The sequence below is a fragment of the Pipistrellus hanaki genome (assembly GCF_964339955.1).
Source record: "Pipistrellus hanaki genome assembly, chromosome: 11".
Classification (NCBI taxonomy): domain Eukaryota; kingdom Metazoa; phylum Chordata; class Mammalia; order Chiroptera; family Vespertilionidae; genus Pipistrellus; species Pipistrellus hanaki.
In genome coordinates this window covers 44354296-44498474 of record NC_140513.1, presented here as the reverse complement: position 1 = coordinate 44498474, position 144179 = coordinate 44354296, and the positions used below count along the sequence as shown (strand labels likewise).

The window sequence follows — 144179 nt, the reverse complement described above, 5'->3', positions numbered from 1 at the left end:
AATAACTATTCAAGTTCCTGCTTTCAATTCTTTTTGGGTAAATACCCAGAAGTGGGATTGCTGGATTATATGGCAGTTCTATTTTTTAAATTTTTTAGGAACCTCCATACTGTTCTCCATAGAATTGGCAACATTTTATAATCTTACTGTTAGCTCACAAAGGTTCCAATTTCTCCATATCCTCATCAACACGTGTTATTTTCTGTTTTTTTGTTGTTGTTGTTTTGTGTGTGTGTGTGTGTGTGTGTGTGTGTTTTATACTAGCCATCTAGATGGATATAAGATCGTATCTTATTTTGGTTTTGATTGGCATAACTGGTTATTAGTGATGCTGAACATTTTTTCACATATTTTGTCATTTGTATACCTTTAAAAAGTCTTTATTGTTGAAAGTATTACATATATCCCCTTTTTGCCCCCTTTACGAACTCTTCTATTTCGCTCTTGCCCCTCACCCCAGGCCTTCACACCCTATTGTCTGTGTCCATGGTGTATATTATTTTTTAAGAAATACAATGTCACGCCGAAACCGGTTTGGCTCAATGGATAGAGCGTCGGCTTGGGGACTGAAAGGTCCCGGGTTTGATTCCGGTCAAGGGCATGTACCTTGGTTGCGGGCATATCCCCAGTAGGGGGTTTGCAAGAGGCAGCTGATCGATGACTCTCTCTCATCGATGTTTCCAACTCTCTATCTCTCTCCCTTCCTCTCTGTACAAAATCAATAAAATATATTTAAAGAAAAAGAAATAATGTATCTAAAAATATTTCTTAAAAAAAAAAAAAAAAAAGAAGAAAGAAATACAATGTCACATCAGCAGGTGTACACCAAAAGATAAAGTTCCAGGGCAAAACTTTGAGTTTAAGTTTTGAATTATGTAATTTTATATTGTCCATCAATTATGAACACAGTTAATTCTTAAGCTGAAAGAATTGCAAGAATCTTACACATATGATCTCTTGGTCAGAATGGACCTTAAATATTATATAGTCCAATTTCCAGACCCAACAGAAATATAAGTGAATTTCATAGCATGAATTTATATATATATTTCAACATAGAAGTAATTTATAAACCACTAAAGGATTACTATAAAAAGAACATATCAAATTGAATACTCAATAAACTTGATTATAACCTGAAAAGATATATGGAAAAGTGGCTGCATATTTAAAAAAGATTAGAGCGATAGCCAGCAATATATTTACAATAATCATCACTAAAAAGTATAATTATGAATGGTTTTTAAATTTTTTTATTCTTAGCATTCTTTTTTATATTTTTATTTACTCTTCCCCCCCCCCACACACACCTTTTTTTTTTTTTTTAATAGAGAGAGAGGAAGGGAGAGGGAGAGAGAGGAAGACATCAATGCAAGGGAAACATTAACTGGCTGCCTACTGGCGATTGAGCTTGCAACCTGGGCATGTGCCTGATGTGGAATCAAACCTGTGACTTGTTAGTGTATGGGATGATGCCCAACCAACTGAGCCACGTGGGCCAGGGCCATTCTTAGCATTTTCTAATTTTTTATTTTATAATCAGAAAACAATAAGTGCTATTTTTAAAAATTATGTTACTTGAGATTAGTTTTCCCAAAGTGTGGTCCACCCATCACCTACATCAGAATTACCTGGCTGTACATTTACAATGCAGATCCCTTAGCCACGCCCCTCCTTCCTTAATCAGAAGTTCTTGATGGTATGACCCCAAGAATAGCATTTTAAATAAATACTCTGATGATTTCTCATGCATATTCATAAGGCCCATAAAGAGTTGATTAAGATTAAATAAACTAAAGTATCCCCTCTTGGTACTGTCTTTATATTTAGGCTAGAATTTCTACTAAATCTTTTTTTTAAAATATATTTTATTGACATTTTACAGAGAGGAAGGGAGAGGGATAAAGAGCTAGAAACATCAATGAGAGAGAAACAATGACTAGCTGCCTCCTGCACACTCCCTACTGGGGATGTGCCTACAACCAATAAACATGCCCTTGACCGGAATCAAACCTGGGAACTTTTCAATCCACAGACCGACTGAGCCAAACCGGTTTTGGCTCTACTAAATCTTCCAATTCTCCTACCAACATGTAGTCAAAAAGTCCACTGGATTTCTAAGAAATGTGGACATGATTCCTCCTCCAGCAATTCTGAATTTTCCTGATTTCCTGATAAAAGAGCTATCTGAAGGACAGAACAGCCCTGCTATAGAGACTCGATGAGATCAAATGATTGAAAGGACCTTAGGTCATTCAATAGCAACATCATGATTGAGCCCATGCTGATGGGCTTCCTGCTCTGTGCTGATCACCTTCATGTGGCCCTAATAGCCCTCTGAACTACTCCTAACTGCTCCTTGTCTGTAAAGTGAAGACGGTAATAATACCCATCTTTTCAGATTTTTCTTTTTTCTTTTTTTAATGCTGGAAACCAAGAGCTTGGAGTAAATCCATGCCCTTAGCAGTATATTTTGATTAGCCATGAAGAACTTTCTGATGATTGGCGCTGATACACAAATCATCGTCGTAATTAGCATCTATTCAGCTTTTATTATGTGCTAGATACTACTGTAAGTACTTTGTTTAATATTTACCCTCTAAACAATTACATGAGGTAGTTATTATTATCCTTATTTTTACAAATGAAGAAAGGATGGCTTACAGAGGCTAAAGTTTACAGAGTTAGAAAGTGGTAGTCAAAAATTGAACCTAGAACCTCACACTTGAAAACTTAACTATACTGCCTCTTTTCACAAACTTCTCATCAACTAAATATACACAATACTTCTGGTTTCTTGACTAACTTTTCTTAATTCTTAACTTTATTCTTACTCAATCTTTCATGCAGAAAAATTAATGAATGAAATCAGGATTTCCACATTCACCTGGAGAATGACATTCTTTGTGTCTTAAGCAAAAGTGAAAATAGTAGCCTTAACTGGTTTGGCTCATGGGTAAGAGCATCTGCCTTTGGACTGAAGGGTCCCCGGTTCGATTCCAGTCAAGGGCACCTGGCAGAGTTGGGGACTGATCCCAAGTGGGGGCATGCAGGAGGCAGCCAATCAATGGTTCTCTCTCATCATTAATGTTTTTATCTCTCTCCCCCTTTCCCTTCCTCCCTGAAATAAATAAAAAATATTTTAAAAAATGAAAATAATGATTTATGGACAAGGTCATGTGAATTCTTGAAAATAAGCAGTGGAATCATATCATCCATGTATGATGTTGCAGGTTATAAATGAATCAAGGAACTAACCTCTAAACACATTGGATAGTATTTTAACATTACCTGTCATACAATATGTGAGTCACCAAATGAAGAATCCCTCCCTACCCAACTCACTCCCTAAAAATACTCAATGTGATGCACTGCAGGCTCTTACTTTCCTTCAAAGATCCCAGAAAAATTCGATTGTGTTCTTGCCTCGTGCTGCCTTGCCTGTTGCGTCCCATCAGGGGAAAAGCTTCTGTAAGACGCTGAGGAACGGAACACAGTATCCCAGCGTCTCCCCTCAGTCTATCCTTCCCCAGTCCCAAGCAAGCACGTTGTTTCCAGAGGCTGTCTTAGGGCTCCTCTGTAGTAAGGGCAAGAGCATTGACAAGGATGGCAAGAGGTCCTTCCATGTTTTTACCTTGACCAGTTTGGAGCGATCAGACGGGTATATAGCAGTGGGTGTGTGGATTTCAAAAGGAAGTTGGCCATTGCCTGTGTATACTTTGTGGTTAAGTCCGTGTTCTTCCACGGTCAAGCAGATAAAAATCAGTTTACTTATTTAAAAAGCAGTAAGGAGAGGGAAGGCAGAGGAGGGTGTGGGGGGTGATAAGAGATCAACCAAAGGACTTGTATATATGGCCAGGGAGGGGTCAGTGGGGGAAAAGGAGACGTGTAATACTTTAAAGAATACAAACATTTTAAAAAGGAGTAAAGGATTATTCAGCTCTGTAACCCAACAAAATCTAGGGTGGAAATACTGTTTGACTGAAATGTGGCAGGAAAACTGGGATGCTTCAAGACTCAAAATATCCTACTACTGCTCATACAGTTCCCTCTTGTGGCTAGAAGAAACATCTACTTGAGGTTTTATCATCTTATCTACAGATTTAAAAAAAAAAAAGAACAATTTCTAAGTTTGTTCATCATGAAAGCACTCATAACAATACCTTCAAGCAAGTTTTGAAACATATAGACCATATAATACATTTTTAAAATGTCTAGTTTCAGGCAAAACTTACTTAATGCGGGTACAAATTTGAGTACACGAAATTAAACAGTCAAGGAATTAAAATGTATGAATGCAATAGTTAACACTTTACGATGCCATTAACCTCAACAAGAAAGAGTTTTTCCCAAAGCCCATTTTAGTTCCTGAAAATAGATTTGACAACCCCTGGAAGTCCAGTTAATAAAAAGAGACCATAGAGTCACAAGTTGAGAAACCATCCTGTAAGTGTAATAAACTTGGCAAAAGAGCTCAATTCAGTTTCAGTTACACGGCACATACCTTATGTTCAGACTATATAGGTAAGTTATAAATTCTCCAAAATTAGACACTGTTCTTGTTGTCTTTCATTTACTCATTACTACTTCCTCAATGCTCTATGGAGAACATGTTGGCATTTTTATCTTGTTTCATTATTTCATTTACTAATGGTTGCATTTCCTGAGTTCTCATGTTTTAAAAATATTTTTTTTTATTGATTTCAGAGAAGAAGGGAGAAGGAGAGATAGAAACAGCAATGACGAGAATCATTAATCATCTGCCTCCTGTCTGCCCCCTACAGGGGATCAAGTCAACATGTGCCCTGACCAGGAATGGAACTGTGACCCCCTGGGTTCATAGGTTGATGCTCAACCACTGAGCCATCACGTCTTATTTCTTATTAAATGTTGGACAAACAAAGAATGGAGCAAAGAAAACTTCTGGTAGAAGCTCCACCCGAGCAGTCAAAGAAACACTCAGTGGGTCAAAATTCAATAATCCTCCAAAACCTTTCTCTGCTGTCTCACAAAGACACCTCACCTTCGAGAACAGGGGGCCCTCTGTGAGAGGCTGCGACCCACAGATGCAACCCTGGGCTCTCCCTTCCAGCAATGCAGCACCTCCTCCACCTGCTGCTTTCAAAGACCCACCTTTCTTTTAATCTTTGTCTTCATTTTAGTTCCCCAAGAAGCCGACCTTGAGAATACACCAACAAGTAGTTTATTTTGGTGGTGCCCTCAGGAAATGCCATCAGGGATGTAATAAAAGGAAGGGAAGACAGCCAAGAAAGGCAGTGTTTTCAAGCGTGTTGGCACGGTGGATAACAGGTGCTCAGTCCCTCTGGGGAATGCTGGGAATCAGTGTAGAACCCATGTCTCAGTTATTCTGCCTGAGGATCCAGGGAGCTGGAGATTTATACAGGGGTGGGAAAACGTAGGTTTGCAGTAGTGAGAACGTGAAACAGAGTTTATTTTTGTATTATTAAGTATAGTATCATTCACGTTCCAATGGTAAGCTACGTTTGTCCACCCCTGTACACCAACTCTAATCAATCATTCGTTAAGGGCTGCTCTGGGAGGCATTAAGTCTCCATATACCCAGCCTCCAAGCCCACAGTTGTACTTCTAGCCACTAGAGGGAGCCATTGCAAGGTGCTGCCGCTGCCGGCTGTTGGTAAAGCCCTGAGGAGACATGGGCAGGGCCCCAAAGGCACCTGCTGCACTGGTGTCTGAGATTTCAATCTGGAACACTGAGACCCATTATCAAAAGCAAGGGCTCACAGAACAGGGATGAAGAAAGTTTCTGGAGACAGACTGATTGGTTCCAATGTCTGGGTTCTTCTCCAAGCTTCAAGTTCCACATCAAAGGATTGCTGTGGGGACTGAGTAATGTAATTCATGTAAAAGTATCCAGTATTGTTTGCAACTGGCACAGAGTACACATTTCTTCAAATTCAAGTTATTATTAATATTACTACTAACACTTGATGACCTTACAGAGACCTAAAACCAAACAGAAACTTAAAATGTTCTGCTTGTCCTAGCCATTTTGCCTCAATGGATAGAGCGTCGGCCCAAAGACTGAAGGGCACCTTGGCTGCAGGCTCCATCCTGACCCTGGTCAGGGTGTGTGCAGGAGGCAACCAATCTATGTGTCTCCCTTTCTCTCTCTCTAGAATCAATGTTTCTCTGTTTCTCCCCCCCCCCCCCCCTTCTACTCTCTCTACAAAATAAATAATGGAAAAATGTCCTCAGGTGAGGATTAACTAAAAATAAAAAATGTTCTGCTTGACCAGCTGCCCAGGAGAGACTCAAAAGTGCCAGTCTTGCTGCCGGTATGGTGTTTACACTGGCACCAGTCAGCAGAACTGATGAAATCTCTGGGACTCTGTTCAACTAGTCTTGAAGGGATGGCCAGACCCCTGGATTCTCCTCAGAGGGGGAGGGAATTATCTCCAGCTGAGCGTGGCTCAGAAGAAGAACAGATGTATCTCCAACAAAAGCAGGTTCTAGGGCAAGCTCACCTCAGGGTCCAGCTTACCTTCTCCACCCTATTTTCCTACCCAGCTACTCAGACAGGGTTTCATTCTTACGTTTATGAGAAAAAGGAAAGGAGGAGAGAACTAGTACTTATCCCTCTCCACAGCAAGTTCTAACACAAAAATATAACTTCCCTTTCAATAAGCAAGTATTTTTGGAATTCCGTACTTCAGATGAAATTACATGGTTTACATGTTCAAAGCATTTTTTTTTTCTCTCCCCAACTGTGTTTCCTCCACGGTGTGAAGACCAGACTTTTGGAAAGACTCAAACTTTCATTACAGTTCAGCCGTACAGGATATAAAAGCTGGGTGGGTCCTGCTTAGGTTTTTCTTTGTTACTGAACATCTCTACGTAACTGATGGCAGGAACAGATTTGGGAAGTGGTGCAGAGGGCACGAAGAGCCTTTTGCAGCCACATAAGGACAGCAAACAAAAGGAAACTTAGAGAAAGTTGAGACTATTTTTAAAAAATCAGAGAATGTTATTTTTTTTCAGGTCTCTAAAATAATAAATATGTAGTTTATTTTTCTAAATAATTTTTTTTTTATTTTTCTAAATCACTTCCTGATAAAGATTATAATTCAAATTGCAAATTAAAAAAAAAAATGTTTAGCTACTAATACTTATAGACCCTTGATTTAAAACGGTGGCCTTCCTAAATTAAAATAAACACACACCCTCCAGCATTGGTTCTGATTAGAGAGGAAGAGCTGGACCTTAGTCCCCCTCGATTCATCATCCCCTTGTGCTGGGGTGGAGGACACAGCTCTCTCTTAATGGTGGCCTTAGCCAGGCCTGGTTTGATCCTAAGAGGACTTCCTAATGAACCCCCTGTTCCCTAGTCTCTGCCTCAGAGTCAGCTTCCCTGAAAACCCAATTTGTGGCAGGTACCCAAAGCCCAGCAACACATATCCAAACGCCTGAAACCCTCAAGTCTAAACCCAAAAGAGCAAAGGAAGTCAAAGCAGATTATTACTATCTCCATGTGAAACCGTCTCCATGTGAAACTGTCTTGTGTTCACTTAATTGGTAGTTTTAATAACCACTTTCATGAGGAAATTTACCTATCTTTTTAAAAAATATTTTTATTGATTTCAGAGGAAGGGAGAGGGATAGAGAGATGGAAACATCGATGAGAGAGAATCATCGATAGACTGTTTCCTGTATGCCCTCCACTGGGGATCGAGCTCACAACCTAGGCATATGCCCTGACCAGGCATGGAATTGTGACCTCCTGGTTCACAGGTGGACATTCAACCACTGAGCCACGTCGGCTGGGCCTATCTTTCTTTTAAGTCACTTCAACAGATTGAAAATGGAACTGCCTTATGACCCAGTGATTTGATTCCAGTTCTGGGAATATATCTGAAGAAACCCAAAAACACTAATTAGAAAGAATATATGCACCCTTACGTTCATTGCAGCATTATTTACAATAGCCAAGATTTGGAAGCAGCCCAAGTGCCCATCAGTAGATGAGTGGATAAAAAAAAAGTTGTGGGATATTTACACAATGGAATACTACTCAGTTGTAAAAGAGAAGGAAGTCTTACATTTAGGACAGCATAGATGGACCTGGAGATCATTATGCTAAGTGAAATAAGCTGGTCAGAGAAAGACAAGTACCATATAATTTCACTCATATATGTAATCTAATGAACAAAATAGAAACAGACTCAGATAGAGAACAGCTGTCTGAGGGGGCAGGAGTTGCAGGGCTGGGTGCAAAAAGGTGAAGGGATTACTCAAAAACAAAACAAAACACACAAAAATCTCACAGACACAGACAACAGTATGGTGATTACCAGAAGGAAAGAGGGTGGGGGAGGTGGAAGATGGTATAGGGGAATAAATGGTGATGGAAGAAAACTGGACTTGGGATGGTGAACACACAATACGACATACAGATGATATATTATAAAATTATACACCTGAAACCTACATAATTTTATTAAACAATGCCTCTCCAATAAATTCAATAAAAAGGAAAAGTATCATAAATAAATAAAAAAGAACAAAAAAGTGTCTCTGAATAATAACCATATCAGAGAATAACCCAATAAACACAATGTTTATAAAAATGTGGGTGATGGAGCATTTCATTGTAAACTATCTTAAAAAATAGAGTAAAAGTAAAGTAGCAAAAAAAAAAAAAAAAAAAAAAAAGTATTGAAATAAAAGAAGTGCCAATTCTTCTCACTTTGTAAAAATTACATTTCTGAAAAATTGGCCTGAGTCATATTTTAAAGTCAATATTGGAACTCGCCATTTAAACATTTTTATGACAAACTTTTTCAGGGGAAAAAATTGCAAATTTAAATCACTGCCTTTCAATTTGCTATTTTATAAAACTAATTTTTTTCATACACTGAATTGATTTAAACTAAAGTATTTGTTTTTCAAAATCTACCACAGCAAAACATCAAATACATAATTGCATTAAGTTCTAATTAATTATTCTTGGCCCAATGAGAGAGAATCATCGATAGACTGATACAGAGGGAGAAAAAGTCACTTCAGGTTACATGTTACTACCATATTCTGGAGGAAATTAGCCAAACTCTTTCCCAGGACTGGAACTTTGTTCTATTATTATTATTTCTCAAAATAAATCAATTAGCAAAGACTTATTCTCTCCTTTAAAGAATTTTAATACTAATACTTTGTTTTGGTAATGGATTTAAACGTCACCCTGAATGAGTAGCCAAAAAAGAGAAATGTAGTTTAGGAACTTACTTATTCTCTTCTGCCACAGTGGTTTCTCCCTCTAGCTTAGTGGGCATAGGGTAAGCATGGATAACTTCATACTAGATTTGGGTAGAGATTGAGAACTTGGTCTTCGCTCAAAGCAAACAGTTCTCATTTAAATAAAATGAACATTTGGATACAATGCCCAAATTTACATAAGATTATATTATAACTAGTAGCCCTGTGCACCAATCCGTGTGCCAGTAGCTCGCCAGTAGTTCCCTGCTGCTCTCCAGTAGCTCTCCACCTGCTGCTCTGCCCTCCTGTAGCTCTCCGCTGCCTGCCTGTAGATCGCTGCCCCACCCTCCTGATGATGTGTGATCTGGTTGTTATGCGGTCAGTCCTTAAGCTTCATGGTGGAACGACCATTTGCATCTTACATCTTTATTATAAAGGCTAATTCAGGAGGAAATCAGTCCAAAAATCACATCTGTTATCCTTTGTATAATAAAAGTACAAGTTGGTCTGTTATTGCAAAGCTTACTTATGAGATAACATCAAAGGCAATAGTCACTAGTATATACGTCAGGAATGTCCCTTGGAGAGGCGGAATAACATGTACCCGGATCCAAAATACCAACATGAACTCTCTGGAGAAGAGTGTCAGATGCATAAGTATTTTTCTTTAAAATGGATCCTAGGCTACAGATCACTTCGCTGCTCTAGGCCTCTTAGACTTCTCACGTGGAAAGCCAGGAGGCATTGTGCTCCCACTGCAGAAGGCGGAAGTGAAGGAATGGCATGTTTCCTTACACCGAGGAGGTCTGCGCAGGCCCACAGTTCCTCCACCTCCTTGCAGATCTTCTGCTTCAGCCTGTCCAGCTCTTGGGTCAGGTGTGCTTAAGTTTAACTCCATGAATGGCCCCAAAGTTTGGAAGTGCTGAGAGACTAATGCAGATTCCAGTCCATCCTTGAGGGTTCTAGCGTGTCCTTGCTTCCCTGACGTCACATCCTGACTGCCTGTCCTGGGGACTTGTACTCCAGCACTAGACAGAACAACACCAGCCTCACACAGACAGTGTGACCAGCCCCCATCGCTGCATACAGCCAAATCCCTCAATAAATCCCCATTGTGTTTGTTTATCATTGTAGTTCTGCTTCTCTAAACAAACCCAGACTGATATATTTGGGTTGGATTTTTAGGGTTTCAGTGTTTACTACTGCAAAAATGCCACTGTGAATGTCCATGTTTGTATTTTCTGGTGCACTTATGCAAGAATTCCTCTACAACTGTATACCTAAGAGTACAGATTGCTGCATTATAGGGTAGTCAAATGTTCAACTTTATAAGACAATGTCAAATTCATTCCAGAGTGGTTGTGCCAATTTACCTCACACCAGCATTTAACTTCTTAAAAGAGTCCTCCTTGATCCAAGTGTTTGCAATTACTTAGTATAATAATACTTCTTCATTATTTTACTAATATAGTTTCTTATTATAACTAAAGTTAATATAGTTTATATTATAAAGTTTATAATCTGAAGAGTATAATATAGTTTCTTATTATAATTAAAGTTAATATTAATATAATACTAATGAAAATGGAGAATCTATTTCTAGTCCTCATTTTTTCTCTTCTGTAAAATGGCTATTCATGCCTTTAACCATTTTTCTATTTCAATACTTTTACCTCTTTTCCCTGCTTTGTTCTCGGTTACTTCTTGTCTTACAGCACTTGTCAGGAAATCCGGCATAATGGTTAGTAGAAGTAAAAGGGGCCTTTCACTTGTTCCTGACATTTAAGGGTCTGCTTCTCTCTCTTTATTAAGTCACTAGGGGGATGGTTTGTAGCATCTTCTGAGATGATCATGTTTTCTCCTTTTTAATCTGTAATGTTGTCAATTATATTTATATTTTTTTTAGTGTTTAACTACTCTTCCGTTTCTGGATCAATCCAGCCTGTTTATAATCTATTATCTTTTAAAAGTAAACTCCTGGGATTTGTTTTATTAGCATTTCATTTAAATTTTATAGCTGTTTTTAAAATTGAGATTGGCCATAATGTTTCTTTATTGTACCGTCCTTGCTTTATTTTGATATAAAGGTTATATATAATGCATTGCATCATAGTCTCATTTTGTTCTCTGAGATAGTTTTAAAGATTGGAATGGTCTCTTTGTTAAAAGCCTATATGTCATCTGTAAAAATATCTGAGCTTAGTATTTTCTTTGTGGAAAGACTTTGATGGCATTTCTTTAGTAAGGGGACAATTCAGGTTCTCTATTTTTGAATAAGTTCTAGTAAGTTATACTTTTGCCCATTTCATTTAAGTTTTCAAATGATTGACCTAAATTAATACATTTAAAAATACTTTGCCTTGCCTTTGATTATATCCCTTTCACTTCTAATGTTGCTTATTTGTTCTTTCTCTCTTTTGCTCAATCTCTGCAGATATTTCTCTATTTATAAAACAGAACTTTTAATTTTATGCATCCTCTCTTTTGTATCTTTGCTTATTTTTTCATGAAATTCTGTATTTATCTTTATTATCTCCTTTTTATACTTTTTTTCTATTGTTCTTTTCTTAATTTCTTAAATTGAACACATAGCTCACTAATTTTCAACTTTTTTTCTTGTCTAAAATAAGCATTTAAATGAACAAGTTTCCCTTAAAGAATCATTTTTAACTATTCTATTGGTCTGAATCCCATCTCAGACCAATTAAGTGAGATAGTATTTTTTATTATCATTGAGTTTTTAGTACGTATAATTTTCACTAGCATTTCTTCTTTGACACATGAATTATAAAGCATGTGTAGGTTTCAATATTTTCAAATATATGGGGAATTTTACAAATTTATCTTTGCTATTTTTGCCACCCCTGACCCCATCACTTGTAGTTTGCTTTCCTAGAGTCAGTTGTAAACAGTTGTTTGTGTATCCTTTCAAAAACATTGAATGCATTTGCAAACATAAATTAGTGCATATTATTCTTTTGCTAAAAAAACACGAGAGCATTCTATGAAATTGTATTGGATCTTTTTTTTTTTTAATACCAGTATACTTAGAATTGTCCTTTATCAGCATCTATAAATATACTGTATTTTTTTTATTTGCTAGCATTCCATTTTATAGATATACCATCATTTATTAAACTAGTCCTCTGGTAACGAGACATTACAGTTATTTCCCATCTTTTGGTATTATGAACAATATTACTATTGTTCGTATTATTATTATTATGAACAGTATTTCAGTCATTTCCCATCTTTTGGTATTATGAACAATATTACTATTGTTCGTATTATTATTATTATGAACAATATTTCAGTTATTTCCCATCTTTTGATATTATGCAACAATATATCTTTCACAGGCATTATTGCCCATATGTGTGATTACGTGGGTAGGACAAGTTATTAGAACGGCTGGGTCAAACAGAATGCATTTTGACAAGGATTGCCAGACTGTCCTTAAAGCTATTACACCAAGTTACGCGCTCATCATACAGGGAGTGCTCATTTTCCTCACAGAAATGCCGGACATTCTGATTGTTGTCAATTTGATATTAAAAAGAACACCCTGTGATAATCGCATTAACTTTCGATTAAGAAAAAAGACCACGGGAGTTATTTTTAAGACTCTTCAGGGGTTCCACGGAAGAAGAAACTTCTGTGTGGGAGTGAGGGGCGGGGCGTTCTCGGAGGAGGCAGCTCTTAGGGGTGTCTGGAACAGAACTCGCAGCTGAGATGGAGGCAAAGAGCAAAGCATTGAGGGCATGAGCGGCGCAGACAGTGTAGCCTGAGCAACACACAGAGGGCGGGAAAATGTCTTACCTAGTTTGTCTCAAACGGAGGAAGCATATCGGAGTAAAGAAGGAAACACACCTACTTGACAGCAAGGAATCATGAAAGCAGGGACACTCAGCCCGGGCTGCGCATTACAACCATGGGAGTGGGGGGAGAAGACAATCAATCAATCAATCAATCAATCAATCAAATAAATCGATCGATGCCCGAGTCCCTTCTCAGACCCATAAAATGAGGATCTCCTGTAGGAGCATCCTAAAACTCCCCAGGGGGAGTATTGTGCAGGGAGGGTTGAGAATCACTGCATTAAGGACGCGTGGATGATTTGCAGTCTTGGATCACATGTTGTTTACCTCTAAGTTTAACTTAGCAGTTTGCAATATGGGGAACAATCATAACTACTTAGTTTAAAATTGAATTTAAGTAAATTTCCACTGTCACTTTGATGAAGAGAGCATGAAAGTCCCAGGATTCCCGGGGAATGAGACTGTGCTCTGGCCTCAGCGAGGCACCGCTTTGACACTAGGTGGAGCCATGGACGTGATTTGGTGAAAAGCTTCAAAGAAATATCGTAAGTAGAGTTTGGAAACGGGGAGAGACTGGGAAACCTATTATCTGCTTTAACTCCACACTCCAACCCCCATCTCCGTCTGTGTTTTATTTGTAAATTTCTTTTATTGTGTGTACAAAACAGACTACTTTTCAAATAAGTTATCTATGCTTATGTTATCATTTACAAAGATAAAAAGGGTATTACAGTCTCTTCAGTAGATAGTCCCTGTCTGCCCTCCAGATCCCCCTGTACTCTGAGAGGCTCATCTCAAAGGCTGCATTGGCAGTGCCCTCACACTTGGGCTTCTGGCAGGGTTCTCTCATGGAGAAGCACTGGCAAGAGACCCGAGGGCAGGAGGGGGAGGGGGGGCCAGGGTATTTATTTCCCCAGCTCCTACCCTGCTGGCTGTGGGCTTCTCCAGAGAAGGCCATGGCTTCTGTTCAGTGGCCCCTTCTAAACCTAGAGCTCTCTCTCCGAGTTCAGGTAACCATCTACCTTGTCCCGCAAGGCCTAGGCCTGGTAATTCTTCCCCACTGTAGCTGGCCCAAAGGCGGGCACATCACCGTTTTTTGTCGGGCACCTGAGCCCTGTCCACACCTTTGTACGCCATTCTTTCTTTAAACTCCTTTCCATTACACCTTTTGAGTGTGCCATGTATTTCCTGCTGGGATCCTAACTAGTGCAGGGCTCACTTCCTCCTTTCTCTGTTCCCCATCCACTCAGTTCTCCCGAAGCAACGAATTCCATAGGCTTCCTGTATGCATGCACATACGAGCATAAAGGAATATCTTTTATATTCCTATCACCATTATTTACTCAAGTTGTAGCACATTATATGCCCAGGGAAGCACTGTAGTTCTTAATGTTTGTAATAATATATTCTAGAAATCACTTCCAAGTAGTATATGGAGATTTACCTTACTCCTTTTCATGGCTTCATTATATTCCATTTTATGGAGGCATAATCATATTTTAGTCAATCTCCTATCAATAGACATTTAGGTTGTTTCCAGTCATTTGCTATTATAAAATATTGCTACAAGAAATAATCTTGTACATGAGTCATTTCTCTTTATTTTATATACTAGAGGCCCGGTGCATGAAATTCGTGTGTGCGTGGGGGGGGGGGGGGAAGAGAAGTGGTATCACTCAGCCCAGCCTGCACCCTCTCCAATCTGGGTCCCCTCGAGGGATGTCCAAATGCCCATTTAGGCCTGATCCAAGTAGAATTGGACAGTTGGACATCCCTCTCACAATCCAGGACTGCTGACTCTCAATCGCTCGCCTTCCTCATTGCCCCTAAATGCTTCTGCCTGCCAGCCTAATCACCCCCTAACCACTCCCCTGCCAGCCTGATTGATGCCTAACTGCTCCCCTGCCAGCCTGTTTACCCACAGCTGCCCTCCCTCTCAACTGCCCTCCCCTGCTAGCCTGATCACCCACAAATGCCCTCCCTTGCAGACCTGGTCCCTCCCAACTTCCCTCCCCTACTGGCCATCTTGTGTCCACATGGGGACAGCCATCTTGTATGTTGGAGTGATGATCAATCTGCATATTATTCTTTTATTAGATAGGATTAGATAGGATAGAAGCTTTGTGTACGGGTAGGGGCTGGCTGGTTTGCCCTGAAGGGTGTCCTAGATCAGGGTGGGCATTCCCTTGGGGCATAAGGACACCTGGGTGAGGGGCCTGTGGTGGTTTGCAGGCCCCTCAGGGGGCCACGCCCCAGGCAACCCAAGCAGAGGCCCTGGTATCTGGGATTTATTTATCTTCTATAATTGAAACTTTGAAGCCTTGAGCAGAGCCAAGCCTCCTGCTCACTCTGTGGGCAGAGCCATTTTTGTTGAGATTTATTTATCTTCTATAATTGAAACTTTGTAGCCTTAAGCAGAGGCCAAGGCAGGCCAGAACAGGCAAAAAGCTTGGCTTCCTCCATTGTTGGTGAAACTCAAGCCTCTGTTCTCTCTGTGGCCACAGCCATCTTGGTTGGGTTAATTTGCATAGTTGCTTCTGATTGGCTGGTGGGTGTGGCTCATGGCTGTAGTGGAGGTATGGTCAAGTTGTATATTACTCTTTTATTAGATACGATGAGGAAAATGAAACTGAAAAAGATTAAGTTGCCTGAGGTCAATTCCTTGCAGAGCACATATGTCACAGTGACTTGCAGAATGAATCTGATTTTGGTAAGAGTCTTCCCACAAAATTGACTGCTCTTCTTAAATGTCTACCCTTATGCTTTCATTCCCAGAGTAGTTACAAGCATGGATTCTAGAGCCACAGCTCCAGGGTATGTTTCTTGGTCTATTATTAATTGGCAGTGCGACCTTGGACAGGTCATTGAGCGTCTTGGTGTCTCCGTTTTCTCACCAGTAAAATGGTTTCTCCCTCAGTGTTTCTAAGACTATTAAGTGCTTGGAACAGTGCCTGGCATACAGAAAGATCCATATGAGCACTATAAGAGCCATAGTGGTGTTATCTTTCCTTTGGTTTGAGGCTATGCTCTCATATTAGCATTGAAGCACAGCAAGAGAGACCTAACTCTTTACTTCTCATCATTAATTTATCTTTTAAACTGAGATTATTTGAGATTATCAAATGTTTTTATAAGAGCAAATGTGGATAAAGAAATTAGAGAACTGTGGACCTAAAGTGGTCCTAAAATGGAAGGGAGATAACTTTGCCTGCTTCACAATTTCATTCCGGTTTTCCTGTTCACATGTACTATCAATAGATTTAGCCTCAGGTGCCTCAGTGATGTTACCTATAATCCACACGCAGGGGTCCTCAAACTTTTTAAAGTGGGGGCCAGATCACGGTCCCTCAGAGAGCTGGAGGGCCGGACTATATGAACTACTAATTCCTACTGTAACACCTCGGCTGCGCTCATTGCCCAAAAAACCTGGCGGGCCGGATCAGACTCCTCTGCAGGCCGCATGTGGCCCGCGGGCCATAGTTTGAAGACCCCTGATCCACAGTTATGGAAAACAAAAGGGTGAAAGAATAACTTGCCCATAACCACCAGCAAATTAAAATGGAAGGAAAAGAATGTAGACTTCTCTGCTTGCCCTTTCCTTCTCTCTTTTTTTCTTACTCTCCTGGCTTGCTCATCTTAAGCCTTTACCTCGGAGGTATAGAACTCCGAATCTAGCAATCACTAAGGTTGGAAGGGTGAAATGATCATGAAGCCATCAGCTTGGAGATGGTGTCTGGGCATCCTCCTGGAACAAATGGGAAAAAAGAAACCAAAAGCAACCTCAAGAAAGATCCCAGGAAGAAAGGAAAGTGAATGTCATTTGTACACAATCCTGCTTCACCCTCATCTCTCCTGCTTCTTCCCTTTTGCCCTGTCATTCATCCAACCATTCAATTATTTAATGTATATATTGAGCACCTACTGTCTGCCAGGCACTGATATCTGCACTTCCCTAGTAAGTACAGGGCTTTCTACAGATCTTTTTTTTCAAATCTCATGGAAGATCCCCAAAGATCCCTTCCCAAAGCCTTTAAAAGCCATCATGTTCCTGTGTTAGATTTCGCCCTCTCCAGCCCCAGGCAGCTCACCAGAACAGTGGGAACAGTTGTAGATGGGAGACTCTGTAGTTTCTGTTCTCTGCTCAACTTCCCCTATTTTTTTCCCAAGGGAAATCTTAAGGGGGATCCAGGTACAAGTGGGGCTTCAGCAAACTGTGAAAGATCATTACTGAACTTGACTGAGGGAGGTCCTGGCTCTGGTTCTGGTGAGCCACAGAGGTCAAAGATGGGATGTCTCCTACTTACTAAGTTCTCTTCAAAGGAAGATTGGGTTGAGGAGTGAGTTTGAGGCGCATGGAGGAACCTTCAGGGGAGAGGAAGCACAAGAGAAATAACACTCTTCCCACAAGCCGTTTCTGACAATTCAGCATAGCACCCTTTAAGGTTGCAATGGTATCATCACTCTATGATAGAAAATTATGTTACCACAAAACAGGGATGACAAAGGGAAGGTCCAGGGTGTGGATGGGTGGTGTCTGAGTTGGCTTTTAAATTAAATTCTACAAGAAGACTGCAGAGAGACCAATGTAGATGCTTACCATGAGTTGGTAGCCCTGCTTAAGTATTCTCCCTACCTCTTTCCCACTGGTAGGTGCTTTCTCTAAAAACGTGGGTGCAGGACTAGGGAAGGGGGATATTAGGAGAAGAAACATGCAAATATTGAGGTTCTACCCTAGTGCTGTCAGAGGCAACTTTCATCTATGAAAGGACAAAAAATAGCCCACACAGCAATAATTGGAAAGACCATAAATCTAATCTCTTTTATTTCCTTCAGAAAGTCTGTTGTAATTAAAGACTGTGGTAATTTAAGCAGGCCTGCAAGTTGTTTGAACAACAACAAAAAACAAAGAAAGAAAGAAACAACAACAACAACAACAACAACAAAAAGACAAAAAGAGAAAGAGGAAAGAAATCATTTGCAATGAATTGATAGGTAGAGAGTCAAATGGTTAGATTTATCTTAGAAGTAATGGAAAATAAGACTTTTTGTGTCAAAAAGGGAAGAACTAGTAGTATCAGTGCTTCTGAAAATGTAATCCGTGCATTTGACCCAATCCACAAACTGTTATGGTCTACAAGAACTTACTTGTCCAGGCCTTCATAAGAGGCCAAACTGTGGACCACAGAGATGCCTTTATATGTAAACACTAGAAGCTTGGTGCACAAAATTAGTGCGCGGGTGCGGTCCCTAGGTCTGGCCAGCGATCAAGGCCATTCAAGTTCCCTGTCTCCCTCCTTCCCCACCTCCTCCTTCCCTCGCCACCCACATGCTGCCAGCCTAGGAGCCGGGTGGTGGCCCTGACCCCTGCCATCACGGCCGGTTGCTGTCTGCAGGACGATAGGCGGGGCGATTGGGCCCCTGCTCACAACTGCTTTGGCCTGGTGTGGCCCACTCACCTGCTCCACCTGCTGCCAGCGCTGCGTCGCCAACACCTGCCACATTTTGCGCCACCTCCTGGTGGCCAGCCCATGTTATAGCGAGTGGTCAAACTCCCGGTTAAGGGGGCAATTTGCATATTAGGCTCTTATTATATAGGACAATTTTGTATGAGTGGGGGATATATTTTTTAAGTATAAACTGTTGGGCCAGATGTACAAAACAACTTGGGTTTGAAACCACAGATTTCTGTTAACCTCTAGACAATAGTTTGATTCCTCGGGACAGGTAGATATGGCCCCTTTACTCCTACCACTTGAGGAAGTTGGTTGATTTTGCCACGATCTGCCTGCAACTGCCTCTCACTACTTCCTTTTTTTGCGGCAGTTTTCTAGGTAGAGAGGAAGTGTCTACACCTGAGCCCACTGGAGCTCTGGTTTCAGTTACAATCGGAAGTCAGTGTCCACTAACAGGCAATAATTTACGATTTCTTATGTTTGGCTTAGACTAATCCTAAAATACATTTTTCTTTGAGATTTATGTAAAGTATTAGGAACCCAGGACTTTACCTACTTATTGGCTGTATTACTTTGGACATAGGACTCTCAGCTTCCATTTGTCCTAAGAAAACTGAGGAAAACTCTACCTATTCTACCAAGTTGTTATAAGGGGGTAAGTGAAATAATTTATGCAGAACAGCCCAGTGTAGCACAGCAAATTTCCATATGTGTCCATTTCTTCTTGGATAACTGGGTTAGAGCTTGGGAGAAAAATGGATGCTAGGTAAAGAAGGAAAAGACAGGGATCGAAGGAAATAATTTTGGATTGGCAATCTATAATCCATTTCAGTCAGCTGGTTCAGTATATTTTCATCCCATCATATGAAGTAACTTGCATTTTTTTGCATTATTCATGCTATGGAGAGGAAACTGCTCTAGCTTGCTCCCCGGTGCCCAGGGATTTGGTATCACGGGAGTGTGCCCAGTCACTCTGTGAGAACCATGCAAGCCCCCCACAAGGACAAATGTGTAACAGAGGTGTCAGCCTTCAAAGGTTCACACTCCTAATTAATATGCAAATAACTGAGCCGCATCCCCTCACATGCCTGTAAGAAAGCTAGCCTCGACCTCTCCTCCTCAAAGATTTCTGGAAATTCCTAAGAAATGCTTACTTCAGGTAACTACTTCACAACAGAGAACACACTCTCACATGTAACCCAGTTTTACTAAGGAGATGCAGGAACAACAAGAAGAAACAGCAATGCAGAAAAGAGGAATATAAAACTGGGCCCTCCAAAACGTCTACACTGACCTCATAGGAAGGATCTCCCCTCATCCCCAACTTGGATCACATTACCTACAGACAAGAGTCCATTGACCAGGACTGCAAGGAAACCCAGTCTCAGGGCTGCAATTCTACTCACAGTAAACACAACCATTTCATATAATCAGTGCCTTTTATGTACAGTGCCTTGTGTGAATGTAGCAGGTGCTCAATAAATATTTGTTCAGTGAATGGATAAATAATTGAATGGTCTCAACCTTTCCATTGCAGATTAGAATCTTGGTTTTACATGTTTAAAAAGACAATTAAGTCCCCCCCCCCCCAATTACAATGGAATAATAATCAACCACAAAAAAGATGAAATATTGCTATTCATGACAATAAGGATGGACTTTGAGAGTATTAAGTAAAGTAAGTTAGTTAGTAGAGAAAAGTTCAGCTGAGGATAAGATCTTGGGAGCCAAGTTGAAGATGAAAGATTCCTGTCTGGTGCTGATGTGAAACATGAGTGAGGCTGCACCTTAGAACTTAGATACTGCTAGAAGAGTCATTTTGTTCCATCCTCACCCCATCCCCCAAAGAAGCAAAGTGACTAGTTTGAAAAATCATAGAATCTTAGGATCAAAAGGAAACCTTAAAGGCTCACCTTCTAGAGTACCTTGAAAAATGGCAATTCTAAGCTACATGAATACAGGGGTGGGCAAAAGTAGAGTAACAGTTGTGAGTATGAGAAACACAGAGTTTATTCTTAACTAGAAGTCCAGTGCACGAAATTGGTGCACAGGTGTGTGTGGGGGGAGGGCAGTTATTCTTCAGCCCAGTCTGCTCCCTCTCACAATCTGGGACCCCTCTGGTAGGGTCTCTAGGCCTGGCTGGTGATCAGGGCCTATCTGGGCTTTCCTCCCCCTGGCTGTCCTGGGCCCTCTGCAGGGTGATTGCTGGCCAGCCCTGCACACCTGCCATAGTGTCACTGGCCGGTGGCCTGGGCCTCCCTCTGTGGGGAGATCAATCGCGGGGCCCCCAGATCAATCTCCCTGCAGAGGGAAGCCCTGTCCACCCACTGCAGCACTACCAGCTGGGTGGCCTGGGCCTCCCTCTTTGGGATGATTGTGGGGTGATGGCAGGGGCGCCCCCTCTCCCCCCAACCAATGGCGTCACACCCACCTTGACTGTCCTGGTACCAGAGTGTGTCATAGTGTGGTCGTCCGGAAGGTCATCTGGACAGTCATTCTGCTGTTCAGTCATTTGGTCAATTTGCATATTATGCTTATATTATTATAGATTATTACTTATTAATTATTGCATTATATATTTGTATTATTAATTTATTATTATTATTATTTCACACCCTTCCTTATGATTTATCTTTTAGGTAATGCTGGAAATTTAACCTACTTTTGCCCACCCTATATCCAGCAACCAGGAGATTAACCTTTGATAAATAGCTCTAGTTATTAGTGAGTTCTCTCCAGTTCTTGGACAAAACTCTACTTCAGTGTAAGTGTACACAGTGTACTTGGCTTTCATGTTTTGGCTTAATATTTCTGTGGGTGAAATACTCCCAGCTCCTTCAGGTATTCCTAGTCCATGGTGGTTTCCAACCCATCACCACCTTGGGTGCCTCTTCCAGATCTATTCCTATCTAACAATGTCCCAATTAGCAAGTGGGGCTCAGAATAGAACAAAATACTCCACATACAGGCTGTTCTAGACATAGTAGGCACAGTAAGACTATATGTTTCCAGTTCTGAACAGTATCTTACTATCACTGGTGCTAAAATTCTTCTTAGTTATTTAGCAATTAGATTTCAGTTTGATCTACATTTGTAATTGTGGCACATTTGTAGTTCATGAGTAGGATATCACTCATATTACTTTATATTAAGCTCTCTTTTCCCATTAGCTCCTAACAAACCAAGCTTCTTCCATCTAAAGTCTGTAAATCAAAAGCAATACTTTATTTTCTACCTTCTTGATCTTCACCTAGAGACTCAACCTGACATTTTAAATGAGAAAACTCTCATATATGTAACTAATATTCTCCCTGCTGTATTCATCTTCATATAGCATAAGCCAATCTACTATGTCTTCATCCCAGTCACCAGTAAGAGAGAGGAACACAGAAACAAGAGAAATTTTCAATAGTTGCTTGGTCAGCTCAGCCTCTTTTTCCAACCATATTAACTCATTCACATGTATGTAAATGCAACCCTTTGTGATGTGCTGTGCTAAAAATCAAGATAGGCCAGGACTGGCTTGGCTCAGTGGATAGAACGTCGACCTGCAGACTGAAAGGTCCCAGGTTCGATTCTGGTCAAGGGCATGTACCTTGGTTGCAGACACATCCCCAGTAGGGGGTGTGAAAGAGTCAGCTGATCGATGATTCTCTCTCATCGATGTTTCTAACTCTTTATCCCTCTCTCTTCCTCTCGGTAAAAAATCAATAAAATATATTTTAAAAAATCAAGATAGTCTGTGCCTATGACATCTGAGTTACCAAACTAGTAATGCTACTTAAAAAAAGATGTAAGGTGCCGTAACCAGTTTGGCTCAGTGGATAGAGCGTTGGCCTTTCAGTCCCAGGTTTGATTCTGGTCAAGGGCATGTATCTTTTTTGTTGCAGGCACATCCCCAGTAGGGGGTGTGCAGGAGGCAGCTAATCAATGTTTCTCTTTCATTGATGTTTCTAACTCTCTATCCCTCTCCCTTCCTCTCTGTAAAAAATCAATAAAATATATATATATTTAAAAAGTTGTAGGGTAAGTTAGTCAAGTAACTTCTCTAACCCATTTTCTTATCTATAAAATGCCAGTATTTGCCCTATTCTCTTTACCAGCTTTTAATTAGTATGGCTCAACTAGTATAAACCATTTGAAAATGCTTTGCAAATTTTAACTTGCCACAGAAATCTAAATGATGATGATGATGATGAATGATCTGTTACTAATGCTGAATGTGAATGACTCAGGCCTAACTTGCTTTTCTTAATGTTATTGCAATGTCTGTGAGCCCACCAGTTTCTGACTCAATACTGAGTCGGGTTTCTCCCTGTTGGACCTACTCCTCCAACACCTGCAATAGATTCATACTTAGATTGTGGTTCGCTTGCTTCCTTCTGTTGTCATTTTCAGTTTCGCACCCGGATACACATCAGGGCTTGTTGCATGATGCCCAATTCCCTTGTGACAATTCCAACCCTGGGCAGGATCTTCAACTCAGTGCCCAGTTTGTTAGAGGATTGACTGCATAACTGAATGAAAGATTAAGGAAGGCCACTTTCATTCTCATTTCTGTACCTTTTCTGTGTTTTTATTCTCTCAAAAAGACAGACAGACAAATACATACACAGAGCAACAGACAGGTAGATAGATGGCCTGTTAGACAGTTAGGTAGGTAGTTAGACTGACAGGTAGGTTGAATAAAATCCCATATGAAGTCTCCAAAGCATCTTTTAAATGTTCTTGCTATACCATTGTCCTTGTTCAAGGCTGATTTTCAGCAGATATTCACTGGCATGGTGGAATCATTGTTGGCGATAGAAGTGCCCCAAGCACCCAGGCCATCTCCTGAGACTTGTCCTTCCCCCAGGACTACCTGATATTTCCACAACCTAACAACCCAGGAATAACTCCAGGCTCAGCCACGAGCTTCTAAAACATTTGGATTAGTGTGCATTCGGATTGGCTACATCCACTGCCAGGCAGCTTGGTGATATATATATTTTTAAAAATATATATTTTATTGATTGTTTACAGAGAGGAAGGGAGAGGGATAGAGAGTTAGAAACATCGATGAGAGAGAATCATCTATCAGCTGCCTCCTGCACGCCCCCCACTGGGGATGTGCCCTCAACCAAGGTACATGCCCTTGACCGGAATCGAACCTGGGACTCCTCAGTCCACAGGCTGACGCTCTATCCACTGAGCCACACCGGCTTCGGCTTGGTGATATTTTTCAATATCAGCCCTACCCCCATTACTTATCTACTCTCTCCCCATCACTGAAAACCTCCCAGGTCCAGGACATTTCTCCTTCCCTCCCTGCTCTCTTGTGCTTCTCCCACCCGGGCAGAGCTTCCACCTACTCTGAATTCCATTGAGTCTTATGGTCTGTTTCTACTCATCAGATACTTAATTGTTCCTGGCCTTGTTTCTTGCACACAGCTTTTCCTTGGGTAATGTATTTCCCCAGCTCCCATGAACTCCTCAAGCTGGAGCAGCTCTAATACAGCCTGTGTATCCACTGCAACATCTCCTACAGTGCTAAATGGGGTTTTAAGTCCTGAGACAGATCTGATAGAGCCTGGGGACCGTTCCCCACCACAGCCCTGAAAGTGGGGAGATGCTGTCAGGATCGGGCAATGAATCCCCAGTCTCAACCATGAACACTCAGAACAGCAGAGCCTCTGTCCGCCGGGGCTGGAACTTGTTTTGCCTCTCTGGGACCATAGCCTGGAGCCTGCTAGGCTGACATTTTCCTAACAGCTTTCAAATGTCACATTCCGGCATCCAGCACTCCTTGTTCCTTACTTCTTTTCATTCTAGAACTTCAAAAACGTTTTTGTGCTTTAAAAAGAGCCCTCTCCCACCCTCCCTTTGAACCTTCTGCTTTCAGGAGGGTGGTGCTAGAGGACAACTCCCCAGGGTACTGCTTGCAAAGACTGAGTGGCTCATCCCATCACATGGTCACATGTGCGTCACATGCCCCGTGGCAGCCCAGTCATGCAGACACAGAGGCGAGCTTTGGTTAAGCAGGCAGGATGCTGGCAACCCCAGCGCTTTCTCAAACTTTCACTTAATAAACTCATCTTTTAGTTTCTCTTCAGATTCCCTTAAAAACACAGGTGAAACTTTGCACCTGACATAAGGGGAAAAACCTGGGCTGCACATATAAAAACTTTGGCAAAAAATACCACTATATTTGATATTTGGGTGACTTTTTAACAAAATATTTTTTAATTTATTTCAGAAAGGAAGGGAGAGGGAGAGATAGAAACATCAATGATGAGACAGAACCATGTTCCCTACTGGGGATTGAGCCTGAAACCCACCAGGAATCCAACTGTGACTTCCTGGTTCATAGGTCGATACTCAACTACTGAGTCATGCTGGCCAAGCAATGACTTTTGATTTTCAATAGACAGACAATACAGTTCTAAAGTTCAAAATATGAAAGAAGCTTTAGAACTTCAATAAGATAATTTAAGACATTAAGGTATAAATATTATTTTTCAGATTTAAAATGTGAAATGTATTGCCCTGGCTGGTGTGCTAAATGAATAGAGCACATGTGTCAAACACAAGGCCTGCGGGCCAAATCCGGCCGGCCAGGCCTTGCAATGTGGCCCGCACCGCGCTGTCATTACTGCACTCCGCTGTCAGTTTATGACATTGTCAGTTTATGACTGTTCAGTAAACCATTTGGCCCGCGATTTAGGCTGGATTTTAGATTTTGGCCCCTTCTCTGATTGAGTTCGACACCCCTAGTAGAGTAACAGCCCTCGCACTGAAGGTTGACAGGTTTGATTCCTGGTCAAGGGCACATACCTGGGCTGCAGGTGTTATCCAGGGCCCAGTCAGAACACGTGCGGGAGGCAACCAATCAATGTATCTCTCTCACATCAATGTTCCCCCCCCCCCCCGCCCCTCTCTCTCTCTTTCTCTCTCTGTTTCTTTCTTCTCACTTCCTCCATTCTCTCTAAAAAATCAATGGAAAAAATATCCTTGGGTAAGGAGATTAACAAACAAAAAATGTTAGATATGTTTTTAAAACCTTTCAAATACAGAAAACATATAAAGAAAATAAAAGTTCCTAATAATCTCATCACATCAACAGAGACAGTTACTGTTAGTACCATTCTAATTTTAGTTGAGAAAGCAAAGGAAAAGGGGGGGGGGGCAGTATGCGTTTTTAGATTTTCTTTACAAACACATAAAAAAAAAAAAAGGACTGTGGAAGTAATCCCTAAATCTTTAAAAAGAAATGACAGATATTCCTATTCCTAATAACATTTATATTGCCAGGAGAGTCATTGCTGGAGTACACATCACAATGCTTCATTGATCCATGAGCTTTACAGAGGTCTAGTTTTTATATCACAGAGGACAAATACAATATCTATGTGTATATTTTAGATATGGAAGGTTTGTGAATTTCGTGTCATCTTTGTGCAGGGGCCATGCTAATCTTCTCTGTATGGTTCCAATTTCCAAGTACTGCCAAAGCAAGCAATTAAAATAATATTTCACAAAAGTACTATGCATTACAAGAAAATCTTAGGAAATGGAAAAAAGGGGGAAATTACACACAGCCCCACCACTTTAATAAAGTCATTAACATTTCAGTACACTACTTTCCAGCCTTTTGTTTCATTCTCACTTTTTTCTTCTTATTTATTTGGACTCAACTCAACACTGCAATCAAAAGCAAGCAATTATTATAAGGCCACCTACATCATTGCCCCACTGTGATTCATTCTCTCTCTCTCTCTCTCTCTCTCTCTCTCTCTCTCTCTCTCTCTCTCTCTCTCCCCCTTCCTTCCCCTCTCCCTTTGCTTATTATTCTCATGAGTCCAGAGCTTTTATAGCATATTGGATACAGAGAAATGGCTTTGATTTTGTTAGCCGAGGTTTGAATTCTGGCTCTACTGTGTGGACTTAAGAAAATTATTATGCAACTTGGTCTCAATTTTCTCATCTGTATAATTTTCTCATGCCTACTCATTGGGTTCTGTGAGCATGAAAAGAGATAATGTGTGAAAATTGAGTGACAGAGTGGTAAACTCAGAGTAAGGGCTCAATATATAGAAACTATTTTTTTCCACTTAAAATTATATCATAGTACTATTTCATATTTCTATATAATCTTCCTGTCAATTTTATTGCTAGATAGTAGTATAATGCAAATATACAAATCACTAAGACTAATTAACTTTCCTTTTAACTTGACAGGTTATTTTCAGTTTTGGGCCTCTAAATAATACTGTAATTAATGTACTATTTTTCACATAATACACATATCACTTTAATCTACAGATTTCTTTTTGAAAATCCTTGGAAAAGTATGAACCTTGATGTGGTTCTTGATATACATCCAAGCATATTTTTTTTCTTTCATTTTTTAATTAAGGTATTATCCAAGCATATTTTTTGAGCTCATTTTTTAAACTTAGAAAGTAATCTAAGTGGACATCAAGTTTTGTAACTTGCTTTTTTCATTTATTGTTATGGCAAAGCTTTTTAAAAAATCATATTTACATTTGCAATGGACCTCTCCATGTCCTTAGCTTTTTCTGTATTTTTGGATTATTTCCTTAAGGTATATTTAAATAAGTATAATTACTTGAAAAATGGTATGACAAATCATATAGCTTCTTATCTATAGACAAATCACTCTCCAAAATAATTGTATGTGCTGACTTATATGACCACTGATAATTTATGAGTCTACCAATTTAAGAACATATTCTGGAACATGATGTGTTATAATTTCAAAAGCTTTTCCAATGGAATGATTGAAAAGACCTACTTAAGTTTTGTTTGATTTAAATTTTAAATTACCTGTAATGTCAGAAATTTTATTTTTTTAATTTTAAAGCAAGCAGAACTGAGACCCTGGGAAGCTGCTTGTTTTGATTCGCAGCCTGATTATATTTCTGCTCTATCTACAGCCCAAACTTTCAGCTGCTTCGTCTGTACTTCTCGCAGCTGCTGTTTTAACATGGAATTCTATTTTTACAGAACAAAGCAGGGACCATGCTACTCTTTACTTCTCTTAAAAGGAGCCTGCTGTTGAGAATACACAGTTTTAATTAACATATTATAGGAAGCAGCTGATGACCACCATAAGAACTCTTATAAGAGTTTCCTGTTGGAATCAGTAAGCTCTTATCTTACCAGGTAAAAATTCAGAAAAATGATTCTGTATATTCAGAGTAAGTCTGAAAAATCTGATTGCACTAACCAAACTCCTAAAAGATTTTTCTACAATAAAAAAAATTCCATTAATGTGCAGATCAGAATTTGCTTCAGAACATTCTATTTCCATAAAGTCTCTATGAGAAATGAAATTATAATCAGATTCTCAGTATCCACTGAATCAGTATGGGGTGTGGAGAGGGGATGGTGGCTGAAATGATTTCAATGGCTGATGTCATCCAGTATGTGAATTTGATGCATTCATCGCCACTGGAGGGACAGACTGACAGGCTTGGACAAGCTTGGGATTCAGTAACACAGTTTTCCATGTTGAGCTCTTCTCCCTAGACTTAATGCACATCGCCTCCAATTCAATCCTGTAATATTTGTTAAGCATCTTCTATGTGTCAATCTTCTATGTGTACTGGGTGCAGGGACTACATAAGTAAATAAAAATCAGCTCCTGCTCCTAGGCACCTCACAGGCTTTTGGAGAAAACAGAGCACAAATATAATTTTTAAATGCCATAAGACTGTTACAGATCTAGATTCTGATTTCTTATCACATGGCTGGCTTGCAGAATCTTAAGTCTAGCTCTGGTATGTGAAATGATCAATTTACTAAATTTCACTGGGTCTTATTTTGCTTATATGTAAAATGGAGATAATAATAGTTCCTGTTTTGTTAATTGTGAAATTTAAATGAAATAATACATGTAAAGCAATTAGAACAAAATCTAGTACATGGTATGAAAGTTAGCTATAATGGTAACCTCATGATGTCTACCAGGAATATTTCAAGCACAACGTAAGGAGGATGTCTAGTTTGAACCCTTCTCAGCACTTTAACACCATGACTATTTGCCATGATAGTCAGAAATACATCACCAAGAAAGATGGGATGATTAACTTCTGAAAATGTGACATTTTATCACAAATTTGGAAATGGCCATATATGATAGTGATAAATATGTTTTACAATATGTTCCTGACATCTTGTGCTCTACATTCCAGGAAAAGTCCGGATCCATTTGGGCACTTTCAACACATCAACGCAAAAGATATCACTTTGATTCTTATGCATCTGCCCCAACATCCAGGACACACCAGGTTACATTCATTTCTGGTTTCCCAGGCTAGTTTTGAACTCCTTGAAGATAAAGATCATGACATTACCCATCTTGAATTCCGGGCCTCTAACACAGAGCCTTATGGATAGTAAGAGCTCATCAATTATTGATTGATTGAATAAATGGCTTTGGTGTCTGCCTCTCCAGCATCCATTCTTACTTACTTTGGGGACCTATCAGGCATACTATCAATACTTTAAGTTCAAATATTTTGAATGGAGCTCCAGACTTAAAACACTACTTATATATTCTTTCTTTTTGTTTCAGTAATTGGTTTAGGAGAGGAAACATGACATAAGCTTGCCCAGAGTTCATGTCTGAACTTTTTTGGGGGAATGCTGGAAAAAATACTATTGTTTTTTGTTGTGTGTGTGTGTGTGTGTGTGTGCACGCGCACGCGTTGTGGGAAGGGTTTGATGGGTTTGAACATGGAAGGTTTTAGATCTACTGGCAGAGATTCTGCAATCATGAAGGCAGAACTTGTTTGAAAACAGTTAACATAATGGAAGCAGAGTGAAGAGATGGTACAAAGACCCTGGGTCTTGAAGACATTGTTAGATCCCTGTGCCCATCTGCATCTTTTATTGTTCAATTACATAAACTAATATTTATTTTTTCTTAAAAGCTACTTTGTATCAGATTTTCTTTCACTTGCAGTCAAATAACACAACAAATTCTTCTATAAGATGCATTTAAAAATACATTTATTTGTCCTATGCTCATGGCCAAAGTAGGTGCCCAACTGTTATTTTCTTATTCAGTTAATCAACAAATATATGTCAGGTCTTTGTAAGCTGGCTAGATGCCACAAAGTTTAAGAAAGTCCCTTGTGCTGCAATCTAATTGGAATTCTTAGTCTCTGTATTTTCCTCTTCCAAGGAATACATCACTGTTTACTCAGAGCAGTTTTGATTCAGGAATGAGTTGGTTGTGTCTTGTTCTCAGCTCAAGCCTTTCTTCCTTTACTTTGCTCTGTGGTGGTAGGGCTGGGATTGCAAACCTCATTTATCAGTCTCCCTTGTCACTGGTTTCCCATTAAGTTCAGGAGACAGGAAACCAACCCTAAGGGAACTGGAATGTGAGAGGGAATCCCATACTGTTTCCAGTTCCTGAATGTCTCACTCTTACAGCCGTGCTTGATACTAGGAGTGGTCCTAGTAAACAGACTGTCAAGAATAGGATTCTGGGATTGATTTGCATTGAACTCAGAACAGAACATTTTGCGAGTGGAAATTGGGCACTGGTAACCTGTGGCATGTAATAGCATCATGATTTCAGCTCAAATCTTCAGAGCATCCAAGTGTTCCTAAGGCTGCCCTAACAGTAACTCCTATTCCATCTAGTTATAGGATAGGCATGACTCAGATCTACTTCTCAAATTGGCTTAATCCCATATGTGAAAATTTAGGCAGTAATTTGGAAGGAATAGGATTCTGAAACCAGTAATGGGAACATTTATTTGGGCAGACTTGGATGAAGCTGAGAATCTTGAATCCCCCACATATCCCTGAAGTGGAAGAAGCTTCTCATTTCCCTTTTGAAGATGCTAGCCTTTCTTTGCTTAAAAACCTGTAATAATTATGTATAAGGCAGTTTCTTTGCATGGGGATCCCTAACCCTACTGTTGCTAACTCTCATAGCTTTCAGGCTTTTAAAAAATATATATTTTTTATTGATTTTTTTACAGAGAGGATGGGAGAAAGACAGTTAGAAACATCAGTGAGAGAGAAACATTGATCAGCTGCCTCATGCACAAACCCTATGGGAATGTGCCCACAACCAAGGTACATGCCCTTGACCGGAATGGAAACTAGGACCCTTCAGGCCGCAGGCCAATACTTTATCCACTGATTAGGGCATAGCTTTCAGTATTTTCTAGGGTCAGAATACAGCATATCTGGGGGGACAAAGGCATAATTTTGCTAAGGAGGAAAAGGCTTATATGCCAAAAGAATTGCAATATTTTCTTAAATTTATATTAGAGACCAAGAACTCAGAGGCAACTGTCTCCGAGACAGGGATGTTTGCAGGGGTCATTGTTCCTATGCTGAGGCCTCCCAATCTCAGAGCTGACTGCCAGCCATATCTGAGTTTCCATCAGTCTGGCTCACACTGTTCCATTCGCCCTGATGATTATATGAGACTCCAGCCCATCTAATTTGCAGCCCCACCCAAGCTGTTTGCAGTGGCTTTTCCAGATGACTGTCCTGTCCTGTCTCAGGCTTCAGACATTCCTAAAATCTCTCAAACAAGCAGCAGTTGGTGTCAGCATGTTCCATAGATATCAATAAGAGGCCCAAAACCTGGCACTAGCATCAGCCTGACTTGCTTCACAGGTTAGCCTCTCCTGGGCACTTCCAAGACCAACACAGGTAGTAGCCATCTGTAGATCACTCTGTAGCTCCCAATAGGTGGCTCCAGGCAGTGGCTGACTTTGAACCTCCCAGGAGGGTCCAGAGCCAGTGCACCCAGTGGAGAACTTCAGACCATACCAGATTACAACTCTGTACATCCACAAGTGACACTCAGTGATCACCAAATCACTCATTGAGCACCATAGCACCACTGAAACAAGTCCTGCTCCCTAGGGGTGTTTCCTGCACAACAGCTCTTCCACTGTGGTCCTCACAGCCAATTGGCCTGGAGGTCAATTCCTCCTAGTGACACCAACAGCAATCAAGGCTCAACTACAAGACTGTGCACACAGCCCACACAGGGGTGAACATAGAGTGCCCAGCTCATGTGACTGGGGAGGCTGAATCACTGGGACCTACAGGACACCTACTACACAAGGCCACTACCAATTCCAGGAAATATAGCAGCTCTACCTAATACAAAGAAATAAACACAGGGAAGCAGCCCAAATGCAGAGACAAAGAAACATGTCACAAATGAAAAAACAGAAGAAATATCCAGAAAAAGAACTACATGAAATGGAAGCAAGTAACTACTAGATACAGAGTTCAAAACAATGGTTATAAGGTTGCTCAAGGATCTTAATGAGAGATTCAAGGGACTTAGTGAGAATTTCAGAATAATATAGAGGGATTCAACAGCAGAGTAGAGGATTCAGAGAATCAATGATTTGGAATATGAGGAAGCAAAAAATACCCAATTGGAAGAGCAAAAAGGGAAAAAAGAATTAAAAAAAATATGAAGGTAATGTAAGGAGCCTCTAGGACAACCTCAAGCATACTAACATTGGGGTGCTAGAAGGAGAAGAGAGAAAGAGAGCAAAATATAAAAAAAACCTCTTTGAAGATTTTCATTATTGACAGAAAACCCCTCCTACCTAGTAAAAGAAATAGACTTACAAGTCCAGGAATCACAGAGTCTCAAACAAGAGGAATTCAAAGAGGCCCACACCAAGATACATTAAAATGAAAATGCCAATGGTTAAACACAATAGAAAATCTTAAAAGCAGCAAGAGAAAAGCAATTAGTTGCCTACAGCCCATATGACTGACAGCTGATTTCTCAATAGAAACTTTTTAAGCCAGAAGGGAGCGGCAGGAAATATTCAAAGTGATGAATAGCAAGGACCTACAATCAACATTACTCTATCCAGCAAAGCTATCATTTAGAGTCAAAGGACAGAAAAAGAGCTTCACAGGTAAGAAAAAATTAAAGGAGCTCATCACCACCAAACCATTATTACATGAAATGTTGAAGGGTTTTCTTTAAGAAGAGGAATAGGGAAAAGAAGGAGGAGGAGGAGGAGGAGGAGGAGGAGGAGGAGGAGGAGGAGGAGGAGAAATATGAACAATAAAATGGCAATAAATACATATCTTTCAACAATTAAATCTAAAAAATTAAAGTAAACAAACAAGAAATCTAATGAACAAACTAAATTGATGAATAAAATAGACCCAGATGCATGGAAACATGGAACAGACTGACTAATCTCAGAGGTGGGGGGGGGGGCAGGAAGAAATTAACTAAGAACTTATATGCATTACCTATAGACACTGAAAAAAGGTGATGAAGGCATGGAATGGGTCGGGAACTGGGTAGAGGGGGATAATGGGGAGGAGGGGGGCAATTCTAATATTCTCAACACTAAAAGTTTATGAATTTTTTATTAGAATAAACCTAGCTAATACATATGAGGATGGATCCTAAGGGTATTAGATCAAGGAGAACTGAACAGAACATTGGGTTGGGGCCAAATTTAGGTAGCCTAGATATAATACACTGTCCATATATTTTTTTTGATATAATGTTATTATAGTAATAGCCCCCAGGGAATCATACCACTTTGTATATTATGCCCTTATGTGACACCCTTTCACACCGTTTTTGGCATGGCTCTCTGACTTTCTTTGGCCAATGAGACATTAGCAGCAAATGTGATACTAACAGAAACTCGAAAAGCACTTGACTTTGGGGCTTGCTCTCATTGTGCTGTTTTTGGACCAGCTTTCATGTTGAAGAAGCATGAACTAATCTTCTGGAGACACATGGTCCAACTAAGAGCCAGCACCAACTCCAAGACTTGTGAGTCATCTAAGACCAGCATTCCAGCCAATCTGTCAACTGACTGCAAATGCATAAGTGAGCCCCGTTCACACCATGTAAAGCAAAAAATGACTTGTACCAGCTGAGCCCAGCCCAAATTGTTGACCTCCAAAATCATAAAGGCATAAATGATGAACATACGCCATACATTTTATTATACAGCAAGAGCTAGCTAAAATACGTGCAATTGCTTGAACAGCTGGAGATGGCACAATTAGCTTACTTGGTTGGCTGAAACCTGTGCTCAATAGTAAGCTGCATTCAATAGTGTTCAGTTGACAGAAAGATTTCTCTGACATAATGTACAAGAATTCTAAAGGCTTAGAGAGAGAGGAATAATGGAGTAGTTTATTATGTGTAACCTGTCCATCTTTCCTCACCCTACTGGGCCTAGAAAATGTCCAAGGAATATTCATTTCACTAAAGTGTTGAGAAATGCATTAGTGAGGTAGCCCCAGCATCCTTAAACACCTCCAGGTAGCCCAAGGATGATTGTGGGAAATGCTGCCTTTGAGATGGGCTTCCTAATTTCAGTGGGGATAATGAGATCCCAGAGTGGCAATCAGAATTTTTTACTCAAAGTAAAAAAAAAAAAAAAAAAAAAAAAAAAAAAAAAAATATATATATATATATATATATATATATATATATATACACACACACACACACACACACACACACACACACACATATATATATTGTGTATATATATATATGTATATATGTGTGTGTATATATATATATATATATATAAATATATATATTTGGTGGTGGTTGACCCTAAGAATTAAATATATGGCTGGACTAAGCAATAGAAATACAACTTGAGTTCTCAGACCTTCTTAGTTCACAGATCTGACACTCTGGGTTGGAGAGGAAGAAGGGGACCCCTTGAGAGAGGACACTGCAACAATGCCACAAATACTTACTGTGGATCTTCCTCCAAGCCATCCCCAAATCATTTACTAAGGTGTCTATGCACTGGGAGAAATGGAATTACCCCAGCTTTTCAGGGATTCCTAAACACCATTCTGAAATGATACTGGTTTCGGCGATACTAATCCTTTAGGAACCCCAAATGCCACTGTGGTCCACTGGACAAATAGGGGCTTATAGTAGTCCCGCTTATCTGTGGTTTCACTTCCCTGCAGTCAACAGTGATACAAAAACATTAAATGAAAAATTTCAGAAATAACTACTTCAAGTTTTAAATTGTTAAACCTTTTGAGCATAATGATGAAATCTCACACTGACTTGCTGCTTTTTCGTGACCGATGCGTCTGTAGGTTTGACCAGCATATCTGTGCTGTATATATTCACTGTCCATTTGCTACTTAGTAGCCAGCTCGGTTATCAGATTGGCTGTCGTAGTATCTCAGTGTTTGTGTTTAAGTAACCCTTATTTCACTTAATAATGGCCCCAAAGCATAAGAGTAGTGATGCTGGAAATTAGGATATGCCAAACAGAAGTTGTAAAATGCTTTCTTTAAGTGAAAAGGTGAGTTGAGAACAATAAGATACTTTGAAAGGGAGAGGCCACATTCACATAAATTTTATTCTAATTGTTCTATTTTATTATTAGTGTTGTTAATCTCTTATTGTGTTTATTTTATAAATTAAACTTTATCATAAGTATGTATGTATGTATGTATGAATGGATGGATGGATGGTTAGGGAAAATGTAGTACAGTATACGTATATCAGCACTGTCTGTGGCTTCAGGCATCCACTGGATGTCTTGGAACATAATGCCACAGTTAAGCGGGGAGAGGTGTACAGTGGCCAGGTGATAGAGTTTGGGCCTAATTCCGTCCTGTTGTCATGAATCTGTGATCCATGAAGCCATTAAAGATGATAATTAGGGAGACCAGTCAGCAACATAGTTGCTTATGGTACAAAGAATAGAAAATTACATGTTACAATTAACTATAACTAAAGGTATGTACATGTCTGGAAGAAGAGCAGATGCTGACAGTAAAAATGAAAATACTTTTGCTTGGATGATGAGATCATAGGTGTTTTTGGTTTGTTTCTCAATTCCTCAAACTCTCCCAAATGCTATTTTTGCTTCCCTTTTAAAAGGTACTTAAAAAAAAAAAAAGACTTAAAACTCATCTAGCTATTTTATTTTTAAAATGGCCATTTATATACTTTTTAGTCAATCCTATTAAAGCCATAAAGGTAAGAAGATCAAGTGTAGCCATTCTCCTCAATATTATAATGAATACTCGAGGCCTGAGGCATGAAATTCATGCAAGAGCAGGCCTTCCTTCCCCCAGCCGCCGGTATCAGCTTCCCTCTGGCACCTGGGACCCGGGCTTCCCTGGAAGCCCCCCGCTTGGTTCGCAAGGTCATCCGGAAGGACATCCAGTCCAGTTAGCATGTTACGCTTTTATCATTATAGATGCTGTAGTATAGAACATTTATCATACTCCCCTGAAGAAGCCTGAATTTTGGGTTACTGGAATTGGGGATCCCTCTCACTATTTGGTATTCTGGAGAATAGCCCCAATCTAGGTCCAAAGATGGCAGTATTTTGACCGAAACCATTATGCAACGGGGTTCCTAAGTTGAGCACCCCCAATCAAGGATTTAGCATGCTAACCACATATCTGGGGAAGGGTGGGGGTTCAGAATAGGTGGGCTTACTTCCCCACTGGGAGGCCTTATCTGCCGGCCCTGATCGCCATAGCATTAGGAGGTACTGCTCCTCCAGCAGGGACCCCAGACCAAACCCCTGGGAAACAGCTCTGGGACCCCTCCCTTCTGAAGAGGGCATCGAAGTGAGAGGCTTTCTAACCTCTAGGAGCCAACTCTCCTGATGAATATTAAACTAACTGACTTGGATGGGCCCTGGATGGGCACTTAGGCAAAATTAGAAGAAAGAAACAATTGAGTTTTATTCTTCAAAGGCATTCTTTGATTTTTAAAGACAGGGAATGGAGGAATTTAGGTATTATATGACTTGTCTGTTACTCATTTCACACACCTTCATTCTCATTAACTCCAAATTCTCCTTAGCCTGAGCACCAGTTCAATAGCTTGCTTTAGGCCCTAAGACCCTGTTATACTTGCTAATATTCACATTTGGATAGTTCCTGAGCCAACTAATGCTCTGAGCTTCATGGCCCCGGCATAGAGATAAAATTTAACACGATGAAACTATTGTTGGTGTGCCCAGTCATTCTCCCGCTTGACATACACATTAGGATCCACAGGATTTTTCTTTCTTTCTTTCTTTCTTTCTTTCTTTCTTTCTTTCTTTCTTTCTTTCTTTCTTTCTTTCTTTCTTTCTTTCTTTCTTTCTTTCTTTCTTTCTTTCTTTCTTCTCTCTCTCTCTCTCTCTCTCTCTCTCTCTCTCTCTCTCTCTCTCTCTCTCTCTCTCTCTCTCTATCTCTATCTCTCTCGGCTTTAAAAGACCCCAATTTACTATTGTTTAGAGATACACGTACAGTATTAAAAGTAAAAAGACAGATATACCAATAATAAGTACCCAACTAAGGACAATATTTATCTCTTTGGAAAAAGAAGGGAAAGATGTTTTGTTTCTAAAGCAAGGTGGTAAATAAAAAAGTGTTCATTATATTTTTTTGTATGACTGATATATTTCATAATTTAAAAACTTTTTGGTCATACAAAAAATTACATAGAAAAAATTAGAAGGAGTTGTTATGGGGCAGATTCTATTTCCCAGAAATGGTTACAATATCTTCCATCCCACATGCTCTTCTTACAATCTGGCTGACACCCCTCCCATCGAGAGGTGGGGGTCTGTGTTCCTCCCCCTGAAACTGAGTGTATTTTGGTCAAAAGAATATGGTACAGGTGACACTAGGTGACTTTCAAACTGGGCCATAAATAGTGATACAGCTTATGCTTTGTTCACTCGAAGAAGCCCAAAGTAGCACACAGAGGAAGACCATGTAAAGAATCTAGCCCTGAGACTTTCAGAGAAGAGATGCATAGCTAGTTCTCAACTTCCCTGGTCCTGATTCTTCCAGTTTTGTTTTTTGTTTGTTTTGTTTTAATGTCTTTATTAATTATGGTATCCCATAATTGTCTTCATTCCCCCATTCCCATCCCAAACCCGTCCCCATGTATGGCCCTACGCCCCTGTTGTCCGTGGCCACTGGTTAGGCTTATATGCATGCACACAAGTTCTTTGGCTGATCTCTCTCCCCTTCCCCCACCCTCCCTCCACAGGATTTCTATAGTGCCAACAATCAAAGACCTTGATTAGTGGGTATCACCACCATATCCCAGAATTAGAAACTGAGCCAGTGAAAAGGTAAATTAAAAGTCATATAGAGAGTCAGGAAATGAGCCTTCCTTTGGGGCTTTGACCATATGGCTACTCATCTGAAATCTTTTTAGGCACAGCATATTAGTATGTCAGAAATTTTAAATGTATATCATTGATTTCCAAGGTTAAAAACCCACAATAACCCAAAAGAATGTTTGGAAGGAAAGATGTAGTTAAAATAACAACAAAACTACCACTCAACATTATGTTATTAGAGGCCTGGTGAACAAAATTCGTGCATGTGGCCTGAGCCCTCTTTCACTCCGGGAGCCCTTGGGGGATGTTTGACTGCCATGGATGTGGGAGAGGCTCCCACCACCACCACTGTGCTCGCCAGCCGTGAGCTCAGCTCAGGGCTTCTGGCTGAGTGGCGCTCCCCCTGTGGAGTGCACTGACCACCGGGGGGTGGGGGTGGGGGTTGTGGTGTCAGCTCCTGCATTGGGCATCTGCCCCCTGTTGGTCAGTGCACATCATAGCAACCAGTCATTCTGCTGTTTGGTCGATTTGCATATTAGCCTTTTATTATATAGGATTACAGATCAAATAAATGCTTTGTGATTTAGACTTCACAAAAATACTCACTGGCTTTTCTCCATGATTTGTAGTTGGCCACCCTGTGTACTTAAATGCTTCCTGTGGATTAGAATGACTTAAATGCTTTCAAGATTCCAGTAAGTCATAAATGGCTGACTCTGTAGAAAGTCCTGTCTGTGAGCTGATAGTTTCAATAGGCTTTTCCTATAGATAAAAATTACTGGCAATCTGTCCATTTCTGTAACTAAAGATTTCCATCATCTCCGCTCTGGGAAGTTTTTGGAAACTTAGGGGGAAATAATTCCCTTTGATTTTACTCTGACAGCAAGAAGGAGCCTGAGAACATGAACTGGGGTCCAGGATCCAATGTGGTCATTTTCTAAAGTGCAGCAGTGCTTGCTCAGTCACAGGCTGTAGAGGTGAGAGCCAGATGGGGTGGGCTGCCTGCCGTCCTCTGAGCATACAGTGGCCAGGAGCTGCCTAGCCTGTTGTAGTCTCCTGATTAAAGTGCTGGTCATGTACGGGCATTTGAAAAGTACAAACAAGCTTTGTGGACCAAGGGATTCTTGTTCAGAGTCCAGAGGTTTCTTGAGGATGTCCCATCAAGTCACCCCAGCTCCGGAGATCACACGTTCAAATCTGAGGAGAAAAGTCCATAAACAGGAAAATCACTTTTCTGATTAGGAAAAATAGAAATTCTCAAGGAAAAAAAAAAAAAGATTGAAGTGAGAAAATACTTCAGGATAAAAAGCTCATCTATCTGGAGTCAGCATGGTTCAAAACCTCTCTTTTTAATCTTCTTACCACTGTCCTAAACTAGTCCAAGTCTTCAGTCTCTCTGTGCAGACCTATTGTAAGAGCCTTCTTCCCTCCGTTCTCTGGGCTGAAGACAGCTCAGTGCTACTGCAGTGTAGTTCATGGGGCTTCCCTAGTCAGAGTCTTTTGTAGTTCCCCACTGTGCCAGATAGTTCTGTTTGTTCCTAGAGACTCAGTCTCCATGCTGCTCTTTCCTACTCATGCCCTAGGAGGATGACACTGTAGACTATGTCACTGGCTTCCATCCCGTTCTTCCCCTCAGCATAGGAGAGAAAGGAGATTGCAGTGGGGAGAGTGAAGTTAGGGTATGAATTCCTCTTCAACCTCCCAGACAGGTTGCAGGTCGACTTCATCCCTCTGTCAAAGGCTATAGCACCTTGTGGGTGTCCACTGCTCTTGCTGTCCTCTCCAGGGTTCTGGTAACTACACCTTCCCTTTTCTCCTTCAGGCCCAGGGATGCTCAACTGTTCCCTGCTTTTGCTAATTCCAGAATGCTCAATATCCCTTGCTGATATCCCCTAACCCTAATCATGTCTTTGTAAATAGTAAAAACTTATAAAATTGCTCTATTACCCTTTCTAACCTTTCCTTCTGAGAACTGCTGAGGCATCATGCCCAGTTAAAATAACCTAATCTCCTTTGCCTGGAATTTATGACTCATAATGCCCCCAACAGTCTTTCCTCTTATCTCACTCCTGGCTCTTTTCAACTTGGATCACATGCTTTTTCCTACTGATGACCCAGGTCTCCTTGCTTCTTGGCTGTATCTCTTACGTCCCCTCTGTTTAGATAAGAAGCTCATTAAAACGACAAACAAACAAAAACATAGAAGATTAACCAAAGGACTTGTGTGCATGCATATGGGCCTAGACAGTGGCCATGGACAACAGGGGGGTGGGGGCATATGTAGGGAGGGGTTTGGGATGGGAATGGGGGGATGTGATACCATAATCAATAAAAAATAAAATTAAATTAAAAAAACCCAAAAACATAGAGATTGAGTCAGTTGCCAAGGGGCATACAAAAAGCTGATCCCTTTTATTTTAATTTTAACTTGGACCAATAATAACAGTTTGAGTACCTTATCTCCAATACTCTATTAATCTTGGATAACTAATGCTGTACTTATTTCACTCTTTCAATTCCTACACAGTGTATCTGATGCAAAATAGCAGAAACTTAATACTGTTGATAGTGAACGAATGAATGGCACTATACTGGGAATAACAAGACACTGTGTTTTTCTCTGATTATATCCTTAAAGAAAGTAATTGAACATCCCTTAGCCTTAACATGTCACTACCTCTAAAACGAGGAAGTCAGGTCTATAAACTCTCACAAACCACAGCTTGATGACTAGAATAAATCTTTTTTAAAGAAAGCAAAATATTTACCTTTGGTATCATTATCAGCTACTACAGTTTACTGGTTGACAGCGTGGTTACTTGTATAAGAGCAAGAAGCCATGGGCCCCATAGCACAAGCGAGTAAGATTAGCTCAAGAAAAATTTACACAAATGGAAAGGGCTGTGTGCCGTAGACAAGGGCTCAGGTGGCATGCATTCTAGCTCCAGTTCTACCACTCAGTTATAAGATGACCTTGTGCAAGTCACCTCATGTTTTACATCCTTGCAGTATATATTCACCCCTTCCAGGTTGGCCGGGCTAGTAATCTTTGAAAGGCAACTAAGACATTGGTAAGTATTATTGAAAGGGCATACACCAAGTGGCCAGATTATTATGATCTCTGAACGCATAATGATCTGGCCACTCAGTGTATATCCTACATAATATAAGGCTAATATGCAAATTGTCCCCTTGACCAGAAGTTCGACCAGCAGGCAGGCCAGCCAACTGCCCATGTCCTCTTCTCCTGGCCAGGTTGGCCAGACCCCACCCATGCACAAACTCATGCACCAGGTCTCAAAAAAAAAAAAAAATATATATATATATATATATATATATATATATATATATATATATATGCAAATTGTCATGCCAACACACAAGATGGCTGCCCCCATTTGGTCAAAGATGGCTGTCCCCATATGGACACAAGATAGCTGCCATAAGATGGCCGGCAGGGGAGGGCAGTTGTGGGTGATCAGGTCAGCAGAGGAGGGCAGTTGAGGGCGAGCAGGCCTGCAAAGGAGGAAAGTTAGGAGGAACCCAGACCTGCAGGGGAGGGCAGTTGGGGGTGACCAGGCTGCCAGGGGAGGGCAGTTAGGGGTGACCAGGACTGCAGGGGAAGGCAGTTAGGGGTAATCGGGCAGGCAGAGGAGCAGTTAGGCATTTATCAGGCTGGCAGGGGAGTGGATAGGGGGTGATCAGGCTGACAGGCAGAAGTGGTTAGGGGCAATCAGGTAGGCAGGCAGGCAGTTAAGCGGTTGGGAGACAGCAGTCCTGGATTGTGAGAGGGATCCCAGATTAGAGAGGGTGCAGGCTGGGCTGGGGGACACCCCTACCCCCTGTGCACACTGAGTGGCCAGATTATTATGTGTTCAGATATCATAATAATCTGGCCACTCAGTGTATAGTGTTTCCCTCCATAAAGTTGACAAGGACCCAATGAAGAGTTCTATGCAATGCACGTGACTACTGGGATATAGAGAGGTAAGAGGGGGGTAGTTAAAAGGACTTCAGAAAGTTAGTTCTTCATCTAGCAAACATCCCTGTGTAATTAAAAGTGATACTTTGGGACAGCTAAAAATGCATTAAAACACAGAGAAATTCAGGAAACAAAAGAAGAAAACAATACAAGGTTCCATAATATAAAGATAGTAATTATCGACCTTTTAATGTTTTCATTTTAAGTTTTCGGAAGAAAGTGTTATAATGGGTATAGTAAAACCACCTTTTTAAAATATAGCATTCATAATATATTTTCATATCTTATTTTTTCTTTTTATTATGTAGAAAACATTTTCCATATTATTAATTTCTCAGAAACAGTATTTTAAATGGTAACATATATTTACTTAGTAGAGGTTCCAGTTTTCCCCTGTTATATCAGTTAGGGTAGACTAGTTTATGGTGCAATAACAAACAACTCCAATATAATAAACAAAGGTATATTTTTGCTTATATTCCATGTCCATTGCAAGTCATCAGGGTGCTCTGTTATTTGTAGTTAACTACTCAGAGACCCAGGCTGATATAGTAATCACCAGCTCAAGTGTTGTTGGTTATCATATCAGATGGAAAAAGAAAATATGGCAAAGCACACTCTAGTTCTTATATCTTTTACACATAAGTGTGTGTTACTTCACTTATGCTTACATTTACTTGACCAAAGCAAGTCACATGACCATACCTAATTTATCAGTTAACTACAGAGAAGTGCAAACCCATAATGTATACAAAAATAAGACATCCAGGAAATGTGTGAAATAATACTAATGACCATCACATCCATGACAGAGAAAGGTGAGAATAAGCTGTTTCTTCAGTCAGACTATCTGAGTCTTTTTCTCTTATAATAACAAAGTGAAGGTCTTGAAGGCCTTTCTAGAAGTCTGGATTTCCACAAGAATAAAAACAGGCAACAGCTTTCTCAGCGTTGCCCAGAAAGTTATGGGCAGAGCCATGGAGTGGAAAACCAGAGCCTCTGAGCCCTGCTGGGCACTCCCACAATAATCACATTTCACTTCAGTCTCTGGTCACTGAAGCAAAACCTACAAGCTCTTCCCTGCTAAAGTAGAAAGGGAAAATATTTATCTGAATAAAGTCTTGGTAGAAGTAAGGGTGATAGACATGCTCGGGACAAGTCCCAAAACTCCATCTCCCAAGATTATGCTAGGTAAGGACATGAGAGCCCAGGATGGCTCTTGAACAGCTGGAACTCAACACTGTCCCAACATGGTAGTTTGGGGGTGAGGCAGAGCTGTAATGGCAGAGAATGGGTATGGGAGAGTGAGAGCCTTGAGCTAGCTAAGCCCCATCCTAGTGGGGCTCTCTCCTTAGATAGCTCAGGTAGGAGTAGGAGTAGCATTAGACCATTTAACACGGGAACAAGTACATTGACTATGGGAGAAAGTACAGCCCAGGGAGAACCTCGAGGTCAGGGTCAGCAAACTTTTTCTGTAAAGGGCTAGATTGTAAAAAATTTTAGAATGCATATCCCATAAAGTCCCTATTGGAATTCTTAAATTCTGCTGTCAAGGCAGTGGAAGGGGTGTAAATGCTGGGTGGAGAAAGGGAAATCTAGAAACAATGAGCATGGCTCTGTTTTAATAAGATTTTGTTTATAAAAACTATTGGCCCTGGTTATAGTTTGCTTAAACCCCTTTTAGTTGGTACATAAAATGAATAGAGTGGTTCTCATTTAATAGATGCCTAATGAAAGTACACTTTCTAAGGGAAGAGGAAGAGCCTCACCTGCTTTCTAGAAATTTATGTTAGTACTTTGGGAAATGCAGATGTTACTCCTGTAAGCTTTTACCCAACATAAATGCTGTAATTAATACACTTATTTTCTTTTAATAAATATATGGCATACAGGACATTAATGTTTACAACCTGGTCCTGAGAACCCAGTTTTCCTAAATCCAATACTTGTCTTCTCAGGATAAGAACAAAAACAATTTAAAAGTAAATGACAGCTCTGGCCAATGTGGCTCAGTTAGTTGGAGTGGCATCTTGTACACCAAAAGGTAGCGTATTTGACTCCTGGTCAGGGCAAATACCCAGGTTGTGGATTTGATCTCTGGTTGGGGTAAATGCAGGAGGCAACTGATTAATATTTCTCTCTCACACTGATGTTTCTCTCTTTCTCCCTCTCTCAACATCTAGACTCTAGATGTTGCTAAGAAGTTATTTTGATTACCATATATTATGGCATATAACATCAGTTGACTTTAAATTAAAACAGATTATCTTCCATAATGGTGGTGGGCCTTGTTCAATCAGTTGAAGACCTTAAGAGCAACACCTGAGATTTTTCCAGAAAAGAAGGAATTCTGATTCAAGACTGTAATAGAGTTCCCAGACTGCTGGCCTGCTCTAGAGATTTCAGACTCCACATTGCACCTTCAACTTTTACCTGAATTGCCAGCCTACTAGCCTGCCCTATGGATTTCATACTTGCCAGTCTCCTAGTGGCTCCGTTTCTCTGGAGAAGCCTGGGGTTCCTTTCACCTCTAACAACAGGTACCAGGTTTTCTCAGCTGTTTAAACACTGGGCCCCAGACCTGTCCTCTTTCCATTCCCAAAGTCAATATCTCCAGGTCTTGATCCCCCTTGTTCCCAGTGAATATTACCTAAAATGTTATATTAGTTCTCAAGAAAGAGTTAATTGTTGGTGAGCAACTTTATAGAGGAGGAACTTAAAAAGCATCTACTGAGGGTGGATAGGCTCTATCTCCCTTCCTCTCTGAAATCAATAAAAATATTCTTTTAAAAAAGATTCTGTATCTAGCTCACAGGAAAACCTGAATGTAAATCTTTTGAATTTTAGTTATAAGCTCCTTTGTATAAAAATAAATAATTCAGGCCCTGGCCAAGTGGCTCAGTTGGTGGGAGCATCATCCTGTACACCAAAAGAAAGGTTTCAGGTTTGATCCCCAGTCAGGGAATGTAGGGCAGACAAACAATTGATGTTCCTCTGTTACCCCTCTTCCTCTTCCTCTAAAAAACAAACAAACAAACAAAACACACATATTCTTGAGTGAGGATTAAAAACACAAATATTTTAGGCATAAAGCAAAGTAAAGGGGAAATACAATGGAACATCTGTATCTCTGCTACCCAGTTTAAGAGGTTAAATGTGGTGTTTATAATTTCTGTGCTGTTTTTGTATTTTTACTTCACGTGACTGTTTCCATATACACTACTTAATGGTTGTTTGCATGTGTTTAAAAATCTCTATGATAGGCCATATGTTGTCTATATCTTTCTGCGATGTGTCTTTCTTTCCTCTCAAAATTATATTGTTCAGATTTAACCACCTCAAAAATACATCTAGCTTTGGTGCTTTCATTTTAATTATTGAAAAAGCATTCTTCATCTATTCTCCTATTGATTCATATTTTACGTATTTCTAATTTGTTGCTATTAAATGTACCAGGTAGATTCCTATGTGTGATTTCTATGATGTATTTGCATGTGGTCCTGACCTCTTTACATCACACCACATATTCTCAAGTAAGTGCCAGGGAGGAGTGAGGAAGAGAGGAGGAGCATCAACCCCTTACCTCCCAGACTCTCCCTCTCCCCATTAGAAGGCAGAGGACAGGGGACTGTACCTGGCTGGTGAGGTTGGTGGAGCAGAATTAGGTGCATTTCTTTCATTTGACTTATGATTAAGATAGTTACTTTATTTTGAATTTTAGATACCATTAAGAGGGTGTGAGTTTTTTTATTTGTTTGTTTTCCCCCTGTTTATAAGGAGATATATTGGTTAAAAATGGTCGTGTTATCCTGTTAATCCAAAGAAGTTGCTCTATAATAGTGCAACATTCAGACCAGTGACAGGCTATAGGGTGAAAGATTTAGGAATGACAGGAGGCCTTTGAGCATTTCTCAATTCTTCAAATGTTTCTGTCTTCATTACTCTCTAGCTAGAAAAGAGGTTTTGCGAACTGGTCCTTGACAGGCTCAATTAGCCTATGGGCACATTTTGTTTGGTGGGTTTGGTATTTGAAATAGTTTTTTAAATAACGAGGGCATTTTATATAAAAACCTGGCTGTCTTCTCCAGCAATGTTAGGCTAGTACTTATCTTGACAGAGAATAAGCTCTCTGATTTGACACAGTCCCCACTCTCCCTATTTGATTAAACGAGGCCTTTTCCACCCACATCATCACCTGCCTGGCCCTGGTGCACACCTGAATTGACCACCTCTGCTGTCAGGCCTTTCACTACTTCTTATGCTGAGCAACTGAAGTCACTTATACAGACTTCAAGTTCATGAAATGCTAGGGCCTCTCCCATAGAAACCCACTGTAGGCCACGTAGACCAATTTACAGGAATGAAGGATTTCTCAGGAAATGGCTATTTCAGTTTTAGTGTTGAAACTTATGAGTCAAGAAAACCTTGTTGCTGAGTCAGAGAAGCTCAGTGTAACCTGACCTCAAGTCCAGCCTGTGCTGCATGTGTTTCCTTGATTCTGTGCACATGGAAGAGTGCACAGTCACAGGATGTGCCTTTTAAAAATACATTTTTTAATGATTTCAGAAAGGAGGGGAGAGAGAGATAGAAACACCAATAGTGAGAGAGAATCATTGATCAGCTGCCTCCCACATGCCCCACACTGGAAATTGAGCCTGAAACCCTGGCATATGCCCTGACAGGAATCGATCCATGACCTCCTGGTTCATAGGTCAATGCGCAAGCACTGATCCATGCTGGCTGTGCAGGATGTATTTTTATAACTGGCTTTCAGGGAAGTGAAGGGGCAGGGGGAGAAGAGAAGGTACAGGGGCCAATTTCACTCTTTTGAGTTATATTTTGTTCTTATGTGCTGCCATATCTTATGTGTAAGCTAGACACAGACCCTGTTAGGGTTTCCTAGGGTTGTTTTCACAATTGATGCTTCTGGGATTTGGGGGATATATTCAGCAGAATTCTAAAACGAATAGCTGTGAATATTCTGAGTAGCTGATGCAAAGTTATTTAGAAATTTCTGTGATGTTCCTATCATCATTTTGGTGAACTCATGTGTCACATGTGCTTTTTAGATTACAAAGGAAAGCGACTTTCCCAAAAAAGCTAAAAATACCCAGTCCTCAACATGAGCCACGCCTGTCAGTCCCCACCCAGCACAATGCTGTTCCAGTTCTAAACTTTTCATCCAACCAAACTGAATAATTTCAGCAACCTAACTTCTCCCGATCTCCAGATAATACCCTTTCTCTTCTACAAATTCCAGCTCCAAGCTTGTCAACCTCATGAAAAGATTTCTGCTCCCCCAGCATTATCCTTGACCCACAGTCCTCACCAAGTACTTAACAATTGTTGCAAAAACAATGGCTGTTGATTGCATCAAAACCGAATACCTACCCCTTGCTATTAAAGTTTAACCATGTTTCTAACATGCCCTATGCAGTGTTCCCCAGCAGTGCTTAGCCTTATAGGCAGATTGAAGGCTACACAACTGTTGTGTAGCTGTACAGAAGTTACCATTTTTGTCCTCCAACAAAGATATAGAACAATGCAAGTTCTAGAGAACAATTAACTGAAATGCCATTGAATAGGAAGATTCTGAACAGGTCTAAATTATTCAGTTACCCTCTATGCATTAATAGCACAATGGCTATTTCTTAATTCAAGCTGGGGGAGAAAAAGAGATGAAAAAGAAAAATTGTGACTACTCATAGCTCTGTTCACTTCCCTCCTGTTTGTGGTGACAACCTTTTGTTGCGGCTGAAAAAGAAAAATCCCAGTGATGGAATAAAATTAATGAGAAAATTGTTCTGTTTATAGGCCAAAAGATGGCAGAACAAAAAAATTCAATCCAAAACAGGCCAGTGGTCAAGATGATGGCGTAGGTAAATGTGGGACTCACATCTTCCCACAACCACATAAAAATTACAGTGAAACTAGAGAACAACCATCATTGAACAACCTGAAATCTAACTGAACAGAAGTCCTATAACTAAAGATATAAAGCAGAAGCCACATCCATCCTAGCAGGATGGATGTGCTGCTCCCACACCTACATGTGATGGATAAAGATTGGGAGTGATATCTTGCTGCTGAGGTACCCCCGAGGAGGGGTCCTGTCCCGTACCAGGCTCCCTAGCCCAGGGTTCCAGTGTCAGAAAGGGAAGTCCCCATAACTTCTGGCTGTGAAAATCATCTTGGATTGAGGGTGAGGGAGATGGAGGGTTCCTGGAGTCTCATGCAGTTCCCCTTAAAGGGTCCATGCACGAACTTTCTCAGACTTTCTCACTCTGAGCTCCAGTGCTGTGGCAGCAGCTTGAAAGGCATGTGAGGAACATATTGGGAGGAACTGAATTGTGTGGTGTCAGGGCAAGGGCTGGAGGTACAGCTTTCTCCCAGACAGCTGTACCTTTGATGAGCCTTCCCCCCCTACAGAGCTGGTAGGCGGGCTCCATATCTGAGTCTCCATCAATCTGGCTTCACACTGTTCACCCTGCCCTGGTGATTCCCTGAGATTCCACCCCATCCAACTTGCAGGCCCACCCAAGCCATTTTCAGTGGCTTTTTCATACAAATAGCCATCTTGGCCCATGCTTTGGATTTCCTAACCCCTACCTCTCACTAAGTGGCCCCAGTCCCAGCACTGCAGCATCCAGGCTTGGTTTGCAGCTTGGTCTCTCCCGGGCACCTCTAATCTCAGCATATTTAGTAGCCATCTGAAGATTGCTCCACAGCTCATGCTGAGTGGCCCTGGGAAGGACACAGGTGGTGGATGACCTTGGTCCAGCACCAGGGCCCCACTGAAGAATGTCCTGTTCCATGGGGTGGGCCCCTGCACAGCAGATCCTCCACAATGGTCACAGCCAGTCCTTGCAGCCAATTGACCTAGGGTGAATCTCTCCCATGGACATGCCAATACCAATCAAGACTCAAATACAACAGGAGGGTGCACACAGCCTACACAGGGGTGCACCTGGAATTCCAAGCTTGGGCAATCAGGAAGGTTGTGCCAGTGGGCCTCATAGGACACCTACTACATAAGGCCACTCTACCAAGACTAGGAGACTTAGAAACTCTATCTAATACATAGAAACAAACACGGGGGTGGGGGTGGGGAACAGCCAAAATGAGGAGACAATGAAACATGTCCCAATGAAAGAACAGGACAAAACTCCAGAAAAAGAACTAAACGAAATGGAGACAAACAATCTACTAGATACAGAGTTTAAAACACTGGTTATACGAAAGCTCAATGAACTTAGGGGACAAGCAGATGAAATTATGTTTGTTATCTTTCTGATAATTTGAACAGAGAGATAAAAATGGAGCTAGAAAATATTTTTTAAAAGTCAAAAATGAAGAATGATGAATACTTTAAAGGGAATCAACTTTAGTCTTTACTGCCACTTCCTTCCCTCTGCCCTACACAGAGCAGGTCTGATCAATTAATTTGCACTAAAGGTGTAAATGACTACTACTGGTTCAAAGCAACTCAGGGGGCAGAAGCCAAAATTTTACATAATGGGATGCTGCTCCCCACTGTTTCCCTGGTTTCATCTTTCTCAATCCCTGATTTCATATGTAGCTTTCCACTTTTATTTTCTTCCAGAGCTTGATGCCCATCTCCTATAGTTGCTTGGGTATCTAAATTCAGTCCATCTCTAATTATGTTTCTGCTCTGTATACCAGATTTTTAGTAACTCTCTCATGACCATCTTTGGTCTCTAATTCAGCAATGTAGTCTCCTCCAAGAGGGTTTGTACTCGAAAGGAGCCCAATGATTAACTCAGAGAGATTGCCTTGGAATGTTGGAGTTTCAGGGAAGGCCTCCTTCTAATGCCTGTGCTCCCATTCTCGGTGATCCTTATACATCATAAACCTGCATATTTGGCCGTTGGTTTAAATCCCTGGAGAGTCCTTGGTCAATCCTTTAGGACAGTGCCACCAAAAGTGTGGTCTATAAGCAGGTGCTGGTAGGTGAAATGTTTTTGTTTTTTAAAAAATATATATTTTATTGATTTTTTACAGAGAGGAAGGGAGAGGAATAGAGAGTTAGAAACATCGATGAGAGAGAGTCATCAATCAGCTGCCTCTTGCACACCCCCTACTGGGTGGGGATGTGCCCACAACCAATGTACATGCCCTTGACCGAAATCGAACCTGGAACCTTTCAGTCCCTAGGCTGATGCTCTATCCACTAAGCCAAACCGGTTTCGGCGGTAGGTGAAATGTTTATTTGTCCACAATGAGATAAGTACAGAAGTGGAGTGTAAACATTTAGAAAAATGTATAGTAATTATTTTACTAGATTATATTTCTGAACATATTTATTCAAATGTCATTTTATATTTATTGACTCCTGTAAGAATTGGGCTTATTGCTTTATGTCTGTGTTTTTTTCTTCCATTTTATTATTAGTAATTTTTCCATATATACATATTATAAAAGTACCAATTTCTAACATATTAGAAATTTGAAAAAAACCAAAATGGTTCTTTAACATTGAGAGTTTGAGAAATAGAAATCTAGAGACTTGTTTTGGAGATCTGGTCTCTATAGATCACAATTCTTGCTGGATTCTTTTATTGGCCTTGCCATTGGCCCAGCAAGTCAATGAACAAGTTGCTCAAGTACTGTGGGTTGAGACTTTTTTTTTTTCCATTGCCCAAAGATAATTATAATGTAAAATGTATTCAGATAGAGCCAATTTTTATTAAGCATGTTTGCAACAAAGGGCAACAAGTTTTGGAGTCAGACCTGTGTTCAAGCCTAGCTATATAACTTAAATATTTTCTGAGCTTCAGTTTCTTCATTTACAAAGTAGACATTACTCCTTGCCTCAAGCAGTTTTTGTGAATTTAACTGCAAAGGGGCTAGCACAATGCTGTCCAATAGAGCTTTCTGCAACGATGGAAATAAGTAATATCTGCTCTGTCCCATACAGACCCACATGGCTACTGAGCACTTGAAATATCTAGGCACTTAAAATGTGATCGAAGAATTGAATTTTTATTTCATTTAAATTTAAAAACCACATGTGGCTAGAATATTTTACAGAGAAGTTTAGCCTATGTACCTTCATATAGTAGGTTCAATGTTAAAGTTTTCTTGAAGAACTGTATTGCTAGGTAATGTTTTAGACACTGGACATATATTGGTGAATAAGAGAAATATAGCCCCTGTTATTAGCAGATGAAACAGAACTTGACATTATTTTTACAATAATTTCAATATCACCCTGGAGCCCTGATCTGTTGAATGGTCCCTCTTAGTGGGGGGTTGGTAGAAGGGGGGACCTTTTATGGACTGACAACGGCTGCCCTCCCCAAAAACCTCAGTGTGCAGAGCTGGTCACTGAGGCATAAGCGAGTAAATGTGTTGAGGAGCCGAGGAGCTTTCTGGACAGAAAGAGACTAAAATGGACTCTCTCCAATAGATTGAGAAGTTCAGAACACAAACTATTCCAGAAAAGGAAGTCAGGACTGGTGTCCCAGATGAAGGTTTGGGAACGGAAGAGGCTGACTACGCACAGCTGTGGTTGAGGCAGGAAGGCCCTCCTCCCTTATCAACCAGCCCCTGAGGGTCCTGCTTTGCGAGGAAGGCCAGAACATGTGATGGGAGCCAGGAGATTTGTCATCCTGCATCGCTCTGGTCTGTGTGGGGATCTGGACAAGCAAGGGAACCTTTGCATAGTGGATAGAGACACCTGGAGGGAACAGGGATGTTGCATGGGCAGGAATAGAAACAGAAGTAGCTGAAAACCAGGGATCTCTGGTGAACTGACCTAGTTCCCCAGTATCTTTCTCAGAAGTAGCACTGGCCCTGTGGGCTAAGTAAGCCTCCTGGCAGTTTGTGGGAGTTAGGGAAGTACATACTGTAAGAAGGAGACACTGGACTTTTTGCTAAGATGGGAAGGACTGTGGCTTGAGAAATTAATTGGAAAATGAAAAGAGATGCAATTGCATTTTTAGCTCAAGCTATTAAAATAGGTCCCATGTACTTCTGTGCTGAGTATATTGGAGTGAGAAGTAGTCGCTAGGCAAGCACCTGACAAGAGGATTTAATGTAATGGGTGTGGAGAGGGGGTAGAGTCAAGGGAGGCTTGATAAAGTGACAGCTTAGTGGAGACTTAATGAATGACACCAACTCAGATGGACAAGGAAAAATAAAGTAATTTAAGAAGAGCAAATACTATATGAGAAACTCAGGTTTGAAAGAGGGGGATGTCTCTTAAGACTAGAAAATCTTTTATGTCTAGACAGATATAGAGACAGTAAAGCAACAGGCAGACTGTCAAATTACAGTGGGGAGGGGAGGGAGATCTGGGGGAGATAATAGATCAACCGAAGGACTTGTGTACATGCATATAAGTACAACCAATGAACATAAAACTCTGGGGAGGGAGGGTAAGTATGGGAGGGAGGGAGGGGGGCAAAAAAATCAATAAAATATATTTAAAAAAATCTTTTATGTCTAGAGCTTGGGTAACAAAGGTGATAGTGGTGCCATATAAAGCTGCATACATGAGTCACAACTCCTTGTGAGCAAGGTGAAGCCACGGAAGAGATCTGAACAGGGGAGACATGATAGATTTGAGAAATTAAAAGCCCATGCTAGCTAAATGTGAAAATCAATCATATTGGAGACAGCAGGAGTGGATGCAGGGAGATGAGTGAGGAGGGTTCTGCCCTAGTCCAGGTTGAACCTTGGTAGTGGCAGTGAGATTGGGTTAATCAACTGCAAACTGTTCATTCCCAGGTCGCTACCCACTTTACAGATAGAAAAATCATCTCCAAGGAGTTAGGTGATTCGTGCAAGACCATAGAACCAATAAATGATAGCACCAGCTCCATACCTAACCTGACTTTGGTTTAAAGCTTTATCCACAGAACCAGCTGTTCTCAACCTTTTTTTTTTTTTTTTTTGGTGACACGTGAGTTTGTGTGCATGGCCACCACATTTCTACATTTGTATCCATGTATCTCCTATGTAAGAAAGCATATTCCGATGCACAAGAGTTAGGGAGGTTATTATATAGGCAACCATGATTTCACTTTGCTTCATTAAAAACAAACAAACAGAAAAGGAATCATTTGCAAATTTATTCATTCAGCCCTTGTTGGTAACAATCTTTCCACTACAGTTGGTGCTTGAGCCTACTGTAGCTACTGATGTCCTCACTCACTCTGGAGATCGAGACGAGGGGAGGATTTCCCCCCCCCTGCTCTACCTTTGAGTATAACTCCACTTTATTCTCCAAAAGGGAATAAGGACAGGAGGCTCTGCTGCTCATTTCTGAGGTGACTAAAGGGTTCTCGGGCCCCAGGTCTGGAAATATGGTGTAAAGGTAAGATTCTAGTGAATTGCACTGCTTCTGCCACAACTCTGAGGTCACAGGTTTGCAGAAATGATTCTGTTTAGTCGAAGTTCTGTCTAACAAGAACTTGTGATTCCCTCTTTATGGTGGAGCGTCCTTCCCCTCCACTTTTGTTGTTTCTCTCTTCTTCCTTCTTCCCTTTTCCTTCTTTGACAATAGTTTCTTCAAGTCTACCTTAGAGGGGTTTGTAGATATAACCCAAGCTAATACATATAGAGGGCAATGGGCAAAAATAGAGTATGATAATATTTCATGACAGATGAGAATATAGAAGTTAGATTACAAATGTGAGAGAACAGCCACGTAAACATCACCCAATCCTCAAACAGTGATCACCCCAAATTCTATCGAGTTACTCCCAGATGCCATTTCTTTTTCTATAGACAAGGCTGTGTCTCAATCTTGGGAGGAGCTGGTTGGGTGCTGACAAAGGGATAGTTTAGGGAAGTACCAGATGAGACTGCAGATATTCAGGCCAGGGCTCTAAGGCTGCAGGCATGCCTTGTCCCGGCTGGCACAGTAGGAGTGAGGATCTGCTGAAAGACCTCAGGGAACCACCAAACAGGTGCTTTCCCCACCCCCAAATTTCCTCACACACTTTTCTCCTCCTCTTACCCCACCAGGAGACTCAGATTCCTGGGGGTAAGAGGAGGGCTTAGCCCAGCTCATATCCAAAATGAGGCAAGGAGAGCTGAGAGCTGAAGGAGTTGTTAGAAAGGATCCTGGCATCTTTCCACCAATGAGTGCAGACCACATAGCTGTCCAACATTGCCAAAGTAACACCAATCTCATGAGGCTGATGGCACTTCTCCGCTCAAAGAACAAAGCAAACAATTTCATCCACAGAAACAAAATATTCCCTTTAAAATAGTCAGTGTAAGAGTTTTAGCTCACTGAAGACTAGAGCCATTTTTTTTTTTTCTGGGACAAACCCAAAGCAATTCATAACCATTGAGTGGATTTGGTGTGAAACCAGGAAGCGTGAGGCCAGTGGCAAAGCAGAGCCCTTCACTGCAGACACCCAGTCCACATGGTTACTGTGAATAAAACTCACCTACCTTTTCTTGAAGAAAGCTTTTGGCAGCATTGTTTTTTTAGGATTATTATTGCAACTATGAATATTAAAGCAATGACGAAGGAAGGGATGATAATGTGAAGCAGCCAAGTTGAAGGGATCTCGGGTTCCATCTCACCTGGGTGAAAGAAAAGCACCACAATTACATGGTAGCTCAGAGGTAAATCAACAAGTTGGCCTTCTGAGTGGGTTATAACCAACATGGCCAACTTGCATTGAGCATCTAATTCACGCTAGGTACTTTCTATGTGCCCTGTGCAGACTAGCTCATTCACTCCTCATAATCACCATAGAGGCAGGCTCCACTACGACCCCATTTTACTGGTAAAGAAAGTGGGACCTAGGAAGTTTCCCCAGAGTTATACAGCAAGTGTCAGAACTGAGATATAATCTAGGCTGTCTTGTTCTAGATTCTACGCTTTGCAACATTCTGACACATGTATCATATTCTATCTATGTATCTATGTATCTACCTACCTACCTACCTACCTATCTACCTACCTGTTTACCTATCATTATCATCATCTCTCTTTATCTTTCTAGTAAGGTAATCTCTCAGTCCAAAATTGTCTCCCTGTCATGGTGCTTAGAATCTATATGCATTCATTATTAAATATCAAAGAATTACAGGACCCTGCGAAAAAAATAAAATCTTATAAGTAGTATTCATATACAAAATCTAGTCATTGAAAATTACAATAATTAGCCCCTTTCCTTGTCACAGCTAATGAAGTTCCTAATACTGTGGAAAAGATGAGTTTAGTAGAGAAGTGGATGAGAAAGTGATTTGGGAGCCTGGGGAAAACTTTATAAAGGAGAGCTCTGAATATCTAAAGGTTAGAATGAGAGCCCAGGCTGACCAAAGACAGGGCTGGAGTGGGGGTTCACTGCAGGGAGATGGAAGGGGACCCAAGATAAGCTATACCTTTTCCATAAACTGAAGTCTGCCTCATGGAGTAACTTATATAGAATAAACACATGGAGTAACTTATATAGAATAAACACAGAAAAACCTGGAAACACTGCTCAGGGGAAAGGTCCAGTACTGCCCACTTCCTCCCCTCCCCAACATAGTCCCTCCTGAGAACCACAGGCAGTTTTAGCTGAGAAAGGCATAGACATCTTTAATCTGAGCCCCTCATTTGAGAATTGACAAAGTTCAAAGATGAGAAATAATCTATCTAAGGTCATCACTGCTAAGCAAGTGGCTAAGCTGAAATTGCAAACCCATCTCTCTCTGATCCAAAGCTCTGGCCCAATAGATATTATTCTCTGTCTAAGAGAGTGTGGAACACTAAGGAGGAAAAGAAGTAGAAAGACTGGCCCATCCATTCATTGGATAACTCATCCTTCAAAAAAACACACAAACAAACAAACAAACAAAAAAAACCAGACATTTTTATTGAGGTATAATTGACATACAACATTACATTTGGTTTGACATGTACAACATAATGATTCAATATTTGTACATACTGTGAAATGATCACCACAGTAAGTCTAGTTACCATCCCTCAATGCATAATCCATATTGATTACAGTCATCTCCGTCACCCCTAGGAAGTGCTATTTAAGCTCTTGCCCGCATGTAATACCATGAGTCAGGGAGTACTGGGACCTCACTGTTCCCACAACAGGAAAAGTGCCTATCTCGTGGCCTTTATGCAGATACTTGTCCTGTCCAGTTCCCTCATAGTCCTTTCCACATACAAAAGCTTACTCGTCCCTGAAGACTTTCTAACATTGAATATCCAGTCTGCTTAGATTATAAGTATTTGAAATGCAGAGACTTTATTTAAGTCACCTCTGAATCCCCTATAAAGCCAACCTACATGAATGGTGTCAGTAAGGATTTGTTGGACTGAATTAACCATCAACCTAGTCCACCTACCACTATCTTCCTTTTCAGCAGTTACCCTGTGGCAGACTGCCCCTTATTCCTTTAATCCATTCTGCTTTTCTTCTCTAGTGTTAGCTAGGTGTTAGCTGGACATGTGACTTCTTGGAGACTACATTTCTAAGTCTCCCTTATAGATAGGTGTGGCCAGACATGTAAGTTAATTTTAAGCCAAGAGAATGGGTCTTCTGAGTTTTGGCTTTAAAACACTGAATGTACCTCTTTTTCCTTTCTGGAGGCTGAAACATGGATATGGCAATGACCCAGCCTTGACAATTCAATGGGGGATACCACTCTAGAGAATGGCAGAAAAAGATGGAAAGAACCTTGCCCACAGAATGACTTTATGGAATATACTACTTACCTGCTCTGAATATTACACGAGGGAGACATATACTTTTGTCTTGTTTGAGTCACTGTATTTTCAGGTCTCTTAGTCTATATCCTAATGCATATTCTTCTAAACTGTTTTTCTAATACTTGCATGCTACTTAACAATGATGTGATGCTGTATGGGAAAGCAATTTGTTTCATCCTTACTCACAAGGAAGCCATGCCTCGTGCAAAAGGTGCCATTTCTTTTCCTATTTCCATCTTCTCAGAGTGCTAGGGATGTTATTAGTATAATTTACTTAATAGTTCCAATAGCCTTGTAAGGTAGCTACCATTATTTAACCTCATTCAACAAAGGAAGACAAGGGACACTTCTAGGGTGGCTCGAGTTCTCAAAGCCTAGGTAGTAGAGAGGATTTTAAACTCAAGCCCATCTGACTTCAGAGCCTGCATGCTTGACTACTTCACGGCCAGGCCTCCTAGAAGGGCTTCTCTTGCGAGCCCTATACGAATCTGGGCTCCAGTCTCACTGTATGCTTCCTAATGAAAATGCAACCACCGACTGAGCAGAATAAACTCTGTTTTGAAAGGAAAACCGTCTCACTGCTCCTTAATTTCTGATAGAAAGTTAGGATGCTCAGCCATCCATTTTAGAGTCATGGGAGAACCACCCACCCTGAGAATTTCAGTGCTGTCTTTGTTTGATTCATTGATTTCTGGAAAAACCTGTGGTGGGTCACAGAAATCAGTACTCAGCAGCTCAACTTATGAGAATGAGTAGATAGGGGTCAGTCATAAGACAACTTAAAAAGCCTTTGAGAAATAGAAGCTCGGAACCCGTGGGAGGATGTGTGACTGTGGTTTGGTACTTGCACCACAAGTCAGGGCATCATTTGACTACTCTGACTGACTGTCCACACAGTCTGGAGGCTGAGACAACGGGTCTGGGATCATCTAAGACTAAGCCTTCAACCCATTAATCTGACATTGGTTGAGCATTTATTATAAACAGAGCACTCTGTTTTTGCTTTATCTGGGTATAAAGAAGACTCGCGTGAATAATTAAAATACATGGAAAATAAAATAGTAATGGAAGAGAAAAGGTAAGCACAGTCACAAGCAAACAAAAAAGTGACACAATTGGTCCAGGAGGCAAGATGAGGGAAGACTGCTTGTATCCTGGGGTTACCTGAGCTGCTCTAGAGAGAGAGTGGGCTTGGAACTGGTGAATAGTGATATTTTATGTGGAATAAAGTGCCTGAGCAAAGAGGTCATGGAGGTGGGAGAGGGTCAAGCAAGTTCAGAGAGTACATGGTGAGGAAGGGGAGCTGACTGGAGCAGAGGATGTCAGGGGATAGTAGGATGAATTTAAAGCTGAGGAGGATGAGTAAAGCTAGCTTGAGGATTTCTAATTGCAAAGATTTCTCCATCTCCCTGTTGGTTGCATTCATGAGCGATATCCCAGGCTTTGATGCAGGCCCCACAGATCTCTCCCACAACAGTTGACTATCTAGTCAGGTGTGTTGGATCCCCAGAGAGAGAGGGACCCCCTTACTTTATTCTTAACTTCTCACAGCCTCAAGGCTTCCGGAGAAATGATCAGTCTGCCCTTCTACTTCTCTAACCCGAAGAAAAAACACTGATGCAAAGGACAGATTCTAGTTGTTTCCAAATTCATCTTAGCCAGGTCTGTATTTCTCTGTGGAGATTCTTATATAAATGTCCTTCTAGAAAACCACATTCCATCTGAAGTACTGGCTTACACTTAACCAAACAGAAAATGCCACATAACAAAGGACAGTAGAGTAAACATAGAGGACAGTCGAGGGGAAATAAAGTCCCCTGGGATTGTGAGTATTTAAGCTTCTAAAGCTATAGTATGAATTAGCTATAGCTCAATATTCATAAGGTGACAAGTCTGGTGGTCTTTGCTGTGATAAAAACAGAAATAAAGATTATTGAAAAGCCAGCTTGCCTAATTAACTATTTTCATTCAAAGTCTACCCTAAAAATGATGTTTCTAATGTTTTTGTTTCTATCAACATCCTTAGATGATTCCTCTCTTTACGGCTAACATTAGTGTTGGAACTGCATAGAGATGTGTAGGTAGGTAGGAAATTGGGGGGCAGTTGGGGGCTTGGAAATAACAGTGCATCTGGATGCCTCTAAGAACTACATCAGGGAGTTTTGTGATATTTTTTCTCAGAAGTGAAAACTAGAAAAATAATGTCCATTGAATCACTTCAAAATTTTCAGTCTGGTCTGCTGATTGGTAAAGGTTACTTTAATTTGAGGTGGAGCAGATAACTCTGATGCCCCCAACTCATATTCTGTCCATCCCACCCCAGGTACGGACTCACTTCCCCCTGCCAATCTCGTCTCAAGCATGTGCTGCTTCTGTGCCAGGGCTCCCCCATGCTGAAGGCTGGTCCCTCTCACCATTACTTCCAGTGACCCACTTGTAGAATTTTTGCTTCTCATCTCCACAAATTTTAGTTTCCTGGATTAAAAATCCAGCTTCCTGGTGGCGAATGCTTCTACTATGAGATGTTATACCAAGAAATATTTCTACTGTATCTAATGGTATAGCTACTATCTCATCTGCTTGAGCTCTACCCACTGGTGGATGAGCAGGAAAGAAAAGAATTATTATATTGGTGGAGTAATTGATCTTAATTACCATGAAGAACTTGAAAGCTGTTACATAATGGAGGCAAGAAAGACTGTCTAGAATTCAGGGATCCACTGATTCTGATTCTGGTTACTTCCATGCCCATTAGTAACAATGAAAAGGCAATTGTACCAAACTTAGTCAGCTAAGGGTAAGGCAACTAAAGGTTGAAAGTCTAAGTCCCCTAGGTAAACAAACTATCAATATTACAAGTGCTGAATGTGGGAAATCTAGAATGTTAGAATGTATGGTGGATGAGATAGATGATAAATATCAATTGGAATCAATTGCAGCTGTAGGAACAGTAGTTCGTTCCACCAATTTTTCCATATGACATCTTTTGCAGAGATTGTAGCTGCTTCTCCACCTGAAGGCTCAGAAACAGTAGACTTAATGTAGGGCATGAGTGGGCTTGAACAGTACAAAGTTAGACTGTTGTAGCCCCGCCTCACTTCCTCTCAACTTGATGCCTGAGTTCAGCCACAGATTGGGTAGAATCCTGGTTGGGCTTTGATTCACTTCATGGTTAGTGATTCTTGGATAATTGCCTTCTGTCCTGGGATGACTCTGACACTACAGATGGTGGGGGAGCTCACTCTGACCACAAGCATGCTCAGCAAACAGTGGAAGGGAGTTCATACTCCTGAGGACAATTGTCAACCACTGGGGATGAAAGCAGATGCATTAGAGGACTTCCACCTGAAGTCCTCTGAGTAAACATCTTAGGAGGCCATCTGTATGCTGCTCAGGAAGTCCTTGCATATTTGAGCTCCTGTTACCCACATCAACTTTGATAATGCATCCTTATTCTGCTTTTCCTTCTTTCCTCCTAACCCTCTCATTTCTACTCCCTGGGATCAACTCCTAAATAACTGCATGCCCATGAGCCCTTATCATAGGCTCAGTTTTGTCTAAGACAAAGGACAAGAAGTGACATATAATGACAACATAGTTAATTTTCTCTAGTCAAATTAACCAGTACTAGGAAATGTCCTTTATTCTGAGATGATATTCTTTATTTGTATGCTAGTAGAATAATAACTCCTCTAAAAAATGTCCACGTTCTAATCCCTGAAACCTGTGAATATATTATCTTACATTGCAAGGGGTTTTACAGATGTGATTATGTTAAGGAACTTGAAATGGGTCAAGTATCTTGAATTATTGAGTTCCAGTAGTCACAAGGGTCCCTAAGAGGTAGAAAGAGGAGGAAAGAGAGTTAAAAAAAAAAAAAAAAAAGATGAGATGACAGAAGCAGAGGTCTGAATAATGCAGCTGCTGGCTTTGAAAGTGGAGGAAGGGTCCATGAGCTAAGGAATGCAGGTGGACATTAAAAACTGGAAAAAACAAGAAAATGCATTCTTCCTTGATTTGATTTGAGCTTAGTGAAGGCTTTTTCAGACTTCTGACTCCCAGAAGTGTAAAATAATAAATTTGTATTGTCCTAAGCTCACAAAGTTTGTGGTAATTTGTTACAGGACCACCAGGAGACTTGTGCACTCGGTGATAAATAACCTGTCTCTTATGAAATGATTGCGATACTACATGTTAGCTGCTCTTATTTGTCAAATAAATGTCCTTACTTGGCATATAGAAAAAATGGTCAGGCTTCAAAAAGCATTTGAGATTTTGCTAGTGTATGAAGTTCTAAAAGTATGGGACTCAGCATAGCCAGTGTAAGCTCTGCAAGATTTTTTTATGAGGCCAGTTTTCCTGTAAAACCTCCAAACCATTTATCTGGCAGCAAAGCCAGGAAAGTGATATTCATCCTGCTGAGTGATTAGCTTTTGTGCTGGATATTTCCTGTTTTCTCTTCAGACCATTATGTACACCTCAACATTCTGTTTTGAGCTCTGAGAGGTTGATTTTTATAGACTGGATCAGTGGATTCCCTTGTTCTCTGACAGTTGGATCTAGCATAATGGGATGCACCAGAAGGAGATCAGAGGGTGGGAGGAGCATGAGGGTGGGATATTTATTCACCCACTTGCACCCTTTGGCAGATGCTGCGAGTGGCAGCATCCTCTTACTGGAGGGCACAGCTCTGTCACTTGGTGCTTTCCCCACAGCTCCCTTTGCCTGCAACAGTGATCATGGCTCCTCTACTGTTGAAGCCCAGGGTTCTTCACTATCCTCAGTAGTTTCTTTCAACCCTGATCATAACTTCATAAATAGTCCCTTTATTATACTCTCCTCAAATTACTCATTCTGAGTGAACCCTGACTGATAGTCAGGGAGGGCAGCTGCTCTTACCTTGAGGGTCAATGATGGCTGAAGTAAGTTCCTTCACATCAGCGTTCCAGAACTCACAGGTGAAGTTTCTGCCAGGGAGTGGCTTTAGGCGCAGAATACTCGTGACCTGGTAGAGTCCGTCAGAGCTCTCCCTGTGGCTAGTGTTGGCAGAAACACTGATGTTTGGCCAGAAGACTTCTGCCAGGGGGTACCCTTCAGCCTGGCAGGTGAGCTCCACCTCATCTGTCCCTGGAACCTGAAGGATGCGAGTGTTTATTTTCTTGTAGGAAGCTGGGCAACAGAAGAAGAAAAAATAATAATAAGTCTTTCTTTTCTGATTCCTAGAGCTTGTACCCAATACCATATGAAGTAAAGAAAATAATCATCATCAATATTAAGTAATAATGCCTTTACTTTTTAAAAACATTTCCTTTGTTCCAGGAAATGGAACACATTTTGCACTCATTGAGTTATTTAAGTTTTACAAGACAGCAAAAATGGTATTGCTGATATTCCCAATTCTTGTTGGAGGTAACTGAAGCCAGAGAGGTTGAATGCTTTGTGTGATGAATGACCTTAGAGTCTGATCTGCAAACCTGGAGTCTTAGGTTATAAGCTGAAGGAACAAGAAACAAAAGGACTCTATTCTAAGTCATATTCTCCTATATAAATTACCAGAGAAACCCCAGAATAAGGATAGGGAAAAGGGGAACATCATGTGCTTATCCACTTATTTAAAAATGGCTGTCATTTTCCATTTGGTATTAATTCTTGTGTATATTGCTCACTTAGTTTAGAACATGAAGAGGAATAGTGGAGAGTGGCTCTAATTCCTGACTCCTTCCTCTTAACATACATTATGTCATTTAAACTATACAAGGACCTTGTGAGGTAGGTAAAATTCATATTCTTATTTTGTAAATAAGGAAACAGCTGGAATCAGGGATAGATTGGGGGGAGGAGACTTGAACCCATGCCCTTCACAGCTACTGTATTCTCAATTTTGTATTGGAATCATCATCAGAGGATGATTCTCTATGTAACTGAAAATGTCTAGGGATGGAGCAATATAGAGAAAGGATGTTTTTAAGAGGGACTTCGGAGTACCCAGAACTAGTATACAAAAAGAATCAGGTTCTGAACCTGCCTACTGAAGGACTTGAACCAGTTAGACTAACCCCGTGGTTGGCAAAATGGCTTGCGAGCCACATGTGGCTCTTTGGCCCCTTGAGTGTGGCTCTCCCTCAAAATACCATGGCTCGGCAAGTCTATTTTGAAGAAGTGGCATTAGAAGAGGTTTAAGTTTAAAAAATTTGGCTCTCAAAAGAAATTTCAATCGTTGCACTGTTGATATTTGGCTCTGTTGGCTAATGAGTTTGCCGACCACTGGACTAACCAATCTCAGAGCCAAATACTAATAATCAGTCATGCATTCTGAATACTCATTTTGTGTTATTTATCTACAGTTTTCCCTCCTTTGTATGATGTTCTTTTATAGTCATGTTGTCCGATTATGTTGTACGTTATTTCTGAAGCTCTGGGGTATTTGGGGGAGATGGAGGATCATAAATGAATTTAGAAGAGTAGTATAGTGGGTGAGAGTCTGGCCTGCTCCCACAGGGCAGCTTGGGATAAGAAGCTGATCTTCATGGCCAAGTTGATAGGTGATTTCAGAACTAGGAGGGTGAGGAATCAGGACCTGGGCCAAGGCTTGTACCTGAAGATATATCTATATCTATATCTATATCTATATCTATATCTATATCTATATCTATATCTATATCTATATCTATATCTATATCTATATCTATATCTATATCTATATCTATATCTATATCTATATCTATATCTATATAGATATATAGATATAGATATAGATATATAGATATAGATATATAGATATAGATATATAAGATATATAAGATATATAAGATATATATAGATTATATATAAGATATATAAGATATATAATATAATATATATATATATATATATATATATAGAGAGAGAGAGAGAGAGAGAGAGATATGGGAGAGATGTTAAACTAAAAGAATCAGCAAAGTTTAGGGAAGGGAGAGGAGAACACGTCTACATTTATAAAACTTAAAGACATTTCCACAGTATTTGGGAAGTGGCTGAAATGGCATCACTACCAGCAACACACAATGAGGAAGCTAGATTGAGGGTATTATTCTTAGGAAAAGATGAGTACATTTTAGAATTTCAGAGGTGGGAGTATTCTTAAAATACAACTAACCCAACTTCTGCTCTAGAAATATCTTTAGTAACTTTGGAAGATAAATATCTTGATGCATGCACTTGGAAATATATTCTGCAGTTGTTGGGTATAAGTTTCATATATATTAGTTAGGTCAAGATGGTTATGTTGTTCAATTCTTCTATTTTTTTTGTTTGTTTGTTCTCTCAGTTATGATAGAGATGATTCAAAGTCTCCAAATCTAATTGTGGATTTACTTATGTCTCCTTTTATACCTGCCAGTTTTTGTTTTATATATATTGAAGCTACGTGTTTGATGTACACACATGTCTTCCTGTTGAATTGACATTTTTTATCATTATGAAATGTCCCTTTTTATTTTTAATAATTTATTTTCTAATATTAGTAACTTGCTAGCTAACTAACTTTTCATTAAGTAAGTCTATGAATGGAAGCTCTTACTTCTAGAAGTAGTTGTTGCCATCATTAGACAATAAAAAGTTCAACTTTCATTGAAAAAAAAAGCATCCTTAAGCCAAGTCAAATTTTGCCTCATGGTGACTTCAACCATTGGTTCTTGTCTGATTTAGCAGAACACCACATGGTAAGCACAGCAGTTGGAACATAGGCTTCGGAATCTGAAAGGTTTGACTGGGCTTGAGCCAAAGTCTGGTTACACAACCTATTGACCCTTTAGGTTTTTCATTTATAAAATTGGTACAATAATACTTATCCTTAACAGGAGTATTAGAATGATTAAATGAGTTACATGTCTAAAACATAATAAATACTCAATTAATGTTAGTAATTATTAGCTCTTCCATATGAGAAGGCAACTCTTCCAGTATTTGAAGATAACTGATGAAACTCCATAGTCTTTTCATTTGTAGATAAACAAGTCTTTTTCTATCAACCATTTCTCAGAAGGCATAGTTGTCAAACCCAGTGCTAGATACCAGTTTTTGGATTCACTTTCTCCCCCACCCCCCGCCTCCCCAATATAATGTGAGCTATATTCCAAGTGTTATCTAAGCAGTACAAAGTATAGTGTGACTAATTACCTCCTATGCATTGGACACACTTTAGGCCCAACAGGCTAGGGTCATAAGATGAATTTTGTTAAATAAATGAACTACTGCCTAGCCTGGTTCTCTGTAACAGACCCCTTGGCATTTGGAGATTATCTCCAGGTTGACCCAAGACCGTCAATCACCCTTTGCTGCCCCTGACTCAACAACTACTAGTTGTTCAGTCTGTTATAGATACAGGTAACTACTACTATTCAACCCGCATTTTACTACTTTATGCACAAGGTGTGTGCTGTGTGGGTCCTGGTCCTGTTTGTCCACAGGTCCATCCCTCAACTTTTCTTCTCTGCTTTTTACTGCAGAAAGACTGATTCCTGCAGGCTGTGTATTCCAGGTTCTTGACAGCCAATAGGAACATGATGGGAAGCTTGAAGGGTGAGAGAGGGGGAAATGTTAGGGTATTCCTCCCCCCGTGCGCTATGCTATACTGGTCTCTCCAGCAATACCTACATCTCTCCCCTGGCTTCCGCTATCTTTGGACAGGCCCACTGGGATTCCAGGGTCTGTCATGTGACTCTGGGCCCTATGCTCCACCAACCTGCCTTCCTGTTTTCCCTCCAGCCCACTGGTGGTAGCAGCTTCCTAGGTAGGCTTCATAGTCTATTCCATCAAAAGATTTCCTGATTTAAATCTCCAATGGTTATCCTACAATGGTTTAAGTGGTTTCTGTTTTCTTGAACTATATGATTTATAAATTACTGGCAACTCTAGCATTGCTAAAATAAATATAAGCTGTACATAGTATTATCAGTTTTATCATCATAATGACTGTAACTATGGTTAAAATTAAAAAGTAGGTTTCCATGTCCTAGCCTCAGACAATCCCAACAGATTTCTAATAATCACTGACAAAAATTTTTTTTTTAGGATTTCTCTCATTTGTCTGGAGAGGAACCTCATTATAAACATTTAAACAGTTTATAATTCACAGAAGCTTTTCCTCCCCTTCAAAATTCATTGTTCCTTGACTCCAGCTTTCCTTATTCCCTTCTGCTTCCCCAGTGGAGAAAAGACACCAAGATCAGAGCCCCATCAGAAAGTTCTTTTAGCAAATGCTTTCCCTGGGCCTAGAGGCTGAAAGCATTGCTATCTTTTTTTCACTACCGCGTGGCTCCTCTCGGCCTGTTTCCTCCCTAGGCCCTTCGTCTTCCCTTCTTAGGGTGAAGACCATTTCTCTAGTAATTAAGAATGGGAGCCATGCCGCCTCCTTCCTCCACTTGCTAAAGTTGCACTCTCTGTGTCTCTGGGGCCTTTTTCTTGATTTGAGGTACTTCTATAAGCCTCAGTTCATTCCAGGTGTTGGCTCCATCCTTATCTTCATGCTTTGCCCAGGCCTCCAGGTTGGTGTGGTCCTTCTGTTCTTAGTACTTGCTGTGTCTGTTGGGGATTCTTTGCCCATGAAAATAAGTTGGTGGGGATAAACATAAGGCATTTCATTCTTTGAAAGACTTATGTTTATATGGCAACAATTACTTCATCTTTTATTATATTACTATCAGGTGCTCATTTATTAGGGTCTCCTTCAATTTTGTTGAAAACAGAGAACTTGATATCTCCTCATCTGCAATAGATTTGTTAGTCATTGCAATTTGATAAGTTATCAATATTTCTAATTACTCTTTTGTTTAGGGTTATGAAGGGGTTTTTATTGTTGTTGTTTTTTTAAAGAGAACCCACAATTCGGTTTTATTCAGAGAAAAGAAAAAAGATACTTTTGATCATACTGGAAAAAACTCAGCCATAGGTTTGGAATGTGTACACACTACACATGCAATGAGGACAATATTCTGCTAATAGAATTGATTTACTGCTGCATTTGTCTTCTGTTTGTCCGATATTAACAATTATAAACAGAGCAGCGCAACAATTTGAAACAATCCTTACAGTGTCAGACACAACTTTTCACTTCTCTTCACACCACTGGTTCTCTTTGCGTACCTGGGCTTCCTCTTCTTCAGTAAAGTCATTTTTGAGATTAAAGTTCTTGCGAATCTCTTCAAGGGTTTTCCCCTTGATCATATTGGCAATAGTCTTGTATGTAAATCAAGCAAACCTTTGATGTCTAAATAGTTTGCAGCCAGAATAAATTCAAATAGTGATATTGCCAACTCTGAGGAATTCTTGGTCCCAAACAGGGATATCATCTATTCCCTTTTCTTTGTTCTCATCGTCCTTAGGAGGCAGAGGTCATCCTTGTGGTGGGTGTACCACTGAGTGACCTTTTTTTAATATTGCTGCATTAACATTTGGTAGAGGGACTGCATCATCATCGCCTTCAGCATCCATTCCCAAATCTTCTAACATGGTCTTGATAGTCACAGATTGTTTGGCAATTTCAACATCAGCTTCAAATATCTCTCCATCAGAACCCTGCAACTTAATTGCAGGCATGGTGCTCGGTCTCAAGGAGAGAGCGGGCTGGAGGCTGACAAGAGTGGGACAGCATCAGCAGAATCAAAAGAAAAATGTGGAGAACAAGGCCACTTCCCGGGCTATGGAGGTTTTTGCACTGTGGGGCAAGGCACTGTATTCGTGATGGGTGACAGGTGGGCTTTTCTGAAATGGGAGAAAGCAATACTAAAAGAGGAAGTGTTCTAGGGGAACCCCAAGAGCCTTGCCTGGAAGGCACATTCTCAGGCGCAATCAGTTTGGGGAAAAAGTACTTGGGGAAGATGAAGATTGAGAAACTCACTTCCTAAAACTGCCTGTGCCTGTCCACTCCTTAGAAAAAGTCTTTGTGATCCCCATATAGCCTAGTTTGGAGACCATTAACAAGTTAAGAAATTAATTAGTTAATTGTTTAATTAATTAATTTATAAGGAATAAATCTGCTCCATAGCTGAGCCATCCCTGGTCTAGGTGAGGAAGCAAGCAGAGTGCCTTCTCAAGAATAAAAAATAGCCCTCAGCCACAGAGAAAAAATGGGACGTTTGACCCCTAATTGAGCCAAAATCCTAGATGCTTTACAGCATTCAAATAGAGACCCACAAACGTGGGGGCCTTAAGGGGATCATGAAATGTACAGTCTTCTCTCTTCCTGTTAATTGAACTCAGACTAACTTCAATGTTCTGGAAGTCCCTCCCAGTTTAAGTCTGGAGGTAGGAAATGCAATAAAGATAGAAATCAGGTCCTAGCTGGTTTGGCTCGGTGGATAGAGTGCTGGCCTATGGAGTGAAGGATACCAGGTTTGATTCTTATCAAGGGCACATGCTTGGGTTGTGGGCTTGGTCCCCAGTGGGGGGCATGCAGGAGACAGCTGATGTTTCTTTCTCATCATTGATATTTCTATCTCTCCCTTCCTCTGTAAAATCAATTTATATATATTGAACACAGAGAAATGGGAACAGCTATTTTTTTTAAAAAACTTTCATTTTATTTTATTTTTAAAAATTGTTTTTAGAGAGAGAGATAGAGGGTAAGGGAGAAAGAGGGAGAGGGAGAGGGAGAAGGAGAGGGAGAAGAAGAGGCAGAGGAGGAGGGGGAGGAGGAGGGGGAAGGGGAGGGGGAGGGGGATATATGTTATCTACCCACTTGTGCATTCACTGGTTGTCGTCTGCATGTGCCCTTACTCGGGGACCAACCTGCAACCTTGGTGCATCCATGATGCACCTGGTCAATGCTCCAGCCAACTGAGTTACCCTGGGCTCCCTCAGGCCGCCCACGTCACTTCTGTGAACTTCTGTTCATCAGCAATTAATGAGGCTTGGACTAGAGTAGTGCCCTTCAAGCCTTTTAGACTGCCCCAGAGTGAGGCAACAGACAAAACATACAACCTCTGATGTATTTTATTCTACTCATTTTGTTCACTCGTTTTATTGGGGGGGGGGGGGGAACACACCTACCTGATTACTACTCACTAAACCGATATTTTAATTCATAAATGGATGGCAAACCATGGTTTAAATAACTCTGGACTGGGGGAATAAGCTGTTCTCAAAGAGTAGCTTAATAATCAAGCAATGTTCCTCAAACAAACTGTGAATTAGGCACAGCCAACCTTTGGCTCCTCCCCTCCTTTCAAGGACTCATGGCTGGCTTCCTCTAGCCCCATTTATTCCTGCTACTCCTGCTCCTAATTCCCTTACCGCTGCAGCCTTGTATGCATATGGAAAACGTTATTACTGACCAGGTACTTTTCCTTTCTTTGCGATAGCTCTGTCTCCTTAGAACCATCCTCCCAGCTTTAGCTCGAGCTCACTTTAGGTCCTCGTGGGAGAGATGTTTCCACAGATTCCTGGCCCTGAAACTACTCACCTTTGACTTTTAGATTCAGGTACTTGTAGTCCCAGGAGCTCCTATAGACGACCACGCAGCGGTACTTCCCCGCGTCGCTCAGCTGGACTCGGGGGAAGTGGAATAAGGCCTTGCCCAGGGGCAGCTGCTCCTTCAGCAAAGTGGCGCTGTTCAAGGATGTATTGTCTTCCAACTTTTGCAAACTGGCTTGTATATATTCAACATCCAGGTCATCTTCAGAGAAAAAGTCACACTCCAGGGTCACATTGCTGCCTTGTTCCACTGTGTATAGTTCTTTAGGGATCACCACTCTGAATAAGGCTAAAGAGAAAACAAGATATTCTCCCATTGTCTGCCTTCACATTTCAGTTCTGTGCAGAGTGGAAGCCAAAGGGACTCAGGCCACCCTGATTTTCTAGGGAATATCCATCATTATCTGGGCATTGCTTGGGCTCATTTCTGTCCCTTCCCCATCTGGGCAAGAGTGGACTTTTCTACACACTGTTCTGAGGTAGTTCTCTCCTCTCAACACTCCCTACCTGTACACCTGATGGCCCTCCTACCACCTATTATCCAGGCTCATCTTTTTTCATGTGAATGAAATTACATCATTCCCTGAAAAAAACGTGAATTACCTTTCACCAGTGATAATAATTACAATCACCACGTGTTGAGTTCTTACTATGTGTTAAGCCCCTGCTAACTCGTTTGTCAAAAATGCATTAACTATCTTCAATGAGCCAGGTTCAGGAATTTACAGTAATTGAACTTTCCTCATAGCACTTCCTTTTTTTTTTTTTTTTTTAACACATGATAAAATAGGAAACAGGGAAGAAAAATGGGGCTTGCAAGGAAGATTAGCTGCTGAGTCTGAGATATAATAAGAATTAGAGGACTCTGGGTGCAATTTATTTAACAAATGTATTTATCACACTACGCTTTCTTTTCATGAGAGGAACGTCTGTAACTTCCTCTGGAACTCCCCATAGCACAGAGCAGAACTCCCCTCTTGACTGTCCGGGCCTTTGACAAAAATGCATTTCTGCTTGCTTCCCCACTCTGCCTTGTACAGGGCTGTGTGTACCAGGCTGCAGGCATACAGCACGCTACCTCTCAGACAGCTGATGTTTTTCAGCTAATGTTCACAAGAGAAAAAAGCAATTAGCAAACATGGATCATGTATATGAATACCTCAGAATAACTAGGAGATTTTTATTTGGGAAGGCTTTTTTAAAGCATAGTAATTAATGCTCTGGACCCACTTAGAATTCCTTAAAATTAAATTCTAATTCTTTTGTGAGGCTAGCATCAATTTTTTTTTTTTTTAATTTCCCTAATATGCAAAGAACATTGAGAACCACTGGTTAGACAAAACACCTGCACCTGCAAACATCTTTTATCATCCTGCCATTTAAGAGTTGTCCTCAGTTTTGCCTTGGAGCTAGTTAGGAATGCAGAATGTCAGGGCCTGCCCCAGACCTAGAGAAGCAGAATCTGCATCTTAGCATTGATGGCGTGATTCATGTGCAAATTAACATTTGAGAAGTTGAGTTAAAGCTCTGGTATGCATTGGGACTTTTAATGGGAAGTAGAATAATAGTTAATATTTATTAAACACAATGAGCCAGACACTGGGCTACCTTTACATCATCATCTCATTTGATGTTTCCTAAATCCTGCAAGGTAGGAGTTACTGCTCCCATTTTACAGTTGGGGAAACTGAGGCTTAAAGAAGTGATACACTTAAGCAAGGTCATGGAGTTGGAATTCAAATTTATATATCTGTGACTTGAAAACTTATACTCCTAACAACTTTACAGATATGACTATATACCCACTGGCATGTATATACTACATCAATGAATAAAACAGAAATTTTTTCATCTTTGTACTAAAAAAAATACATTTGCTTTATATTTTATACACCTCGTAGTTATTAAATTAACCTTCAGCTTAGCATTGCATTCCTGAAGTTATCAGACAAAGGAGAAAATTAGAAAATTTCCATGACTACAAAATTAAGCTAATAAGACAGGCTTTCGCCATTATTTGGGGCCCTTAACTAAGTTAAAGGGTTAAAGGAGTTGGCCAGGGCATGAAAAACTCATACGTGCAGGTTTTTTAGGCAAATTAAAGCAGTTTCCTTGACTAATGCTGGAGCCTTTGAAAAATTTTATATAATGCACACATACTTTAATAATATATTGATCCACTGAATCTACATTTTACAAAAGATAAAAAACTATATAATCCAGTTCAACCTGCATACAATTAGGGTGCACTTATAGTGCTGGAGTCTTTTTGAAAGTTCTTGGGGTAACTTTACATTTTATTTGCAATCAGGAATCAATGGGAGCCAGCACCTGTCACATCTCCAGTAAACACAAAATAAATCATTTGCATTGCCTCCCAAGATAGCTTCCTCTTTAAGCTAATTTTATACTTTTTTTTTTCCTACTTGACAACAGAACCTAGACTTGTTCCTACTTCCTACCTAATGTGCTTATAAGTTGGGGGCTGCTTAAGAAAAGCCACAGTTTGCAGAGAACTCTAATTTTTGGTTCAAGATAGAAGCCTGCTCTGGGCAGCTGACTCAGGCACTCCTCTGTATAGGAACTCTGCATGGAGACATCTTATAATAGAAATCCATCCTCCAGCCCGATTCTTCTGTGTTGTATGCCTCAGGGGTCAACAGAAGTAGTTTTGGAGAATGAAGATAGAATAAGTGGAGGGACCCAGGGTATAGGCCCTGCCCCAGAGTGACATCAAGCATCACCATGGTCATGTGTCCTCCTGCTTTTATCTACCTCTGGAGGATGAAGAAAGAAAGAAACCTCAATGAAAAGAGTAAAATTTAGGTTACTTTTTTCTTCCAAGACATGACAAAAGATAAAAGTAAATACCTTTCTTAAATGTATTACAAGATGAGTTACAAGATATTGTTAGGTTTTGAAATATATTGTGTATATATATATATATATATATATATATATATATATATGGCTAATATGCTAGGTGTTCCTTTGTTTGACTATTTGATCAGTCGCTATGATGCACGCTGACCACCAGGGGACAGACGCTCTGACTGGTAGGTTAGCTTGCTGCTGGGGTCCAGCCAATAGGGACTGGGTGAGACAGGCCAGACATGCCCTGGAGCCCTCCTCTGCAGTCCCTCCCCAACCCCAATCATGCATCAGTGTGGTCCCTTGGCCTGGCCTGTGCCCTCTCACAATCCAGGATCCCTTGAGGGATGTAGAGAGGCAGTTTCAGCCTGATCCCCACCAGTGCACGAATTCATGCACCAGGCCTCTAGTAAAAAATAGAAGAAACTAAAGCCCAGCCAGTGTTGCTCAGTGGTTGGGAATCAACCATGAACTAGGATGACATGGTTCAATTCCTGATCAGGCCACATGCCTGAGTTTCAGGCTTGATTTCCAGTGGGGGGTGTGCAGGAGGCAGCTGATCAAGAATTCTCTCATCATTGATGTCTCTCTCTCTCTCTCTCTCTCCCCCCTTTCCTCTCTGAAATCAATGAAAACATATTTAAACAAAACAAAACAAACAAACAAAAAAAACCCCTTAACAATAAGAAAACAAACAATCCATCGAAGCTGGTTTGGCTCAGTGGTAGAGTGTCAATCTGCAGACTGAAAGGTCCCAGGTTTGATTCCGGTCAAGGGCATGTACATTGGTTGTGGGCACATCCCCGGTGCGGGGTGTGCAAGGGGCAGCTGGTCAATGTTTCTCTCTCATTGACGTTTCTAGCTCTCTATCTCTCTCCCTTCCTCTCTGTAAAAAATCAATAAAATATATTTTAAAAAACAACAACAAACAATCCAATTAAAATTGGTCAAATAATTTGAATACATACTTCACCAAACAAGATTTATGAATGGCCATAGCATGTGAAACTATGCTTATCATCACTAGATATTAGGGACATGCAAATTAAGAGCAAATGAGATACTTCCACACACCTTTTAGAATGACTTAAAAAAAGAAAATAATAATGTCAATACCACGTATTGAGAAGGATGTGGAATAATTGGAACTCTAATACTTTGCTGGTGAGAATGCATTCTCCTGTTGATGGGCATTAGGTGGTTTTTTAATGACTAACAACACTGTAATAAATATTATTTTTAAAGTTTCAGAGTAGAAATTTAAACAGACAAGGTAACACAAAATTATATTGATCCAATTCATATATCTATTTTTTTCCCATTTCGGTGAGAGTGCAGGTCTATGGATGCACAGGGCAATGAGGGCAGGGAGGTCATCCGTCAGACCTCCCTGATAGCCAGGGTTCTCTGGGGACTAAATGCCATGGCCTACCTGCTCTCATGTGATTTTAAAGGATTCCTATATTTTAATAATTATACTTTAACTAGTGGCCCGGTGCACGAAATTCATGCCGGGGGGGGGAGGGGGTGGTTGTTGTTCCTCAGCCTGGCCTGCACCCTCTCCAATCTGGGAATCCTTGAAGGATATACTACTGCCAGTTTACAGGGATCGAGCCTAAACCGGCAGTCGGACATTCCCTTCATAATCAGGGACTGTGAGCTCCAGCCTTTCACCTGCCTGCCTGCCTGATTGCCCCTAACAATTCTGCCTGCTGGCCTGCTCGCCCCCAACTGCCCCCCTGCTGGCCTGTTCACTCCAAATTGCCCCCCCCTGCTGTCCTGCTCACCTCTACCTGGCCCCCTGCTGGTCTGCTTACCTCGAATGGCCCCACCCCCCACCAGCCTGATCACCCACAACTGCCATCCCATCCTGGCCTGATCACCCCCTGGAGACCCAAGCTTCCAGCCCCTCCTTTTTTTTTTTTCTTCCTTCCTTCCTTCCTTCCTTCCTTCCTTCCTTCCTTCCTTCCTTCCTTCCTTCCTTTCTCTTTCTTTCTTTCTTTCTTTCTTTCTTTCTTTCTTTCTTTCTTTCTTTCTTTCTTTCTTTTTTTTTTTTTCAGTGCCTCCTTGAGCAGAGGCCAGGGTCGACTGGAAGCAAGTATCTGAGATTTATTTATCTTTAATAATTGAAACTTTGTAGCCTTGGGTGGAGGCCAGGGCCAGCCAGGGTGGGCAGGAAGCTTGGCTTCCTCCATCGCCAGGGCAACCCAAGCCTCCTGCTCATTCCAGCTCTGTGGCTACAGCCATCTTGGTTGGATTAATTTGCATACTCACTCCTGATTGACTGGTTGGTGTGGCTTGTGGGCATAGCAGAGGTACAGTCAAATTGCATGTTTCTCTTTTATTAGTGTAGATTATACAACTAATCCTCTTGTAGATTTATTTTATTATACAAGTAAATGCAAACAATAACAACAAGCTGGTAAACATACTAAATAAAATTTCCCTTTTCACCCTCATCATAGACCTCATCTGCTCTCCAGAAGTAGTTATCTAATCAGTCCTCAGTGTGTGTGTGTGTGTGTGTGTGTGTGTGTGTGTGTGTTTCCCGTTCTTTCTCAGGTAGCCTCTATGAGAAATTCTTTAATTAAGGGAGACATGAAATGTCAAAACTTAAAAACAAACCTGAGGAGTAAGCATTCTAATTTTAGGCAGGTATTTAATGTTTGAACTAATATTATCTGCATAAATATATAATGGAAAGCAGAGAAGAATTCCAAGTTTGTACAAAAAGCAAGATACAATATGTATATATAGCTTCCTCTTGGTTAATTCATAAAAATGCATACTTATTTTTTGGTTTTGTGAATGTCCAGAGTAAATGTTTAATATGTGCCCATAATCAAACTTAATTCCAAAACCCAATCCATCCAGAGTGTGTGGGTTAGGCATTGTCTGCAGTACTTGCTCACCATCATTGTAGCCCAGTAAGGTAGAAAGAACAGTAGCTTTGTAGAAAGCTTGCCCACGCCACCTAATTACTATGTAATGTTTGGTAAATTAAATAACTTTTCTGCGTCCCAGTTTCCTCATCTACCAAATGGTTACTGTGAAGATTAAATAAGATATATAAATTTCCTAGTAGTTATTTGGCATTCAATGTCCTCAATAAATATACAGTATTCTCTTCCCTATGCCCTATTAATATCCCTAATTGTTAGAACCTACTTTCTTTCCTTGTGCTACTTATCTTAGAAAGAAAGGTACTACCACTGGAGAAAGATTCAGTAAGAGATACAAAATGATACCACTTGTTATCCAAGCTCACTCTTTTCTTAAGAGAAAATTTAAAACAACAACAACAAAACCCACAGAAACTCACACCAAAAAGGTCTCAATGTTGCTAAGCTGCAAACCTGCAGAAGTTGCACAATTCCCAGGGTTTCTCCTGGAGATTCCAGTCCTAACAGGGGATAGGGTACAACAGCTTTAGAACCTTCTTTTGATCTTTGGTTTTCTTATCACTTTACTGGAGGCCTGGTGTATGAATTCGTGTACCAGTAGGGTCCCTCGGCCTGGCCTGCAGGTTTGGTCCAAGACCAGCTCTCCAACATCCCCTGAGGGTCCTGAATTGTGAGAGGGCACAGGCCAGGCTGAGTGACCCCACCAGTGCACAATCAGGGCCAGGGAGGGACGTGGGAGGTTGGGCGGGAGGACTCCAGGGCATGTTCGGCCCATCTTGCTCAGTCCTGATCAGCTGAACCCTAGCAGCAAGCTCACCTACCAGTCAGAGCATCTGCCCCCTGATGGTCAGTGCACCTCATAGCAAGCGGTTGAGTGACCTTAGCATATCATTAGCATATTATGCTTTGATTGGTTGAACGGACGACTGGACACTTAGCATACTAGGCTTTTATTATATAGGTTGGAAATTTAAAGTTCTGTGGTAGCAAGAAGGCATCTTTGCCTTTCATATGTCTCTAAAATCTGAGGGTGCCTTAGAAAGGAAACAGGATGTGTTTTTTCAGCTGGCTCTATAGTGCAGGGCTGGAGTAAGCAGCATATTGGGGTGTTCTCCACGGATGGCCCCTACCAGACCAGGCTGTCCAGCCCAAGGAAGGAAGAGGAATGTGACTGGGTGAAGAGCAGCTTGGGATCACCTGGAAGGTAGGGGAAAGCTCTTCAAAAGGTTATCAGTGCCAAAGAAGCCATTCTTTTTCAATCAAAGGCAGAACGTGGGAGGATTTCCCAAGGATCAATCAAAGGCAGAATGTGGGAGGACTTCCCAAGGATTGGGGCTGCTATCATTGAGGGCCTAAACCCCTGCGCCCACTTCTGGCTTCCTCTCTTACCTCCTGGTGTTCACCCAAAATAGCATACTCATTATCCTCACTGCGCACACAAAGGGTCTGAACTACCTTTCCTAGGAGAGCCACAAACTGTGAAACTGCTTTTTGCCTTCAACCACGAAAAGTACTTTAGATGGGAAAAAAACCTGTGAGCATCCACGCCTGCTGGTAGAACTCCTTTCTTCAATATCCAAAGGCATCACATTAAGGTTCATTATTCACTTAAACATTAGGAAAACTCTGATTTTCCAATTCAAGTAATCCACTATTAGCGTTTGAATGAACAATTTTAAAAGAGGAACTGAAATAAATATTTAATAATCAGTGGAATGTCTACAAGAGACTCTTTAAAATAACGGAGTCCTTCAGGTGTCCCCCTGACCTTTGTCTCCTCCCTCTCCCTGTCAGAAGAGAAGGGGACAGCTGGCCGGCACCTCTCCTTTCAGGACAAACAAACAATGCCCTCTTGTATCAGTTCTGAGGTGAATGGTCTGAGAGTTCTGTCTTCTTGTCACCACCTTCATTGCAGAGTGGGACTGGATGAACCAATATTCTCAGTCCCTGCTTTTGTAAGACTGGAACATGGGCATGCACAAGCCACCATTCTTTTGCTGTGCTTGTAACAGCCAGTTATCACTCTTCCCCTCAAAGGAAGCCTTTAGCCTGAGGACCACATTGCCATCGTTGGCTTCAGCTAGGGGCCGCCACCTGCCCCTCTTTCTCAGGCCCCTCCCTTTGTCTGTCTTACCTCTGCTCCGATGAAGCTGTACTCCCAGGCTCAAAATTAGCAGGAGGAGGAACATGTTGTCTACCGGATCTGAAACAGACAATTGAAAGTCTCAGGCCCTTCTGAAGTTTTGCTTTCTGTAGTTTTGCTGGTCTCATGACTTGATGACTTGTTCACTCCTGAAAATAAGGAAATGACTTATAAACAAATATTTTTAAAAATATTTTTATAGATTTTAGGGAGAGAGGAGGAAGAGGGAGAGAGAAAGATGGATGTGAGAGGAAAACAGGAACTGGCTGCCTCCTGCAAGCCCACCACCACAAGGGATTGAGCTGCAACCCAGCACATGCCCTGACCGAGAAATCATACCAACAACCCCTGGGTGCACTGGATGTTCAACCAACTGAGCCAGTCGGTCAGGGCAGAGTGAAGCTGGGAAGGGAAGTCTCGGGCTTCTGAGAGAGGGAAGATAGGGTAAGAGGAAGCAAGGGCCTCTTTATCAATACAAATTAGAAGCTCTTCCTCCTTTTCTAACAGACTTCTGATTATCTAGCGGTCCTCTGACTTAACCCACACTGGTGGTTATCTCTTTGTTTCTCCCACAGAGCCTTCCATAGATTCTGGAGTAAATTTTGCTTGTCACATAAATAAACCAGCTGGACCAGAACTCTGGGTGTCAGGCATTCCTTTTAGTGCTCAGGAGCATAGAACTAGATTATCAATAAATATTTCACTGAGCAGGTAAAGTAGTCAAGCTCTTTTGAATGCTGTAAATGAGTTTTCCCATCACGTGGATGACCTCTTATTAAGAGGTTTAGACAGGGAGAGCAGAGAAATGGCTCTATTGATTGTGTTCCTAACCTTTGTCCTGTTTCACCTCTTACGCTTCTACCTTTGCGCAAGGTTTGTTTTTTCCCCCCCATCCAAAGACTTTTCATGGTTGAAGGCAAAAAGGAACAGGACACATGACTGTCAGCTAGTTTGGCCTCCAAGAAGCTGTCAACATTGTATTATCCTTGGAACCATTTCTTCAGGGGAAATAAATTAGAGCCATATATGTAAATCAGGTTAGAAGCAGAGTTGCTCTGAATACAATGGAGAAGCCAGTGGAGGATTTGCATCAGAATGACATGATCTCATTTACACTTTCAAAAGAGGACAGCTTTGGTGTAGATCCAGCATGTCAAACTCAAAGGCTAACACAGGCCAAATAAACAAGTTTTAAGTTTATGTGGGCCACAAAAAAACAAAAGCTTTAATTTTCATAGAAACATAAAATAATAGAACATTTTAATGAAAATTAATATTTTTTCTTGAACATTAAGTTACCAGACACTGAATAACTGCACAAATTAATAAGTGTAACGTAAATAAACCTATTTTTCTTGTTCTCTGAAAGCAAAATATTTCCTGTTGCACACACCAAACAAGTCAGTACAAGATTAATGGTGTGGCAAACGGCTGCTAAAATATTCACTGCTAGTATTAGTGGAGAGAAATAGAGAGCGGGCTCATAAGGAAAGTGAATGCAATACGATTATTGTAATCAGTCATCATCCAATGTTGTAGTTCATTATTAATAATTATGTATAACAGGATAATGTAAAAATTAAGTTATGAACTTTTTATTAAAACGTTTCTTACATACCGTTATATTGGCTGGGCTGCAAAAATATTCCTTGTGGGCTGTATGCAGCCTGTGGGCCATGAGTTTGACATGCTTGGTGTAGATGATAGGTTATTGTTGGGAAGGAGACAGGGCAGGGTGATCAGTGAGGAATATTTTTGCAGAAGTGATGATAGTTTGGATTATAGTTGTGGGGCCAGTGGAGGTGAGAAATGGTTCTTGTTGAAAGTTAGCATATATACATATATTTACTTTGTCCTTTAAATTTATTAATTTTTTCAATATCTTTATTGAAGTGTAACTGACATATAATAGAGAATTATATGTGCAAGTGTATTTGTACGTTTGTGCCTGCATATCTATAATAATAAAAGGGTAACATGCTAATTAGACGGGACGTCCTTCTGGACGAAGACAGGGGTTTGAGGGAAGCCCAGGCTGTGAGGGGAGAATGGGCCCCCGATGCCGGAGGGAAACCAGTGCCAGCAGCCACGGGAAGGAAGGCCTACTTTTGCACGAATTTTGTGCATCGGACCTCTACTATATACTTATACACATTTATACATATAAAACATAGATGACTCAGTGGTACAATTCAGTGGTTTTTAATATATTCACAGAATTGTGCAACCTATACCACTAATTTTAGATCATTTTCATCATCCCAAAAAGGAACCCCATATCCATTAGAAGAAACTCCCCAATTCCCCTTCTTTTTCCCTCCAGCCCTTGGCAACCACTAACCTACTTTCTGTCTCTGTAAATTTGCTTATTGTGGATATTTCATACAAATGTAATCATATAATATGTGGCCTTTTATGTCTAGCTTCTTTCACCAGGCATATTTTCAAGATTCACTTAAGTTGTAGCACATATCAGTACTTCATTCCTTTTTATATCTGAATAATATTCTATTGTATGACTATACCACCACATCTTGTTTATCCATTCATCAGTTGATGGACATTTGGGTTGTTTCCACTTGTTGGCTATTCTGAATAATTCTATGACTATTTATATATAAGTTTTAGTGTAGACATGTTTTCAGTTCTCTTGGGTGTGTATATATGTAGGAGTTGCTTGGTTAAATGGCAATTCTATGTTTAGCTTTTTGAGAAACTGCCAAGTTGTTTATCAAATGCATGGTTAACAGATATTTTCTCCAAGTCTGCAAATTATCTTTCAGCTTCTTGATAGGTTCTCTGAAGCACAAATGTTTTAATTTAATTTAAAAAATAATTCATTTTGATAAAATGGATTGATCTGTTTTGTCTTTTATTGCTTGTGCTGTAGGTGTCTTATATAAGAAACCACGGCCTAATCCAAGGTAAAAAAGAAAAAAGAAAAAAAAAGATTTACATCTGTTTCCTCCTGAGAATTTTATCACTTTTCTTCTTATATTTAGGTCTTTGTGCATTTTGAATTAATTTTTGTATGAGGCAAGGCTTCAGATTCCTTATTTTGCATGCGGACATCCAATTGCCCCTGCACAATTTGTTTAAAAGATTATTCTTTCTTCATTGATTGTCTTGGCCCCCTAACCAAAATCCAATGGACTATGGATGTATGGGTTTATTTCTGGACTCTCAAGTCTATTTCATTGAGCTATGTCTATTTTATGTCAGTACCAGAGACTTGATTACAGTAGTTCTGTGGTAGGTTTTGAGATCAGAAAATGTGAGTACTCCAACTTTGCTCTTTTTCAAGATTTTGCAGATGTCTCTGTGTGTGTGTGTGTGTTTGGCAGGGGAGCTCTTTTGGTTCTCTTGCATTTCCATGTGAATTTTGAAATCTGCTTATACACACACACAAGCACACATCTGAAATTTTGATAGTAACTGTACTATATCTATATGTTTATCAGAATATATAGCCATCTAATAATATTGTCTTTCAATCCATGGACAACATATAATGTCTTTCCATTTGTCATCTATACTTTCAAAGAAGATCTGATGAGAATTTCTCACAGGTTTGACAAAAATAGAAAAATCTAGTAAAATTTATAGGTTTAGGGCTTGAGTCACTAGGGCAAATGCAGGTGCTATTTATTTAAATGGAGAAGACAGAGAGTAGCAGATTAGGAAGCAGAAATCAAGATTAGAATATGCTTAGAATATATTTGAAATATGTTTGGTTTGAGATGCCTCTTAGACATCCAAGTGAAGATGTTCAGTAGGCAGTTGGGTAATAGGTGGTCTAGAGTTTATGGGTAGAGATATAAATTTGAGAGTCATCAAAATATTAAGTGTCACTTAAAGCCATTAGGATGCATGGCTTCCCCTAAAGAGAGATAGGGAGAAGAGAGTGTCCGAGGACTGAGATGTGGGGCATTTCAACATTGATCAATCCTTGAGAGGGAGGCTACTAGCAAAAGAGGGTTGAGAGTAGAAGAAAAAAGACAAATTAGCAATATATTTTCCTTTCTGTGTTCTAATGCTTTGACATCTGGGGCCTTGATAATTCTGGGAGGACTGCCCCTTCTAGAATTAACCAATTTCTCACAAAGAAGTTCATCTTTCAAATGCACACCAAACAATCCAGAACCCCAAACCACCTTTGGCTAAGACCTTTGGCAGTTTCTAAAAGCTTTAAAAACAAACAAACAAACAAAAAAAAAAAAAACAACTTGGTCCTCACACAATCTGTCACTACTTATCTGCACTAATCACTCCAGGGCCAGGTTACCAGAGGACAAGGGACAGACCCTATGCCTCAGAGCCTACTGAAATTATTCAAAATAGCCAATTCTAAGCCTGCCTATCCCACCTTGCCCATTCCTGCCTGTGAAAATCACAATAAAGTCTCCTGTCCACATTTCCCCTTCTCCCTCTGCCCCCATGTGACCCTGATGCTTCCCTGGGTGGTCCCCTGTGGTGTAACGTGTTCCTTTCTCTTGGGAAAGAGGGTACAGTTTTTTTTTTCAATGACAGCTATTTCCTGATTTGTTGGCCTCACCATAGCTAAATAACAATAAAACCTAGAATTGAAAATACTGTGCTACAAGGACGGAGCCCCAAATTCCAGAGAGTTGGGTTAAACAGTGTGGAGGTCATGGGTGGCCAGATCCATGTGGTCCTGGTGGATCTGGTGCTGATGAAAGCCTGGGTGGATTCAAAAGAAAATAGCAGGTAAAGATATGGAGACAACAGAATATAGGCCACTCTTCAGGAAAGAGCGATGAGGCAGAAGTTAGAAGGGAATATAGTGTGAGGTCTGCAGTAGACTGTATCCTTGCTTTTATTTTAGGGAAAGAGATAGTACATCAGGGACAGAAACACAATTTCCATAGGGAAATACGCAAGGCACACCGTAGCTGGACCCAAAGATCACTTTCCTTATTGAAAATGCAAATATATGCACAAAAGATATCATCTTAAGCTGCACCTGCAGGCCTGGGATTTGTCCAGCATTCTTACTTCTAGAGAACAAAAGGATAGCACATAACATGTGGTGCTGGCAACAGAAAGGACTCCTGGCTCAGCCACTACGGGGCTTAACTTCCCCTTCTTCCTTGCCCATCTAAGGGGGCTTTCCTTGTACACTGTCTGCTTGAGCTACTGCTAACGGAGAGATGGACACTGTTGTAAAGGTACTTTCCAGCCAGCAGCCGTCTCTCTCTTCCAGAGATAATATGCCCCACATAATGGTTAAGAGCTCTGGTTCTAAAGTCAGGCACATCTGAGTTCAAATCTTGGTTCTAGACGTTATTAGCCTCTAAGACCTTTGGCAGTTTATAAAAGCTCTTTGTGTCCCATCTTCCTGTAATGCCAGTAATAACACCCACTTCAAGTCAGAATCTTGGGTGTCCTCTTAAACCTACTCATCTCTCACCTTACACATTCCCACTGCTAATGTCTTAATTCAGCTCCTCATCATCTCTTACACCGTAGCACAGCCTCCTCGCTGTGATTTTTTACCTTCCCGCTTTGCTGCTCTCTGCTCCGTCTTCCACTTTGCGAGGTGGCAGACACAAACCTTGGCATCCTCCTCCACTCCTTTCTTCTCTCATTTGCATCCAATTCATTAGCAGGTCTTATACCAGTAGGCCTTTCCTTCAAATGTATCTAGACTTTCACTGTTTCCGTATCAGCCTGAATCATTATTATCTCTTGGAGTGATTACTGCAATAGCCAGTCAGCTATGATTCTGACCTTAACCTTCCTACAGTTGATTCTCAACACAGCAGCCAGAAAAATGGTTTAAAAATATAAATCAGGTGTGCTCAAAACTGTTGATGGCTCAATATTTCACTGAGAGTAAAATCCTAAATCCTTCCAAAAGCCCGGGGAAGGGGACTGTTTCAAGCCTCCTGCTTCAGAGGATCCCACTGTGGCCATGCCTCTCCCTGCAGTGTGAGGTGTCTGCAGGGCTGAGAGGAGTCATCTTGAGCCTCTCCCCATCACAATCTGGGTCCTTGAGATGCTGGAATTTTGATCCCAATGGCTCTAAGCCCACGTATAGGCCTGTGCAGTGCCTTCCCCAGATCCATCCAAGGATGAACCTTTCTGCCAGTGTGCATTTTCCCACAAACCAGGCACTTCTCTGCTCTGTCTGCTTGAGACTCCCTTCTGTAAAACTGCCAGGGCACCAGCCCACTGGCATCCCCAATTCTCTTTATTGGTCTCTTTTCCAAAGCATTCATTACCAGCAGACATGCCATATAATGTACTTGTTTATTATATTACTATATTACTAGAGGCCCTGTGCAAAAAAATTTATGCACAGAGGACGGGGCAGGGTGTCCTTTCCAATCTGGGACCCTCGAGGGGTCGGACATCCCTCTCACAATCCAGGACTGCTGGCTCCAACCACTCACCTGCCTGCCTGATTGCTGCCTAACCACTCCCCTGCTAGCCTGATCGATACCTAACTGCTCCCCTGCTGGCCCAATTACCCCTAACTGCCCTTCCCGGCTGTCCTGGTCACCCCTAACTGCCCTCCCCTGCTGGCCTGGTCTCCCCCAACTGCCCACCCCTGCTGGCCATCCTCTGTGTTGGAGTGATGGTCAATTTGCATATTACCTTTTTATTATATAGCCTGACATCTTTCATAAGAATATGATTGCTTAAATCAAGGATCTTTGTTCTACTTACTGCTCTGCCTTCAGCCCTAAGAACATTGTCTGGCAGTAAGTAAACACTCTGTTAATATTTGTTGAATAAATTATCCTTTTACCTAGCAGGCAGAGTAATCTCCTGAATATTGAACAACTAATCCTGACCAAGTTACTCCTGCTTAAAAGACTACAATAGCTCCCATTATTTACAAGGTACAGTTCTCCTTAGTGTGGCCTGCAAAACCTTCCCTAACCTGGCCCCTCTTGCCTGAGCCACCAAAAAATGTATGCGCTTTCCATGGACCTCACAGGTGCTTTGAGAATTCTAATCTCTCATGTCTGATCTCATCTTATTTTTTTCCTAATCTTATTTTCCCTCTATTTCAGTTTCTTCAGGTACTTAAAAATAGTATTGCATCCCTAGTCAGTTTACTCGGTGGATAGAGCATTGGGGTGTGGACCAGAGGATCCCAGGTTTGATTTCTGTCAAGGGAACATGCCCATGTTGCAGGCTTCTCCTGAGCCCGGGGCCTTGGTTGAGGCATGAGCAGGAGGCAACCAATCAAGGTGTTTCCCTCACATCGTATTTCTCTCTCTCTTTTCCTTTTTCTAAAAATCAATGGAAAAATATCCTCGGGTGAGGATTTAAAAAGAAAAAATAGTATTGAATCTTAAGTGTCTCCTTAAATAGCCTTACGTTCTTATGCATTTAACACAGTATATAAGCCTCTCTTAAATGTCTTAAGCTGTTCCTTTTGCCTCAATTGTATCTGCTACTTACCTCTAGTGTTAACATTATTGTTAGTCATTCCAAGTATGTTAAGTGGGTGAATTTCTGTTTCCCTGCTAGAACAAGAACTCTTTGTACTTTATTAGGTCCTTAGAATTATTTGCTAAACCTCTAATAATTTTGGTACTTTGTTACTGGTAACACAAAACAATATAGAGATTTCTATAAAAATTGTTGCCTAAATTCTGGCAGAACCAGTGGCCAGAAATGTCTGTCAGCTGCATTCTCATCTAGGGAGGAGCCACCTAAAGAAGAACCTTGGTAAGACAATTGTCAGGACTACTGACAGGACAATTGATAAGTGATCAGCCACACAGGAAAGAAAGAGAAGCAAAAAGTTGACTATAGTTTTGAGGCCAAACTATCAAGACAATATTGATACCATTGGTATCAATGGTATCAGAAAAAAAAAAAAAAGGAGGTATAAGATCAAGAAAGGGATTCTGCCCTGCCAATGTGGCTCAAAGTTGAGCATTGACCTATGAACCAGAAGGTCACAGTTTCATTCCCGGTCAGGGCACATGCTCCAGTTGTGGGCTCAATCCTCAGTTTGGGATGTGCAGGAAGCAGCCTATCAATGATTCTCTCTCATCATTGATGTTTCTGTTTCTCTCTCCCTCTCTGAAATCAATAAAAATATACATCTTACTTAATAAAAGAGAGACATGCAAATTAACCATCACTATGCTATACCCACGAGCCAATCAGGAGTGACATGCAAATTAACCCACCAAAGATGGTGGTTGATTTGCATACAGAGGCACCCCAAGTGACCAGGGGCAGGTGGGATACTTGTGTCGTCGCCATGGCAGCGTGGGAAGGCAGGACTGAGCTAGAGTGGAAAGTGGTGCCAGCAGCCAGGGAAAGATCCATTCTAGCACAAATCTTTGTGCATTGGGCTTCTAGTGTGTGTGTGTGTGTGTGTGTGTGTGTGTGTGATATATATATATATATATATATATATATATATATATATATATATATATATATTTATTTTATTTTATTTTATTTTATTTTATTTTATTTTATTTTTTTAAGAGAAAAAACCCTAGCCAATTTGGCTCCATGGATAGAATGTTGGCCTATGAACTGAAAGGTAACAGGTTCAATTCCAGTCAAGGACACCTGCCCAGACTATGGGCTCAATCCTCAGTAAGGGGCGTGTAAGAGGCAGCCAATCAATGATTTTCATCATTGATGTTTCTATCTCTCTCTCCCCCCTTCCTCTCTGAAATCAATAAAAATATACTTTAAAAATGAAATTAAAATAAAAAAGGAAAGCTAATTTTTAGAGGAATGCTGATAAGTTGAGTTTGAGTCATGAAGTAATGCAAGGCATTCAAGAAAAATGTAAGTGTAGAGCTTTCGACATAATTGAGGGCTAGAGATAAACATAAAGAAGTTATTTCAAATATGTTGATGTTAATTGACATTAGGGAATGAACTAACTCTCTGTGGGGGAGAATATAGAAGGTGAGACTAGAAAAAAGAGGTCTGAACTAGGAATGCTCCCAAGTTTGGAGAGCAGGAGTAGGACACCAGAGAAGGCAGAGAAGGAATAGTTCTAAGAGTAAGAGAAGCTTCTCCCATTCCATTGTTTCAAGCCCAAGGGAGGAAAATTCCAAGAAGATAATAGAGAAATCTGGAGAATAAGAACTGGGAATAAACCCTTCGGTGTGGTAGAGACAGCAGGAAAGCATTGAGGTGGTTGGGGCTGGATAATCTTTCAGAGTTATTTATTTATCCTGCAATATAGTGAGTTTTTTAAGATCAGGGGAACATATAGTATAATCTAAATGAATCCTGCTGCCTTGGCGGTGTGGCTCACTTGGTTGAGTGGCATCTTAAACACCAAAAGGTCGCAGGTTTGATTCCCAATTAGGGCACATACCCAGGTTGGGGTTCCATCCTTGGTCAGGAAGCAACCGATCAATGTTTTTCTCTCTCTCTTCCTTCCTTTCTTTCTAAAATAGATAAATAAATAAACCCTGCTATAGTGGGGTGTGACAATAGGAGGCCAGGCTGAAGTTGCCTCATTACATGGTAACCCAGGTATTAAACAATTAAGGCATTCAGTGTATTTGGACATTGCCACATGGAATAAAAAAGACACACAATAGCTATAACTGGTTTGGCTCAGTGGATAGAGCTTCAGCCTGCAGACTGAAAGGTCCCAGGTTCGATTCCGGTCAATAGCATGTACTGAAAGGGCAGGGCGGGGCTAACTCCTCGGAATGAGTGGGCAGGGGGGAACTCCTGATCCTCCATTTTGTAACTGGACCCTAGCCCTCACCCAACCAATCAGGGTCAGCCAAAGCAGCACATCACCACCCCTATAAAACCACTTGATCTGTTGAAGCTCTTCCTCTTCCATCGCTGTTGGTGTAAGTGGGACAGAGCCCATGCTAGCATGGAATACAGGCTTTCTGCTATTGCATCGGACTCGGCTCCCTCGTGGTCCTTGAGGATCATGAAATCTGGGCATAACAGTACCTTGGTTGCAGGCACATGCCTGGTGGGAGGTGTGCAGGAGGCAGCTGATCGATGTTTCTCTCTCATCAATGTTTCTAACTCTCTATCCCTCTCCCTTTCTCTCTGTAAAAAAAAAAAAATTAATAAAATATATTATTAAAAAAAGACACACAACAAACTATGGTTCTCTTCCAATGCATTGTAAAACAAGTCAACTCTGAAACATGACCCATCTCTGAAGATGTTAGCATCATCTCCTCAAATCAACTTCAAACTGTCTCCAGTATATTACACAAATAACCTACATCTGGTGGTTCACCTGCCATTTCATCAAATCAATGCATTAAACAACTCAACAAGCACCCCATGATCATATATTGTGCTAGGCACTTGGGATTCAGATAATCTAAAACTAATTTAATGGAAAGGCTCACAGACAGCAGGAAGAAGACACTTTGAAGCAGTAGGCAAGGACTGACAGTGAGAGGTTAGGTAATGAATGTGAATAAACCAGCTTTGAGTGGCAAAAATGAAATGGTTCATCCATTCATAGAATCTTAGGATCTTAGGATCTTGGGAGGGAGCATTTGACTTCTCATGCAACTGTGTGATTACTGTTCAGCCTTAATATTCTTACCGTGAAGTTTGTCAGATATATTGTCCATTATTCCCTCCCATCAGACCTGAGAATTTCAGGGTCAGGAGACCTGATTTATAGGCAATTTCACTGAAACTTGACCTCCTCACTTTAATGCTCTCTTACATGAATCCGCTGTCATTTCAACTACTATGTGTACCAGGTGGAGAGCAATAAATATTTTCAGTTTTCTTCCATTTTACTAATCTTTCACCATTTCACATAGAAAAATAAGCCTTTTAGTAGATCCCAGATCACATTTTGTTAAATAATGGTTGTCTGTAGTATAAATTAATGTAATTACTATTTTACTTTTGTTTTTAAACAGCTTCCTTTTAGAGCATAGCTTCTAAACACAGGCTAGCCAGGAATGTTCTCTCCCTGCCAAAGGGATAACTCAAAACATATCAGACAAAGGAAAACAAAATTTTAAGTTCTATTAACCCTTCAAAAATTCTAAGCTGAGATAATCTCAAGAATAGTTCAATATTTTTCAATGCACGTTTATTTTGTGCATAAAAATATCTCACCTCATAAAACTGCCCAACAACAATAATAAGTATAGGGAAAAGCAAGAGAAATCCCACTATTTGGGGAGCAGGCAGAAATTAGCTTGCTTGTGTCCCTGAGCACAATGTCTGAGGCAGAATTTCCCCTGCCTCCGATGCTGTGGAGGGAAAGGGTGCCCACACTCACCCCACTGTGACAGCCTCATCATGTTCCACACCAACGCAAAGAGCCAGAAAAACCTCAACCCCCTGGATACTCACATCACCACTTGGCACTTGCTCCTCAGGCAAAGAAACAAAACAAAAAGAAAACAATAAAAGTTGCTCTTTGCATCAGATTCCTTCATAGAAGCCACAGCTAAACAAACAGCCAAAAGAAAACAAAACAAAAACTCTAAGTTGCCGCCTAGACCACTGCAACAGCCAGTAGACTGAAGCCAGGACTCCTTCTAGCTGGCCCAGGGGCATCAGGAAGATGGACAATGAAAAGCCATCAGATAATAATTCCACAGGAGAAAAGACGTCATTGCCATTCAGTTGTGATTCAAATCACAACTAATTCTTAGGAACCATTGAAGCCCAGCCTACTGAGTTTTGGTTTTGCTTTCAGGATCACTTCGTGTTAAGCAAATAACTGACTGGTATTTCGGAAAACTAGTTATAAAGTTACCAGAAAAGAAGGCCGAGGAAAGAATTGCTAGCATGTTCTATCTGTGTGCCAGAAATTTTACACAGGTATTTTTTAATAGTTTTCTGTGGCTGCATAACAAAAGACCATAAAGTGGGTGGCTTAAAACAACAGACACTGCTCTCACAACTCCCTCATTGTTCTCTCACAGGTCTGGAAGCTATAAATCTGCAACCAAAGTGTCACAGGGCCACTCCCTCTGAAGGCTACAGCAAGGAAAGACTCCTTGCCTTTTCCTGGCTCCCAACAGCTTTCTGTAAGCCTTGGCATTCCTTGGTTTGTGGCTGCTTCACTCCAATCTCTTCTCTCATCTTCACATGACCTTCTTCCCTGTGTGTGTCTCTGAGTGTCCTCTCCTCTTCTTATAGGAACACTAACCACTAGATGAGTGCCCACTCTAATCTGGTATGACCTCATCTTCACTGATTACATTTGTAGATACCCTACTTCTAAATAAGGTTACATTTTGAGGCTCCAGATGAACATGGATTTGGAGGGAACACTATTCAACCCACTACAGGACTTCATTTTATTCTTGGAGGAACTTGTGGCCTAGATATTGTTAGACCCATTTTATATATGCCTTTCCTCAATTGTACAGACAGTCCCAGTCTTGGTATTTAGGCAGCCACTCCCAACTGCAGCTACCACAATTTTTTCTTGTTTGAGGGATGGAGTCAAAAGAACAAGGAGGAAAGGAGAACACTGCCTTTTCAGAAGAAAAAACAATAGCCCTGCTAGTGTGGATCAGTGGTTGAGTGTCAACCTATGAACCAGGAGGTCACAGTTCAGTTCCCTATCAGGGCACATGGCTGGGTTGCAGGCTTGATCCTCAGTAAGGGGCATGTAGGAGGCAGTTGATCAATGATTCTCTCTCATCATTGATGCTTCTATATCTCTCTTCCTCTCCCTCCCTCTCTGAACTCAGTAAATATATATATATATATATATATATATATATATATATATATATATATTGATTTAAATATGAAATCAATAAAAAACTTATTTTTAAAAAAATCTCTAAAAATATTCAATAGAAAGAAAAACAATTAGTGGTGACTTAGAGGCAAGGCGTGGAGAGAAGACAAGAACACATTAGAGAAATGTGGCTAAGAAAACACACCCTGTCTGAGCGTCAGAGTTTCATCTCTGCTGACCCCACTCCTATGAGCCCAAGGGAACCAGAGTGCTACTTGAGATGTTGCTGGCCAAATGGCACCAGTTATTGCCAGTGAAGTTACACCTTGGTTCTTGAGTTCAGGGGGAAAAAAAAGAAAAAAGAAAAAAAAAAGAATTCTGAGCAAAAAACTCAAATTACAAGAAAAAGTCACAGAGGTAGAAGAACTGAGCCAGCTGGACTGCATAGGCACAGGAAACAAGTTAAAGAGGCAGAAGGGCCCGTGGAAAGGCAAAGACAATGTGCCCAGGGGAAATGGAAGGATAAGGAAAGATGTGGGCATGTTCTCAGAGGGAGTGCACACCCTGGGTCTTTCATCTTGATGGTTTTAAAGGCTGGGAGTTTAGGGGAGGTCTGAGGGGAGTCACAAGAGAATATCCAGCAGTTTTATGCTGATGTGCCAAAATGAGATTTATTCCCCTGACTTCACACATCCTTGGGTGTGGTTGGCACAAATGGCACTAATTGAATTTTTGTTACCGATCTCACTGAATAGGATGATTTAAGCTATTTACCCTCTGGAAGTGTAAACTATTTACTTTTAAGTGTCCTTGGTTAGGGAAGATAGGGTGTTGCCATTTACTTGATGTCTGTAAACTGCTTGGGCATTTAACTATCTGCCTTAGTTTCCCTATTCCATTTGTTCTGGCTTACTACTAGCCTGTCTCAGTAGGAATGAGATTGGTCATCTAGTCTATATCCAAGTTGGCCTTTTCTTGCCAACTGGTTTTCAGTCTCACCACTGAAAAGCCCCACAGCGTAGTGGGACCACAGAGGCCCGAGGAATGGGCGTACATCCTCTGCATGGCTCTGAGAGTTTAGTGTCTACATGAGATCCACATACCACCTGTTAGAGTGCCATCCCTCTTTAGGAGGGAGATATACTTATCACTGTTTCTCTTTTCTGTCTTATCCGAGTTTCCTCCCACTCCACCCCACTCCCTTTCCTCTTGCTGCAGGCAGTTAGACAGACATGAGCAAAGCAAGAACAATGGGCCAGGTACAGAAGGTCACCAGGGTGAAAAGTCCCAGGTACCCAGCAATGAATAATCCTATATAAAAAAAGCCTAATATGCTAAGTGTCCAGTTGCCTGGTTGGCTGTCCAACCAATCAAAGCATAATATGCTAATGATATGCTAAGGCTGTTCAACTGCTTGCTATAAGTTAACCAGTCACTATGACATGCACTGACCACCAGGGGGCAGACACTCCAACTGGTAGCTTAGCTTGCTGCTGGGGTCCGGCTGATCAGGACTGAGCAAGACGGGCCAGACACATCCTGAAGCCCTCCTGCGGTCCCTCCCTGGCTGGCCAACCTCCTGTGTCCCTTCCTGGCCCCCATGGTGACTTTTCCTCCCCTAGCATATTGCTGGTTATGAGGTTTGGACCCCCTGATCTTCCCCTCCTAGAGACATCCATGCTTCCATTGTGTTTCAGCTCTAGGCCCAGAAAAAGCAACAATACCAGCCACGGCTGACCTCAGGACCAGCAGCATTGAAAAATGACCCCCTGCCCTGGTGCTGGCCAATCAATTAGTGGAGACTACAACAATAAAAGGACACAGCTGGAAAACTGCTGGATTTTCTACTGAGATCGTCCCCTGCGACCTGGGATCGCATAGTGGAGTCCCTTGGCCTGGCCTGCACCCTCTCGCAATCTGGGACCCCTTGGGGGATGTTGGAGAGCTGGTTTTGGTCTGATCCAGCAGGCCAGGCCAAGGGACCCCACTGGTGCATGAATTCGTGCACCGGGCTTTTAGTCAATTACAGGGTGGGACATCGCCCCCATGGTGACTTTTCCTCCCCTAGCATATTGCTGGTTATGAGATTTAGACCCCCTGATCTTCCCCCCGCTAGACACATCCATGCTTCCATTGTGTTCCAGCTCTAGGACCAGAAAAAGCAACAATACCAGCCAAGGCTGACCTCAGGACCAGCAGCATTGAATAGTGACCCCCTGCCCGGGTGCTGGCCAATCAATTAGTGGAGACTACAACAATAAAGGGAAAGAGCTGGAAAACTGCTGGATTTTCTACTGAGATTGTCCCCTGCGACCTCCCCTAAAATCTCCACCCTTAAAACCCTTAGGATGGAGGACCCTGGGAGCATGCCATGCCTTTCCCTCCCTTTCTCCTCCCTACCCTCACTCCCAAGCTCCAAGGGCCCTTCCTTTACCTCCATAACTTGTTTCCTACGCCCATTTCTTCTAGGAATTACTTCTTCTACCTCTGTAGTTTACCAAATAAATGTTCTCTTACAGTTTGAGACTGACTCTGAATTCTTTCCTAGCCACAACCCAGGTTGCTGAACCCAGGTTTGGTCTGACCCAACCGGTCAGACACCTGGTGCTGTAGGTTCCCAGGCTCTTTCTTCATTCCGTAGGTTTTGGAAAACAGACTTACCTCAGAGCAAGGGTGTTTTCACAACAAGGCCCTCCGTGTTTTCACCACAGGGCCCACAGACAACTCAAACTAATATCTCAGCATGTTTTCCTGCCTCATAAATCTATATGCCTTGAAAAGATACTGAAGGGGAGATGTCAACATTTTAATAGGGGCCTCTACGTAGAGAACTTATAGGTGATTTTTTAGTTTCTTCTTTTTGTTTATATTTCATTTTCTAAATAACTTGCCATGAACACAAATGCACTTTTGTAAAGACATGGAAATAATTTTTAAAAATTAGTAATGGAAAATTAAATTGCTAAACAGCAACAAGAAAACATTTCAAGAACTTTGCAAAGGCTGTGTTTTTGATTCTAATTTATTTAATTTAGCTTTGTTCCCTTTATATTATTATTTTTTTTATAATGGGAGATCCCTGAGAGGCATAGCTAAATTGTGTTTGTGCTCCTCAAAACAAGACAACAGGCTCAAAATGGAGAGTTACACTATGACCTCAATCGCCAAACCAAGACTTAATTATAGTTTGCCTCTTCCCACATGGAATCTTAAACCAGTCCATCAAGAATTGTACTGATGGTGTTTGCTGGAGTGTCTGGATATTGGTTTTGCTGCTGCTCTTATTCCGCCTTTTGAGCCTCCCTGCCTCCGCAGCCCTGGACACCCCTGCTAGCGGGGTCAGCCTACCACCCTCTGTCCTTTCTGAGAAATGCCACTGATGGCTCCTTTCCTCCTGCACCTGGCACTACAACAGTTGCACAGATTATGTCATTGAATCTCCCTGAAACTGAGACAGTGACAGAGAAGTTAAGGAACTTGCTTAAAGTCACAGATCCAAGATGCACTAGCCGTGAAGTTGATTGCAGGTTGCATATTTCCCTTCCACCTTGCCCAACACCAAATTGAATGCCTAGCCAAGTGCCATATGCTCTACCAAAGTTTCCACTATTTCTTAAAACCTTGGGAGGGCGGTATTATTTCCACAGCTGAGAATCCCAAGTGACTTGCACAAGAACATCAGCCCCGCCTTGCCTGATGGCAAACCCTGGAAATTTATAGTATCACATGTGGTCTCTGTGTTTCTCCACACCCTCACCTTCCCCACGCCTTTAAGCAGTTTTATTGACATGAACCCTGAGAAGAAATATATTTGCCAAAGAGCGTGGTTAACTGGGCCCAAATTCATAATCAGGGTCTATGGCTATTGCTAACTGAGGCCTCTCATGTTCTCTGAATTTCGGGAAAAGTCACTGTCAGCCTGCCACTGGGCTGTTCCACCCAACTCAGCCCTTACCAAGGAGTTCCTGGTTTCATCTTTCCATCAGTGGACTGAGACCTGCCCTATACTATCAAAACTGGACAAGTATATCCTCATTTGCACCTATACCAACCAATCAGAACTGCTCCATAATGATCAATTAGAACACACAATTTGGGCCAAACAGGACTGTGCAAATTTGGATTCCTTATTTGCATAAAAATTATTCAATTGCAGAAAAAAATACATGTCAATTGGGAACCAGGGTGGGACCCTTCTCCATATAAGGTGACCCACCCCTTGTCTCACTGGAGCGAATTCTTTTTTTTTTTGCTGAGTAATAGTCCATTATATGGATATAGTATAATTTATCTATTTACACACTGTTGGTCTTTTAGGTTGTTTTCTGTTTCTGGCTATTACAAACAAAGCTATGCTATTGTAAACAGTATTGTTTTTAAGTTTTTTTTTAATAGTTTATTGCTAATGTATAGAAATATAATTGATTTTTATATTGATCTTGTATCCTGTAAACTTGTTAAACTTATTAGTTTGAGTAGTTTTTATACATCTTATAGGATTTTCTAGTATACAGATAATAATGATATCAGTGAATAAAGACTGTTTTCCTCTTTATTTCCAATAAAAAAAAATAGAGAATTGCTTGATTAATCTGCCTGACAGACCTGCCATCCCCTAAGGAAAGTGACTTTTCTATAACCAATTTGCTTTTCCATCTAGTATAACTTCTTTGTTCCTGCTTCCTCCCGCTTATGAAAATCTTTAGTTTCTTACAGCTTCTTGGACCGTTTTTCTATTTTCTAAATTAGATACTTCCAGAATCATGAATAATTGAATAAATCCAGTAAAATTTTTAAAATTTACTCAGTTGAAGTTTTATTTCATTTTTTCAGAACTTATTTAAAATTTATTTTCAAAAATGCTATTGTCCTTATAATGATCTATCTCCAAAGTGAGATCTATATTAAGTTTTTTCAACAGAAATTCAGGTTTGGGATAGGAATATGCTAGATATAAAATTTGCTTTTAACAGTGTGTTAGATGATACTTGATCATGGAAAATTGGAATTTAGGTCAGAGATATTACACTATAATAAGAATAATAATAATCTCACCCATGTAAACAACCAGTCTGCAAGGCCTCTTCCACTTTATAGAAAGAAAAGTCAAGGTGAAGAGAGGTTACACAGCTTAACCAGGATCACCTTGTGAAGTTAAGGCAGAGCTTCTCAGAATATTTTCCTCCAAATGTTGTGCAATACAATGCAATGTGTGTAACGCAATGCAATTCGATGTGATGTAAATGTTCATATGAAATACTTAGAACAGCACTTGCCACATACTAGGTACTAAATCAGTATTAACTATTTCAGGTCCAAAAACATAAGTCCACTCTTTCTTCACTCTATTAGGCCTTATAGGGAAGTGGGGGGAAAGGGAAAGAACACAGCCTAAGAGTGAAATGAAATGCACACAGGGTTCTGAAACATGGGTAAGAAGGCACAGCTCAGGAAGGGGTGAGAACTACAAGGAGCCAGCAGCTTATTTAGAACCAGGCTTAGCAACCTTTCGAAAGTCAGGGACCAAGGTGATAGTTTATCTGGATTCCAGAATGTGATTCTGGAATGTGATGGAAGGGAATGATGGCAGGCCCCTCTCTTGAAATGGGGATAAGGGGTTCAGAGGTGGGGGAAATAACAGGCAGCCAGAGGGAAGAGGGCAGGGAGGAGTCCACATGGGGGCCTTTCTTGACTTGGTCTTCCTTGACTCATGGTCAGCCCAGGGAATAGAGATCAGTTATTTATCACACCAAAAGTCAAATGCTTAGCTTGGAATTCCACCTGACCTTTGTCTATAAGGAAGGCCTGCTTCACAGTGAGGGAAGGAAGGTGTGGGTAGATATTCTTTTTTTTTTTTTTTTTTAATATATTTTATTGATTTTTTTACAGAGAGGAAGGGAGAGGGATAGAGAGTTAGAAACATCGATGAGAGAGAATCATCGATCAGCTGCCTCTTGCACACCCCCCACCGGGGATGTGCCCGCAACCAAGGTACATGCCCTTGACCGGAATCGAACCCGGGACACCTCAGTCCTCAGGCCAACGCTCTATCCACTGAGCCAAACCAGTCTCGGCGTGTGGGCAGATATTCTGACCAGAGCAACTGAGATGGTTGCTTGCTTTTAGAAGAAAAAAGGTTCAGGTTTGGCTCATTTCTTGAAAGAAATTCAGATAAAAGGGAGGCTTACTTTCGGGATAATGGGTTGATGTAAGCTACTGATTGGGTATTTTTCCTGCTTCAGCATTTCCTGAACAGGAAAACAATAGCTGCAGAGATAGCTCTGTGTTGAGAAAAAGGTTACTGAAGTCACAAATTTCAGGAAGGCCTAATTCCTCAGGTGAGTCTCCCAGGTATAGGATTGGATCAGGAAATGAGAGTAGAGAAGAGGTGGGGATTAGAGAGGTTGAACTGGTTCACTGGCCTTTAACAATCTATACTAGTAATAGGGTAATACGCAAATTGGTTGGGACACCCTCACATAATGACTAATCAGCAGGCAAAGTGTGCAGCAGGTAGGTGGGTGGGGACTTGCAGCATTGGGAATGCGAGCCAATGGCTGGCCCGGGGCTTAGGCAAGCCACTGATGGCCGCTGCCATTGAAGGGCCCAAGGCTCAGGCAATGAGGGCCAGGCAAGGCTCAGGCAAGCCACAGCGGCTGTGAAAGCTGAGGTTCAGGCAGCCTCACCACTGCCAGTGGCAGCAGCAGAGGCGTGATGGGAGTGTCGCCTTCCCCTGATCATCAGGATGCCTCCTGCAGAGGGAGGCCAGAGGCCCAGGGTGATGGGGGTGGTGCCTTTCCCTGATCAGCTAGTCACCTCAGGCAGAGGGAGGCTAGACTGTGGCTCCCCATGGGGAGCGGGCCTAAGCTGTCAGTAGGACATCCCCTGAGGGCTTCCGGTCTGTGAGAAGGGGCAGGCCGGGCTGAGGGACCACCCCTCCAGTGCATGAATTTCATGCACAGTGAAAAATAAAAGGGAGGGATTAGCAATTCTGGGGCCTAGAGGGGAGGTATCCTGTCCTCTTCCCCTCTCATTCTTGGGGAGAAGAGGACACTGGACACACATCCTTGAGGTTGTAGGGTGTTCCTACATAGAGATCAGCATCTGCTTCTTGCCTGAAGTTTCTGAATGGGAGGTTCACTGGAGTACCCCATACCTGGAGGACATGAAGAGCTATAGAACTGTTTTCAAAGATGAAGAAAATGGGGGCAGTCTTCACTCCAGATTGCTGAGCTCTCAGTGACCACAGAAGACCCCAGCAGTTTCTGTGACTTCAGATGAAGCAGAAGGAAGAGAAATCAGGGACACAGTCCTGGGACCTTAACAAGCCACTTGATTTCAGACTGACCCAGATGGAGCCTGGAGGCATGTCCCTCCCCACTCAAGGGCAGAGCCAGAAATTTAGCCTGTTCTGGGAAGAGAGCAGGGAATCTGAAAAGAATATATGATTGGAATTTCAAGTGGGATGGAACTTTGGCAGTTCTTCAAAACGTTAAACACAAAGTCACTGTATGACCCCGCATTATACTCTGAGGTATAGATCCAGGAGAGAGAGAAATATTTGTGCACACAAAAACCTGTACATGAATTGTTACAGCAGCATTATTCACAATAGCCAAAAAGCAGAGAGTTCAACTGTCCAGCAAGTGATGAATGGACTAATAAATTTGGGTACATCCATAGAGTAGAATATAAAAATTCAGCCTTAAAAAGGAATGACCTACTAATGCATGCTACAATGTGGCGAACCTTGAAAACATCATGTTCAGTGAAAGAAGCCAGTCACAAAGACCACATATTATATAATTCCATTTATATGACATGTTCATATCAGACAGATCCACAGAGACAGAAAATAATTAGTGGCTGCCTGGGAATGGAAGAAGGGGGCGATGGGATAGAGGGGTGACTGACAAAGTGAATGAGGTTTCATTTTGGTATGATGAAAATGTTTTTAAAGTGATTGTTGCACCATTCCATGCATTTACTGAAAACTACTGAAGGGTACACTTTAAATGGGTGGATTGTATAGTATGTGAATTATGTCTCATAAAGCTATTAGGAAACATGGGATGGGATTGCCATAACATGTGACCTGCACATTATGAAGCTGAACTGAGATAATGATGAAGGTCATTCTCTACCTGGCAGGGTGGGAGCGTTAACAGAATATTCTTGAAAACAGTTATTGGAAAAGTAAAACATTTTAATGAACTCAGTTTGCTCAATCAAATCTGTAAGGATGGGTGGGGCCCCCGACGGTCAGAAGCAAGACCACACCAGCACCTGCTCATGGCGTTGTCTCCCCTTCTGTTTGTCTCTACTTCTCTCTGCGCATCTCGTCTGTCCTCCCTGCACTGCTGACTTCCTCATCCTTTCTCTCTAGTCAGAACCTCTTTTCTCTTTCTTGTTGATTTTGTTTTCTCAGAGTTTCTGCTGCCTCGACATCACATTTCCTATCACGAGTCCAGGAACTCCATAACCCTTCAGCGCTGGCCTAACTGCTTCTGTTTTGAGCATCTGATTGCCTGACAGTCTCCCGAAGCCAGCCATACCATGTGTCATGAGCCCACATCTAAATCCACCGTTCTTTAGCCCACTGAGTAGTTGTGGGAGGTGGGTCACACAGAACAACAACAACAACAAAATCTGGCTCCCCTGGGTGCCCTTTTGGACAAAAGGAGAAGGCAGGGAAACTTCTCTCAGAAAGGGGACAGGTGCTCTGACTAAAAGAGGTCATGGGGAGAAGGCAGATGCCTCTGCTGAGGGCTGAGGCCTGGCTAACAGCCCTGGGCTGGTATTACAGTTCAGATTCTCAGGAGGGTTTCTGCCATTGCATCAGGTCTTCTGGTTTAGAGCAGAAGCTCAGGCACCTGTCCCTGCATCCCATCCAAGGTAAACGATACCTTTGTGTCTTGTTAGGGCACAGGGATCCACCTCTTCTCTAGAAACTTATCTAGAACATAAAATTGGTTTCTAATGGCCATATCTGTGCTGTCACTTTACTTCCTATGCCCATGCTTATCAGATTCTTTTCCCTGGGCATTTGAAGTGGGCCTAAGAGATATGAGTCAGTTACCCCATGTGGAAGAAAGTGCAGAATGTAACTGTGGGAGCTGATGTGCATCTGAGAAGGTAGAGAATATGTTTAGCCATGTAACCAAGCAGTTCTTAAGAGAGTAACTGAAGAAAGAAGCAGACAAGAAAGAGGCAGCTCTGACTAGCATCCTGTTCTTCGTTCCAGTCCCTTCTGCAGTCTGGGTTGTGGTCCCTGCCTCAGATTTGGCTAGATACCAATGTGCAATTATGCTTTTTACTCAAGTGGGCCTCTGATCTTTCAGCCAATTCTAAAACACACAAAAGCTTAAGTGCCTGAGATTCACCTCCTGCTGCATGCCAAGCCAAGTCTGACCTCACTTTGCAAGTGGTTGAGGGGAGAAGAAGAAGGCAGACCTAAGGCACTAAATAATCTACATGCTTCCCAAAGTCTCTTCTTTTCCTGATCTTGGTTCATCTCTGCTGGACCCAGAAGTCTGGGCTGGCTATAAGACGAACCCGTGTGGTCCCAGCAATCTGGGATCAAAGGATCCCCAGAGTCTGTCTAAGATTCTGAACCCAGTTCCAATGTCTCGGTTTTTCCCATACTATCGATGAAACAATTTTTGGAGACCAGCTGTGTGTCTCACAATTCAACTCAATTCTGACACAATCTTTCTAGAAACAGAATCAGATTCATAAGATGCTCTCCACTTCAGATACCAATCAGAAGTCTAGATATGATCTGTACTTCTGGCTAGTCAGCTACAGATTGAAGGTTCCCATGACCTTGATCTTGGGTTTGATTAACTTACTAGAGCATTTCACAAAACTCAAACCCCCCCCCCCCCCACACACACACAAAACAAAACCCCACACACAACAACAATAACAAAAGCCACCCCCCACAAACATTTACTCACTAGATTACTGACTTATTACAAAGGAAAATAAAGGATATGAACCACCAGCTAGATGAAAAGATACATGGGGCGATAATGATATCCCAGACAAAGGTGCTTCCCAAACAACAGAGTTTGGGCCTAACACAGTGAGCATGGAAGTGCACTGCTCCCCCAACCTGGAAGCTCTCTGAACCCTTTCCTTTTATTTATTTTATTTTATTTTATTATTATTATTTTTTTTACAAGGCTTCATTCGCAGCTATAATTGACTAAATAATTGGCAATTGGTGGTGATTGGTTTAACCTCAAGCCCTATCCCCCTGCCAGGATGTCAGGAGGTGGAACTGAAAATTCCAGCCCTCTAATCTCATGGTTGGTTCTCCTGGCAAATGACCCCCAACCTTGAGTGTGTCCCATTGTTACCTCATTCAAATAACAAAAGACACCTTTGTAGCTCTTAACACTTAGGTGATTCCAAGGGTTTTAAGAGCTCTGAGCCAGAAATGGATAAAAGAGCAAACATATTACTGCTATTTCTTCTTTTTAAAAATATTTTTTATTTATATATAAATATATATGTATAAATATATTTGTCACTCAGAGAAGGAAGAGAGAGGGAAAGAGAAACATCCTATATAATAAAAGCCTAATATGCAAATTGTTCGACTGGGAGTTCAACTGGGATTTTGACCTCTTGCTATGATGTGCGCTGACCACCAGTGGGCGGCATGGAACATGGCAGGCATAGGTGACACAGCGCTGGCAGTGGGCGGCAGTGGAGGCACTTCCGGCCCTGATAGGCCCCAATGAGAGCAGGACCACGGCGGGATGGTGGAACAGGTGAATGGGTGGCATCAGGCCATGGTGGGTGCAAGTGGGGTCCCGATCACCCCACTGATTGCCCTGGGCCACCACCCAGCTCCAGGCACTGAGGGAGCCAGACGGGGGCAGGTGTGTGTGGCCCTGATTGACCACCAAGCAGGTGGGATGGTGGAGGAGGTGAGGGGGCAGTGCCAGGCCATGGCAGGGTGCCAGGAGGGGCTTGGGGGCTTTGAGGCTGGGGCTATGAGCCTGGAGGTACAAGCTGGGGCCTCATCCCCACAGCCACCCAGAGGGACCCCACCTGTGCCCAAATTTGTGCACCAGGCCTCTAGTCAATGAAAAGAGAGAATCATTGATCGACTGCCTCCTACATGCCCTGTATCAGAGATTAAGCCCCACAACCTGGGCATATGCCCTGACTGGGAATCGAATTGTACCCTCCCGGTTCATGGGTTGACATTCAACCACTGAACCACACCAGCTGGGCCTAACATATATTTCTAATTATAAATCACAATATCACACAGCTATTTCATCCAGGGACTGCCTAACCAGGGCTGACCAGGACAACAACATGTTCCCAGGACTAAATGAAAGGGGGAATCTACCTCCTGAAGCCAAAACTAGTGCCTTTAAGATTTGGCCTTCAGATTTGGGGAAGCAGATGCATTGCTTGGTCCCTTCTGCAGTCTGGGTTGTGGTCCCTGCCTCAGATATCCCCTCCACTTTGCTTAGTCAAAGTGGAGGAGATATCGGATCTCAACTCAGGTAAAGGAAATCAGAAGTTCTCATGTGGACTTAAATGATGATTCATCTCCTCATATACAGTCATGGACAGGAGGAAACAGCTGGCTCATATTTTGGGGTCAGATCAGTGGTTCCCAAAACTGGCTGCACATCAGAATCCCCTGGGGAACTTGAAAAAAAAAAAAAATAGAAACGTCTGGGCACTACCCCTGATGTCCTCATTCAAAATCTCCATGGGTGGGGTCCAGACATCTGCATTTTTGAAACTGATCAGGTGGTACTGAGATAACATGCCCTAATTGGTGGTTCAGCCTTAGGGAATCCCTGGGTTTGATGACACTGGTCACATTGATCCTCACACAAAAAAGTGAGTAAAATGGAGAAGAGGCAGGATAGAACCCAAAGATAAATAATGGCTATTTTAACATGTGGTTACGTTGGTGGTAAAATACCTGAAGTAAGAGCGGAAGTTTCAGATTGTATAATACATATAGAATGCCTAGAATTTCTTGAATTAGGCGAAGTAAAACAGGGCCTCTTGGTCCCTTTTGCTTGAGCGGTATGTGTGACTAAAAAGGGGGGCACATACTAAACCTGAAAGCCCAGGGGAGAACTGCACAAACTCAGAGACCAAAAGTAACCAAATAAGGTGGTTTGAACATAAAAATTCCTTACTAAAAGTGGGTCATGGTGGTAGTCATATCCTAGACAAGGAAATGTGGCAATACCTAACAGAACTACCAAGATACCTGCCTTTGACCCAGCAATCCCACTTCTATCTACCCTGAAGACAGACCTCCAACAGTACAAAATGTGAAAGTACAAGGTTATTCATTGCAGCATTGTTTATGGTAGCAAATATTGGAAAAAATGGTAGGCAGAACGGTGCCTTGCCACGCCTGGCCTCTGTGAATCAGTAGTTGATTGTCAACCTATGAACCTGGAGGTGATGGTTTGATTCCCTGTCAGGCACATGTCTGGGTTGTGGGCTCAGTCCCTAATGGGGGATGTGCAGGAGGCAGCCGATCAATGATTCTCTTTCATCATTGATGTTTCTTTTATTTTTAAAAAAATATTTTTACTGATTACAGGGAGGAAGAGAGAGGGAGAGAGAGAAACATCAATGATAAGAGAGAATCATTGATTGGCTGCCTCATGCAGGCCTCACACTGGGGATTTAGCCCACAATCTCTGATCATGTGCCCTTGTCTAGAATCAAACACAGGCCCTTCAGCCCATAGTCTGATGCTCTATCCACTGAGCCAAACCAAAAAAAAGAAGAAGAAGGAGAAGGAGAAGGAGAAGGAGAAGAAGAAGAAGAAGAAGAAGAAGAAGAAGAAGAAGAAGAAGAAGAAGAAGAAGAAGAAGAATGCCCTGCCAAAAAAATTCACATCCTAAAAAATAAACAAACTGAATTAACAAGCAAAGTGGAGACAGAATCATAGATAGAGAGCAGGCTGACAACTCTGGTGGGGAAGGTGTTTGTTGGGGTGGGTGGAACCATTGAACTTAAAAAAAAATGAGAAAGAACTCATGGATACGGAAAAACAGTGTGGTGATTGGGCGGGGAATGGGGGTGGTTGAAGAGTAAATGGTGATGGGAAAAATTAAAATAAAATAAAATTAAATAATATAAAGAGAGAAAAGTCTATGTCTGAACCTGTGGATATATTACCTTATAAGGCAAAAAAAAAAAAAAAAAGTGAGTTTGTAGATATGATTAACTAAAGGATTTTGAGATGAAGAGGTTGTCCAGGATTATTCAGACAGGCCCAATATAATCACGAGGGTCCTTATAAGTGAACAACGGAGGCAAGAGAGTCAGAATTGGAGAGACACGTAGATGCCACACTGCTGCCTTAGAGAGGGAGGAAGGGAACATGAGCCAAGGAATTCAGGGAGCCTCTGGAGAAAGCATCTCCCTGTCTGAGAAAGAACTGCAAAGGAAGGAGGGTAAAAGCTCCACTAAAATATAATTCTGAATTAGAATCAGAGGTATCAGTAGGAACTCATGGTTTAGAATATAGGGTGGGGCAAAAGTAGGTCTACAGTTGTGAGTACACCAACAACAGTTTATTCCTGTATTGTTATTTATTAATTACTAGAAGCCCGGTGCACTCGGGGTGGGAGGAGGGGGTCCCTCAGCCCAGCCTGTGCCCTCTCGCAGTCTGGGATCCCTCAGGGGATGCTCAACTGACGGCTTCGGGGATAGTGGGCCTAAGGCAGCAGTTGGACATTCTTAGCATTGCTCTAGAGGTGGGAGAGGCTCCCATGCCCGCTGCTGCACTTGCCAGCTGTGAGCCTGGCTCAGGGCTTCTGGCTGAGTGGTGCCCCCCATGTGGGAGCGCACTGACCACCAGAGGGTAGCCCCTACATTGAGCATCTGCACCCTGGTGGTTAGTGCTTATCATAGCGATTGGCTGTTTGGTCAATTTGCATATTAGCCTTTTATTATATAAATTGTATTATTTTCCTATGAACGACTATAAACCTACTTTTTTACAGGCAGATGTAGAAATAGGTATGAGTGTATGTATATGCATGGGTTAGTATATGTGATGTCTTACTGAGAGGAACGAGGAACAATGGCCATAGCAATAAGCCCACCTAGAGCCCTGATCTCGATTTCTAAATGCCATTCTCTAACAAAAGGAAGCAGAACCTTGAATAAATAGTTAATTCCAGACCTGGGGCTGGGTTAATAGATGTGGAATATCTTAGGACCTCAAAAAAATAAGCAAGTATTAAATAAAAGATGGGTGTATCAAGAGGACATAGGAGCCAACTGGAAGGAGTTCCCAATAGCCAAAACAATTTAACCACTAAAATAAGTAATGATGGTACTACATTATAACCCACAAAATAAAAAATGTCCTAATATAATAAATAATCATATGGAGAAGATGAGGCTTTTGCAATGAACAAATATAGATGAAATGAAGGAGAGAAAAAATATCACAATTAGGCAAACACCCCAGAAATAATTGTTGCATGTAAATCCTACCAATGGATACTAAAATGAGTCAGCAAAAGACTGAAGAGAAGCAAGATGTTAACAGTCTCAAAGTATAAATTCAAAGATATTTATCACTTAGAAAAGGAGGGGGAAAAAAGAGTAACTTTAAAGTGGAGAAACCTGGTGGATACCGCCTTAACCAAGAGATCAAGATTAAATTCACCGCAAAGACGACATCACATGAGATGTCCTCAGAAATGATGCAATGACAGACATTCTGTGGTGTCAGAATAGTATGCTAAACAATCCTTAAAACCACAACCTCAATCTAATCATGAGAACATACTGGGAAAACCCACCAGTGAGAGAACTTCTAAGTAACTGACTAGTGCTTATCAACAGTTCTTATCATGAGCCAAAACTGGTTTGGCTCAATGGATAGAGCCTCAGCCTGCGGACTGAAAGGTCCCAGGTTCGATTCCGGTCAAGGGCATGTACATTGGTTGCAAGCACATCCCCAGTAGGGGGTGTGCAGGAGGCAGCTGATCGATGTTTCTCTCTCATCGATGTTTCTAGCTTTCTATTCCTCTCCCTTCCTCTCTGTAAAAAATCAATAAAATATATTTAAAAAAAAAAGTTCTTATCATGAAAGCCAGGGAAAGAATGAGGAACTTCATAGGCTGGAGGAGACTAATGAGACACAACAGTAAAGTGCAATATAAGATCTTGAATTGGGTCCTGGATCATAAAAGGGACATTATGAGAACAATTGGTGAAATTTCAAAAGGATCAGTAAGTTAGTCAATGGTATTATACTGATGCTAATGTTCTGGTTTTGACCATTGTAAATTGTTAACATCAGCTAGATAAGGGTATATGTAAATTTTCTGTACTAGTTTTGCCACTTTTCTGCAAATCTAAAATTACTGTATTTCAACTAAACACTTCTTAAAATGTGGATTCATTCTTTTTCTGCATTTAATAAATTGATTCAATAATAACAACACTTGGGATTTTCCCCTTGTGTTAAATATTAAGGATTTTTATAGAGGCTACTTTTTTTCAAATCCTTCTCTTCCTGCTGCCCTACATTCTTTATGATCTTAAGGAAGAAAATGAAGTAGAAACAAAACACACATGAGAAGTCTAAAGATTTAAACAACAGCCATATCTGAAATTCTTTTAGGAATAAGGTGGGGTATGTGTGCATGTGCACATAATATGAAGATTTATGGAAAAAAAGAAAGAATTGTTAAAGCTATAGGAGCATTTTTTAATTGTTTTGCACCACAACTCTCAACATCCATTAAATGCTTTACTGAGTTAATAAATAAGTGACCCTCTTGCTCAAGCAATGAAGAACTAAAACTGAATTAAAATGCACCCTGCTCAGATTTATAAAAATAGAATTACAGTTGAGGGAAGAAAGAAGAAAAAAGAGAAGATCTTTCTGCCAGTCTATAACAGGATTTATTGGTCTCATTTAAGTTTGTGAACAAGTCTAAAACCAGTGTGTCCCCCTGGAGAACTGAGTGTAGAAAGCGTCCTGGACCCACTGTCAGCATGGAAGGGCTGGGAGCCAAGAATCAACTTGGTTGCTTGACTTTTCGTTGTCATTTGTTTATCCTTGTAGAAGTAAGTGCCTGTGGTACCAACAACCTTTATCAATTATTTTATTTTCATTTCCCACCATGCCTGAACATAGTATCCAGAAAGTTAAGTTTTAAGAGTATTTTTATTAACTCTTCTAAGTGATCCCAGACATGTTAATACCTTGCCCACCTTTAAGAGACTTGCTGAACATTTTTAGCAGCTGCTTTTAAAATCAAGCAACTCATTATATTCTTTGCATTTAGACCCAGTCCTTCTTGACACAGTTCTATTAACTTAGTTTCATTTGTTTTAACTTTGATAGAGAAAGACACCAGCAGTTAGGTACTATTTTAAACATTTTAATGGTTCCTCAGTAAGTTAGGTCATAAAATTATATGATATTGCAATTCCCCTTCTAAGTATGTACTCAAAAGAACTGAAAAGCAAGTGTTTAAAAAAATGTACAAGAATATCCATAGCAGCACTGTTCTCAATAGCCAAAAGGTGAAAAAAATCCTTTATTTCTATAAACTAATGAATGGATAAAGAAAATGTGGTATGTCTATACAATGTAATGTTATTTAGCCATAAATAGGAATGAAATACTGATACATGCTAAAATATAAATGAACCTTGGAAAGATTATGCTACGTGAAAGAAGTTAGATACAAAAGGCTTTATGCTATATGAATCTATGTATATGAAATGTCCAGAACAGGCAAATCCATAGAGACAGAAAGCAGCTTAGTGGTTGCCAGGGACGGGGGGAAGAGAAAGAAGGAGAGGTAACTGCTTAATGGGCATGAAATTTCCTATTGGGTGACAATAATGTTATCAAATTTAAAAGTGATGATGGTTGTACAACAGTATAAATGTACCAAATGTCACTGAGTTGTGCATTGTAAAATGGTGACTTTTATATTATATTAGAGGCCCAATGTCTAAGAACTTACAAAGAACTGTTTTCTTCCACCCCAGTGGCCCATCTCTTCGGTTGGTAGAGTCCTACTCAGTCCTCAGGGCTCTGGGACATGAAGTCAATTCCAGCCTAGCTTTATCTATTTGTGTTTACTCAACATGTGGGAAGGAACCCATAGATAGCCTCAGGTCATAATTATTATTATTTTTAAAAAATATTTTTATTGATTTCAGAGAGGAATGGAGAATGAGAGAGAGAGAGAGAGAGAAACACCAATGATGAGAGAGAATCATTGATCAGCCGCCTCCTGCAAGCCCCCCCTGGGGACTGAGCCCGCAACCCAGGCATGTGCCCTTGACTGGAACCAAACCTGGACCCTTCAGTCCACAGGCCGACGCTCTGTCCACTGGCCAAACCGGCTAGGGCAAGGTTGTAATTATTTAATTCAGTGATGGGTTCATTACTATTCATTTTATTATACTTCAAAACTTATAACTCTATTTTATTATATGTATCTATTGATATATTTCATGATACTTTTCTCAAAAATAAAAATAGCTTCAACCAACCTGATCTCCCAAAACGGCTGTAGATGAGTTTCTTTCTAGGCTTGCCCACTAAGGATGAGAATTCAAGTGGCTTTAGGGTTGGAAAGGTGCTGCAGCCATGTTGATCTACGTTCTCTTTGTCTTCTTCCTTGAAATCAGAAGATAATAAATAATATTAATAAAGATTATAAAGTATTTTCTGAGCAACAAAGAAAATGTTGTGAGGTTGAACCCTGGGTTCGAAATAAGACCACCGGAGGCTGGTGATTGATTTAAAAAAGCAGGCAAGGATTTATTGAACTGGCCATGACGACCACAAGAGCACCACACACAGGTGGAGTCCACACGACCTCACTGTTTCAGATGTAGGCAGTCTTTTTAAAGATCCAAACCACAAAAATTTTCCTTTGTTCTAAATTCTAAATTCTAAAGGCTGGGAACAGCCCGCAGGGTCTTTCCCAGCCACATCCTGCTGGACATTGGAATGTGGCCCTATCTTGCAATACCAGATATTACAGAAGCAGAGCTCATCGGTTAATCTCTCTAAAGGTTATCTTCAGTTCTACCCCTGAAGCTACTGAGTCAGTGAGAATCAATCTCCGGTGGTCCTGGTCCACAGGCCCAGGAAAACTGCCTTAGCCTCCAGGTCTTAATCTGGAAGCTGAGCTACCGTGTTTCCCCGAAAATAAGACATCCTCCAAAAATAAGACCTACTTACAGGTTTCCTTCTGAGTGAAATATAAGACATCTCCCCGAAAATAAGCCCTCCCTCCCCTAGGCTAAAAGAGAGATTTGGTCCACTGATTCTGAAAGAAGTGAAGTCACAAGAAATTCACCAGGAAATTTAGGAATTGGACTATTATGATGATGTTCCAGAAGATGATGACATGATTGTCATTGAATAAATGAGTAAATTCTTGATACTGTAGGATTCACAGTTTGTCTGGTTTGTGTTGACAACTACCGTACTACAGTACCGTATACAGGTAATAAATTTCCTTTATTTTCATTTAACAATAAATGTGTACCATGTTCTTCTTCATAGAAAAATAAGACATCCCCTGAAAATAAGACCTAGCGCATCTTTGGGAGCAAAAATTAATATAAGACACTGTCTTATTTTTGGGGAAACAGGGTAACTACCCTATTGTTTAAGCAAGTAAGCGAGTGCCAAAGCCAGAATAGCAGGGTTAAAATTCAAACAGCAGTTTTTACCCAAGTATGGTTGCTACCATATTTCAGGAAACTAATCATCCTAACCAACACACAAGTTTAGACAGTCAATCAGCTCAGGCCCCAAGCATTCCTGCACTTTCTTGCTTGGTAGGTCAAGGATGCAGCCTGACTGCTCTTTATCTGGGCCATTTCTCAGGGTTGTGTTTGCAGTGAGCAGACTTGAGGGATGAAGTAACCACTCTCGCAAAAAAAGCAGCTGTGCTGAGCACTCACCATAAGAGTGGTAGATTTGACAGCTTGCTGTTCCTCAGTTAAGTCACAAACCGGCTGCATCCACCTCAGTGTCCAGTCCCACTAGGCCCATCCCCATGCCCTCCACGGGACTTGAGGCACATGGAAAACATCTCATGCTCATCATGAGCCTACTCAGGCTGCTTGCTGCCCTGTGAGTAACACAGTCTCCTGCCTGCCCCCCTGAAACAGTTATCCTGTTAACCTGACACTAGGGTAGATTCCAGACCCTCACAGAGCCTGCCTGCTTTGGTGACAAAGCTTAGATGCTGATAGGAGCGTGGCATTCTGAAAGAGAAAGGACAAGAGCCCCCAGTAAGTACGGGTTATTGGATATAAGAACACTCCCTGAGATCCAGTAGGAAATGCTCTCACCTAGGTGGTGCTGAGGGTGGGAGGGTAGAGTGAGGGTCTCTCACTGTCCTCGGTGTTAAATGAGGCTGAGCCACAAAAGGTAGGGTCAGAACAGGTCGCCCAGAGGGTACTTTGGTTGTGGCACAGTCTCCTCTGGAGGGAGAAGGAAGGATGTTATCGTGACAAAACGGGGCATCAAGTACCACACCTCAGCCCAAAGGTACGCAGGGTGACTGTGGCTGATGGGCCAAGGTCCCCAGTGCTGAAATAATGGTGTCAGCATTGAAGTTACGGAATTTGGGGTAGACTGCAAACAAACAAAATAAACTTGTCTGTTGAGCCTTGTGGTGGGAGGCCCCGTGAAACAGAGTATATGCAGAGGCTACCTTACTGGCACTGAGCTGCTCTCTCCGTCTCTCTCTCTCTCTTCAAACTTCAGCAGCACCAAGGGAGGCTGAGTGCTCTGGGGAACTTCAGGGAGAGGAGAGAAGATTCAAATGCTTATGGCTCTGTTGGTCAGAGGTACCCACGTCTAGTTGTTTCCAAGCAGACGTAGGGTGAGCTAAGCACCTGGTGGCCCAAAGTGCTGAGAATACAGGTGTGGATGAAAAGGGACCCTCTTCTAGACCTGACAAGCTCGGGGGAGGTCTGCATGGCAGGCCTCACAAACCCAGAAACTGAAAATAACCATATAGGTTGGTCTGAACATGAAAATTCCCAACTAAAAGTGGGTGATGGGGGTAGTCACGTCCTAAGGCAGTATCTTCCTGACCAAGGTCCGTCTTTTCCTCAATGATGCCTGTCTATTGTCTTTTTGATTCTAAGATAATATACCTTTGAGTAATCATTTCCAGACCTGCTGCACTAGAGTACATAGCCCCCCCCCCCTCCCGCAGAATCTCTCATTATTACTTCATTCCCGGCATGCCATCTCTATGTGCTGTGTAATGCTAATTATTAACTACCTCAGACCCACCAATGAAAAAGAAACATGTGTCTCTTTGCATTTTGCTTTTATCCAATCCTTCAGATTTCCTCACTGTGCTTTCTCCTGCCCCCTTGATTTACCACCAAATGAATTTCATGTAACCTTCCATCTCCTCCTTTGATTCTAGTGTATAAGTTGCAAAACTGCCATTCTTTCTGAGCTTTTTCTCAATCCATTGAGATTTTGCTTCCTAGCAGTTGTTCTCAATTTGATTCAAACAAACTCATAAAAATTATCTATTGGTTTGGACATTTCTTATGTAGACACATGTTAAAATTAGTGACTTCTTTATTTAATGGCAATTTTTACTATGAACTTTTTGCCAGATGAGGTGAAAAATAAAATAAAAAAGAATTGATATGCAAGCATTGCTTTCCTTAACTATTACTCTAGAATCATAAGGCCATGTGGCTTTAATTTCGAGCTACTCATTCCAGAAAGGATGTTTATTATTTGAACAACATCATTTTCTAGGCACTGGGGATGCAAGACATTGTTTCTGACTTGGGGGGGCTCATGTCCACTGTGGGGAATGGCAAATGAACGGAAATATTGTACCAGGTGATAAACTCAGGCCTAGAGAATGCCCACTGTCTCCCAGCCTGCTGTACGGACAATCCCACCAGGTGCAGCTGGGGCCTGTCTCCTGGCCTGAGAGGAGGTTGGTAATGAAGGTGAGGGGAAGTATAACTGTCATAAGACAAGTAGTTACTAGATCCATATATGGCAAACAGTGGGGACTAATTAAGTTGGATGGCCAGAGAAGGCTTCCCTGTTTTACAAAAGAGGAAACTGAAGCTTAGAGGGATTAAGTAAAAGGTGGCCAGTGGGAGGCTGAAGAGCCATTTGGGAACAGCAGGGAGAAGAGGACAGAATCCTGCTCCCTCACTCCCTGGCTCCTCATACCTCAGCCCCTTTCACAGCTCCCTGAAGAGAAGGAGCCAGTGAACTTCACTTGGAGCAGCACAGAGATCATGATCAGAGACCTCTGTCCAAAACTGTTTCATCTTTTATCAGCCCTGAGTCCTTGAACTAATGACTTTTTCTTTTGGTTCCTCTTTCATTGTCTGTAACATAGGGATCATAAAAGACCTGCCTTATAGCATTGCTGTATAAATGATTTGAGACACGGAAAGTGCTTCAAACAGGGCCTGTTGGTATATATCAAATGCTCACTAAATAGTAATTCTATGATTTGTATCCTATCACCTGGTTAGTGTGGCCAACACAAGATCATATTCTCAAAACCTATTTCAAAGAGCCTACAGGGGGGATAAATGGTGATGGAAAGAGACTTGACTTGAGATGGTAAACACACAAGACAATTCTATATAATAAAAGGCTAATATGCAAATTGTCCCCCCAACCACAAGTTGGACTGGAATTCTACCTGGAGTTCAACCAGGGGGTGGGGCTGGCTGGCCAATCACCCACAGCCCCTTCCCCCAGCCAACCCCACCCCTTTCACTCCCCTCCCACTCCAATTGGGGCAGGCTGGTGGACCCCACCATGTGCACTGGGCCTCTCGTATATAGATGATGTATTATAGAATTATATACCTGAAACCTATATCACTTTATTAACCAATGTCACCCTAATAAATTCAATAAAGATTAAAAAAATACCTTAGCCTATTTTTTCCCTTAGAATTAAAATATAAAAAGCTACATAATATGCATTTCTAAAATAAATTAAGAGTCTCCATGGAAGTCAATTGTTTTTATTTTGCAGGTTGTAAAACAACACATTGTATTATTGTAAAATAATATTTAAATGAAAAAAAAGAAAAATTACCCAAATACCTAACCCTAGAGCTAACTGTTGTTAATATTTTGGTGACTATAATTCTCTATAGACATATTCTCTGGATATGTCTATATGAATGAAACTTCAATTTAAAGTGTCCTTATATCAGAATGCTGCTCAATGAGCTGCTTTTATCACTCATCAAAGATATTATGGGCATCTTTTCATGTCAGTAATTATAGATCCAATGATTATTTATAAATCTTAATTACTATTTCATTGTATAGCTATACCATAATTTATTTAAGCCATCCCCTAGTGATGCCCACTTAGGTTATTTTAAATATTGTTGATATTATAAAAGAATGGCACCATGAATGATGCTGTATAGTTGGCTCTGAGCCCTAATTATTTCTTGGAAACACCTGCTGTATGTGGAATCTCTGGGTCAAAGGGTGTGTACCTGAAGACACATGTCCCATATTGTCAGGCTGCTTGACAGGGCTTTTGTAGCAACTCAGGACCTAGCTGTGGGAATGCAATTAGGACAATGAACAGTTTTAGGGAAGGCAAATAGTTGGAGGCTGTCCCTGCCAACAGGTTTGAACATGCTCCTACGCTGGCAGGTAATTTTTCAGGCCTGAGGAGGGACTCTGTGGGAGAATTTACTGACCTCTCAGTTAGATCACCAGTGCCCTACAACTTCTCTGAAAATCTGGCTTTTCTAGGAAATCAGGTTAAGGAAGTTCAATTGGCTGAAAAAAAAAATGTTACTTAAACTTTTGAGGAACCTTCTAAGGATATAATGTACAAGGGAATTTTGCTCCCGTCAGGCTTAGGGAAGATTTTTCCTAGCCCCAAAGTTTCCTCTTCACTTAGCCAGTGATCCTGAGCATCATTCCTTAGCAAATAAAGCTGGAATGTGAGGCAACAAACAAGAGTGGTGGCCATGACACCAGCAGCTTCCACTGGCTAGAGATTAATGAAAGATAGAGAAGGCAGAAGAAATGGCCACAGGCTGGGTCGCATCAAGGTTTGGCTAGTTCGGACTGGCTCCTGTCATAGGTGGAGGAAGGTAAGGAAACACCTGGTCCCCCACCCTAAGCTAGAGGTCAGCTGCACATTTCACCTCCAGCCTCCCTTCCTGATGCTATTCTAGCTAGGGTGGAAGCTTGATGTGGAAGAGTAATCTAGGGATTAGCGGAATGTGCAGTCTATTTCTACTTTTAAGCAATTCTTAACCAAAGAGGAAAACAGTAATACAGGTTAATATTTACAAAGCAGTTCTAAGTGCTTTATGTGTATGAACTCATTTAACTCTTGCAACAATCCTAGGAAGTAGGTATAATCGTTGGTCCAATTTTATAAGTAGGGAAACTGAGGTACAGATTTATAGACAATTCGCTGGAGATTACACATTGAGCAAATAAGAGAGGTGACATTTAACCCCCCATCATCTAGTTCTGCGTTTTCTTTGTTTACTATTGTTCCTCTTTATTTCTGTAAAAATGGAATTTGCGATTTCTCTTCAACCAGATACTCCTAAAATAATCCTTTAAAAAAATGTATAACAAAAAAAATGTATAGAGAAGCTAACGGGAAGTGAAACCTTTCAGGAGTGATGAAAAGCTGATCTGGGAGTGGGAAAGAAAAGAAGGTTAGTGGTAGAACCCTGGGGATTCGTGACATTATCTGACAGTGACGTGCTGTGCATTAAAAGTAGAAGATATGTGGGCATCTTTGCTTTCTTACTCTTTGTCAACTCTAGTTCTTTTACTTTTCTCTCCCTGGTTCTTCTGTTCCTTCTTCATAGACTGCAACTGCTTTGTATCCACACTAGACATATACACTACTGATCTCTCTTGTATGTGTATGTTCTGTGTGTTTGTATATATTGATTTACATCTATCTATGTATACATGAATACATATTTCCTACATAAATAACTTGTTTCCACAAATTATTAATTTTCTAAAAATGTTATTAAGTAATCAGATTTAATAAACATTTTACTCCATGCATTGTATGTCTAAGCTTGCGAAATTATGACCTGATTTAATTTATGTACTTATTTAGAACAGGAAAATAGTTAGGTCAAATGAGGTACTAAAGAATGCCAGAGGCCCAGTCTTAATATGATACCGATACCGAGAGTGAAGAAACAGGAATGCCGGAAAAAGTGACCAAAGTGTGGACAACGCATCATATGGTGGATGGAAAGGAAGGAAACTGGGAGGGTTGTAAGAGCTGATGTGACGAGGGGGAGCAGCACATTCCATTATGGATATAACAGCCAGGATATTCACTCCCTGTCATACCTGCACCTGACAGGCAAAACCCTTTCTCTCCTAGCAGGAGATTTAAGGATACTCGTGGTAGCCACAAGCTCAATTGCAAAAGACATTTGTTATTTGTTATGTCTTTTCTTTTCAATAGATATGTGTGTATATGCATGAGTGTGTGTGAAATTATTCATTTCCAGTAATTTCTTAAAGTTCAAATCAGAGAATTTTCATAACCATCTGAGTAAGTAGTCCCATGGCTTACTTCATCCTCTCCACTTTCACATTTTGACCTCTCAATTGTAGCTCTTCTCTTCATAGCAACCAAACCCAAGGCTTCCCTGACTGTCCACAGAATTCACCAGCGTCAACCTTTCACATAATCCAAGAGAAACATAAAAAAGAAACTTCTTTCCGAGCTCCATGGCCTGCATTCATAAATTGTTCTTATTAGCAATTTGGATTCTCTGAATTCACTTTCTCTAAAAGCCCCAAATTTCTTCAGGACTTTAATATTCTTAACTAACCAACCCCTTTGAAAAACAATAAGAAATAATATTTCTTCTTTCTAGGGAATATAATAAAATCATTTTTGGAATTAAGAAGGATATATATCCTTGGATTTAATGACTATCAAGAAAATCTCAAAAAGACTTAAGGCTGTCAACAATAGTTTAGATCACATGTGTCAAACACAAGGCCCGCGGGCCAAATCCAGCCAGCCAGGCCTTGCAATGTGGCCCGCACCGCGCTGTCATAACTGCACTCCGCTGTCATCACTGCACTCCGCTGTCAGTTTATGACATTGTCAGTTTATGACTGTTCAGTAAACCATTCGGCCCGCGATTTAGGCTGGATTTTAGATTTTGGCCCCTTCTCTGATTGAGTTCGACACCCCTAGTTTAGATGAAGCAGAGAATGGAATCAGCAATTTGAAAAATAAAGTAGCAAATAACACCCAATCAGAATAGCAAAAAGAAAAAATTTTGAAAAAATAAGGACAGTTTAAGGGGCCTTTGGGACAAAACCAAGTGTAAGAACATTCAAAACATAGGGGTATAAGAAGAGAAGAAAGAGAGCAAGGAATTAAAAACCTACTATCAATCATATAAAGGAAAAAAATCTTAATCTTACTTTTTGCTACAGCATGGATGGACTCTGAGGGTATTATGCTAAGTGAAATAAGCCAGTCAGAGAAAAACAAGTAGCATATGGTTTCACAAGGTGAAATATATAATAAACAAAATAATAAACAAAATATAAACAGACTCACAGATACAGAGAGCAGACTGACAGCTGTCAGATGGGAGGGAGTTAAGGGCTAGATGAAATAGGTGAAGGAATTAAGCAAAAAATACAAAACCCCAAACAAAAAAACCTCATAGCATAGATAAGAGTATGGTGATTACCAAAAGGAAAGGTGGGTACAGCAGGTAAAAGAGGGTTAAAAGGGGATAAATGGTGAAGAAGGAGACTAGACTTTGGGTGGTGAACACACAATATATAGATGGTATATTATAGAACTGTATACTTGAGACATACAATTTTATTTATCAACATAATCCCAATATATTTAATAAATATGTAAAAAATAAAAGAACACAACCTAAAAAAAAAAAAAAAAAAAAAGGAAGAAAAGGAAAAAAAAGGAAGAAAAGGAAAAAAATGATGGAAAACATCCTTAACCAGGTAAAGGAAATAAACATACAAGTCTAGGAAGCATAGATAGTTCCAAACAAGATGAACCCAAAGAGACCCACACCAAGACACATCATAATTAAAATGCCAAGGGTTAAAGACAAAGAGAGAATCTTAAAAGCAGCAACAGAAAAGCAGTTAGTTACCTAAAAGGGTACTCCCATAAGACTATAGTTGATTTCTCAACAGAAACTTTGCAGACCAGAAGTGTTTGGCACCAAATATTCAAAGTGATGAAAAGCATGGACCTACAACCAAGATTACTCTACCCAGCAAAACTATCATTATGAATCAAAGGACATAAATAGAGAGGATCCAAGATGGCAGCAGAGTAGATGGAAGCTACACTTACCTCCTCCAAGGACTAAATGAATTAACAAAGCATTTAGAAACTGCCTAGCATGTATTAGATACTAAAAAAAAAAGTTAATACTATTTATTAAATCTTTCCCTATGTTCTAGTGTTGTGATATGGCATAAAACAGATGAAACTACAAAAATACCATATTTGGATTAAACTCAGTGGTGCACCAAAATACATAAACTAACTCTTAAAGGTTTGATCAAATTCAACTGAAGCAGTAAGATAAAGTGTAACAATTAAGTTCAAACTGCTTTAAATATTTTCCAGTGATTCAATGTTTGTGTCTATATTTCTGACAAGTCTGTTATTTGTATGTTTTTTGTTTTTTTGTTTTTTTTGGGGGGGAGTTATGCCCTTAACTAATAATATGTTTCAATCTTCATGTTTTTAAGGGCAGTGTGAATATCTGTGTCATCTCTGCATTCTCTATAATGCCTAGAGGATACAGTAGATGCTCAACAAATGTCCAATAAAAATTATAAGTTCTCATTTATGGCACACTAATTTCTGTGTAGTTAGAAGCTAAGCTGAATCATTGTTTTGTTATGATTTTGTGTTCAATTTGACTAAAGAATAGACAGATATTTAACTTAACATAAAAAGAGAAATTGCTTTCACTAGGAAGCTGTTTGTTCTGAAATTAGCAAAGAATGAAGCATCTTTCTTTAAAAACAAAACAAAATATAGTTTACCTAAAAAATTTACTAAATTTCCCTAAAAATGTTATGTTATGCTACACAACTTCTGTTTTACAGTAGCTCCAGAGTAACTGACATGAGGGATGCCAGCTGAATAAAATAGGAATTGATGCCAGAATTTTAAATGTACAAATTGAAAAAGAAAAGAAATTCTAGTTAAACATTATGAAAAATTCCAAAATTATTAAGACTTGGACCATCAACCCAGCAGAATTTTAATTCACAGTTATTTTAACTTTAAAGATAGAAAGAAAAGTTAAATATTTTAACTTAAATGTTTTTAGTTTTTAAAAATAAAAATTTAATAAGCACAAAATTAATTTTAATTAAAAATATTTTAAAGCCCAGCCAGTGGCTCAGTGGTTGAGATTTGACCCATGAGCCAGGAGGTCGCAGTTCAATTCCTGATCAGGGCACATACCCAGTGTGGGGTGTGCAGGGGGCAGCCATCAGTGATTCTCTCTCATCATTGATGTTTTTCTCTTTCTCTCCCTTCATCTCTGAAATGAATAAAATAATATTTTTTAAAATGTAGTTTTTAAGTCATTCATAACAATAACAGTGGTTGGATTCATAGCTCTTATACCTTAAAATAACTTAATATTTTAAGGTATAAGATCACTTAAAATACCTTAAAGTGTATTTTAAGTGATCTTATAATCACTTGCCATCAGTGATATCAGTAAACAAATTGACTACATCAGACATTGTTCTAAGCATTTTAGATACGCTGCCTCATCTAGTCCTTATTCTATTTCACCCATTAGCAAACAGGCTTAGTGAAATTAAATTACATACCCAAAGTCATAGAATTAATGAAATTGGAACTTGGGTCTGACCAACTATAGGTCTTTGAGGCAAATTCCCAATCTAACCAATTATATGTACATGTCTCAGTGCAGCTACATTTTTCCCCCTTTTCATGGTCATCTAGTATAAAGCAACTTTTAAAGCAGTGGTTTGTGTTTGTTTTTTCTTTTTTTAAGTTCTCTGCTAAAAACCTGAATTATTTTTATCTCATTTTAAAGCTCCTAAACACCTTTAATATTCTAGAAAGACATAACCTTGTATGGTCTCATATACATTAGCATTACCTCAAGCTTGCTAAGTTATCTGTGTCCAAAAGGAAGAAAGGTGTTTGGCAGCTGAAGGCTGCTGTTGCTGATATTAGGTGTTTTGTTTTTTTATCACTCAAGTGTGACATGGCATTTTTTAAAATTCTCACAACAGTTTTCTTAGTTTCAGTTATGTAAATTTTGTTGTCTTTTGAGTAACTTCTCCATGATCTTTCCCTTTTCAGTTTTTACCACTGCAGAGATTTTGAGATGAAACAGCTTTTTTCTGTCTTGTCAAACAAAGGCTGGATGCTCAGTTTGGGGGCAGGCAGCCAAAGTTTCCCACAGAGAAGCCAAGATGCTAAAAGGGGAAGCCTAGGTTGGGGGTTTTTATAGTCACCAATATCCCCTGAAATGCTGACCAAATAGCTTCACCTCATTCTTATGCAAAAACTTCACATCCTAAACTCAGTTCTCAGACTGGATAAATATGTTGGAATCATTTTTGCAAGCTTTCCAAGGTCCAAATGTGTTAGTTATTTCATGTCTATGGAAGCATCTTTCATGTCTATTAATAGTGGGTTGATTTGATTCTTTTGTTTGTTTACAATAATATCATTTACATCATGTGGATCTAAACCCATAGCTGCTTAATCAGAGGCTATAATTTACCTGATCATGCTTCCTCATACTAGAGGTGTGTTGGGGGTGAAACCAGTGGAAAATAGAGGAAAAATTAAATGGGGGAAAAAAATTCAAATCAGCCGAAACCAGTTTGGCTCAGTGGTAGAGCGACGGTCTGCGGACTGAAAGGTCCCAGGTTCGATTCTGGTCAAGAGCATGTACATTGGTTGCAGGCACATCCCCAGTGGGGGGTGTGCAGGAGGCAGCTGGTCGATGATTCTCTCTCATCGATGTTTCTGACTCTATCTCTCTCCCTTCCTCTCTGTAAAATATCAATAAAATATATATTTTTTTAAAAAATTCAAATCAGTCAGGTTCAAGTCCAGACTGAAATCCGGTGATGATGGAATTTAGATGTTCAAACTTCTGCACGACTGATGTTTGTATTGGACTTATACACTGAGAGTTATGATTTCCTTCAAAGTTTATAAAAATCCCTGGAAGGCAAGTGATTGAGCTCAAACTTTTAAAAACTATAGTTTATTTATTTATAACTAGAGGCCCGATGCATGAAATTTGTGCAAGAGTAGGCCTTCTTTCCCCCGGCTGCCAGCACCAGCTTCTCTCTGGCACCCGGGACCCGGGCTTCCCTTTCAGCCCTGTCTTCGTCCAAGTTTGTCCAGAAGGACATTTGGACTAATTAGCATATTATGCTTTTATTATTATAGACAGGTAATATGTTCACAGGATTCAAAAGCCAAAAGATTACAGCAGTAAAATTCTCCCACCAGGAAACCAGGATGCCATCCCAAAGGCAACCAGTTTTACCAATTTCTTATGTATCCTTTCTGATATATATGGTTTGCATACAAAGCAAATATACATCTATATTTTTTCCTTTCAAAGGTGCAAAATGTATATCTGGAAAGATACGTACTGCACATAATATATGCTTTAAGTGTACATACTATACATACTACTAGTAAGTACCTAGTATGCAAAGTGTTCATAGTATACATGTTATATTTATAATAGTGTACAGTGGCCTACTGTCCACTGTTCTGTAACTTCCTTTTTAAACTATTCAGGGGTCCTCAAACTTTTTAAAGTGGGGGCCAGATCACGGTCCCTCAGAGAGCTGGAGGGCCGGACTATATGAACTACTAATTCCTACTGTAACACCTCGGCTGCGCTCACTGCCCAAAAAACCTGGCGGGCAGGATCAGACTCCTCTGCAGGCCGCATGTGGCCCGCGGGCTGTAGTTTGAAGACCCCTGCTATATATTGGAGATCTATTTTATAACAGTATAGAAAGAATTCCTTTATTTGTTTACATGGCTATCTAATAAAGTATTCTATTGTTTTGATGGCCACCACATTTAATCAATTCCCTATTGATGGGTGTTTGGGTCGTTTCCAATGTTTTTCTATTATAAAATTACAATGAATATCCTTTATACACAGGTCATTTTACACCTATGAGAATATGGTGTAGGGTTAATTTCTCTAGATGGAATTGCTCTGTTATTTATAATTTTCATAAATATTGCCAGATTATCCTTTTTAGAGGTTTTACTAATTTAGATTTCCACTAGAAATGTAAGGGATCACAGATTTTCTTCAATCAGTAAACTTATCTATAATAATAAAAGCATAAATGCTAATTAGACCAGACAACCTTTGGGACGAAGCCGGAGCTGCGAGGGAAGCCCGGGGCTCATGTGCCAGAGGGAAGCCAGTGCCAGCAGCCGGGGCAAGGAAGGCCAATTCTTGCATGAATTTTGTGCATCAGGCCTCTAGTCCTTTATAAAAAGGAAAAAAACCTGCTTTCTATACAGCTATGGTTTGAAAGTTTTGGTCGCCCTCTCCGCCCCAAATTCTAATTCCTCAAATGATGGCATTAGGACAATGGGGTCTTTGGGAAGTGCTTAGGTGGAGCTCTCATGAACGAGATTACTGTTCTTATGAGCCCCCACAGAGATTCCTTGTCCCTTCCACCATGCGAGGATACACAGAGCCAAAAAGAAGGTCCTGACCACAACATAACCCTGCTGGTGCCTTGATCTTAGACTTCCCAAACTCTAGAAATGTGAGGAAGAAACTGCGTTGATAAGCCACCTCGTCTGTGTTGTTATGGCAGCCTGAGTGGACTAAAATGCACATACTCAGCGGTGGGCACCTCTCCATTCTCCAGGGGCCAAGTGGGATCTGGCCTCCTTGCTGCAGGCTTCCTAGTACCTAGGATTTCCTCCTTCCTCTGCTTCACAGCTTTTGATGTCCTCTCTTCTCACTGTTTTGAGACATTTTCTTAAAGAGTCTCACATTCCCTAACACTTGAGTTACTACTTAATTCTTCATGAATGTATGTATTGTCTCCTCAGACAATAAGCTCCATGACTGTATGAGCCACATCTAATGTCTTTAACTTCCCCACAATGCACTCTAAATGCCTGGCCTGTAGAAGATACCCAATGAGTAATTGTGAGTCACTGAGCTGTTTGTAGTGAATCGTGGGAACTGCAGGTGTTATTGTGGTACTTTCTATGTCTGAGCTTTGGCATGGGGCTGGAGAGGGAAATCGACCCTCAGGCTACAGAGAGAGAGAAAGAGAGAGGGGAGGTAAAGGGAACTACTCAGGGAAACTCAGCCTACTATGTGGTGGTATATTGCAATCCTGCCACACAGCCTTCTCTGTTATTATCACAGCCTCTTCAGTTATTATCTTGAAAATTACCCCTTCTCAAAATGTAGGCACTGAAACACTATTTGAACTCATTACACCATCATCGTTGTCATCCCCATGGAGAACCTTTGTGGGATCCTTTGGTTAGTCCCTAGCCTAGATATAATGCAAGTTTAGAGACTGGATGGATCTTCACCTCCCTTTACCTCACCTTCAGCAAGGTTGCTGCTGCTCATTTCCTCAGGCCTATCTCTGCAATGGGTGTCCCTTAACATTTCTGACCTGCCCTCAACCCTTATATCACCCCCTGGTTTGTCGCCTGACTTGAAACATTCTGGTGAGGGATTGAATCCTGGTTGTGAATGAGATTTCACTCCACGGCTGCCTATCTCCCAAGCCTGACTTTCTTCTCAGCCAAGATAGGATTAGACACTTGTTTTCTGCAAGAAGGTATCTCCTACAGAGTTCACACTGAGTGGAAAGAGGAGATGGGGAATCTGTGTTTACCAATAATGGCTCCTCAATGGAAATGGATATTCCAAACCTCCTGTCCATCTAATTGCATTTTTCTATTATAGAATATGTAATCAGATCATTAGTACCATAAGTGGGGAAAATGGAGCCAAAATATGATAGCTTCACAATAATTAAGAAACTAAGAAGTGTATATTTCAGCCAATATTTGGCTACTTACTGTCCATTCAAAATTAATGTCATAGTCTTATATACAATACTTTTAAATGACCATTTTACATTTTTTGTTGAGGGAAAAGATGTAAGTAAATAAGTAGCAGGAATTTCAATCAAAACTCTTTTTAAAGCTTCCCCATAATATCACTGTAATTATGTAGTCTTATTTATTTTTGCTCTTAATGCTCCACTTTTCCTTAACTTTGCTGATTTGGCAGTCATCCAGGCAAACGTGGTTTGGAGCACCTCCTTGCTGGTTCATGGCATTAAATGAGAGAATGTATGTAGTGTCTGACATAGAATGTATGCTCAATGAATGGTAATTATCATGATCATTAATTATAGAACCCAACTACTGACACTTGCTTCAATTTGGTCAAACTTTAACTTTTCTTAAAATAAAAATAATTCTGGAAATATTTAAATTATAACAAGGAGTCTGGCCAGTATGCCTCAGTGATTGAGTGACAACCCATGAACCAGAAGATCACAGTTTGATTCTTAGGGCACATGCATAGGTTACAGGCTCAATTGCCAGTAGAGGGTGTACAGGAGGCAGCCGATCAATGATTCTCTCTCACATCAATGTTTCACTCTCACATTGATGTTTCTGTCTCTCCCTTTCCCTGTGTGTGTGTGTGTGTGTGTGTGTATATATATATATATATATATATATATATATATATATATATATATAAATGTAAATATATGTACTGTGTATGTGTATATATTTTTTAAAAACCATGCAGAATCTGACATACACTGAGTGGCCAGCTTATTATGATCTCTGAACACATAATAATCTGGCCACTCAGAGTGTGTGTGTGTGTGTGTGTGTATGTGTGTGTGTGTGTGTGTACTGGAGGCCCAGTGCATGAATTCATTAATGGGTGGGGTCTGGCCAGCCTGGCCAGGGGAGGGGACATGGGCGGTTTGCCGGCCTGCCTGCTGGTTGAACTCCTGGTTGAGGGGACAATTTGCATATTTGCCTTTTATTATATAGGATATACACTGAGTGGCCAGATTATTATGCATTCAGAGATCATAATAATCTGGCCACTCAGTGTATATTCTTAGAAATCACCTTTTGAGTGTCTGATTCAGAGAAATGACCAAAAGCCTCTATAAAATGAACTTGGTGACTAATTAAGCTAGATGACAGCATTAAAAGTTCTATACTTCCTTGAATGACAAGTGTTGTCATTTGTTGTAGCACTATGTATCAGGCCTCAATTCTAACCTTGGCTGTGCTCTAGGTTTTTCACTTCTTATTCAGAACCTGAAGATTGAATTACATCCAGCTTCATGTGTGTTGGCTTACATATCCATGTTTACTGATCCGAGAAGAGTACTCTCATAAAGGAAAGCCCCTTTGTTTCCCTATAGTTCTCTTTACCACTCCTTCTCTTCCACTTTCCCACCCTCAACTCTTCAATTTGGATGGCAAAATTTTCACAATTTTTTTATTCTCCTAAAAGAAGTTACTTAGTGACAGAGAATAAAAATTTTCAACATATTCTTTTAAAAATATTTTTTTTGATATTTTTCATTATGCAGGACTCAAGAGTATGCTGTGTAGACATAGAAGCTATGACAAAAAAAGAATTAGGAAGATGGCTGAAGATCTTTCAAGTAACTGTCTCCACTGGGATGCTAAATTAGGAGTGGTTTTTATAAGACATGTAGAAAAAAATGGTCATGCTAGTGTACTGGAAACACAATAAACAAGAATGTTTTATTAAATTAATGCAGGTGTATACAGTAACAATCAAGTGCAGAATTATGTATCACTTCTGCCTAAGTCATTTATAACAAAACACAAGACAAAGGGCTAAAGTGCTTTATAAATCTAACACCATGAAGGCATTAAGACTTAGGAATGGAGTGAATAGACTGGATCCTTGCTTGTACATCACACAAACAAGGGATATTGTACAAATGAACATGTGCAAAAAGATAAGAGAAGACATTTTGTTGGAGATCCTGTTTCTTCAGTTTTGACATGTGAAAAAGCAAAGAAGGTTTTCCTTGTCATCAATCCAGATAAATGGTTAAAAGGGAAGGAATACTCTGGGAGCTTCTGAGAAGGCATCTGAATTTCAACATCTTTGGAAAGCAAGATCTTAAGAGGCCTCTGTAGTGATGAAAACTGGCAGGACTCAAGGGTTTAAGCATAACTCATGGGTCTTTATCGGTACAGATGAGGGTCTAGGGTCAAGATACTCTACTGGAATTTCCCAAAAGAACATAAAATTTTGCAAGTACAATATTAAAGTCAAGTTTATACTCAACAGAGAACAGGAGAAAACAAACAGAATTACAAGTTGCAGACATGATTCTGTCACACAGAATTATTAATAAAGCCATCCTTTAGGACTAAATTGACCCAGATAGAGAGACCATAGGTCCCCTTTTGAGAAAGACAAATCCCTGTTCAGTCATAAAGCAAGTGTTCAATGAATTGCTGGTTGTCTAAATGTAGACGTGGTACCTATTTAACATGTACTAAGTCATGTGAAAGATACTAAGAGGCTATAGAAAAGGTGCTCTAGAAACTAACAAGACATAGTGTCTGACCTCTGGGAACTTTATATTTGTCCCATTGCTACATATAAAATAATACATTAAATAAAAATAGCAAAGTGTACAGCAGGCATGTAATATGTTACCACACATGTGAAAAAGAGGAAGAAAGAAAAATATATGAGATACAATAGGTCTTTGGGTTACATTCCTACTGTGAGACGAAATGTGATTTTCGCCGTAAGTCGGAACCCTCCTACATAAGCACCTATGTCACTCACATGGAGCACAGACACAGCAGTAATAAAGTGAAACAGTAAAAAACATTGAAAAGAAATAGAACAATTCCTGACTTTTACTTGTGGTAAATAAATAATAAAACACAAAAAGCACACATGTACATGCATCGAAATGACGGGATGAAAGATGGCGATGTAACCATGAAACAATGTATGTCGAGTCTGATGTAACCCGAGGACTGTCCGTATATATATATATGTATTTCCACAAACATTCATAGAATATCTTCAGAAGCATAATAAACAAAAGGCAAGAGTTTTTGCTTTTAGAAAGGCAACCTGGATGATACAAGGATGGAGTGGAGACCTTTTAATGTTTCCTAGTTGAATTCCTGCATTTTGAATCATGGAAAGGTCTAAGTTAAAAATTCAACTGCATTTAAATAAAAAAGAACTGTTAAATAATACCAGACACTATATAAATAAGCATCAGGTTGCATGACAAAGCAAATAAATGAGAGGTAAATATAATGATAGAAAATAAATTCAAAAGTTATTTTCTACAGTTTTTAAAAACTTGACATCTTAAAAACATAACAAATATTGATATTGTGTCACAAACTAAAATTGTTTTGATTGTTAAAGTATTTTCAGTTGTCCAGGAACACACTGACTGGCCACCAAAAGTACCCCCTCCTTTTGGCAGCATATCTAGACTTTCTCCCTCTCACTGTCATTCTCCTCCAACACCTTATTCTATGACACTGCACGAAGTGTAATAATACATTTTCCTACCATTCTTCCCACTATGCTATGAGCTCCTTTAGGGGAAGTACTTTATTTTGCTCACATCTGTAGACTCATTGCCTGGCATAGCGATTGGCATGCAAAGGCATTTCCTAAATGTTTGCTGAATGAATTAATTAGCAGCAGTAAATTATATTCTAAAAGGACAGAGGGTGGTAGTCCGGGAAATCTGAGGTCTGCTATTTACTACTCCCTCATCCTATACAAACCAATGGTTTGTTCATGTGCTTCCTACATAACAATAATTATAGATACAAAGCACCTAAAAAATACTATACATTTTCTTGGACACATACAAGTGATTAAGCAGGAAGTTTAGTTTGGTGACAATATATCTTCCAAAGAAAATCATTCACAACCACATTCACACGACAAGACCCCACAAACTCAAAATAAATAGAAGTCACTCATATTTAAATACTGTTACGACACCAGCACTCTCAGTCACACAGAAGACAAATCAAGACACTGATTGAAGACACTTCTATAGGAACTGACCAATAAATCAGGGAATCTCAACTTGTTTTCCTAGGAAGAGCGATGGACAATTTGCGTGGAGGCTCATCATTCAGAAGTTTCCTTTCTCCCTTCCATAGGCACTGATGAGTCTCCCCGTCACTCTGAAGTATCAAGGTTTCTTTTCTTCTCTGTTCTCCTCTTCTTTTCCAGCTTCCATTTTCAGTGCTTGAGCCTTTTGAGCCCTACATCGCCTGCAGCTTATCAGCCTACTGCACATCTCCGGTCATGCTCAGCTCCGACAAATGCAAACCATAGGCTGAGAATCCCTGCTTTAAGACCAGAAGTTTCAATGTTGGATTACGTCTCCTCAAACTGTGTAGCTGGAGAGCAATAATGAGAAATATTTTATGTTTGCTAGATGTTTGCAAGAAGGTAAAGAAGCAGAGTATATTTTTGCTCAAATACCTTTACTTGATAAAGGGTGACAAACCATCCCAGTTTGTCCCAGACTGTCCTGATTTTAAAACTGAGAGTTCCCTGACCTGAGAAACCTTTAGTCTTGAGAAAACTGGATGGTTGGTCACCCTAGGATGACCCAAACAACATTCACTAATTAGCTTTATACTCAAAGGAAGTCATATAACAAAACCTGCCTGAGCTTGTCCAATCTGAAAAGATTACTTTAAAGTTGGGCTTCTTATGAAGTTTTGTTTCTAAATATATTAAAGCAAATTGAAAACATAATTTCTCTTAATAGAGTTGGGTGAGATCTTACTGTCCTTTTATAAATATAGACATTTGTGGCAAATGGAATCAAGCAGATAGGCCAAGAGTAAGATTCTATGGTCAAGCTAATGGGCCTCAAAGCCTAATTTTTGTCATTTATCAGCTGTATGTTTTGGTGCAATTTACATGATCTTCTTGGCCCTGTATTTTCAAATATAAAGTGGAGATAATCCTAGTATTCATCTCCTTCATTTGAGGAGTTGGAGGGAATTAAAGGAGATACTAACACAGTTCCTGACATACAACTTTTACTGATCGATCTATCTACATAAGTCAACTTGGTCCTCTTCCAGGGAGAATTTAGGATGCAAAGTAATAGAAACCTAGCAGGGAGAAACTGCCTGCCACCCCAGCTCAAGCCTCTTCCCCCTCCACCCCTAACACACACACAGAGCTGCTCCTCATTTTTTACTCTCCAGGCCATCTCTAAACCTTCTCAGACTGGGGGGGAGATAAGTTCTTATATTAGAGTTGTGAGGCAAAAAGAAGCTACCAGTTCCAACAGCTAGCATTCTTTAAAATGAAGAGAAATTATGGCTGATAGATTCCTCCTTGTTATTACTTTAGCTTTTTGTTTCCCTTTTCTTCAATTTCTCAATCCCTGCTAATATTCTTACCATTTTGTTTCTTTGAGTTCATGTCTCGGGTGACACATTTTTCCACATCCGGCATTCTCACTTGAAAAAAAAAAAATAATTTTTATTTCCACAAAACACAATTCTACATCCCACACAGTGACTGAAGTTTAAATTCCAGGTTCCCACAAAACATTTTTAATCCCTAGACTTCCTTATTCCAGAGGTCTCAATCCCTGAGGTTATTTCAATAGTTTAGGGCTTTTGCTCTTAGATTTTCTTTATAAGTATATACTTTTATTTTCCATTCTTCCCTCAGAGATGGACCAAACCTTTAGGTACCTTATCACAAACTGGTTTTCTAGTCATTTCTAATACCAATTAATAATTTCCATAGGAAAATATTCAAAATGCAGGTTGGTAATAGTCACTTCCTTGGACAAATCAATTCCATCTCAGGATCTTCCAATCATTGAAACTTGGTCTTTATATTCTGGCTGTCTGTGTTCTGTTAAGCATTTAGTATTTAGTCTTTAGGATCATCAACCTCCCCTCCCTCAATTACACTACTTTCCCACATCCCCTCTTAAAGGGTTGTGGTAATTTTTCAACAACTACTGAAATTCCCTTCCATTTTCTGCTTCCTTATTGACAACAGATAACTCCATGCAAACTACCATGTGTCCTTTAGTATACTTCTCAAAGAATTGGAGAAATGCTTTCTCTGAGTCATCTTAAAATGGGAAGAAATTATTTGAATAGGCTCATTTTCCTGCATTTCAATTGTTGCCGTAAGTAAACAGAGAGATAAGCACATTCAAATTATTTAGAAAATTGCATAACCAGCAAAATACTCTTGGTAAAAGTATCATAGCTCTACAGAAGAAACTATTTTTATAACTTAGGCTCTAAGTTATAAAAATAGTCTTAGGGTATCCAGAAACCAGCTCAATATAATAGTGAAACTAATATAAGACTCAAATTAGTGAAACTAATATAAGACTCAAATAGTGAAACTAATGTAAGACTCAAATTCAACTAAAACCAACAGGTATTTTTGCTTTTTCTCTCTTCTAAGTTATTAGTTATTAGTTATTAGTTATTTCCATAACAGAAAGAAACTGCATGATGATGGTCTTTTTTAACCTCTTTAACCTCTATTCTCTCCTGCTCTCCTACCCCTCACTTCTTAGTCTTTATATTCCATTTGCCACATGGATCTTCACTCAGCAATTCTGCTCAGTATCACTGTAATTGCTATTAAACAGCAGAATGTCTTTGTGCCACCTTGCAAAGGCAAGTCAGGTTCCTCTGCAGTCATGATCCAACTATCACTCCCTCAGAAATGCTCCTAAAGTGTGCATTGCTGCCCTCCAATGCTGGTGATGCTGCTAGATAGGAGAATGAACAGGGATAGAGGAAGAGGTGCTATACAGGTTCCCATGGTGGCATAGCTAACATCTACTTTGCATAATTGAAAACAAGCCCTGAAAGAAAAGGCTAATAGGAAGGCAGCATTTTATAAATCCATGTTTCCTGGTGGGGGTACTGCAAGCATTTGGGATAGGACTGTTCCCTGTTACGTGGGACTGCCCTGCACATTACAGCAGGTTAAGCATCCTTGGCTCTGCCTACTATGTACCATTGCGACAACATTAGCACCCCATACATTTCCCCACATCCCCAGTGAAGACCCTTTCAATAAAGGAAATACCGTCTTTTTGTAAACAGAAGACTACTGCCAGGACTACAAGTAACAACAGGATGGCTCCCGGAATTGCCCAGCGAATCCTCTCATGTCTTGGAATTGTAGGTGGTTCTGAAAATCAAAACACAACAAAAATAGATGGGAAGGCGTCAACAGAATAATTATCCTTGAAAATGACTGAGATTAGCTTTAGGTTAATTTTCAAAAGTTCCTTGCCAGTGAGTGCCTGGAATGGTGAGAATACCTCGAATATGAAAGTGAGAGCAGCATGGAAAAATAGAGTCAGCCCAGGCTTTGGAAAGATGAATGTGGGGTTAAATTCTGCTGCCACTCACTAGCTTTGACATATCTGACAAGCCCTTTAACCAGATGGAAACAATAAGGCTGTTTGTAAAGTGCTTAGCACAGTACCACAATGGGTGGCTGCTCAATCCTAAATGGCAGCCTTATTTTACTTTCTCTAGTATGCTTTAATATCGAAGTTAACATCCTAATATACATGGAACATGAAGGCCAACTAGCACTGCCAAAGAATGTTCACCTCCCTATATCTGTGGTCATGATCGGGGACCAATTTTTATCTTTTCTTTTTCCACAGTTTGAATCTGGAGACATCTAATCAGTAGTGCCTCTCACCAATCTCCCAATCTCTCTGCCTGTGGTCCCATGCAGGAAGAAAAGGTGGTCCCATGACACATGAGGTTCAGAGACTGCTAACCTCCCACCATTAGCCATGATCCCTGACTATCGAGTTCAAGTTTTAAAGCCACATCAGCAGTCAGCCTTCATCTACTAGTAGCTTACAGTCTATAAAGCCTGCTCATATCTATTTTGAGTCTCAAAATAAGTTTATGAGTTAGGCATGCCAGGTATTAAAAAAATCCTCAGGTTACAGATGAGGAAACAGACGCCAAACAGTTCAGTTATTCTAAGTTATTCCACAAATAATCTGTCATAAAACAGCTGTTAAATGGCAGGAAACCACTAATGCAGCTCCTACCAAAGTGATTCATGTCCAGTAAGAGCATCTCTTCTATTATCTAAACATTTTTTTTTTTGGGGGGGGGGGGGGGCTGGATTATATTTTCCTATTGCTTGACTTTTCTACCCATTTTTTTTAAAAAAAGTTTGTTTTCTCTGAAATACCTAAAGCTTTACTGCCAACGTCTAGTGGAGGAGAGAGTGGTAAAAAGTGCTACTTAGAATACCTCTGATTTTATTTAACATCATGCTCGTCCACCATACTTTTTCTATAGGTTTGAGCCTGTCACCAGACAGTTCCCTGCTTTATCCACTTTACCCACTTCTGGAGGGTAGGGGTATTAAAAAAAACAAAATAGCTCAATCTATGCAGGTAGAAGTCTAAAATCATTGTCATACACTATAGCTCAAGTAATCCCATGATAATTTTGCCCAACAGGTTATAACCGTATGAGAAAAATGAGGCCTATAGAAGTTGAGTAACTTGCCCAGGGACACACAGCCTTTAGCCCTATGCACTAAGCAGACTGCTCTGAGCTGAGATGTCATAGATTACCTTGAGGGAGGCAAATCGCCTCAATTGAGTATTCTTCTCAGGTGCTCTCTTGGGTCCCTCAGCCACAACAGCATTTTTGCATGGATGAGATTGCCTGTTTTTTTTTAATCTGTTTCCTAAAGAATAGGAACTGTCTTATTCTTCTAAGAGCTTCCAATGCTTTGCTAAATTCAATAAATATTTGTTGATATATAAATATTCAATAAATATAGCAATATGACTTGGGTGAATGGAGATGAGGAAGCAGGCTGCATATTCATTCAACAAACAGGCATGAGCAGGCATCATGCTTGGTGCCAGGGGATAGCACTAGGCACATTTTAATTGAGACTTTCAAAATATTACCTGGGATGACCAATTCAGATGTACTGTTTTCCTCAAAACCTGATCTCCGAAAAGTGCAGTAGAAAATCTCATTAGCTGTTGTGTTGACTCTAAGTGTGCTGGTCACATTGAGAAGTTTCTCATCCCTCTCAGAACTCGTGATGGTGGTTTTGCCATTCAGGACTCGGTGGTCACTGCTTGTCCAGGTGACTTCAGCCTCAGGATAACCCTCAGCCTGACATGTTAGTTCATGTTCAGAGGTGTCCAGATCCACAGAAATTCTTTGGTTGATTTTGCCGTATGGGGCTAGGTCATGAGCAGAAAGAAAAGTCAGGGCTTTCACTTAGCACAGAACTAGAAGTGTGGCTTGGTGTTGTCCACATTAGAAAGCATATAAATCCAGGCTGGTTCTCATAAAAATCAACTTAATGTTAAGATGTCTCAGCAGTGGGGAACTGCTAGTTCTGCCTAAACTCTTCTATTCATACTTGGGCCAAGTTTGGACTTAAAGGAACAATTATCTTGCTATAAATAACATATTGCTATTTTCATTGAACTCAAAGTAAATATATAGATTAATTTTAAAAGAAATGTTATTTTTAAAACAGAGTCTTTCTATCCAAATATAAAATGTCTGTCCACTTACTCAAGTCTTCATATGTTCCTCAGTAAAATTTTAAAGTTTTTACATAGAGCACATTTCTTCTTAAATTTATTTCTGGATATTTTGTTTTTGTTATTATAATGCACTCTTTATAAACATGAATCTCTCTGCTTCTTAGGCTACTGAATAAACAAAAACTCTGTTTTTGATGTGCCATTCACTTTTCAACTTTAGGTTCATGTTCAGAAATTAGGTATGAAAATAGTATGATGTCATTATAAAAATTGACACAAGTTCCCAGATAAAAAATTTCTAAATCTTAGTTTTTAAAAATATATATTTTATTTTACAATAGTTTTAGATTTATGAAAAGTTGCAAAGATAGTGCAGAATTCCTGCATACTTCTCCCCCAGGCTCTCTCATTCTTAACATCTTACTTCACTAAGGTACATTTCTTATAACTAAGGAAACAACATTATTTAGTTAATAGTAATACATAACTATTAATTAAACTTCACAATTTATTCCATTTCACTAGTTTTTCCCTAATGTCTTTTTTTCTGTTCTGATCTCATCCAGAATACCATATTAGAGTACTTATTTTTTGAAACTTTTTTAATGCTGGCTATTTTCACAAGTCATAAATAACTATACATAAGGAAGAAAGTTTGATTAAGTTTTAGAGAATTTGTTAGGGACACTTTTAGGATTAAGATACCCAGTGTATTATTATTTAGTGAATTAATATCACCTAATATCTTTATTAATGTTTATTCATTACAACCATGTTAACGTGTTATTTTTCTGTGGGTATAATCTTTATCTTACTCCTATAATACTTAAGTGTAACCACTACTGGTCCACCTAGAGAGCCTTAGCTCTCTGTTCCTTTAATGAAATCCTAACAATGGCTTTGTGATATATTTGCAGAGATTTAATATAGCCAGGAACAAATAAAACTGGAATAATGATGTGATATTTTTGTCCTTTTAATCAATAAAACCACAAATGAAAACATTAAAAATCAACATAATCATAACTAGAAAGCAATTAAATATGGTTTTCCTAAGTACTTGAGTCCTCAACCTCAAATTTGTTGTATTTAAGAATTATTGAACCGAAACCGGTTTGGCTCAGTGGATAGAGTGTCAGCCTGTGGACTGAAAGGTCCCAGGTTCCATGGGCATGTACCTTGGTTGCAGGCACATCCCCAGTAGGGGGTGTGCAAGAGGCAGCTGATCGATGATTCTCTATCATCGATGTTTCTAACTCTCTATCCCTCTCTCTTCCTCTCTGTAAAAAACCAATAAAATATATTTAAAAAAAAGATTATGTAAATTTTAAAAAAATAATTATTGAAAAAACAAATCCACTGATTATACTTCATGAAATAACATTACCATAACAGGGTCTAGTTCATATAGGCATAGCTTGATTTCTGGGCAATTAAAATTTCAAGTCTAAAATCACAGTTAATGGTAAAGCATTAAAGATAAAATGTTTGCTTGTTTACTCTTCCATTATCATTTTTAATGGTCCAATAACGGGGAGAATGTCATTTCATGCCTAGGCATATGTATAAATGTGGCACAATAAATGAGTGCATGCATTATACTCAATGATTAAATATCCATTACTTTAGTCTCTAAAGTGGGGCACATGTATTGGGGTATAGAAAGAAAATATTAAAACTTCTACTTAGATGCATCTTTATTATAACAATTAAGAAACAACCTAAGCTTAAGAAGCTTTACTGATTGACACTGGGCCTCACTTTGTGTGCCACATGAGGGTCTTGTGGGGAGAGAGGAGTTTTATAATACCAAAGAAAGGACAGTGACTTGTTTGGGCTTATTATAGATGTTCAGATTCTCTTATCTAATTTTAACTAAACTACTCTGCTTATAAAAGTAAACAACTAATTTAAAAGTTTCCCACAAAAAAACTGAGGAATGACTAATAATTCAAGCACAGACATAAAGGAAATGTCAGGAGTGACACTTTTTACCATCACTTTATAAAGTTAAAACAGTAAGTACCTGACAATTCAATTCAGTACAGTAATTGAATCTGACAAGATACTGGTTAAAATAAAATCTCAAGGCTGTCAAGACCATCTACCTTTGCTAATGATGAATATCATCTAAGATACAGTATGCCTTAAAATATTAGCAAATGATAGTGAAGCAACATAATTACCAAGAAACTGAAAATATTACTTATTGAATTTTATTGCATCTGTTTAAAATTCTATTTTTGTACATTATATAATACATAATGTATTAATTTGAACCATGTGAAATTGGTGATGTTTAAAATGTCACTTTTTTATTATATAACCTATGTAATAGCATAATATATTCCCTATACTACACACACACACACATGCACACGCACATACATGTGTTAGTTTAACATGCTTTACTGATGGAATAGATAATAAAAAACATAGGCAGATCCTGGTTTATTAGATTAGAGCATGCATGGGCTAATGCAATGGTCACATCAAGACCAAGGAAAGCTTATGGCACAAAGTTTTGAAGTCAACACACAACTCGATACACAGTCCGGAGGTATAAATACAGGCAGTAAAACCTGGTTGGTAAGGGCACACATATCAGAGCCAGATTGCTTGAATTTAAAACCTGGCTTCACCACTTAATAGCTGAGTGAACTTGGGCAAATTACTTAATTTCTTTGGAACTCAGTTTCCTTGTCCATAAAATAAGATGGCACATCATTGAATCTAAGATGCCATTACTGCTCTGGCTGGTGTGCTCAGTAGTTATAGCCTCCCCACACAAACATGCACACTAAAAGGTAGCAGGTTTGATTCCTGGTCAAGGACATGTACCTGGGTTGCAAGTTTGATACCTGGCCTGGCTGGAATGGCACGTGCAAGAGGCAACCAATCAATGTGTCTCTCTCACATCAATGTTTCTCTCTCTCTTTCCCTCCCTCCCTCCTTCCCTTCCACTCTATCTAAACTCAATGGAAAAATATCTCTAGGTAAGGATTAACAAACAAAACAAAACAAAACAAAACAAAACAAAACAAAAAAAGAGATGTCATCATTGACAGACACCCTCAGATTCACAGATATAAAAATGTAAAAAAAATATGCATCTTATGCATGATGAAGTCCCTACTCTATAGAGTTGAGGACTAAATGAGTTAATTTAGGCCAAGTGTTTGGGTCAGGGCCTGGCACCTAATAAGAACTACATTAGTATTAATTACTGCTGTTACTATTAGTAGTAGAACTCCTCCTCTTACTACTATCATTTAAGTGAACTCATTTGAAAGTATGGTCTTGGAAATAAATTCTCATACATCCAAACCTGCTCATGTTTCAAAATGTTTACGGTTATCCTATTTGAGGTAATATTTCATTCATTCATTCAACAAACATTTTTTCTTGTGTGCTCCTGTCACACTACTTCCCTCATATGCCAAATCTAGGGATGTAGCAATGAACAAAGCATCAAAATCTCTACCTTTGTGGAGCATCTATTCTAAAAAGAGGAGACAGACAATAAATAAAATAGATTCACTTAAATGATATGCCACATGATAGATTAGATGGGAGAATAAATGCTATAGAGAAAACTTTAAAAGGGCTGGTTGGTAAATTTGGAGGAGAGATGATGGGGAATAACAACAATTAACCCTGGGTCCACAGGAACAAATTAGCTTTATCAGGTTAACATGCAATATTTGTTCTTTCAGTTGCCCAATCCCAATTAGGTCTTGAAAGTATAAAAGGCCATTTCATTTTCCTTGCTATTAGATTCAATAGTTAAAGAAAAACAACAGTTTAAATTGCAAGTCAGGTGCCTGAAAATCTGGTATTTAAACAAAAAAACACGAAGGAGGCCCTAACATCCACACCTAAAGTGATAATAACAATGGAGTTAATCCAAAACTTCAGTTTCTGATTTCAGTTTTGAAATGCCTCACGTCTGAAAGGCCATGGTAAGTAAACTCCCTGTGGGGAAGCTGTGTACCACATGTTTGCAGTGATGGGAAGAGAAGCCTGATAGAATTACTGTGAAATCATTTGCATATGGAGATGACTCAGGAGCTCTACTTCTTTGAATTATGTAGCTCAAGAAACCTGGAGATCAAACTTCTCTTGGTGATTCAGCCTTAGCTGAAATTGGTAGCTGGCTTTCAATGCAGCTCAATTTAGTCCCCCAAACTACAATATGACAAGATGGTTGGGGAGTAGGATGTCAATTTAGTAATTTATAACACAAAATAGAATAGTCAAATCAGATATTAGTCATCTACAGTATTCCACCAGGGGCTTTGCCTTGGAAAAACTATCAGACCCATAGATTTCCTATTGTGTCAAATGTGTCAAACCATAGGAGAGGAAAATGTAGCTCCACAGGAGACGTATAGAGTTCAGGTGACCTGGAAGAACACCTTTCTCACTGCAGGGACAGCTGTCCCACTCTGCATAGGACCTGCAGGCTAATGAGAGACTTATACTCTATATTTCTACTTGACTGCTAGGCTTATGCTCTTCTTCTGAACCCCAGATACCTGGCTGTTTATAGGATGATGTTTTAATAATTTTTTTCATGCATTGAAACACAGTAAAGTGTGTGATATTTGCTGAAGAACTAAAAAAAAGTTAAAAATCCCATTTGGAATCCCACTAATCTATTTTCATGAATATCACTGTTCTGGAGAAGCATATGGTAAAATACAATGAATATTTAACCTACTTCACAACACAAGTGGCATTTTCTTGACAACAATAGCATTAATTGAGCCAGAATCAGAGACCCAGTAATATACCATAAAACAGGTGCATTTCTAATTCATATATAATTTTGATTTTGATTTTGAGATGACCAGTTATCCCTTTATGATAAATTCAAACTTTTTCTACTTATTGACCTTTAGATTAATTGTAGTTATCATAGGAATGGAAATACCAAGAGATGATGATTTAATTCTAGTCACATTAAAAGGTGGGGGGAAAAAAGTAGGCACATAATTTCAAAACTGTAAGTAAATAGGGCAGATTTCAGCTTAATACCAGAAAGTAATTTCAATAATTATGGGAAGTATGTGAGCAGAAGACCCTTTGGGGGAATTTCTGTTCCTTGGGAGTTTGGGTTAGCTGCTCTTGCCTGGGATCATTTCACCTCTCAATTCTAGGAATCTTAACTGTGAAAGCAGAGGTGTTTTCCTTTACCCAAACTTTGAACCCAGGTGACCTGATGACATATCTGTGGTTCAGAACTCAGGGATTTGTCATTCACAGTTTGTTTTAATACTCCAAGATAATGCTGTATAGGTTTTTCAAGATGAATGCCCAGTGAGCATAATTTATACCATCACTAAGGGAGAATAGTTTTCTCTATTTCTGATATAACTATATTTTGCCTTCATAAATTGATTTCAATTATTTTAAAATGTGAACCTTATAGCAAAATTTGTTTTTAACATTTGTTTTAGTTGAGTATGCTATAGAGAAGTTCAAAGGAAGGAAAATGCTGGCAGATCTAATAAAATAAAAATAGTAGTTGAATTTTTTTAAAAAGCCTAGAGGAAACACATAAATAGTGGTTACCGGGTTATCTCTGCATGTCATGGAAGATGGTGGCGAAGGGTGGAGAGACACTTTTGTAATTCATTTTATTTCCTTCCATAGTATGTATTACTTTTATTATAATAGCAAAGTAAAGACTGACAATTTATTTTAGGAAAACTGAATATTCTATGGAACATGCTCTGTCATGTTTGGCTGTGAATCTCTAGGGACTGTCAAGTAGGAGGGTCTCAAGAAATGCTCATTGGGCCCTGGCCAGTGTGACTCAGCTGGTTGGAGTGTCATGCAGTACACCAAAGGGTTTTTGGTTCCATTCTCGGTCAGAACACACTGAAAATGGTGTGTTGATTCCTGGAGGGGGTGTATATGGCAGGCAATCAATTGATATTTCTCTCATACATTGATGTTTCTATCTTCTATCTCTATCTCTCTCCATTCCCCTCTCTCTAAAATCAGTAAAACATGTAATTGGGTGAAAATTAAAAAGGGAAAAGAAATGCTCATTGGACAGGTGTGTGAATGAATGAATGAATGAATGAACAGATTGCTACTGTGGAGAATAAGAGTGGACTTCCAAGAATGAAAAGTTCTCATCACTGATATTATTTTAATGAAGGTTGGGCCTCTTTACTTATAATAATTCTTACCATTGACTTTCAAAGTAATCCGCTTGTAGTCGGCGCCACCATAGCTGATCAAGCAATAGTAAACCCCGGCATCCTGCAGTTTCACATCAGTGATCTGAAGTGCAGCCTTTCCTAAAGAGAGCTTGTCTTTCAATAGATGGGCCCTTTGACTGTAGCTACTGTGTTGAACTTTCAGGTCTTCCTGCCCATTTACAAATTGAATAACTTTCTTTTCTCCCATTTCCCAGTAAACAACTAATGCCAATAGGTTTAATGGCGTGGTTACTGGGAATTCGCATTCCATTGTCACATTGCTGCCATACTCTGCCACATATAAGTCCTTGGTGACTGTGATAGTAAATGCTGAAAAGAAAAATAACCAATCTTCAGAACATGGAAAATTCCTTAAAATTTTTACATAATGAGCACATAGGTTACAAACATTTTACTTAGTCATTTATGTGATGATTACGTAAAACGACTTAAAGTACGTATTTTATTTGGTGGGTTTGAAGCGCATTTTGGGATGCTATATTTCATCTTTGAGATAAAAATAATAAAATTAGCTAAACAAGTTGCCCCAAATTTCATAAACATACATTACTATGGAAATACTATTTGGTAATGGGGTACTTAAATCTGAAGACTTTGTCTCATGTGGACATCCCCAGAATGTCCTTTTACTGGACACATATCTGCTTTCTGCGTAGTCTGAATGGCAGATTCTAACACAGTCATGCACTGGAGATACATTCCTCGAAATGCATTGTTAGGTGATTCTGCTGTTGTGCAAATACCATATAGTGCACTTACTCATACCTATATGGTATAGCCTACTACATACCTAGGCTATCTGATATAGCATATTGCTCCTATGCTACAAGCTTGTATGACATTTTACTGTATATAACATGACATTAAATCAAGCACAAAAGAAAATAATGCAATCAAAAGATGTAAACACAGGATGTATGAGGCTGCTGTTGGCCTACCATGGCATAATGTTTAGAAACAAACCTTTCTTTATAAGCAGAAAGAGTATTCTAAAATAACCACAAAAAGTATAGCATAGTAAATACATAAACCAGTAACAGTCATTTATTATAAATATCAAGTATTATGTACTCTACATAATTGTATGTGCTCTACTTTTATATGATTAGCAGTAGAGTAGGTGTGTTTATACCAATCTCACCACACACAAATGAGTAATGCATTGTACTGTGACATTATGATGGCTACAAAGTTACTAGGTGATAGGAATTTTTCAGTTTCATTATAATCCTAAGGGACCACTGTCTTACATACAGTCCATCAATGACCAAATCATCTTTAAGCATCACATTACTGTAGTCCTAACTCTTGAACAGTTGTCTGGCCTGAGGTGTGTGAGTCTGAAGATTTGGGGATGGTCTTAAGATAATGCTAGTTCTGTTGTTTGCCTGACACTTTCCAAAATTTTTCCTTAGAATATACTCTTCAGGGAAGAGCACATAACCAAGCAAGGTGGATAAAATAATCCTTTTGTTGTTTAAAACACACATAGACTATTTTCCCATATATTTTCAGTAAATATACCTGAGAAATGAACAATGCATAATGGATAATGAGTTAATTTTGGTTTTTGGTTTGTCCGTGTTGCCTGAATCCTTGTCCAATGATATGAGATTATGAAATACATTTATGAAATAAAGAAGGAAAAATAGAATGTCACTCTATTAAAAATTATATGTATTTAAATTTATTTTTGTCTTTAACTTACGGTTAAAATATTTAAACTATATGACAAATCCTTATTTGGTGTCTTACCTTTCAACAAATGACAGTAGGCCACGAGTGTAAAACTAGTAAGTATCCTCATTTTTCTGAAATGACCTAATTATAGAAAACACAAGAAGGAAACTGCTTTACTCAATAATTAAATACCCAGACATTATGAGACTTGGCAGTTCTAACTGGAATAGTCTTCAGATAATCAGACAATGACTGATTTGTAAGGTAGAAATGCAGCAGGGAATTTAGAAATACCGTCACTTAACATCCGCAAGCCATTTGAAGCCAAATTTTAAGAAAAGCTACTGTAATGAGGATTTTAAAATTTAATTACAAGCCTCGCAAAAAACACACACACACACACACAAAAAAAAAAAAACAAACGAAAAAACAAAAACAAACAAAAAACTAATGTACACTTAAAAGAAGCCAAGAAGACAATATTGCACCAAAATACCCTCCATTATTTCATGTGTGATTTTCGGTAGTATAACATATCTAGAAATCTAAACCTGCCCTGTGCAAATCAAAGCTAGGAGAATCTTATTTCAATATCATCCCACCTCTCAATGCTTCTTTTCTTCCCCTTCTCCCTCTAGCAGCTGAATACTATCATCATTTCCTTTAATTAACTATTCAAGCCTTCCACACCACTACTCCAACCATGCCAGCTCTCCCCCAGGCGCCATACTTCAAAAATCTCTTCTGCTTTTCATTTATTCTAGATAATAAATCCTATCCGCGCAATAAATTGATTCCAGTAGTAGCAGGGAAAGTGAAAAGTAGAAACAGTTGGATTTGCCTAATTCATACTAAGATGTAAATGTCTTACAGCCACTCTTTGAGGAGTATTTGCCTAGAGGCTATTCTTTATGTTGTCTTTCTGCTTGAAATTCTCCCAATTCTTTCTCAGCAAACACTGACTGAGAAGCTCCTCTGTGCCTGGCACTATTTTAGGCACTGTGGATATATCAGTGAACAGAAAAGGAAACTTACTCCCCTCTTGGAGCTTATATTCGAGAAGATTTGTAATGGATTTTATCCCAGCTGTTTATTTAATAAAATAGTTTCTCTATGGTGTTATATATACATTTATACACATTGAGAAGAAAGTCAGTTTTCCTCTTAGGGTGTCTTTGACTTCTGCATATGTATAAAAACTCACAAATGACTACTAATCTATGTGACACACATATAAGGCAAAAGATTAATATATAGATAGCTCCTAAAAATCAGAAAGAAATAAAAATCAACAGGAAAATGAACAAAACGTTCCAACATACAGTTCAGAGGATAAGAAATGATATTTAAACAAAAGAATGCAAAATCTCACCAATTTTTAAAAAGCATAAAATTAAAACCTAAGATAACATTTTCCACTTATTAGCTTGAGCAAAATTACAAAGATTCCTAATGTTTAGTGTTTGAAGTAGAGAAGTAGTATCAACCTCTGAAAACTCACCCCATTAACAGATCAAGAGAGTTGATCTGTAATATTTTAGGATATGAACCTCTCACCCTCTATTGGTAGGAAGAAATATGAAGTTATGTAACCTTTCTATGGAAGGCAATTTTAAACATTAAAAATTTAAATGTGTATGTCATATTAGCTTTCCTTTCCTCTTCTAGAAATATATCTTATAAAAACAAAAACACATACATATAAGAAGATATGTAAAGGGAATAGCATTGCTAATATTAGCTTAAAACTGGGAATACTCTATAATCTAAGTGGTCAAATAAATTTAGTCATACAATGTAACATATTAAGGACAGAATTAAGTACATGTACATGTATTGATTGTGCAGAGATGTAAAAAATAAGTTGCAGAACAGTAGAAGTTTCCTTAAAAATCTGTGTGCATGTGTTTAAACATAGATATCTAGAATAAGTCATATCAAGTTGCTGACAATGATTATCTCCAGGAGTGAAATTAGAGGAAGGACAGGTTGGTTTTCACTTCTCTAAAAACCTATACAATCCTTCATGTTCATATACATATACAAAAAGGGTAAAATAAAATGAGTCATTGTTTTCTTGCTAGTGTGAGGTGCATAATTCTTATTTCTCTCCTTACCATTTGCACTGTAGATGGGAAAGAGATGGCATTCAGACCTTGAGAACATAAAGGCTGTTGAAATGAAGCTGCTGTATGATAACTATCTGACTGTCCTTCCTTGGGCCAGAGTTGATATACTACAATTATGATATACAAATGCACTAGTGTAAACAAAAAATGCACTTATTGGGCAAAAGAAAACTTAAGATTCCAAGCAAAGAACCATTGAATAAATCAGAAGGACACTATATATACTCATGGATTTCAACTAAATTTTGTCAATGAGTGTCTGAAGTCCTAGAGAAGAACTGATGTGCTCCAAGACCAAGGAAATGTGAACTAGAGGATAAATAATGATTCATTCAGGATGGGGAAGCAGGTTTGTCCCTGGGAGAATCCAGAATAATACTATGGAACTGATACTACTTCTCTACCTTCCATGGCAGATTGGATAGGAGGAAGAGATAGGGAAAGAATTCAAGCTTTATTTCTCAAAAGTAGGAGTATAGAATGACATATGTTGGTTTAGGGTTTCCTTTGATTTTTACCCAATGTATATTAACTATGATTTAATTTTTAAAAATTCTTAGAATTTGATAATGTATTTCTACATGAACTGAAAACTCACCCCATTAACAGATCAAGAGAGTTGATCAGTAGCCTTCCCTTCAGTGACCCTGAGACACGCTTGTACATTTCCCAGGTCTTGCTTTAATCCCCGCCCCTCTGTCTATCTATAGTGTTCTTTATGACTATACACTAATTGTTGTCCTATAACCTCTACTACCTTCTTCCACTGAAAATAGCTATTTTTTTCCTTCAAAGTGTCATTAGTTTTTTAAAATCTGCTAGCAACTGTCAGTGTGAACTGGCACAATCTTTCTGGAAGGCAATTTTCATTTCATTTATTTACTATTGAATTTATTGGGGAGACATTAGTTAATAAAATTATATTGTTTCAGGTATATAATTCTACAATACACCATCTGTATATTATATTGTGTGTTCACCACCCCAGGTCACTGTAACTATAAATAATCTTTTGCCCAACACGGGTTATTTCTGTTTGGTTATCCAGCACCATGGAATATAGCCACTTAAAGAAAAATCACATTTACAAGGCTATTTAATCCATAGAAAATCATCCAGTTTGTCTATATATTTATTTTAGGTGCAAAAAACCAAGATGGAACAATGGTACTTGAAGTACTCCCTGTGTTGTAAAACAAACCCAAACTATTCTTGACATAAGCCACAGTCAGTGTGTCTAAGAAATGTTTTAACTCACCCTCTTCTTCCCCCTTTCTTCCTCCTTCAGGACTTCTTTTAAGTCCTCAGAGCAAATAGGGCAAATAACTCAGGTTCCAGTATCCTGGGTCTTACCACAGGAAAGGACCATAGGGAGATGTTGCAGATGTGCTGACTTATCCACAGAACACTGCTAGCGAGTGGCTGAGGATGGATTTCCAGCCCAGACATTTTCAAATAGACCCTCTACCAACCTCAGGACCATATATCTATGAACTCACAGAAAGATATATTTACAAGATTGACATTAAGCATAACTGGATCCTGCCTAGGGACAGGCCAAATGTATTACCTGTTCTTATTAACCTTGACAATTGGCTCTATTGCCCACCCCTATCCTCACCCCCACCCCCACCCATCCAGCTTTCCTTTTCCCTTCTCGCTTCAGCTCAAATAAAGGAGACCATAGACCATGCATTTTAAAAATGCCAAGCGAGATGGCCAGAGATTCTGGCCAGTGGGCCACTCGCGGAGACAGCACGCTCCCTACCTGCCGCGGGCGCTGCACCAGGCGCTGTGCCAGGGACTGCCTGTCAGGAGCCGAGCCAGGGACTGCCAGTCGAACTTGCTTGCGAGGGCGGCACGGTAAGAACTTGCGGAGGGCGGCACATTAAAGGTTCTCTGGGCGGAAGGGTGGAGTCTCCGCCCTCTGCTGCAGAAGAGTTACGCTGGACTTCAGTCAGCCAGGGCTTTCTCAACAGCTAAAAGTAAACTAGCCAGTCCTTTTTTGGAAATATATTCGCGTGAAACCAAAAATGAAACTTACCACTGAGGTTTCCCATAAATCAGCTTTTAAAATAGAAAGCTTCCAATGTTTAATCCAATGTTTTTTAAAAAATGTATAAAACAAATCGAAGCCTGAAATCATCGCAAACGTTCCGTTGGTTTCCGCTTCAGAATCCAGGCACTTTAAATTCTGCTATCAGGTTGCCCCCTTTCGACAAAAAAGCTTTTACAAGAAAACAGAACAACTTGACATAGTTCTGCAACATACAGAAAGTGAGAGATCAGGCCAACATGACTTTGGTTTTTATTCTAGAAAGTGGGTGTGTGTGTATAATGGGAAATAAATTTTTAAATTTTGTATTGTGATACTTCCTTAGAGTTCCTCGACATAATGAAACTTCAATTGCTTCGTCATTAAAAGAATTTCCCATCATGACTTATAATGTGTAAGAATGCTCTGGGATCACTGCTATCTTGCTATTCAGGTTGGGGGAGCATGTTCTAGGTGAGGCTAAGAAGTTTCTTCTGATAACTGATCTGGTAACAACTGATCAGATGAGCCCAAGGTAACCATATGACTCGCACAGAGAGTGGTGACATAATTTACTCAAGCATTCACCCCCTTAGACTTTTAGGTGTTTGCCGCTCTTTCTCCTTCCCTTCTCACACCTTTCTTTCTTTATAAACTTTGTAGTTTTTAAATTGATATACTGAACTCTTCATGGTTTGCTTTTCCTACTTACATTTTAAATGCATTTCAAAACACTGTATAATGAATGAATATTGAGATGTCCATTAGCTTGGTTATGGCATTTCCTTCCCATGTAAGAACTTTCACATTCTCAGAATAGCACATATATATTTTTATCTTAGAAAACTACTGAGAATTATATTGCCTTAAAAATCTGGTGGGGAGCCATGGCCAGTGGCTCAGTTGGTTGGAGCATGGTCCTACACACCAAAAGGTTGTGATCCCCAGTCATTCCCTTTCCCCTTCCCGCCACACACCCCTTCCTCTTTCTCTAAAAAAATCAATAAACATACC

General features: G+C 40.2%; 2 protein-coding genes and 1 pseudogene across 9 annotated transcripts; all 3 read right to left on the bottom strand.

The window, feature by feature from the left end:
• Positions 1-37522: 37522 nt before the first annotated feature.
• Positions 37523-106988, bottom strand: PDCD1LG2 (programmed cell death 1 ligand 2). Of its 6 annotated transcripts, none has more exons than XM_084899603.1 (6): positions 106882-106988; positions 76653-76721; positions 68734-69033; positions 61194-61463; positions 54023-54157; positions 37528-38808 (listed from the first exon to the last, which is right to left on the bottom strand). In XM_084899603.1, exons 2-6 carry the CDS (start codon positions 76705-76707, stop codon positions 38795-38797), a joined length of 774 nt encoding a protein of 257 aa, XP_084755729.1. In that variant the 5' UTR covers positions 76708-76721; positions 106882-106988; the 3' UTR covers positions 37528-38794. The 6 variants fall into 6 exon arrangements, with proteins under 6 accessions (XP_084755730.1, XP_084755729.1, XP_084755725.1 ...); XM_084899599.1 differs by lacking the exon at positions 106882-106988 and adding an exon at positions 87913-88448; XM_084899602.1 differs by lacking the exon at positions 106882-106988 and adding an exon at positions 87987-88444.
• LOC311630517 (S-phase kinase-associated protein 1-like) lies at positions 66291-67016 on the bottom strand (annotated as a pseudogene). Its single transcript has one exon. The product of its transcript is annotated as an S-phase kinase-associated protein 1-like (transcript).
• A 16228-nt stretch (positions 106989-123216) lies between the features above and the next one.
• Positions 123217-143136, bottom strand: CD274 (CD274 molecule). 2 transcript variants are annotated; one of them, XM_084899597.1, is made up of 7 exons: positions 142899-143136; positions 139077-139142; positions 137289-137630; positions 130489-130773; positions 128613-128717; positions 126941-127000; positions 123217-125917 (listed from the first exon to the last, which is right to left on the bottom strand). In XM_084899597.1, the coding sequence occupies exons 2-7, from the start codon at positions 139126-139128 to the stop codon at positions 125895-125897; spliced, it is 867 nt and encodes a 288-aa protein (XP_084755723.1). In that variant the 5' UTR covers positions 139129-139142; positions 142899-143136; the 3' UTR covers positions 123217-125894. The 2 variants fall into 2 exon arrangements, with proteins under 2 accessions (XP_084755723.1, XP_084755724.1); XM_084899598.1 differs by lacking the exon at positions 142899-143136 and adding an exon at positions 140503-140654.
• Positions 143137-144179: the final 1043 nt, after the last annotated feature.

Coding starts and splice junctions, on each gene's coding strand:
- PDCD1LG2 (XM_084899599.1), bottom strand. CDS start 87,934: ATGATGAGGCTGTCACAGTGGG. Junction 76,722..87,912: donor GATGAGGCTGTCACAGTGGG/GTGAGTGTGGGC, acceptor TGTCTGTTTCAG/ATCCGGTAGACAACATGTTC. Junction 54,158..61,193: donor AGCCATCATTGACCCTCAAG/GTAAGAGCAGCT, acceptor TCTTTCACCCAG/GTGAGATGGAACCCGAGATC.
- CD274 (XM_084899597.1), bottom strand. CDS start 139,128: ATGAGGATACTTACTAGTTTTACACTCGTGGCCTACTGTCATTTGTTG. Junction 137,631..139,076: donor CTACTGTCATTTGTTGAAAG/GTAAGACACCAA, acceptor TTTTCTTTTCAG/CATTTACTATCACAGTCACC. Junction 127,001..128,612: donor CTTCTGTTTACAAAAAGACG/GTATTTCCTTTA, acceptor TTTTTTTTCAAG/TGAGAATGCCGGATGTGGAA.